The sequence below is a fragment of the Nuphar pumila genome, chromosome 6 (genome assembly GCF_984573655.1).
Source record: "Nuphar pumila chromosome 6, dmNupPumi1.hap1.1, whole genome shotgun sequence".
NCBI lineage: Eukaryota > Viridiplantae > Streptophyta > Magnoliopsida > Nymphaeales > Nymphaeaceae > Nuphar > Nuphar pumila.
Window position 1 is genome coordinate 83,878,267 of NC_143254.1, and position 144,179 is coordinate 84,022,445.

Below are 144,179 nucleotides of genomic sequence, written 5' to 3' on the forward strand. Positions count from 1 at the left end.
GTTTGATACTCAGCTTTAATTAGAAGGACTTGACTATGAACCACACTTAGCACAGCCCAATATGACCCAGGTCCAACCCAAACCCGAGAAGAGCTGGATTGAACTTTCTGCACATCAGGGAATGGGTTGAACCTCGGGTTCGAATGTTTTAAGACTTAAAATGGCAGACCCAATAACCGATATGTTTTATAAATGACTCTAAATCTTAGACCCAACTCAACACAAACTCCATGAAAATTGGTTCAGTTCGGTTTAGGGGTTCAGTTCGGCCTGGCCCACTTACAACGAACTACCGCATATGTCATCCCATGTGGAAATGACCAATCACCTAAACAGTCTTAGCGGTGATCCTTTTCCAAATCACGTATCATTAGCCATTAGGTATACTAGCATAGTTAACAGTGGCTGGACTAAATAAACTATGTTTATATTAATATTTTTACGATAAATAAGATGAATAAAAAAAGAAAATGTGTCTTTAAAACAAATTAAATTATGTTTTAATTTTTAAAACATACAATTAAAAAGAACCAAAACAAATGTGATTTTTTTATACAACTTACTATATGTTATTTAAAATATGCAAGTAAAAAACTAATGCAATCTCATTTGCTGTTTTTGTGCGGTATTGTTCAATTGATTTGAAAAGAACTGGATTTTTCCTTCTGATTTTATTCGGGAACTTAAATGGTGGATGATGTCGTGCTTTTACCCTCTGTAAGATATTACATTTCATATTGTTTGCTGAAATATTTGAAAGACGAGGAACATATTTTATCATGTGGGTGTGCTTCTAAGTACTGCACTGAATATTTTGTTGGGATAGAGCGGCTGATTTCTTAGTTGAAATTTATTTCTTTGTTTGCAAAAACCAGATTTGTGTCATGCTCCTTTAGATGTTGGGATTGTCTCTCCTTTACTACAAATTTCTATAAAGAAAGTTTCAAACTTGAATTTTGTCAAAGGTGATTGTTGGTACCTGTTGCCGTCCTTTGATCAAGTTACTCATTTATGCATGATTTCAAATAATCAGCGGTGGTGCATAATTGTCAAGGGTGTTGTTCAAAAACGTCGATACAAATCTTTTTATGTGTAAGAATGTTTTATTTTAAGGGCCTTTGATGGCTATGGGTTCTATTCATTTCTTGCTTCCATCTTAAAATAATTGGATATGAAAAGATAAGCTGCTGGATTTGCTACCCCGAGAGTGATCTTTTGTAATTTTTTCTTTTAAATATAAAATCGGGGCCACAAGCTAAAAAATTTAAGCAAGTGTCCCACGTTAAAATGGATCTCATTCCAAGCCTTTTATAGAGCACTAGCCCTCATGAGAGGTGAATAGCCCCCACAACAATTGATCTTAAATGCGGGAAACTGAAAATATGCATTGTTTCTATAACTGAAACTCATGCAAATCCGTGGGCTTACGAAACATCTGTGTTTATTGCAAATGGCAAGTTTTTCAAACGATTCATAATGAGTGAATGAGACGTGGGCCTCGTTTTCAAAGAACATGAGAGAGAGAGAGAGAGAGAGAGAGAGAGAGAGAGAGAGAGAGAGAGAGAGTTACAAATATTTTTTACAAACTGCCACGTAACACATTGTTTATTGAAGAAAATTATACATAAATGATCAAACAAATTCAAAATGACATTCTTAAAATACATAGCAAAAATGTCAATTAAAAAAAAGTTATAAAGAACCTAATTTGTGGCACCTATTACTTCTTTTATAATATAATATTTAGAAAATTATAAACATAATTAGTATTACAGTAGTTTTTTTTGAAGAAGAAGAATAAGATTCATTAAATAGCAGCAAGAAAGAAATACAGCCAGATGAGAAGGAGTCATCAGGCTAATGAGATATCAGAAATTTACAAATTATAGTATTCGATATCATACGGGTGGAGTGTCCTCAAAGACCCTATTCGCTGGTGGCCTAGCCACCAGGGATCCAAATCCTTCCAGTTAAACTTCAGAGCACAAAATAGGTAAAGTTGGATAAATAACAGAATTGACTTGGCATGTTTCTTCTTTCCCTTAAAAAATCTGTTTTTCTTTCTTCCCAAACTCTCCACTAAGCGTATATAAACCACCACGAAGCAAGGGAACTGAATTGGCTTCAATTTAGCAATCGGCCACACAAGGGAGAAAAACTAATGAAAATAGGAGCAGAACCACTGTTCAGCAGTTTCAATGCTATTTTCACATAGACCAATCAGTTAGCTAAATTATGGGAGTGAATTTCTCTGATAATATTATGTTATGACGAACTATTGATTGGTCCATGTAGATATATTATGTTCTATTTGAGAACACGAGTTGAGCACATAAAAAAAAGTTTATGTCTTACTACCAAAGAGAGGCCTGCATCTCATCAAATCTTTAGGGCGCGTTTGTGTGTCTTGAAAAATGGGCTGTTTCTGCAGAAACGCACCGACGGGTGTGCGTTTTTCATGGGGCTCACAGTGACAACACAAATGGTGAAAAGTGTCATTTTCGTGGAAAACCCCTTGATGGACGTGCCATTTTACACGCTGGACATGAGTTTTTCACGAAAAACAGTTCCCGTGGAGGGAGGGTCTGATTCCATTTCCACTGCAGATGAATCCACGTAAGGGGGTGCCGTAGCACCCCATTCCCTGACATGCAAACGCCCCCCTAAAGAAAGCATTCTGATTTTTTTTGTGCAACACAGAAATTTACTGGGCTGGTGCATCTTAAAAAGTGTACTTTGTGAAAGAACCAGGAGACAACTCATAAGCCAGACATTTGTATTTGTTCCTTGTATGAAAATGCAAGCTTTAGGTCATTGATTTCATAAATAAAGTTGTAAGCTCAGTAGTTGAGTTTCCCCTCTTTGAAAGTAGATGATAGGTTTCTCTATATTTAGCCCCAAGGGGGTTGGCGTAGTGGGGTTCTGCCTTAGTTGTGGGACAGGCAGCCAGGGTTCGATTCTTGTGGGCATCACCCCTTGTGCAAGCTGATGCCCACCATGAGCCCCGAGGACGAGGGTCCTAGCCTCATAGTTTTACGTATCTAAAATGAACACCATATAAGGTATGGCAGGCGGAGCCACAACGATCAGGCCTTCGATCCCAGATGTTGTTTCTGAGTAATAAAAAGAAAATCCTTCGTTGTTTGTGTGAGATCAATCTATGCTAGCCTGACAATACACCAACCAGGGATGGGCTGAGGCCAATCCCCTAGTGACTTGGGTCAGGTCAGATTGGGTTGGGTCCAAAGCAATGGTGTTGGACAAGATCTAGATTTGTACCCGACATAGGTGGATAAAGACTGGCTCAAGTTGAAACTCAGGTTCCATTTTGGGTTCGTCAAGCCATTTACCTCCCCATTTTTTATTAAAAACGTTGTTTTCTTATAGGATCTTCGTATGCAAACATATTGGATACGAGTGGGATCCTGCTTGATCAAATTCTCAATTTTGTAAAATATAATAAAATTTATGTTTAGATTCAAATGATATCCAATGATGTAAAATTGAATTCAGATCCAAATATATATATAGTAATACTAAATCCAGTAAAAAAAAAAAGGGACCGAAAGCAAGGTTTTCCATCTAAATTGTGAAAATGAATTGGATCAGATCAGAATCTAAACAGATATTGGACCAATTCCATCCAAATTAATCCAATAATATTCTGAAATATTCAATCTAAATTAAACATATTCAGATATCTATCGTACTTGGTAGCAAAAAATCAAAAGCATACCTGCATCTGACAGATATGATTTTGGCTGGCCAAAAGCAACTAAACAGAATCAATTTGGTCAGATATTGGATAAAATCCGATCCATGACATCCCTAATCATGCTGTTTGCCACATTTATCAATCAACAAAAGAAGAGAAAGAAAAGCAAACGCATCGTGTGAACTTTGTGGAGCAGAATCAAAGCCTCTGTCCCACTGCTGCTCTTCTTTTGAAATAAGCAACATACTTTTCTATCCTGGTGGCTGCATTATTGCATCACAGTGCAATTCTTTTGAAAATCCGACCAATAGAATTTCAAAATTGGTAAAGTGAGACGGTTCACACTGGCGTGTTGCCAAGCCAAAGGGTCGGAACTGTTTGGGCTGGTATTTAACCTGACCCAAATCTGAATTCAAAAACATTGGGTTTGAACTATGCTTTTTTTACGTGACATGTCGTGAGCCCGAATATGTCGCCAGAGTGGATTCCGGTGCATCCTAGTGGATCAGATATCTTAACCATTGACAGCGTTATTTGCTGGTCACAAGCATTAGGATTAGGGTGAGAACAGATATTTTTGGCTGATTCAATCCTAAATGGTGCACAATTATTCAGTTCTCGGCCCTAAAAGTAAAACTTCTGTGATTACTCAAATAGGAACCAAATTTATATCCAATCCGATTCATATTCAAGTTCAGATCAATGTTTCGCGTCCCAATCACATTCAACCAATGCTTCAGAATTCGAGCCAATTTCGCAATCAAGCTTCATACCCTTAGATTTCATCTGTTTGTTTGCCGTTGGTGTAAAACTCAAGTCCCTTTTGTTCACCGTCGAGTAAATTGTACATGCACCTTTAAACTAGCAGCAGGGTACGCACACCCGTGACTAGGGGTGTCAACGGATTTGGTTCAGACCCAGGTGGAACTAGACTTGAACCAGATTTTTGGGTATGGTATTCGGTTTGGACCTGGGTCTAATTGGGCCCACTATAAGAAAAATCATACCCGGACCTGTTAAGAACTACATGAACCAAACCTGGACCATACCCGATAAAACCATATTTTTTTTGTCATTTTTACGTTGAAAAATTGCTCTGAACTCAGGTCAGGTCAGGGTCTGGTATAAAATTTCATAAGTTATCCCCGGGTCCATGTATTAATCCGACCTTCAGGTTCGGATTCGGGTTTTCTTATTTATCACCATACCCAGACCTTATAGGGTTTGGTTAAGGTCGGGTTCGAGTAAACCAGGCCCGTTGACACCCCACCCATGAGTTTTAAACTCACGACATCCTTTCAACTTAGTTATTCATGATTAGGGCTGGTAAACGAGCCGAGATTGGGCTGTTTGAACTCAAATAGTTAAGGCTCGAGCTGGGCTTGTTAGCCTTCACGAGCTGAGCGGATCATGAGCTGACTCATTTTCTTTAATTTTTTTTAAGTATATTTTAGTTTTATAATATATATAAAATACATATACTATACAATAAATATATAAAACATATATAATATATATTATATATATAATATGCAATATATGTATAAAATATATAACATATAAAACGAGCCGAGCGGAGCTGACTCATTTACCTAAACGAGCTGGCCTGTAGCTCGGTTGGCTGAGCTCAATTTCCGAGCGGAGGCGAACAGCGAGCTGCTGCTCTGGTCTCCCTAGTGGAGTACGCATTCTTTACCAAATCTGACTAAACGGATTGGATTCCGTCATCCATATCTCTCAAATATTTGAAATACGTCCATTTTAAGGAAATGACGTGTAAAGCCATTGGGTGAGGGAATGCATATGGAAAGCAGATGATGGGGTCTGTGATCTTTAGCCAAAGGAACCGCATAAAGCAGCATGTTGTTATGAATAGCGGCAACCTAACGTGGCAAGGCTATCAAAACGGCATTCTGTACCGGATCCTGCTTCGTACCAACGGAATGGGACATCACCAAACTGAAAGGTGCTTACACTTTAAAGCAAATCACATGAGTTGAAGTTAAAGGAGGCCTACTACGGCTTTTGCATCTTGAGGGCTTTTTTTATTTTATGGATGTTCCACTTTATAACAAAACTGACCTCCGTATCATAAATTCTAAACCCTAAATCTCAAAACTTTTTTTTCTTAATTTTAAATATTATAAAAACACAACTAAGTGTCTCAGATTGAGCCTTCAAAATGGGGGCACGAAAAATGCATAGAGTGTAGGAAGTATGCATTGACTTGATCGGTGACGTGCGGTGATAGCATGGTACACGATAAACAACGATATTGTCGTTAGTACATAGTTGTGTGACGGTATAGACGTGAAACTTTGTTTGATTAAGCAGTGTCAGTGGATTAAAGAATGCTGCCTTTGAAGATTTGGTTAAGGACCTCTCTACTTGTAAGAGTTTTTTCATACATAGCGATTAGACGTATAATGGTGCGTGTGGGTTAGGGCTAATTCTCCCAAGGATCACATTAGGTGATTCCAATCGAGTATGGTGACTTGGGGCTAGGTGAGTAAATGCCTAGGCATCGGTGAATGAGTTTGGGTGGTGCTCTTCGCTATGGTGTTCAAACATCAATTGATTTTTAGACCGAAAGTCGTAAGGTCTTGTTCCTTTAGTGGCGAGGTTTTGCTATAGCATGCACATGAAATTGCAATATGCACCATATCACGCAAGACTAAGATAAGTTTGTGCCTCTTTCAGAAGTGATAGCTGGTATGGGACGACTATGCACTAAGTGACATGAATTAGATGGAATTCACATTTGAAGATGCGCTTGATCAACTTTCATTAGGCAATTGCTCACGAGGTGGTACGCAGGGCCAATGAAATGATTCAACACATGAAAAAACGTTGGTGCATAGCCTTTGGCCGTTAGGCTGGCCAGACTGGGCAATCTGACACGTCGTAGGTTTGCAAAAAATTCTATGCCCGTGACAAATTAGCATCAGAGCAAAAAGATTCACGGAGACGTTGTTCAGTATGTGCAACACTGAAGAAGACAAGGATGGTTTATCTTAGTTACAAAATTTTGTGCAGCTGAATTGTGGTTGACCGAGTACAGAAAACAAGATGTTGACATGTTGGTATGGGTCATCTTGTCGATGATAAGTAGAAGTGTAAGGTTGTTGTTTAGTTAGCTAAGGAAACATGGATAAGCCAAAGATTCCTACCAGTTGTGCGTTAGGCTCGCAGGTGGAGCATGACATTTGCCTTATGCATGCAGAGAATGCACGCTGGATTTGACTGAATGGATTTGCACATTTGGTTATGGAAGACTCAACTAAACTTTTAAATTCTCTCCCAAGATGGTTAGCGGAGTGCCCTTGTTGAGCAGAATGCTCATTATTTTGGTCTCTTGAGTTGGCAGTTCCTCTGTGGATTGTGTGTGCGAAAAAAGTTATTATTCGTGTCTCGTCGGTTTGGTTTCTACAAGAATGTTTTGCTGGCTCCGGATGAGAGTTGCAGCATGCTGGCTTCAGATGAGAGTTGCAGTGTTGGGCTGTGTTTCCACTTGTATGGATGAATGCCTAGAAAGGCGCTTTGAAGGACCGCTTTGGGGTGATACGCAGGTAGGCATCCTCCACTTAAGAACTAGTTTGGACTATTAGAAAACTTTAAGTTAGTGCTTAAGGGAGTTGATATCCTTACGGCACACGTTGGTGGTCGTCTTTCTCTGTGAGGACCATGAAGGACTTGGAATTATCCTTGCTAGGGTTGGAAGGCACCCCAACCATGAGCTTGAAGATGACAAGTTTGTTGTGCAAACGATAATGACCTGCTTGTGTATGTAATTGCACTAGGGTCTCACGAGCAAATGATGCTCGATGTTGATAGAGCGGAAGACCATTGTCTAAGTGATCGCAAGCCCGTTAAGAAATGTGACTTGGCATGTTAAATGTTGCGGTGATGGTGGATGAAAATCAAAACAATTTGAGTAGGGTAAAGAAAAAAAAGTAAACCAAAGATGAGTCCAAAGATAAACTGACATATGAGTTAAGACTGTGTTCTTACCAGCATCGGTATTGTCAAGGACGACAATGGTTTGGGTGGGAGATAATGTCTCAAACCGAGCCTTCAGAATGGGGCAGTGATAGTGCGAAGCTCTACGGAGTGAAAAATACATCGAGTATAGAAACGTGCGGTATGCGTTGGCTTGATGGGTGACGTGCGATGATAGCATGACATACGATAAGGAACAATATCATCGTTAGTGTATCGCTGTGTGGCGGCACAAACGTGAAGCATTTTTTTATTAAGCAATGTCAGCGGATCAAAGGATGTTGCCTTTGAAGAATTGGTTAAGGATCTCTCAACTTGCAAGAGTTTCCCACGCGTAGCAGTTGGATGCATCACGGTGCATGTGGGTTAGGTTTAATTCTCTCATGGATCACATTAGGTGATTCCAGTCGAGTATGGTGACTTAGGGCTAGGCGAGTGAATGCCTAGGCGTCGATGAATGCGTCTGGGTGGTGCTCTTCACTACGGTGTTCAATCATCAATTGATATTCAGATTGGAGGCTGCAAGGTCTTATTCTTTTAGTGATGAGGTTTTGCTATAGCGTGCGCATGAAATTCTAATACGCTCAATGTCATGCAAGGCTAAGGCAAGTTTGTGCTTTTTTCAAAAGTGATAGTTGGTATGAGATATCTATGCACTAAGTGAAACAAATTAGATAAAATTAAAGATACACTTGATCAACTTTCGCTGAATAGGTGCGCATAAGGTGGTGCACAGGGCCAACAAAATGATTCAACACATGAAAAAGTGTTGGTGTGCGACCTTTGATCGTTAAGCTGGTCAGATTGGGCAGTCTTGCTTGTCGCGGGTGTGCAAAAATTCTATGCCCGTGACACTATGAGTGCCAATTAAGAAAAATGAAGGCAAGCACAACTATGAGTATAGGTCTCAATTTTTTTTTTAAATTAATATCCTTTCATGTTTTCTAACAATGTTATTAAAAATTTGTTTTCCCTTCATTATATAGTTAAAAAAATACCTTACTTAGATGAGATCTTAATTTTTGCACAGCTGCGTGATACAACGTTGTTGCCGCTGCTGACAGCCACCCATCTCAACATTTTTCAAGATGAAGACCACACCCATCTCGAAAAATGCCAAGATGGGTGGTTGTCAGATGCAGCACCGCTGCATATAATATGAACACTTTTCAAAAGCTCCGGAGTTAGCATATAACTCTTTCTCTCTCTTCAAATTGCCATATAAAATCAATTCATTCCTTATCTCCCTCTCTCTAGGGGTATCCCCCATATCTCTACTGGAAATCTCTCTGCTAAAATATCTCCATAAATCACTTGTCTATTTTCTCATTGGTCATTAAAAAAAAACTTTTGCATGAGGTTGGCCAGCCTCACGCATAACGTTATCAACAAAATATATTTGAATTGCATACACTTTTCTATGCGTTTATTTATCTTATTTACCATAAAAACTAGCATAATCTAGGCTGGTCCATATATAGATGGTCAATTATGTTTTTATTCAAATATATGTTAAGCCATATAAAAGGGTATTTATTTCCTTTCATTGTTTGGTAGTATATTATTAAACATGATTTATCTAAGCCTATCATATGAACAGGCCACTAAATATCTAGTCAACAATAATGGAGCGAAACCTAGGCATTAGGTTTATAAGGAAATTAGGATGGAATGCGAAGCAACGTAATAGAATCGGCCTACTCTAATCGGTCTTTAATTGATTTTTGTTTTCTTAATAATAGGCTGAATCAGTTTTCTTTATTAGTTTTTATGTTAATTATTGGCCATTTGGTTATTTATGAATTAAATGCATATTTTAGAATCATTGGACACTATAAGTCGTCATTTACTTTATTCTTGTATTTTTTTTAAAACTGTTTGAATTCTTTATGTTTTTTACGGTTTTGAACTTGAAAAAAAAGGCCGATCGATCGGCTGATTTTCCAAAGTCTTTTTGGAAAGCAATTCTTTCTAAAACTCCAAGGATATCAAATGAAAACTTTGTTGAACCCTCAAAGTGCAAAACTATTCACATGATAACATTTCATATTAAGTGTTAGACTTCTCTTTTCATATTTTCTCAACCACATTTTCACGTCACACAAAGAAGATAAAAAAATCTTTATGTATAAAATCTTTCTCAGTTGTAAACATGTCCTTTGAAAAATCTAATTTTATCATAAAAAAATTATAAAAAATATTCGCAAATATGTATAATATAAATTATATACCAAAAACGCAAAATACAAACAAAATTATGAACAATATAAATTATAAAACACTGCGCAGAAAATGTCTTCATTGCACTAGTGGATATCCACAAGCCGAAAAGGGCATAGCTGTTATTTTGGCCAAATTGAGAGTCAAGATCATCACATTAACAACATTATCACCGCCCCAACGGAGTCCATCCACCACGGAATGCCATGTCTCCACGTGTCATACACTGGATGGCCCCCATAAAACGGGAGGCTCCGCAGCCGTACGTGGCGGGCTTTTTCGATTCAAGATCCCGAGCTCTTCTGCTTCCCCGAAACGAACCCTTTCCTCCTCCCAGATCGTTCGCGATCCCGTTTGGACTTTCCGCTCGTGATCGTGATCTTTCCCTTCGACGTTGGGAATGCTCGGGCTCTCGGTCTCTCGTCCCCTCTGGTTGGAGTCGGGGTCCCGGGGAAGCCTCTGAGGATGGAGAGGAGGGGGCGGCTGGAGAAGGAGGCGGCGGCGGAGCGGCGGAAGTACCCGATCCGGACGGAGGACTACGAGCTGTATGAGGAGGTCGGCCAGGGAGGCAGCGCGGCCGTCTACCGCGCCCTATGCGTCACCCTCAACGAGATCGTCGCCATCAAGGTCCTCGACTTCGAGAAGGGCCAGGCCGATCTGGTAATCCCGTCCCTTCTAGGTTCCGTCGCAGATGCATCTGTTTCTCCGATCGTTCGATCGTGAAGCAAAATCGTCGAATTCGATGCTTGTTTAGTCGTTCCTCATTTAAGGATATTTTAGTCGGTTAATTCGATTGAGTTGATAGCGTGTCGAGAATTCTCGCGTGTTTGATCCGCTCTGTTTTTTGTTCGAAGATCACATTGTAGCGTGCGTATTTGATGTTTCATCAATGGATCCGGTATACTTAGGTTGATGAAAAATTAAGGGCTTTTGTAGCTGAATTCGTCGACGGATTCGTTTGTTGAACTGCCGATGAAAAAAAAACTGAGGCACGATGAATTTTCCTGTTTAGATACGAATCATCTGTGAATCGGTTCAATGGATGCGGTCCTTGTGTGAATAATTTGTGTTAACTAGTGTGAATCACAACAGTATGTTCTTCACATATTGACATACTCTCGATAGATAAAGCGTAGACCACAAGTGGTTAAACTCGTCACATGGGTTCGGATTGATCCCACGCACTTGCAAGAGCATGCCTAACGGGACAGTAGCTTGATTCTGTCGAATTTGGTAATCTAGGAATGCAAAGAGAGAGAGAGAGAGATGGTTTATGCATCGGCAGTTAATTCTACAGCATTTGGGTATCGTCGGTGTAACGGTACAGACAACAGTGAAGGGCGTGTTGCGTACTACTTACTAGTTTGAATTTCCACTTTGTAGAGAATGGATTTTGATGAATCGTGCTTTTGTTTTCCGATGCGACAAATGGTAGTTGGCTTGATTTTTGGGTTTTTTGATATAATGAGGAGTTGTAATTGGTGAATTCCGTGGATGTATAATTTGAACGGTTTTTTTTTTGTGTTCAGGATAAGATTCGGCGTGAGGCACAGACCATGATTTTGGTCGACCATCCTAATGTTCTTAAGGCGCACTGTTCCTTTGCGAATGATCATAATCTCTGGGTTGTCATGCCTTACATGGCCGGGGGGTCTTGCCTTCATATATTGAAGGCTGTGTATCCTGATGGATTTGAGGAGACAGTGATAGCAACTGTGTTACGTGAAGTTTTGAAGGGTCTGGCATATCTTCATCACCATGGTCACATTCATCGGGATGTCAAGGTGAGTATGCTTCTATGCACATATATGAATGCATTTTCCTTTAGAGTTGTTTTCAAATGTAAGAGAATGCTCATTATTTAATTGCTGAGGGGTTGGATATTTTCTTGATTGTTTTATTTCATGCAGGTTCTGTTTTTACATGTGGAAACCTTTATAAATTTGAGGTGACTTTGAGAGACTATCCTGCAATCATCTTTTGTGATCATTACTGGATGGAGAATCTGACACTGATCAGAACGTAGATGTAGGGAAAACCATCTAAAATTGCGCCTGATAGTATTTGATGCTTTGATAACCTAATGCTGTGAGGTGAAATTCTGAAGATGCTTTGACCCATTCTTATTGACTACTCGAAGACGCCTCATTTAGGTGAACATGCACCTGTTAGAAAACCGGCCCTAGGGAGGGACGGTTTCTACAAATCCGGCCTTGTGAGGGCAACAAGAGGGTGTGCCTTAAACACACAAATAGGTAAAGAAAAGGTAGGCGGAGAAAGTCATATCTCTTGGTCGGCTACACAGGGAAACATAGGGTGGATAAGGGATCGACGACAAGAGAGGGAGAAAAGGCGTTCCTTCCGAGTCGATGACGAGCGGGAGAGAAATACATTCTCCCACAGAACAAGAACACGAACAAAAAACGAATCTTAGAGCAATCTCTTAATAAACTTCATTAAAAATTAACTTAAGCTAAATGCATTTATTTATAGATTTACAAGAGGGCAACAGGGTAAAAATACACATAGTCCTCCACCCTAGGGAAGACTCTACGGGGGGGGGGGGGCACTAGAGTCTCAGACTGGGTAGGACTCTAGGATGAACATGTTTCTCTGGGAGTCCTGGGAGAAAGAGAGACTCCTTCTGCGTAGTCTCAGTGGGTGGGTCCTGCTGAGGCAGATCTGGCTAGTCGGACCCAAAGCAAGAAATGATTCGTAATAAACCATGTCTCTCAAACTCGCCTTGCCCTCAAGGCGAGAACTCCAGGCATTGAGTTGTTAGCCGACCCTCTTCCTCTTTTTTGAATCTTGTTTCACCTTGTAGATTATGGTCCACAATATAGAACCAGATCTTGGGGCTGCTCTATAAACTAAATGAACCAAGCAGGATCTACCCCAATATGTGTACTTAAGCCAACATTCTTTCTGATTCAACCAAAGTCATGTGAGAGACCTTCAAAGTAGAACAAGTCAAACGAATCTGGAGTAGTTGGTTGAGACCAATTATAGATCAATTTTGAAGGAACTTGATTTGGTCTAGATAAGTTGAAGGTATGAAGTACATTTGGGTTGGATAATATAAGTTTGAGAAGGATTTGAATTTGGTTAGGAAATTGGACATGGGGAGGGTTTGAGATTGAATATGACAAGCTCAAGTTTAGGTCCATTTTATGGTTTTCAGAGATGAGGATATGAGGGTCCACAATGGGTTTAGGAGATTAGGATTCAAGACACGAGTTTAGATCTAAATTTTCTTGAATTGGATTTGGCTCTTGAGAAAGGTCTTGGATGGGTTCTAAGGGAGGGAGGGATGTATGAGGTCTTGATTAAGTTTCATCTACTTCGGTTTGGTTTGGTTGAGGGGTGTCTGAAAGCTTTTACTTTTCTCTATTCAATTCATTTTCAATATCCAAAGCATGTTGAATAACTTGCTCAAGAGAAGTGATTGTGATGCTTCTTATTTTTTTGAATATCAGAAAATCATTCCATCAATATACTTGTTAATCTGGTTCTCTATAGTTTTCTGGGTTTGGGTCTCCCATTTCACGCGATAAAATTGCTTTGTGTATTCTTGTACGAGCTTGGAGCCTTGAAAAAGGTAGAGGTATAAGATCTCTGTCATCATATATTCAAGAGCCGCATGCATATCCAGATCTATTAGAATTTAAGGCTGAATTTGGGTTTGGTCTTTTGGTCATAGGTCTTAGGTATGCAAAACATTTTTTTTTGGATTTTTAGGGTTTTTAAATGGTCAAAAATAATTTATTTCTAGGATGGGCCAGAGCATTATAGGTTCATTTTGGTATTTTGGTGTTGAACAAACTTCAAAGATCAGACCATATCTCAACGATACAGATGAATTTTTGAAATCTATAAGTTGGGTTTGAAAGCTAACAAATGTCGTTACCTAGGATAAAAAATTAAGGATTTTATGGCTTAGGATCAGGCCTAGGGAATTTTTTGAAGTTTAAAACCGTTAAGTCGTCAGGATCTAGTCAATGGATCTGACAGGTTTCGGTAAAACGATGATATCTACAGTCTGAGACTTGATTTTTCCGATTTATAAATTGGGATCGATTTAGGATGAGTAGGGCTAACTATGGTAATTTTTTAAGACTGTCAGAAGACCCAAATAAGAGCAGGTCTGGGCCGAATCCTCCTAAACAACAACAACAACAACAACTACGCCTTCATCCCAAAACAATTGGGGTCAGCGATATGAACCAAAAAAGAAATTCATTTTGGGTCTTCCACATGAATCCTTTTCCTCCAATCATTTCTATCCAACGCCATGTCCTCGGTGAGGTTCAAAGCATTCATATCCTTTCCTATCATCTCCATCCAAGTCTTCCTAGGCCTACCCCGACCTCTTTTAACTAATGTATTTTCCCATTTCTCCAACCTTCTAACTGGAGCATCATTAGGCCTTCGCCGAATATGTCCAAACCACCGTAAACGATTCTCTCGCATCTTATTTTCAATGGGTGCAACACCTACCTTCTTACGTATCTCTTCGTTCTGAATCTTATCTTTTATTGTATTTCCACACATCCATCTAAGCATCCGCATCTCAGCTACACTCATTTTTTGAATATGATGTCTCTTGGCAGCCCAACATTCCGTACCATAAAGTAAAGCGGGTCTAATAGTCGTCCTATAAAACTTTCCCTTCAACCGCAATGGCATTCTACGATCGCACAGCACTCCAGTAGCACTTTTCCATTTCATCCACCCAACCTTTATCCTATGATTTACATCTCCATCAATTTCTCCATACTTTTGAATGATGGATCCCAAATATTTGAAATAATCATTCACCGGTATATCTTGCTCACCAAGCTTCACTACACTCCCATCACTACTTCGTTGCTTACTAAACCGACATTCCATATATTCAGTCTTACTCTTACTCAACTTAAAACCTCTAGCTTCCAATGTCTGTCTCCATAATTCTAACTTAGCATTAACCCCAGCTCTAGACTCATCAATCAAAACAATATCATCAGCAAACAACATACACCACGGTACATTTTCTTGAATTGATCTCGTAAGCTCATCCATCACTATCGCAAATAGGAAAGGGCTTAAAGCAGATCCTTGATGTAACCCAACCGTTATCGGAAAATTGGTTGTCACCCCTCCACAAGTGCGGACATTGGTTACTACTCCTTCATACATATCTTTAATTATACTAATGTACTTGAGAGAAACACCTTTCTTCATCATTGACTTCGCCGAATCCTCCTAAAAATAGGCAAAATTTTGGTTTGACTTCCAGAGGTTAGAGGTCAAAAGAAGCCATATTCGAACGATTTCAAGTCTGATTTGGAAGAGTCAGAAACGTAGAATCTGATCTCAAAGTTGCAGATGATGACTAGATTACTACTGACCGTGATGAATCAAACACCGTGAAGTGTCAGATTGAAATCATATTCAAGAAGGGCTTGGGCCCTTGCTGGAGAGACACTAAACTAACAGGGTAGAGATCTGTAAACGGTATCTATAGCGCCGCGCATGCACACGGATGGGTAGGAGTGAAGCTCATGCACACAAGGCAGACATGTCTCGGGACAACTGTCGAGGACTTGGGTTGGTCAGACCCTCCCAAAAGTATCTAGACCGCGCCAGAATACGAATCCGGACTTGGTGTGGGCTGAAAAAATTTCAGCCACAAGACTACTAAGTCGTTGAGACTGTCCTCTGACTCCAGAAGACACAAAAAATGTCCTGGGGGGTTCGTGAACTAAATTGAATCCTTCAGATTCAATGTAGATCAACATTGGGACTGATTGAACATCACTTACGAAAAAAAATCTGACATAATTAAATAAAATATGATCCCGAATATAAATATGGGCGTCAAATCAAACCTGTACGGAAACCGTGAAGGGCGTGGGCCCTTGCTGCATTGTCTAATGCAATTGGTTGGATGGCGTGACTCTCGGAAATGATGCTCTGATACCACTGTTAGAAACCTGGCCCTCGGGAGGGACGATTTATATAAATCCGGCCTCGTGAGGGCAACAACAGGGTATGTCTTAAACACAAATAGGTAGAGAAAAGAGAGTGGTGTGCAACGTTGAAGGAGAGAGAGTCGTCTCTCTTGGTTGGCTATATAGGAAAGGGTGAGGTGGATGGGGGGGCGACGACAAGGGATGGAGAAAAGGCGTTTCCTTCCAGTCGATGATGAGCGTATAAGAGAGGCGAGGGAAAAATACATTTTCTTAGAGAACAAGAACACGAACTAAGAACGAAGCTTAGAGCAATCTCTGAGTAAACTTAATTAAAAATTAACTTAAGATAGATATATCTATTTATAGATTTACAAGAAGGCAAAAGGGTAAAAATACACACAGTTCCTACCCTAGCAAGGACTCTAGGGGGGCGTCCCACCACAGTCCCAACCTGGGTAGGATTCTAGGATGGACAAGTTTCTCTGGGAGTCCTGGGAGAAAGGGAAACTCCCTCTACGCAATCCTAGCTGGGCGGGACTCTAGTTGGGTGGATCCTGGCTGGTCGGACCCGAAGTAGGAAACGGTCCATAAAAACACCAGTACTTAGTCTCATTTGGCATGGTCGCTGAAGTTATTTTATGTGTGGTGCACACAATGTTCGTTACTGAGAAGTAAAATGATCAACGTAAGCGGTAGTACCTTAAGCGAGCGTACACCACAAAGGCCTTGCTTATTTTCGTGATGTTATAGGTCGTGCTGGAATATGTAATTCCTCTTGTAGATTCAGTCTAGAAATGAGTTTGTTCCTTATTCCAAGATAGAAGTTGCTTTGAGACTGTTGTCATAATTGTGAGTTCTATGTCTTTCTTGGCAGGTGATACCAGTTCAGCTGTTGTGTAGACATCCGGCAACAAGCATGAATGTTCAATGAATTTTGCTCATGAGTATCTCCTTTTAAGTTGTTTTTAACTGATTCTGAGTTTTTGTTTTCTTTGTTCATTGAAAAGGTAAAAGAGGCAAAAAAATAAAAGGGTGGAGAAAGAAAAATATGTTCTAGGACTTGTTCCTATCAAGAGCATTTTGTGCATAAATGTTTGCAGCACAAGGTTTGCTATGTATAAACAGCTCATTGAGGAATTTCCGAGGGATGATCTTGACATTATCAATCCTCATTGGTTTTATGTTATTAACAGCTAATTTGAGAAGCTAGTTCTCTTTTTAATGATGATTGTCAAAGTGATTGCATGTCTAACTCCTGTAAGTTGAATTCTTTAAAAATTGCATGCATTAGCTTCATGAAAGTGCATACTGTAATCAAAAGTGATTTTCTAAAGTAAACAGTGATAGATATTGCTGTGCATATTCTCCCAATTTAATTGCATTTTATTCTTTTCTGGAAAATTGTATAACATGGTTTTGATTGCAGGAGCGAGGGAAAAAAATATCTAGTTTGAATCCATGTATAATAAAGGTGGCAAAAATTATTGATACCTTGTACATTTACCAATATTTTATTGATAACCAGGCATTATGAAGAACTGAACAGCTTCTGTTGTAACATTGTATTTTTGGTATGCTTGACTTGTATTAGGTTTCCATGCGGCTGACATAAACTAAATTTCTATTTTGTATCAGTTCTGTATGTTGTTCTTGTGCTTCAGATGCTGTTACAGAATTTCTGGTCATGCATTCTGTTTATTCTTTCTATCACAGGCAGGGAATATTTTAGTGGATGCAACAGGTGGTGTTAAGCTTGGAGATTTTGGTGTTTCTGCCTGCCTCTTTGATTCTGGAGACAGGCAACGATCAAGAAATACATTTGTTGGTACACCTTGCTGGTGCGTATTGTACTTTTATAATGGAATACATTGATGTTCTGATTTCTATGAGTTTTTGTTCCTTCTAATGATCATCTTGGTTTTATTTCATAACTATGAAAATGTTGTAAATAAGGGACGTATATGTTGCTTCACCATTTTTCTTTTTTCCCATGTAAATTTAACTGCAGGATGGCACCTGAGGTCATGGAGCAGTTGCATGGTTACGACTTCAAGTAAGCCTGATCAATTTGTTTGTTATTACCCTAGAGTTGTCAGCAGAAGTTTTTGGTAGATTATGCTAAATGTTTGTCTGGTGGCTCATTCTTCTAGGGCTGATATGTGGTCTTTTGGAATAACTGCATTGGAACTTGCCCATGGTCATGCTCCTTTCTCAAAATATCCTCCCATGAAGGTGCATATATGTCATATGCAGGGTGTTAACTCCATTTTCAGAAATTAAGAAGCTAACCCGAATTCATCATGTAGGTTTTGCTGATGACTTTGCAGAATGCTCCCCCAGGTCTTGATTATGAAAGAGACAAGAAGTTCTCCAAAGTACTGACAGTCATGTTTGTTGAATTTCATGTATATTTCAGAGTGTTGCCTTCTCCCTCCTAAGAAAGTTCTGTGCTTTGTTTCTTAGTCTTTTAAGCAGATGATTGCCATGTGCTTGGTTAAAGACCCTTCAAGGAGGCCTTCTGCAGAAAAGCTACTGAAACATCAATTTTTTAAGCAGGCTCGGTCCAATGATTATCTGGCTCGAACAATCTTGGAGGGTTTACCGCCTCTTGGTGATCGCATAAGAGCACTGAAGGTTAGGATGCTTTATGCGAAAAATCTGAACCAAAGATGTATTTTAAGAGTTCATTTTCTCACAGATTGTATGTTCTGACAGGATAAGGAAGCTGACATGCTCGCTCAGAAAAAGATGCCCGATGGGCAGAAGGAAGAGATATCCCAGGTTTGACATTGTCATCTTTTATGCTAAAAATTTCTAGAGGCCTGTGCATGTTAGCCTTAGTATGGAGTTGTGATTTTGTTTTCTTGTCTTTATGTAACTTTGTGTTGGTTCCAGTAGGTGGCTGTGTTCTGAAATTATCTATTAAGGCACGTAAAAATGATTTGAACAGGGTGCATGTAGGCCTGTTTTGGTTGCCAATTTCTAGAGACCAGCTTATTAGATTGTTCAGTTGCCCTTTGGTGTGCTTTTCCCGATTGGTTATTGTAATTTTATGTCTGTGTTGGTCTCATAGTTGCACCTGTGCAAATGAAATAAATGCACGATGCTTGGTGCTAAAGTAACAAAGTCAGCAAGAAATGAACTTGAGGGCGCTGTCAGAAGAAATGCTGATCTTGAGATATATGCTGTTTACCTCTGTTTGAGGTGTATAATGAGCAGATGTGATCTTGTTTCTGCGTGTCATGGGCCATGGCTTAATTGTTATCCATGAAAAGACCTTCTATTATTGACCTTTTGTCATTCCATTGGATTTTCTATTGTTCTTGAATTGTATTAGCCTATTAGGGAACAATCTTTTCTACCATGGAGCGTAGTGCTTTGTTTGTCTCTAGGTTATGTGGTAACATTGACAAAGGAAATTCCTTCAGTCATTTAGGACTGATTATTGAACATCTGTTTCTAGTCTCTTCCTAACATGGTTTCCTTGGTTGCGATGCTTTGATCTTGGCTTTGTGCAGAATGAATACAAACGGGGGATAAGTGGATGGAACTTTAACATTGAAGATGTTAAGGCTCAAGCTTCTTTAGTATGTAGTCGTATGATTGGCCAAATCATATGTTGGATTCTTATTTCTTTTTCATAGGCATTTTGTAGCTCAGGTAGCTGCTGTGTGCCATTTATTAAATAATGATTGCTCTGGTCTTTAGTAGATTCACGATGTTGATGAAATTCTTCCTAGTAAAGATCAGGTGGAGCCCTTGAATCCTCTACCTTCCCTTGACAATATAGAAGGTCAATCACAATACCACTGTTCATTTTATGGTGACTCTTTAAAAAATGAAGCAGTTGATCAGGTATGGCTCACACTTGTGTTCTCGGATTGGTAATGTTATATTTGCTTGTTGGTGTCAAGATTTCTCACATTTGAGCAATTGGTGACATTACAGGAAGAAGAGCCTATAAAACAAAGCAGGCCGGCTTCTCTTCATTCATCAGACCAACTCTTGAACATGTTCGACTGATTTCCCTCATCTTGCATTTGATTGTAATTATTTTTGTTTGTATGAAAGATATACACCTCAACGAAAATCCATGCTGAAGAAGGGAAGCTTGTGAAAGTGATTGAATTTTGTACATCCAGTAAAATTTGGATGACTTGGATAATGCTTATGTATGAAATTTGGAAGTTGATTATTCATATTAATTTTGTTGAATTTGTTCAAATTTGGCATCAGATGTCAAGCATGTGCATGTCTTATACTTTTATTATTGTGATCATTAGTGTTGTTCTTAGTGTCAGTGTAATCTGCTCTTGCAAGCTTATTGTAGCTAACTTTTTTTGCAGAGGAAAATTGAATGGTTCTGCGAATGAAACAGCTGCTGTTGGCCCTGTGATGCAAGAGGATATCAAGCAGAATGGTTTTGTCATGTCAGATTCTTGTGCACATGATGTGTTTAAGATCACCAAAGGCGATGATTCAGAGATTGAACCAAGGTGTATGGACGATCTATCTAGACAAATTCATCATGTAAAAGGGTTGTCTACTGGGCAAATTCTTATAGACCTTCCCCCACCCAGAGGAGAAAGGTTAGTTATTCAGATAAAGGCAATGAGATTACAAATGTGTCTACCTAATATTGTTTGCCTCGTTATCATGGAATTGAATCTGTTGCATAATTTTTGCTTCTGTTATAAAATATAATCTTTTTCATAGTTGTTAAGTTGGAATTCAGTTCCCTTGAAAACGGGTAGGAGAATGTTTTGGTTTCACTGTTGAAGCACACTTGTGTTTCACATTTGCATAGGATGGTGAAGATTATATGATGTCCTTAATACTTGATTGAATCGTTAGTAGTCAAATGATCATGCTGCCCCTGGTTAGAGGTGGGCAATGGGCCTGGCAGCCCGCGTGCCGGCCTGCCATGGGCCTATATATTAGACCCAAGCTTGGCCTGAACTGGGCTTCTGGCCATCCCTGCCAGATGTGGGCTGGCCCGGACCCAGCCCATACATACATACATACACAGTTACACACACATATTATTATATATATATATATATATGTGTGTGTGTGTGTGTGTGTGTATGAACTTATATATATTATTTATAACACATTTATATTATAACTATCTAAACTATATATATATATAATATGTATGATACATATTTCCGACCTAATGGGCAGGCTGTGATCCAAGTTTTTTTCATTGGGCTGGCCTGAACTGGTCCAGCCAGGTCAATGGCCTGGTCCATTAACTGGTTGGGTTGGCCTGTTGCCCACCCCTACCCCTGGTGGAGCTACATATAGCTGCATTATTGTTTGTATGTTCTTATGTATCATGAGAGTAAATTTGTTGAAATGTTGATGAAGGGTTTCTTTTGTATGAAGATCTCTTCACATCCGAAGCATGTCGTAAGCCAGGGGAAAGAAGCATACTAACTTGATTTGTGTCCTGCTACAAGTGAAAAAAGAGGGCAAATGAGCATTTTCGGTGGGCTTTTGGAGAGTCAATGTGAAAAACTTGGGCATTCATGAAGGATGGAATGACAGGTTTAAATGACTTGAATGCTCAGGATCCTGAACCCTTACTATTGGGTGCACCATTGTCATGTGCTTATGTTTTTGAGTTTTTTGTTTACTCTAACTAGCAGTCTCTTTGATATAGTAGCGTTCTTTATTAATTGAGCATGTCCCTTTTTCAGCGACGGTCAGAACACTCAATCTCAGAGCCTTGGGCAGTTAAATTTGGAAGCAGTTTATAAGGGAGTGGGTGATGTTCCTCCTGAAAACATTCCTAGAACACCTAAGTTGCCAGGCATGCTTTGAGTTCTAGTCATTCCCTTCCCTTTTCCTTTTTTTCGCATCTGTCTGCAGATTCTTGGTTCTGACTCATTTATACATACAAAATTCTGTTGTCCCATTATGAATTTTGCTTCTTGGGCCACGTCATTTCCATGCATTTTAAGATGCTGTTTTATTGCAGCATCAAATGCCGATGAGCTTGGTGATAAGGCTAAGGGGCCTGTTGTCCAGCAACGGGGGCGTTTCAAAGTGACATCTGAAAGTTCTGATGCAGAAAAGGTAGGAGTATGTGAGTATGGTATTTTGTCATCAATGTGAGTGATTGTTGTATCTGAATTTTTCTTGACCATGACTCATCGTTTCTTTTCAGGCACTGCCATCCCCTATTCTGCAGAAGAGTCAGAGTTTGCAGGTAACTGCATCTTTAAGAGTGAAGGGACCCACATATTGTGTTGGGGAGTTCTCTATTCTTTTGCCATGTATCATATCGTTGTGAAGTTATGTGTGTCATCATCAAGGGACTGTGTTCAAAAGACATTGATTGGATCTCTTTTTCTTGTTTATGATACTCATCACCAGACAAGGATGTTTAGTAGGTACTAGTTGGATTTATGTTGCAGTTGATGAAAGCATCTCAGAATGCATTCCTTTCTTAATTGTTTTTTAAATTTGAAAGAAATTTTGAAGTGTCAAATGTCTTGTGACTTCGTACATGTTGTGTAACTGATCGTCATGCATTCATCAGTTCATCAAAAGATATGTAGATTAGTATGAGTACTCAGCTGGAGTGGATTTATGATTAAACAAATAACCCATACATTTTTTAAGCAAAGTTGTGAAGAGAAGGATTTCATGTGATGCCATCTTTTGGAAATAAACTTTTGAGGCACACCTAGACAAATTGAAATACAGAAAATCACAGACATTCTTCTGCATAATTACTATTCTGCACTTTCTTTGTGCAAATACTTGATCATCACAGTATTCATGTAAGATGACATCCTTTGCATCAAACAGAAAAGCTAGCTATTGGACACTTCCTCTATAATGCACAATTTTGGAGACGAAAGAAATGTATGACAAATCTATTGCCATATTCATCAGACCATTCCTTAGCTGGAACTTGCCCTCTATGTATTTTTATTGAGCAATTGTATCTTATTTTAACATTATGTTGGACAGCTAATTGCATTAGATATTGTCTTCCTTTTGTATTCCTCTTCACACTTATTTTCTGTGCATTAAACTCCTTTTTTCTTCACTTTTAACTTCATGAATAACGTTTAAACATGGTCTTATTGAAATCAATGAAAGACTTCTACTGTGAATCTTTCAATGGGATTGGGTTGTTGCAACCTGGCATCCCTTTGGCCAGGTTTGCCAGTGGCAGTGGAGAAAGGAACAAAAAAGAGCACTGAAGGTAGATGAAGAGACTTGGCAGCTGTTGATGCTGGCACATCTTAATTCAGATAAACAGATTGTTAGATAGTTGAGACTATTCTTCTCACTAATAAGTGGTGAACTACTTCAGTTTGAACTTCATCAGTTCTTACAAAGATGTTTTTGACCCTCTTTTCAATGCGATTCTTCATATATCTTGTCCTTATTTGTGTTTATGGGTGAGCCAACATTGTCTTTTCTCCTGATTACTTGTCATGTCATAGGCCTTTGTTATACTCTGTACCTTTTATTGTTATACACCTAGTAGGTAAACTTGGTTGTTAGTCTTCTTCTTTTCTGAAACATTGTAAAAAAAAGTATCATATTTTTTGGATTTTGTAAATGGTGTACATCACGTGTGTGTGTTGAAATTCATATGAAATATTTTAATCTGTTGCTTCCATTATAAATTAGAGAAATGTACGGGGTCATCATTTTTGCTGGTCCTTTACAGTTCTAGAAATCCTAGACCAGTTTAGGCCGGAAGGAATAGTAAGGTTGTTTGGTCTATATTGGTGTTGATTTGGGTTATTTTCTCATTTTGTGCCATACAATTTTTTACTGTTTGTACGTGCCAGAGATGTATTGTCTTCTTTTTGCTAAATTATACCATTTGCATGAATGGAGAGAGAATTGTTGCATTAGCTTAACTGCACCTTTAGATTATAAATAAGGTTCATGTTTCTTCCGTGTACCTGTTTGACATAAACTAGTGATATTCCTTGTATGGATAACTTAAGGCTACCTATCATGTAGGTGATCCATCAACAACCTCCAACACCTTCTCCAACACCTTCTGAAGTGACATCCAATCAACATATCCCAAATTATCTACATTTGCAAAACATCTTACACCAGATTAATCAGCTAAGAGTAAGCATTAGAATCAGTTTTCTATGCTTTTAATACTTTCTCCTTTTCCTTTTTGGGTAATGATGCTTGTTGGCATCTGCTAACAGGACTGTGTTTTGTCAATGATGAAAGAAATGAATGGCGGTGAGGTCTCCCCTGGTATGTATTTGACACAGTTTTGGTAATTGCTTATGCTTTTCCTGTAATAATTCATTATGTGTATTTACCATTCTTACAGCTAATTGTGCATGTAATTCTGGTCAAAAGCCAAGTTCGCTTACAATAACTGAGAAATCATTGGTAAGTGTCCATTATAGATTCCGAGGGATAGTCACAATCACAATAATTTTGACACACTGCCCTGGATTGTAGTCAATATTCTATCTCCTGTTGATTGTTTTGATCTGTATAACTTCTCAACTAAACGTCGTTACTTGAAGATTTTGCACCTTGAACTGTTGACATGTTTCCATGAAATGGTTTGATGCGTGTAAGCCTAAGATTTTGGAATTCCTAACTGATATTCTTTTCAAAATCCTGATAATTCAGACTTTTTTTTGTGAATTGTGATCCTTGAATAATTGAAAATAGCATGGGGGAAGAGATAAATTTCAGCATACTCAGGAAGTGATTGATATACACGAGGTTTTAAAAGGTGGAACTAAAGGATATCCAGTTATGTAGGGCTAAGGGAAAAGCTTCAAGACGATCCTCTGAAAAAATTTATAGTGCAAATTTACTTCTCTTTTGGTTTATTCTTTTAATCTATGTACTGAATTATGAAATATGATCTACTTTATGGAATACTGCGTTATTTCTTTGGTAGCTCAAATAATCAAACAAAAATAGATTGAGATTTGTACCCTTGCTTTTATAGCTTAATAAATGAAAAAGAAATGGTGAAATATACTATTAATTCTCTTTTTTTTGGATATAGCAATCTAACAGAATATATGCGTTTACAAAGTGAGACTTTTCCATTTTTCTTCTTCTGTTTGTGTATTAAACTGTGTTCTGTTTCTTCTCCTATAGTTGGAGGCTGCGTATGAGAGAGAGAAGGAATTAGTTCAAGATCTAACTGATACAAGATGGAGGTATTGGTAATGAAGAATTCCAAATTAAACATCATGAAATGGACATATCTGATGCATTTCCCTATTGCAGGCTCATCTGTGTCACGGAAGAAATGCAAAGAATGAAAATGAGGAACGGTCAGGTTGGTACAGTTGTTTTCGTGTTAAGTGAATGTTAGCTCTGATTCTGTTTGTTCAGCTTTTACATATTCACACATCAGATCATGCAAGTCCATTACGAGTCCCACCTGTGAAGGTGTTATTTTGTGTTGGATTGGGTTCAATCTCTGCATTCAGGGTTCCAATATAAGGAACCATGGATATCTATCAGCCTAGACAAAGGGCATTATGATGTCATTGGCATATACTATTATATTCTATTAACATGTGATGTAAACCAGGTCTAATGAAGAGATGCAAGTTTGGTGGGACATTATGAACTTTTGACTGGAGGAAGAAACAAAGGTGGTAAGGGGGTTTCAATAATCATTAGAACCAAAGAGCTTATCTTCTCAATAGTGGGTACATGAATCTTGGAAGAGGTTCCTAGATCAGCCTTCTGAATCAGAGCTGTGCATATTCTTTGTATGTGTGTATATGGTTACACAATTAGGTAGATATTTGTATCATATCCATAAACGTCGCTGCCCTACTCCCTTTCATTCTTTTCATTTTATCCTGGTTTTGATCAATAAGGGTTGTCATGCATCTTCATGATCATTGTTACAGAAATATTGGGATTTATAATTAATATGCTTTTTGTGATTAACTATTTGGGAATTGGTCAATGAAGTAGGTAATAAAAGATCTGCCAGATAAATCCATTCAATGAGGCTATCTATAAGATGTGGTTCTATTTTTGTTTTTTGGTTTTTTTTCTCTTGCCTTTGGATAGAATTGACGGTGAATGGGGGCGATGGATATCTATCAGCCGATCAGTGTAATACTTCAATTTGTGTCTGATATGTCAAAGCATGAGAGAACTGGTCTTTACCAGCTCCATTTTTTGGGTGAACAAAAGAGGCAGGGCCTTACCAAGATTGAAAATGCCTCCCAACAAGTCTCCTAACCTGCTGCCTCCACTTTAGAAGAGGTTGATCCTGATCCTATATCCACCTAACGTGGGACCAATTTTTCTTGAAACTGTCACAAAATGCTGTGAAATGTTTTTTTTTGGGTTATAGGCAATCTGGGGGATAACCCCGTGTGGTACAAACCTCAGACCCCTCGGTCATGATAGTGCACCTGTAAATAGGGCAAGCTATATATCCATCCAGCTATGTTATTCGATCTGTAATAGGGCAAGCTGGTGACCAAATGACGTTGCAAAACAAATTTGGTCATTACCAACTGTGTGTGTGTGAGTGTGTTGGGGGGGGGGGGGGGGGCTCCGCTTGTCTGGTAGGAGCAGCTAGTGCACGTCACCTTGTGTTGGGACGTTGCAAGTTCAAATCTCAATGGTATCCATGTATTACTGGTAGGCCCTGCCTAACCTCAGCTTGCCTTTCAGTAAAAAAAAAAACAAATTTGGCCATTATTTCTTTTCACTAGTTTTGGATGTAACTTTAATGAAGTTCATTGACAACATCTCCAAGTTCTCTGAATGGTACATGTTATATTACAGAACCTCCAAGCAGCTTAAAAGTGCAGAAGAGCATAATGGCAACAAAAACAAACCAAAGTGCACTAGAAAGTTGTCATATTACAGAACCTCCACTTGTGTATGCACCTAAACTGAAACCAAGTATCATGGTAACGAAAGCTAGTCCTAGAAAGTTGTTACATTTACAGAACGTTCAATTGCAGCTGAATTAAGTGCAACTAGGTACCGTGAGCAATCATATTTGCACTTTACAATGCACCACTGCATCATCTGAATCTGTGATGTAAACCCCAGAATTAATTTATTCAATAACCATGGCAAGTAATCTATGTGAGGAACGTGTGGTAAGCAGGGTCCTGTATCAAGCTGAAGGCCCAGGATGGAATCCCTCTGCCACATGGGGTGGCTGTTGTTCTGGTAGGGGTCCGCCTAACCCCAGCTTGCCTTTCAAAAAAACACAAAAACAAAATCTATGCGAGGAACTTGAGAGTTATCTTACCGAGATAAGCTTAAGCAGGTGGTCACTCGGAGCACAGTAGTCCAACCTGAAATAAGAGAGAACAGAGGCAAAAACAAATCCAAACTTGGAGCTGGCCATCTTATTACCTAAAAGCTACTGGAAATATTTGTTTTCCGAGACCTACTGAAGCACAGGGCATGCCAAATTATTCTGAAGCTGTTGATGAAAGCTGAAAAGCCTTGCGGGAACTAAAGGTTCCTGGAAGCAAATACTGAGGATACAAGTGCCTCTAACTCAAAATCTTGTTATCAACTTTACTTTGTCTTCTCCTGGACACTATTTCTGAAGCCCAGGCCTGGCCCACATCAGTTTGGAACTTTCCTGCATGTCGAAATGTCAGATGTATTTTATTGCTATTTGTCACAGGAAAAATAAAAAATAATACATGGTATGACAGCCATATAAAAATGTGGATCCACCTTCTCGTAAGAGAGTCAAGTATGGACAGATCCAGGATAAATGTAGTGATAATAGACGGATTATTACATAGACCGGCTGAAAAAAAGACATGAAATCTGAGAACATTGATATGCTTAAAACATAGACAGATCAATGCCCAACCATATCATGTTTAGAACATTGATATGCTTTGAAATCTGAGAGGATAAAGAAGAGATGAAAAAAAAAATTGGAGACAAAAACATAGCTAAAGTTCCCATTATGGGAAGACAGGTGGTACGTATCAGATTCTGGTGTTCCAGGGTTTCAATACTGCTGAAACACTAAAACCATGAACATCCTTTGTTAAAAACAACATATCTATTAAGGTCAGAAGTGTCATTTTGAAAGTTCCCAGAATCTCACTGCAGCCAGCCCATTACTTCCATGTGGGAAAAAATTGAAAATTTCTTTACAAATTACTTGGGAAACTGAGATGCAGTCAAGGACAAGAAGATGCAAAAACTAAAAGCATGTCAAAGTGCTATATATGCATACAAGAGGAAAAAAAAGAGGGTGAAAAAACAGAACCAGTTATTGACTTTTATAACACTCAACTGAGAGTTGGTGCCTGATAAAACAGTTAGTTCATTTTCTAGAGGATTCTTTTATCTCCCATGTTCACGATCATGATAACATGTAAATACTCATATCTGTCAGTTTGGGTCTGTGGAGTAATCATTTTACATGCAAATCATTCACATCCACGTTTACACTACATGCAGGCATTGCGTGTGCAAAAATCTACAGATGTGCATGCATCCTTTGCTGTGTTTCCAAAACAAAAACAAAGAGAGGCAATCAAGTTTGATGAGTCATCAACCTGCTGTTGATTCAAAAAACTCCTCCAAATTCCGCCCTTGTTCTGCATAGAACACAATAAGCCATAAGAACATATCAGACACCAAGTATAACACCTTGCACTCGCATGCTAGAGGTGTAAGTGTCTATATATGATCACAGATAAATCCTAAATGGGTTCTATTGCATAAACATGATATGACACAGGGTACAGGTAAGACACACTTGGGTATGGGTTAACAAAGTATGCACTGTTGAGAAACTCTGTTTTGTTGTATTTGATTTCATATGATATGATAATATGTCCTCTTGAAAAATGTTATATTATGACTGAATATGTTTTGCCATAAATCTAACGAGTATTTGATGCAAGGATATCTCACCCAAAAAGGATGGAGACTTCCTGTTCAAGTACAAACTATGGTGCAATCATACTCCTAGAAGAAAAAGCTTGATGAGCCATGCATTCCTAAAGTTCAACTGAAGAAATCGGCTACCTCAAGATGAAGATTTTTTTCTTCTTTAGAGTCATATGTAACCGAACCTTCAGGAACATGCATATTGCATATTACATACTCATTCATAAAAGCTATATCATAAAAGTACACGATAGTTTCAAAAAGCTCCTTTTTGAAAACTAATAATTGTACCTTCTTACAACCCTTTATGAAAAAGGTATTTTGACATGATTTCAAAATGTAATAATTGTACCTTACATCATATACAAGACAACATGAAAAGAAATGTAGGAAAAAGACAAAACATGAAATCGACTACATAAAGAAAAACAAATATAATATGTTTTTGAAAAGACTCTAGTTACCTTCTTTAAAGAAATGATTTCAAATATGGGTAAAAGACAAAACATGAAAATCGGCTACACAAAGAAAACAAATATAATAAAGGTTTTGAAAAGACTCTAGTTACCTTTTTACAAACCCATAGAATGTCGACTTACTTGAAGTCATCATTCTCTTTGTATAGCAATAAACACCTCCTGTAAGAAATCCTTGTTAAAATATCCTTCTCAAGAATGTCGACTTTCTTGTAGTCCTCATTCTCTCTGAAGACTTTGAAAACCACAACATAAAGAAAACACTTGACATGACTATGTACAAATAAATATCTCAAAGCACTCATTGTACTTACACTCATTTAAAGTAAAGAAGTACTTATGTACCTCAAATCATTAATTAGAATAAAGACAAAACCACACTCCAACGTTCAATGTACTATTGTAAGAAACAGACTTTTTACATAAAATATGTATTACCTAAAATTTACAACGACTAGTGTACCCTATATTTTACTTTTATGGAAAAAGACTTTTTCGAATTTCTCTAAAGATGTTTTTGAAATGACATATCATTTCACATCTCAAGAAGGCTACGATTTAAAAATGTAACGACTACTTTTTTAAAAAGCTATATAAACACACTCAAATAAACTATTCAACAAATGAAATGGACATGTGAGCTTACAACGAGAAAAATTCCTATTCGATATTTGAAAAGAGAGCCTTGAAAAAGAAAGAGAAAAAGAAAAGAAAGAAAAGAGAAAAAGTCAAGTGTAGCTCTTTGACAAAGAGTATCCTCTGAGTGACAAACAGAACATTCTGAGAATCCTTCATTCGTGCATTCATATCATTCTGAAGTATCTATAGGAAGTATTGTAACTCTGTTATTCACTGTTTTCCTTCTTTGTTGAAAGAAGTAGACCTCTGTGAAAGAGGCTGTTGCCCTTCTCTGTTGAGAGAAGAAGACTTCTGTGAAAGAGGGTGTTGTCCTTCTCTGTTGAGAGAAGAAGACGTCTGTGAAAGAGGGTGTGCCCCTTCTCTGTTGAGAGAAGAAGACCTCTGAGGAAGAGGGTGTTGTACTATTTATCCGGTGACTCGGATGTTATAGTGGAAAAGCTCAAGTGGTTTGCTTGGGGACTGGATGTAGGTCTGGGTATTGACCGAACCAGTATAAATTATGTGTTTTATGTGTTGTGCCTTATTGCCTGATTATTTTATTTTATCGATCTTTATCGTATTTCACTATTCACCCCCCCTCTAGTGAAATTTCATTTGGTATCAGAGCAGGTTTGCTGGTTTCGACATAACAAGTCTTCCAGCACAAATGACATCTACCTCTTATGCTCGTGATATTGAAGGTCAACACGCATCTCGTCCTCCTTTCTTCAACGGCTCCAACTATGGATATTGGAAGTGCAGAATGGCTATATTTCTCAAATCCATAGATTTTGCTGTATGGAAAATTGTTGAGCATCCATACACATCTCCATCCGCAGACTATACCTTATGGTCTGATGAAGAAAAGAAAATGGCAAACCTAAATGCAAAGGCTATGAATGCCTTATATTGTGCCATTGATCAGAACGAATTCAACAGAATATCTATATGTGAATTTGCATATGATATTTGGCATTCTTTAGAAGTTATTCATGAAGGAACCAACAAAGTAAAAGAAGCCAAAATTTCATCTCTTGTCAGAAAATATGAGTTGTTCAAAATGAACAAAGATGAACCCATCACAGAGATGTTTACCAGATTCACCAACATCACCAACGATCTGAAATCTCTGGGTGTAACATATTCCCAGACAGACAAGGTGAAGAAAATCTTGAGATCTCTCACAACTGATTGGGAGAAAAAGACTACAGCTATTGAAGAAGCTCAAGATTTATCTAAGCTTACTCTGGACGACTTAATAGGCAATCTTATGGCCTATGAAGTCCACATGAAAGAAAGAAGGGAAGAAGAACTACTGACAAAGAAAACTCTAGCCTTCCCAGCTTTATCTGAGAATGAAGACTCAGATAAAGAATCTGAAATTGCGCTACTAACCAGAAAATTTCAGCGCTTCATGAGAAGGAACCGGCTTCCAAACAAGCACAAGGAAAGAAAAGATCCTAAGGAGGATCCCATGTACTATCAATGTAATAAGCCAGGTCACTTGAGGCGTGACTGTCCCCTTCTCAAAAGAAAGTCCAAGACCGAGGAACCAAAGAAGAGGTTCTTCAAGAAAAAGGCTCTGCATGCTCAATGGGATGACTCAGAACCATCCACCAGTGAAGAGTCAAGTGATGATGAAGCCGAAACTGCAAACATGTGCTTCATGGCAAACAAAAGCTCTGTAAGTGAAATTTCTGATTTCTCCTTTGAAGAACTTCTAGATGCTTTTCAAGAACTATTTGAAGAATCTAGAAAATTAAGCTTCAAAAATAAAACTTTAAAATCTGAAAATTTAGAGCTTTCCCAGAAAAATGAAGAACTCAGCAGTAAAAACTCTGAGTTGAAAAAGAAAAATCTTATTACTTCTGAAATCTCATCTACCAGCTTCAAGACTAAAAAACTGCAAGTAGAAATTTCAGAATTAAAAAGTAAAACTGAAAACCTTATGAAAACGGTTTTCAAGTTTACCAAAGGAAAAGAGAACTTGGATAAACTCCTATCTTCTCAAAAAGTCTCTTTCTACAAGAATGGTATTGGCTACTCTCATTTCAACAAGCCTTCTTGTATGAATCAAAAGACTACTTTTGTGAAAAGTTCGTCTGAACCAAATAAGGAGTATTATAATGTTCATTTTTTTAACTCCTCTAAGGTTGTAGACAAACCCAAATCCAAATGGATATGGGTTCCAAGGTCTAACAAAGAGGGATCTGATTGGGTACCAAAAAGAAATTTTACTTAATGATTTGCAGGCTCCAAACAAGAAGAACAGATGGATTCTAGACAGTGGATGTTCAAAGCACATGACTGGACATTCAGACCTCTTTGTTGTTCTTCATAAAAAAGGAGGAACTGTCACCTTTGGTGATAACAACAAAGGTTTGATAATAGGTATTGGTAATATTGGAAATATAGATAAACCTCTTATCAAAGACGTTCTCCTGGTTAAAGGCTTAAAACATAACCTTCTAAATATTAGTCAAATGTGTGATACAGCTTATAAAATTAGCTTTAATCATAATGCTTGTCTTATAGCAGACAACAACGAAAATATTATCTTAAAAGGTATAAAAAAAATAATATATATGAACTATACCTAGAAAACATCACAGAACATTGCCTCATAGCTAATAATGACTCTCAACATCTATGGCACATGAGAATGGGTCATGTCAATTCTAAATACATGTCTAAATTAGCTAAAGATAAGTTAGTACGTGGGTTACCCAAAATATCTTTTAAAAAGGATTACTTTTGTGATGCATGTCAATTACGAAAACTGTCAAAATCATCTTTCAAATCAAAAAATATCATTTCAAGTAAAAGACCTTTAGAGCTTCTCCACCTGGATCTTTTTGGTCCTTCTAGAATAGCTAGTCATAATCACAATAAATACGTTTTTGTTATTGTAGATGACTACTCAAGATTTACTTGGGTAATATTTTTGAAAAACAAAAGTGACACGTTTTGTCAATTTGAAATCTTATGTAAAAAATTACAAAATGAAAAATCTTGTTCTATTGTTAAAATCCGTAGTGACCATGGAGGAGAATTTGAAAATGAACTTTTTGAAAATTTTTGTAACTTGCATGGTATTTCTCATAACTTTGTCTTTCCTAGAGCTGCACCTCAAAATGGTGTAGTAGAAAAAAAGAATAGAACCCTTCAGGAATCTGCTAGAACTATGCTCCAACACAATAATCTTGCTAAATCCTTTTGGGCAGAAGCTGTTAATACTGCATGCTACATAACAAATAGAGTTCTCATTAGACCCTTATTAAATAAAACTCCCTATGAACTATTCTATGACAGAACTCCAAGAATAGACTATTTCAAAGTCTTTGATTGTAAATGCTTTATCCTAAACACAAAAGATAGCCTAGATAAATTTGATGCTAAATCTATTGAAGGCATATTTTTAGGATATTCAAGTCATAGTAAAGCATACAGGGTTTTCAATAAGAGTTCTAATACTATTGAAGAATCTTTGCATGTTAGTTTCTGTGAATCTATTGATCAATCTGTTCATAAGCAAACTAACGATGATGATGTTGAAAGTACAGATTTATTTTTAGATAACACAGTTAAGTCTAATAAAGATGATCATCAAAGAACATATGTCGATATCAAAGATCATCCTCAAAAGCAGATTTTGGGAGACCTGACAAAGGGGGTTCAAACTAGAGCTCAGCTAGAACGGATTGCAAACATGGCTTTCATTTCTCAACTTGAACCAAAGAAGATTGATGAAGCCATCATTGATGAATTCTGGATGCTAGCCATGACTGAAGAACTGAATCAATTCCAAAGGAATGAAGTTTGAGATCTTGTACCAAGACCAAAGGATCATCCAATCATTGGGACAAGATGGATCTTCAAAAACAAGCTAGATGAAACAGGTAATGTTATAAGAAACAAAGCAAGACTAGTAGCTCAAGGATACAACCAGGAGGAAGGTATTGATTTTGATGAAACATTTGCTCCTGTTGCTAGACTTGAATCTATTAGAATGTTTTTAGCATATGCAAGCTATATGGATTTCAAATTATATCAAATGGATGTTAAAAGTGCCGTTTTAAATGGTTTTATAAATGAAGAAGTTTATGTAAAACAACCTCCAGGATTTGAAAATGAACAATATCCAGATCATGTTTTCAAACTCAAACGTGCTTTGTATGGTTTAAAACAAGCACCTCGTGCTTGGTATGATAGACTTAAAACCTTCTTGTTAAAAACTGTTTTTTCTATATGCAAAGCAAACTCTACATTATTTGTAAAAATAGTGAATGATCATACCCCAATTGTTCAAATATACGTAGACGATATCATCTTTGGATCATCTAACAACACTCTTTGTGAAGAATTTTCTAAGTCCATGCAGAAAGAATTTGAAATGAGTATGATGGGAGAACTCACCTACTTTAATGGACTGCATATTAAGCAAACCAAGGATGGAGTTTTCATCAATCAGTCTAAGTATGCTCGTGAACTTCTAAAGAGGTTCAACATGAACTCAACTGCTTCAAAATCTACTCCTATGAACACTACTACTGTTTTGGACAAAGATGAAGATGGTCACTTCTGTTGAGAAACTATGTTTTGATGATACATGATAAATATGATATGCTTTCATGATGCATATATATGATACATGATAAATACATGATATGCTTTCATGAGATATGATAAATATGATATGCTTTCATATGTGAAACTGAATATGTTATATTATGACTGGATATGATGTGCTATGTATTTAACGAGTATTTGATGCAAGGTTATTTCACTTAAGAAGAGTGAAGACAACTTGATCAAGTGCAACTATTTGATGCAATCATACTACTTTGAAGAAAAAGCTTGATGGGCTATACATTCATAAAGATTATCCAAGAAGATCGGTTTCCTCAAGATGAAGACTTTTTTCTTCTTTAGAGTCATATGTAACAGAACCTTCAGAAGCATGCATATTTCATATTAGACTATATGCTTTGAAATCATACAAGCCATTTATTTACAAAAAGTTAAGCTTTCATAAAAGGATACGTTATGTACATTGTAGCATTTCAAAAACCCTTTTTGAAACAAATCATTGTACTTCCTACAAGCATTTATGAAAACGATATTTTGACAAGATATAATAACTCATGATTTCAAAAGCATTAATTGTACTTTCTTACAAGCATTTATGAAAAAGACATTTTGACATGATATAATAGCTCATGATTTCAAAAGCATTAATTGTACCTTCTAACATGCATTTATGAAAAAGACAACTTGAAAAGATATAAAAGCTAATGATTTCAAATATGAAAGAAAAAGACAAAATGAATTAATTCACAAACATTTACGTAAGAAATTTTGGTTCATAATACATAAACATTTATGTAAGAAAAGGCAAATTATGAAAAGATAATACACAAGCATTTATTTGAGAAATGACTATTTGTAATATAAGTATTACTCAAGCATTTAGTGTACTTCACAACCTTTCATTTTAGAATTGACGATTTGAGAAAATAAATATTATTTTATTAAAATAAGAAATGACCATTTATTTCTTTAAGCATTAAATGACACCTCAAAAAGCATTTGAGAAATGACTGTTTATTTATAAATAAAACCCATACTCAAGAATGTCGACTTACTCATAAACATTAAATACAAATATAATATATGTTGAAAAGACTTTAGTTACTTTTTTACAAACCCATAGAATGTTGACTTACTCATAAACATAAAATACAAATATAATATGTTTTGAAAAGACTCTAGTTACCTTTTTACAAAACCATAGAATGTATACTTACTTGAAGTCATCATTCTCTTTGTATAGCATTAAATACCTCCTGTAAGAAATCCTTGTTGATATCCTTCTCAAGAATGTCGACTTGTTTAAAGTCTTCATTCTCTCTGTAGACTTTGAAAAACACAACATAAAGAAAACTCTTGACATGACTATGTACAAATAAATATCTCAAAGCATTTATTGTACTTACACTCATTTAAAGTAAAGAAGTACTTATGTACCTCAAATCATTAATTAGAATAAAGACAAAACTACATGATAAACTACACTTCAACGTTCAAAAATACTACAGAACATTTATTATGAGAAAAGACCTAATACAAAGAATAACTCATTTTAAAATACACCAACGAATAGTGTACTTCAAAAATGCTTCGTATGGAAAGAAGACTTTTTGAAAAAGCAATATAGTACACTTATCTTTTTCACACTAAGTTGTTTTTGAAATGACCTGACTTCTCATATCCCAAAAGGACAATCATTTCAAAAAGACGACTAGTTTTCTAAAGACTATATATATACAAACACAACAGTGTGAAAAGATAAGCAAGCTTTCAACGAGAAAAATTCCTCTTGACACTCTGAGAAAAGAGCTTAGAAAAAGAAAGAGAAAAAGAAAGAAAAAGTCAAGAAAAGCTCTCAGAAAAATACAAGAGTGTGTAAGAAAAGAAAAAGATCATTCTGAGAATCTTCATACGTGCATTCATACTCTGCATATCATTCTGAAGGTTCTATAGGAAAGTGTTGTAACTTTCTGATCTCTGCTGTTTCCCTTCTCTGTTGAGAGAAGTAGACCTCTGTGAAAGAGGGTGTTTTCCCTTCTCTGTTGAGAGAAGTAGACCTCTGAGGAAGAGGGTGTTTTCCTTCTCTGTTGAGAGAAGTAGACCTCTGAGGAAGAGGGTGTTTCCCTTCTCTGTTGAGAGAAGTAGACCTCTGAGGAAGAGGGTGTTTCCCTTCTCTGTTGAGAGAAGTAGACCTCTGAGGAAGAGGGTGTTGTACTATTTATCCGGTAACTCGGATGTTATAGTGGAAGGCTCAAGTGTTTTACTTGAGGACGGGATGTAGGTCAGTAACTCGGCCGAACCAGTATAAATCTTGTGTTTATTGTGTTGTGCCTTACTGCCTTATTTTTTATTTTATCGATCTGCATCGTATTTCACTATTCACCCCCCTCTAGTGGAATTTCAACTTCTCTATTTAACTGCTAGTTGTCCAGATATTATGTTCAGTGTTTGCTTGTGTGCTAGATTTCAGTCAAATCCAAAAGAATCACATCTTAAAGCTGTAAAAAGAATTATGAGATATTTAAAAGATAGTTGATTTTGGATTATTCTATTCAAAATCCTCTACATTTGATTTAATCTCATACAGCGATGCTGACTTTGCTGGAAGTAAATCTGACAGAAAAAGCACAAGTGGAACATGTCACATGCTAGGGCACTCACTAGTTTCATGGTTCAGTAAGAAACAAAATTGTGTATCCTTATCAACTACTGAAGCCGAATACATTGCTGCTAGCCTAGCCTGTACACAAGTCATCTGGATGAAACAAACCTTAAAAGATTTTGGTTTAAATTTTGAAAACACAACTATTTTCTGTGATAATACTAGTGCTATAAACCTATCTAAAAATCCTATCTTACACTCACGAACTAAGCACATTCAAATAAGACATCACTTCTTAAGAGAACAAGTCTTAAACAACATTATTAAACTCGAATTCATACCCACTAATCAGCAGTTAGCAGACATATTCACTAAACCATTAAAACATGAAGACTTTACACGAATTAGAAGAGAACTCGGAATATGCAAACTAAGTGACTTATAAATTAATCACACTTATTAAGATTATTACTCCTTATAAGTTTTGTTAAAATCTTATTTTAAAAGGATTTTCCTCTTATCGATTTTTTGTCATTCAAAGTCAAACTATGTTTCCATATTTTCGTATACTCTCAATACTCATAGAAACACATTCATCATGACACATTCTTTATGTCTTTCAACTTGTCATCTTTCAAGTACACTCTCATAATGACTTCTTGTCCTATCTCCTTTCACATACATCCATAAGAACCATTTACTTTAAGTAAAAAGCTATCATGACTTTGATCACTCATTTCATTACACCTTTCATCTCTTTTGTCTTCTTGTGACAACCTCTCATACGATAAGCTAGCCGACCTCCAAACATGATATTATATTCCTCATAACTTTAATTCTTCATTGATTATATTCATGAGATATATTCCCTTTCAAAACCTCTTATCAATATACTTCTCTAAAAATCTTAAAAACCTTTTTATTATTTTTTTAAGTGATTATATTTCACGTAAATTTTTTTTACTATATCATCGGTTATTTCATAGCTTAAGTATAATCTATTATCATCCTTTTCATCCTTCACATCTTTTATGAAATAGTACTAGTCACTCTCCTTTTTCGACAACTTGTCCTCTATTGTTTTTAATACTACTTGTACCACCTTTTTATTACCTCTTTCTCATATGAAGTGACCTTCCATCCGTGACCATGACTCTCTCATATATTTTATATCTCTCTAAAATCGAGACCCATTAAAGTCTTGTCCTCAAGCAAAACTTTACTTCTTGTCTATCCTAACTCCACTTTATGTCATATCTAAATCAAGTAATAGTTGTCCTTTCTCATTTCTCTACATATTCGTATCATTTTTTTCTCTCTATTCACTCTCCTTTCACGCTTATCAATATATATACTTATTAAATAACAAATTATTGACTCTCACTCTCTTATCTTTGGTTGTCTTATTCCAAAATCACTCTTCACGAATTTGGAATACTTCCACATCAAGTAATATCATGTAGAAAAAGTTGTTTGTTTTATTAGGCCATTATTTGCTTATTAGGCCATTATTTGCTTCACTCTCTTTAATATGACACTTCATACTCAATTCATGACACTTTTCACTACTCGATAAACTCTCCCATAGTTTATTTGTTCAAATCTATGTCCTTCTTAACTTACATACCAATATGATACACTATCTTCCACCATTGATTTGATTTGTCATTCACAAGCCCCTTAACTTACAACTCACGAATTTCCTTATTCAAACTACAATCCAAAAATCATTCACTTCCATTGTCATTCAATTATTGTCACAATTATTTTCTCTCTTCTATTTAATCGATTGGTTCATTCATCACCAATACCACTCGTAGCTCACTATCTTCATACATTCCTTCAAACTCGTCCCTCTCAACATCCTTTTGCAATGGCTTCCTCTTCAAACTCTGCAATCACTGCTGCAGATCTTAGGTATCCAAGTCTTTTTCATGACTACAACTTACTTTGTTCTCGACCCATTCATGAAGGAAAATTAGTTCACTATGAAGACTTCATGCTATTTGACCTAGACAACTATCTCCCCGAACTCAAACATCTACTAGGATCTTCATCCCAAGCTGCCTACTATCCTGAACTAGTTCGACTATTCTATACAAATTTTTCTTCTGATCATGAACAAACTACCATCACCACCAAAGTATGCGAACGCCTGATGTTCTTTCATGCTTCCTCATTAGGTAGAATTCTAAACCTACCTTCCACCGGCACAGACCTCAACAACATAGTACCAATCGAACGATTGATACTTCGAAAAATTCTTCTCTGCACCAACTGCTACCAACTTCCCTGGCACATGAGGAATCTCCAACCTCATGCTCAATTACTTGCCCAGATTCTTCTCCACAACATCTATCCCAAGCCTCCACGCAAGGGATTAGTACCACGAAAAATCTCTCTCCTTATCTACGCAATTTTTTCTTCTACTCCGATAAACTGGTCCTCCATTCTTTTCGACCTTTTTATTCGTTATCAAAAATTCAACCCTCTTCTTTTCGGGTGTTTTATAACTCTCATCCTAAAATACTTCAAAGTACCCCTTCACAACGAAGTTATCCTCCATCCCTCTCAGGTCCTCGATGCTACTACCTTCAATCTCAAGTCCCTGCACCTTCCCGGCTCTGATGAAGACGATCCAACATCCACCTTTGATTACTTCTCTGCAATGATGGATGTTCAGCGCTCTCAGGATCGAATCCTTCGCAATCAAGCCTTGTTGCAGCAGACTCGTCAAGCTCAACAGCAGGATCGTGACGTCCGAACACATCAACCTACTCCACCTTCGGAATAAACTTATTTCTTACTATTTATTATTGGTCTGTAATAACTCTCTTACTCTGATCCCTTCCTTTTTGTCTATGACAAAGGAGGAGAAAACCAGTCTCCATTATTGGAGAAATACTCTCTTTAAACATTTTTCAATATTTTATAATATTATTATTTCTATGCATAATGTCTTTTTGACAGGGGGAGCATATTTTGTCATCATAAAAAAGGGAGAGAATGTTGAGAAACTCTGTTTTGATGTCACATAATATGATACACTGTTGTATTTGATTTCATATGATATGATAATATGTCCTCTTGAAAAATGTTATATTATGACTGAATATGTTTTGCCATAAATCTAACGAGTATTTGATGCAAGGATATCTCACCCAAAAAGGATGGAGACTTCCTGTTCAAGTACAAACTATGGTGCAATCATACTCCTGGAACAAAAAGCTTGATGAGCCATGCATTCCTAAAGTTCAACTGAAGAAATCGGCTACCTCAAGATGAAGATTTTTTTCTTCTTTAGAGTCATATGTAACCGAACCTTCAGGAACATGCATATTGCATATTACATACTCATTCATAAAAGCTATATCATAAAAGTACACGATAGTTTCAAAAAGCTCCTTTTTGAAAACTAATAATTGTACCTTCTTACAACCCTTTATGAAAAAGGTATTTTGACATGATTTCAAAATGTAATAATTGTACCTTACATCATATACAAGACAACATGAAAAGAAATGTAGGAAAAAGACAAAACATGAAATCGACTACATAAAGAAAAACAAATATAATATGTTTTTGAAAAGACTCTAGTTACCTTCTTTAAAGAAATGATTTCAAATATGGGTAAAAGACAAAACATGAAAATCGGCTACACAAAGAAAACAAATATAATAAAGGTTTTGAAAAGACTCTAGTTACCTTTTTACAAACCCATAGAATGTCGACTTACTTGAAGTCATCATTCTCTTTGTATAGCATTAAATACCTCCTGTAAGAAATCCTTGTTAAAATATCCTTCTCAAGAATGTCGACTTTCTTGTAGTCCTCATTCTCTCTGAAGACTTTGAAAACCACAACATAAAGAAAACACTTGACATGACTATGTACAAATAAATATCTCAAAGCACTCATTGTACTTACACTCATTTAAAGTAAAGAAGTACTTATGTACCTCAAATCATTAATTAGAATAAAGACAAAACCACACTCCAACGTTCAATGTACTATTGTAAGAAATAGACTTTTTACATAAAATATGTATTACCTAAAATTTACAACGACTAGTGTACCCTATATTTTACTTTTATGGAAAAAGACTTTTTCGAATTTCTCTAAAGATGTTTTTGAAATGACATATCATTTCACATCTCAAGAAGGCTACGATTTAAAAATGTAACGACTACTTTTTTAAAAAGCTATATAAACACACTCAAATAAACTATTCAACAAATGAAATGGACATGTGAGCTTACAACGAGAAAAATTCCTATTCGATATTTGAAAAGAGAGCCTTGAAAAAGAAAGAGAAAAAGAAAAGAAAGAAAAGAGAAAAAGTCAAGTGTAGCTCTTTGACAAAGAGTATCCTCTGAGTGACAAACAGAACATTCTGAGAATCCTTCATTCGTGCATTCATATCATTCTGAAGGTTCTATAGGAAGTATTGTAACTCTGTTATTCACTGTTTTCCTTCTTTGTTGAAAGAAGTAGACCTCTGTGAAAGAGGTTGTTGCCCTTTTCTGTTGAGAGAAGAAGACTTCTGTGAAAGAGGGTGTTGTCCTTCTCTGTTGAGAGAAGAAGACGTCTGTGAAAGAGGGTGTGCCCCTTCTCTGTTGAGAGAAGAAGACCTCTGAGGAAGAGGGTGTTGTACTATTTATCCGGTGACTCGGATGTTATAGTGGAAAAGCTCAAGTGGTTTGCTTGGGGACTGGATGTAAGTCTGGGTATTGACCGAACCAGTATAAATTCTGTGTTTTATGTGTTGTGCCTTATTGCCTGATTATTTTATTTTATCGATCTTTATCGTATTTCACTATTCACCCCCCTCTAGTGGAATTTCATGCACTAGCCTTGCCAATTTTCTTGACTCATTAACATTGATTAAGACAAAAGTCCAAACTTTAAAGCAAATTAAGGACTGGCACAGATCTTTGGTACCCCCCTGCATCAAATGACTTGAGAAATTAAACCACTGCTAGTTTGTGACCTTGGGCCATTGACGCCCACTACTGGTAACGCTGACCACTGGTGGCAGTATTTTGGTGATTGTGACCACTGGCAGCAAAATTTTGGCCACAACTTTTTCTCCCTTTCTTTTGCTTGATTTTCTATTATAAAACCATAAAAGAGTGTAACCATACTTACCGGAAGCGCCTAGGTAAGTGGGGAAGCGCGAAACGTCGCTCTTCCGAAACGCGCGGGGAAGCATGCTTCCCTTTTATGGGAAACACACTTCACATCGTGCTTCCCCCATTTTTTTCAAATTTTTTTTGTATTTTTTATTTTTTTTGCTTCCCCCTCGCTTCCTAGGTCGCTTCCGGTTCGCTTCCCGATTCGCTCCTAAGTGGTCCCATGCTTCCCGCTTCCTAAAATTTTGAAAGTGCCTCGCTTCCCGCTCCTGCTTCCTCAACTGGCAACTATGAGTGTAACACTAAGGTCTCTCTACTTCTGGTGATATTTCCCATCAAATATAAAAAAAAACTCCATTATTTTTGTTGGTTATCATGACTTTAGGGAACAATCCTTTTTCTTTTTCTTTTTAAAGGACCATAGATAATCCATTTAGAATATAGTTTCCCTGCAAAAACCCGAGTTTTTTCCTTATTTTGTTTCATGTCAAGTATATAATGGGAGAAATCCCATTACCATTCAGGGTTTCTCCCCCATGTAAGGAAAACTCCTTATTTTCTTTCTTATTTTAGCACCAGAGAAAATAATCTCCAAACAGAAATCTGACAAGTTTCCATATCGCATTTCATGAATCATGATGACTATAGAATGGGAATACCCCACCTTTCGTTTGGGAAATTTTCTTTCCCTTTGTAAAAAAACCCCTTAGTTTCTTATTATTTTTTCTAATGAACTTGAAAAGTGCTCTATGCCTTATGTTTAACTAGGACAATACAATATGATTATAAATGAATTTCAACCATTATGGGCTTAAATAATGCAGTTAGAAAGACAACAAGTGCAAATGCAATGTCTAATTGATTTGTGAAGATACCTTCGATGCATCATGTATAAGGGTGAAGGCTCATTTTTTAAAATCTGGGGGGCATATTGACAGGTTGAAGAAGATATTTATAAACAATTAAAGAAAGAGAATAACAAGAGCACAGAGGCCGTACCACTTTCGTATTCCAAGGCTTGAAGTATCATCTCAACCTGAAAGCAGCACAAAATTGGAAGAACAGATCATTTATCTGAACACAATATTTCCAAAATTCATATTGGATAAATTGCACAAGATAAATAATTATATGACAGAATAATGCTAAAGACTTGACATAATGTAAAGAAGCCAAACTCAATCAAGAATCTGTAGACTTTGGTTTGGGATCTTCACCTAGCAATCATAGTACACACCTATGGTACCCGGAACAAACAAGTCAAAGCACGATACACGTGGATGACCTTGGTTTGGTTGGTGTGTACGTATGTCACGTGGGTATGGGTTAGGGGGCGGGTACGGGTACAGGTACGGGTACGGGCACGGGTACAACACGGAAAATTATAAAAAATATGGGTACAAGGACACAGCTATATATATTTTGAATATCACATAAAGACAAAATAAATTCAAAATAAACTGAATATAATCTAAATATATATGCTATGTCTAAAATATATATTATATACAGAAAATATAAAGTTATAAACTGAATATAATTATAAATTAAATACAAACTTGTATGTATGGAGGGTAAACTGGTGTGTCTAGGTGTCGACACAGGGATACACGTGTCGACACGGGTACTGTGATAAACCGATAATACATACAGATGCCACTTAACAATTCAACACACATAATGATGGCTCTCAAATGCTTCACCTTACAAACTTCAGTTTGCCAGTTCAGATGGTCAGACTTCCATCTTCAATTGAAAGTTTGAAAGACTAGATAGCTGTTGATTACCCTTCACACAGCAATTAAGGACACGACTGTTCTGGATCATACTGAACATGGCTAAGCTAACAATTGAACTTTTCTGAAGCCAAGAAAAGCCTAATATTTTTTTTATGACCAAGAAAAGCCTAAAAATTAAGTTGTACAGTGTTACAGCAATATTTTTAGAAAAAAGGTATCAACTTTTAACTTAGTGGGGCATGAAGCCAAGTGGTCACAGTGCTTGGCAAAACAGAAAAACGAGATCTGACTCTAAGAAAAAGAGCGGCAATTTGAATTTATCTGCTAAAATTGTTTTCATTTGGACACGTTGACAGACACAAATCTAATAAGTATGGATATTATTTTAATATTTTATTGAAATAATCAATATTATTTTTACATTTTAATTATATTTCAATAAAAAATATGCCCTTATATTTTAAAATACTAAAACATAGTTTTTTATTAATTAAAATTTAGAAAAATCCATGGATGATGGTGTGGGTGCAGGACGTGATGCAGACATGCTTAGTACAATACATACTTTTCAAAAACTAGGATATGGGGGCACGGGTATGCACACATAGATGAGTGCGTGTATAAAACAATAATTTACATCACTACAATTAGGAACATCAAATAATAAAACTAAGTTGAAATTGAAATGTAATGTACTTGATGACAGATTTTAAAAGAAAAATAACTCAACTGAATATGAAAGAAGTAAATAAGATCATAAAAGAAAATAGTTAAAGTTAATGACACAATGTTGACTGTGTGAAATTGGTTTGACTATGCTTGAAGTGTCATATTGTGTCAGAGTGTCGTGTCATGTCGGTATGGGGTTCACATGCTAAGTGAAGTGTTGTTTTTCGGAAAATTTGTGAACTCACATGTTGAGCTAAAGTGATGTGTTGGGTCATACCAGTATTTTTGTGGTCCATTCATGGCATTGATGCATCACACACATCCTTTTATTCATGGCATCCAAAGAAAGCTGCTTCTTTTTGCAATTTCATAGACAATTAGTTCACTCCCCACAATCCCCATATGGTATATTGGTGCCTAAGCATTGGTGAACCATCTTCTGGTCAAATGACACCTTCTCCTAAGTCCTTGCTATATTACTTCATGTGGGTCATTAGATTATTCCAAACATACAGTTGTCAAAATCTGACAACTTTAAGTGCAAAAAGTTATGAGATTCAGCCTGGAACAAGTGGATAAGCGATAGAATAAGTTAATAACGTGTCCATTTGCAGACTTTGTTCAATAACAGACATTATTGAACCATGCAATATGTGCGCAGAAATTCCTGAAACCTTCAGGTTCAAGAGCACCTAAAGGATAAACAAATCAGTTAAGCATTAGAATAGCAACAAATGTATGATGCAAAATGGAATGAGTGGATAAGCTATAGAATTAGTTAGTAATATGTGGTTATTTGCAGAAAGTGTTCAATAAAATGCATCAAACCATAAAAATAGTGGACAGAAATTCTTGAAACTTTCAAGTTCAAAAGCATGAGCATCTAGAGGTTACGAAGTTACCTTATCAAAATCTTTAACAAGCTTTGCTTCTAGAGATGAGTTCTCTTCATATTCCATCCACAACTCGGATAATTCCTTAGCTGCATCATAGTGTAACAAACATAAAATAAACTTTAATTACAACCAACAGTTCAGATAATTTATAGCAGAAAACACTGCTTGACGTAAGCTAGGGTTCAGAGCTAAAAAACAGAAAAAAGAAGCAAATGACTAAAATTTTATGACTGCATGAGCAACAAAATGAACATAAAGTTGCTGCAAACGTACCACTTGGACCTCCACCAAGTAATTTACACATATGTTCAAGTGCTTCCCGTTCTCTTCGGCTTTTTTCTGCCTTAGGTATACCATCAGAAGGAGCAATGTCACCAACAATAGCTGTTTACATAATAACAGCAATCACATAAGGCATCTACAAAAACGAATGCCTGGAACTACAGGTTAAGCAGGAAGGCCCTAACCACTGTCAACATGCAAATATTTCCTGAAATTTTAGTAGGATGGGATGGGTGACTGGAGGTGGCAGTGATGCTGATGCTGATAGTGGAAGTGAGGAATGTGAGAGCTTTTACTAGATACAATTAGGAAGAGCTTGATATGAGTGTGTTTCATTGCATGGATATTTGAGAAGAGGAAGAGGCAAAGAACAGCATTCTAGACAAGGAAATACAGTTGGATGAAGCTATAAGACACAATGGATATTGAAAAAAGAGGAGATGGTTATGATTTGGGTAGAACTGAAGGTGGACAGACTGGTGCCTATTGGCGGATAGGGATGGGAAATTGGCAGCACAGTGGAGGTCCCCAAACAGGCTATGTCAGATGGATACGGCCACTTTTATGGCATTTGCAGTATGACTTGTATACAAAGGGATATGGAACGGCAGTCCAAATGGAGTATCCATGTGACAGCCAACATATTATTTAAAGTTTGAGAATACTGTAAAAGAAAATAACCCACTTGTTTCTCTGCATGCGAATCCTGTCAAAGTGGGAACAATTTCTGTAAACTATATATACATAGTACAATCTATGTTGATACTTTGACCAGTTCATTCTTTTATTCGTTGTTATACTTGCATCAATGCCAGTAATACAATCTTACCCATCACACTCAAGGGATGACACTATGCCAAAGTATTGCTTTTCCTCCTTGTCTCCTTCAATTTGTGTTCTTTCTTGATATTGCACCAGCGTTCTAATTGTTAAATTGTAATTCATATATATATATAAATATATATATATATATATATATATACCCACTAGGGGTAAAATAGTCTTTTCACATGTAACATGCATATTCATTTGAATATGCTTTTCTTCTTTTTATTTTTTATTTTTTTTGTTATTATATTATAGGAGGGGTCCACCATAGAGACGTTGGACCCCTCCAACGGTCATAAATATGACCGTTGAAGGGGCTCCAACGTCTATATGGGAGCCCCTCCTTGGGTCACATTTTGTCTATAAATAAGGGGCATTGCCTCATGTAATCTTTAAGCTTTTTGTAAAGCTCTCTCTCTCTCTCTCTCAAATAATAGATTCATTTTTATGCCTCTGTGCATTTGTCCTCTTTTGTGAGTGTTATTTTGTGCCTTTGTGCACATATTTTCTGTTGTGAACTATGTCACATGGGTGCGGGTACAGGTGCGGGTATGGGTACGGGTGCGACACGGGGACACGACTATATATATATATATATATATATATATATATATATATATATATATATATATATATATATATATATATATATATATAATTTAATTTTTTTAAATTTGTATACGTCTTTTGCCTAAAATGGACAAAAATAGACTCGGTCAAAGTTGACCGAGTCCAAAATATGGATGGACTCAGCCCCGGTGCGTTGACCGAGTCCGACACTTGGTTGACCATGTCTGCCCCATGTCCGAAGCCGTGCCTATGTCCGCACCCGTGTCGGGGCGTGTCGATGTGGGTGCATCGACCTTATAGCGGAGTCCTTGTGACTTAGGTTGTGAATATAGTGGGTTAATCAAGTCATCTATGAACTTGATCTTCTTGAAGATATTTTTACATGGTATCAAAACAAGATTTACAAGAAGCTAGCGCATGTGCTGCAGTCATCGTGGTTGTTGCCTCGAAAAACACGCCTACTTCTCATTTTTCTATTTTGGCATGGAAAGTTCTTGCAAACTCCTTCCCCTTTGGCGTGCTACAAGAATAGCCAAGGAAAAACCCATTGTGGTGTGTGTTCAATTGTGAAGATTCTCGTCTCTCAAAAAGCTTCTCCATGGCAGAAAAGGATTCACGTTTCTCTCTCATATTTAAACTCAACGGCTCAAATTATCATGTTTGGGCCGAAAATATGGAAGCCCATATCAAGGGCAAAGGGCTTTGGGGCTACATCAAAGGTACGATTCCGGTATCTGAGCCTAAAATCACTACAGTTGAAAAAGGCGAAATAAAAGTTCTTGAAGGAGAGGAAAGAGTGAAGGCTTTTGAAGAATACAATAAGAAACATGCAGAATGGGAAATGAAAAATTATAAAATTCTTTCATGGATTTTTTCTACGATTGAGACCAGGATTAATGTCAATATTTTAAAATTCAAGAAGGCATCTCAAGTTTGGGAATATCTTAAGAGAATGTATACCTCGAGAGATTTATCTCACAAATACTATCTTCAAAAAAGGGCTTCAAGCCTTCAACAAGAAAAAATGACTATTAGAGAATATTTTGCCAAATTATCATATGTTTGAGATAAACTCGCTCTCATTGAACCAAAGGGGAGTGGAGAAGCCAATCAGCTATGACACAAACAATTAGAAGACGATCGTTTTTTCAATTTCTTGAATGGGCTTAAACCCGAATTTGAGCAAATAAGATCTTTTTTATCTTCTTTCACTTTTCTGCCTCTAGAAGATGTTCTCACTAACCTAAGTGGAGAAGAAACTCGAATAGGAATGAGTAAATCCAATCAAAGTGTTTTAGCTATGCCTTCAACCAAGGATAAGAATGAAGGAGCCTATGCCATTTCTAAACCAGTAAATAATTTAAAAACCTATAAGCCTCTTCACTTCAACAAATTTCAAAATCAAAATCAAGAAGTAAGGGAAGAAGGTGGCCAAAGTGGAAGATGAAACCAAGGAATGGAGTATGAAAAAATAATTTATCATTTTTGTAAAGAACCGAGACATATTAAGTCGGTTTGTCCAAAGTGGAAGAAGAAGGTGGCCATGTCTACCACTTTTCAACCACATAAGAAGGAGATTCCATCTACTTTCAACAATAGAGCATTATCATTGAGTCAAGTCATGGAGGCCCTTCAACCTCTCTTCAAAGGATCCATTTCAGGTGCCGCCATATCAACTTCTTCTCCTCCCAGTAAGACTCCTTAGCTTTTAGATTCGGGTGCCTCCTTTCACATGACTCCAAATATTTTTGCACTTTTCGAATACACAAAAAATGTATTACCTTCTTTTGTTTCAACCCCTTCTTTTGTTTCAACCCCAAATGGCGCTTTTCTTGAAATCAAAGGATTTGGAAACTTTGAAAAACAAGATTTTTTTTTTCCAAAGATAGATTTATACCAAAATTAAATTTAAATTTGCTTTCGGTCTTTCAACTATCGAACCATGAATGTGATGTTAAGTTCTCATTAAATAAATGTTGGGTACATGATCGCCGGTCCAAAAAGTTGATTGGAGAGGCTTTAAGAAAGAAGATTTATACTACATGGAGTTTCTACAATTTTCATAACATTCTTTTTGTAATCTTGCCCAACATAAAGATATAAATGTTTGGCATAAAAGATTTGGGCATCCCAATTTCATCAAGCTTTCCTATTTACATTTTGTTAAAGATCTTTGTAAAAGTGACCACTTGTAATAATTGTATTCTTGAAAAAAATGAGAAGTTTGCCTTTTGAAGAAAGATCTATGTTTATAACCAAACCATTTGAACTTGTACATTCGGATTTATAGGGATCGACACCCATCATATTACTTCAGATATTGTTGGATATATTTTCTTAAGCATAAACATAAGGTTTTTGCATATTTCAAGTCATATCATATGTTGATTATAAAGCGAAAGTGAATGTCTTTCAAATGAATTAAAAAATTATCTTGAAATCAATGGAATTATCCATCAAAAATCTTGTCCCAAAACACCTCAACAAAATGGTCTAACCGAAAAAAAACATAGACATGTAATTGAAATCACTAAAACTTTGCTTATTTTTCAAAATATTCTTAAAAGATTTTGGGCCGAAGTGGCTCTTGCATCCGTTTATCTTATAAATCGTCTTCCTTCAAAAAATTTAAATAAGATCTCACCTTTTGAAATTTTATATCAAAAAGAACCCGACTACAATAGCTTGAGAGTTTTTTTATGCAAATGTTTTATTCTTACCGACAAAAATGATAAACTCTCACCAAAAGCCATCCCTTGTGCATTTCTTAGATATTCTGAACCACAAAAAGGTTTTAGATGCTTTGATATTAAAGATGATAAATTATATGTTTCTAGAAACACAACCTTTTTAAAAAATGTTAGTGGTTTTAAAGAATGTGAACCTCATAGAGATAATATGGATTATTTTTTTTTGTTTGAGTTGTTACGTAGAAATGATGATATTTTCACTGAGATGAAAATATAAAAGAGAATAACAACTCTCCTTATCAATCTTTTGAACAACCTACCGAAGTAGGAACATCTATTGATCCTATCATCTATACACATAGAGCTAAAAACACTTTTAGAAGTGCGATTAAGAAATATAGTGAAACTAGTGAGTCTACCTCAACAAATAATCTAAATTCTCGTAGGATCGAAAGAGCTAGAAGAATGCCTTCTAGATTTATATCCTATGAATCTTTTTCACCTAAACCTAGAGCTTGCCTTAGGGACATTCATTCATATGTGAAACCTAAAAACTTTGAAGAAGCCAAGAAAATTGTACAAAGGAGGGAAGCCATGGATAATGAATTTAGAGCTCCTAGAAAAGCTAAAACTTGAGAATTTCATGATCTACCTAGTGGAAAGAAGATAATAGGATGTAGGTAGGTTTTTAAGGTTAAGACCAAGAGTGATGAGTCTTTAAAGGTATAAATCCCGTTTAGTTGCCAAAGGGTATAGTCAAGAATATGGAATAGACTATGATGAAACTTTTGATCTCGTAGAGCGTATGGTCACTGGTAGGTGTCTTATTACTATTGTCTCAATTAAAAAATAGAACATATATCAAATGGATGCTAAAAATGCCTTTCTAAATGGTGACCTAAACGAAGAAGTCTATATGAATGTTCCTCCAAGTATGAATGTTCCTAAAAGTAAAGTTCTTTGTCTGCGGAAAGCTCTTTATGGTTTGAAACAAGTTCATAAGGCTTGGTATGATCAGTTTAATAACTTAATGATAGAAAATGGTTTTACTTCATGTTATACTGACACTGCCTTATTTGTCAAGAAATCCAATGCCATAATCGTGATTTTATTATTATATGTTTATGACATGCTAATTACAAGTGACGATGCTAAAGGGATTAAGAGTATTAAGTCTATATTAAAAAAAAATTAAATATCAAACTTACGATTTTTGACATACTTTTTAGACATAGAACTTGCATTTGAGATTATTGACAGGTTAGGAATTACAGACGATAAAATTTGTGAAACCCCTGAAGTGGTAGGAACAAAGTTAAAAATTGATGACGGGGTTCTTCTAAAAGATCCCACTCCATACAAACAACTTGTTGTATCTTTGATGTATCTTAGCATCATCAGACCTGATATTTCACATGTGTGCAATTCTTCGAATTATCAGGTATATAAAGGGATCCATAAATAAGAGAGTATTTTTATATTTATCTTCTGAGTTAAATTTAATTGCTTATACAGACTCTCATTGGAGAGGTGATTCAAATAACTGTCACTCCACCACTGTTTTTTTGTGTGTTTTTAGGTGAATCATTAATTTATTTGAGGTGCAAGAATCAACAAAAGGTGTCCCTGTCATCTATTGAGGCCGAATACCAAGTCAATGACAACTACAACCATGGAGATTGTTTGGATTCGCCAGCTGTTGGAAGATATGGGGGTTCATGTTGAAGGACCCACGAAGTTGAGTTGTAATAACAAGAGTGCAATATATATTGTCAAGAAGCACACTTTTTATGAGCGCACGAAGCATATCGAGATGAATTGCCACTATATTAGAGAAGAATATCTGAAGAAAGTTATAGATCTACCTTATTTAAGGTCAGAATATCAACTGACTTTTTTACTACGACACTCCGTTCTCCTAGATTCAATTTTCTTCTTAGCAAACTTTTGGTTATTGCATCGTAAGTTTGAGGGGGAGTGTTAAATTGTAATTCACACACACACACACACACACACACACACACACACACATATATATATATATATTGTAATACCCACTAAGGGTAAAATAGTCTTTTCACATGCAACACATTCATTTGAATATACTTTTCTTCTTTTTCTTTTTTCTTTTTCTTTTGTTATTATATTATAGGAGGGGTCCACCATAAGAGACGTCGGACCCCTCCAACGATCATAAATATGACCGTTGGAGGGGCTCCAACGTCTCTATGGAAGCCCCTCCTTGGTGTCACGAAACACGAATGATAAAGAATAATGTCACAAAGTGACTATCACAAGCATACAAGCGCAATAGCCACTAATGGGCAAAACCACAATAAGCCACAAAGTGGCAATGAACACAAAAGCAGAGAGGAACTAAAAAATAGGAGCTTTTACTCAAGAAGAGCTTCAAAGAAGCTTAAGAATACATTGGGCAATGCCCCTTATTTATACACAGTTTGGGACCAAGGGGGGGCTCCCGTAGAGTCGTTGGAGCCCCTCCAACGGTCATATTTATGACCGTTGGAAGGGTCCAACGACTCTACGTGGACCCCTCTCAACTAATTTTAAAAAAAGAAAAAGTAAAAAGAAAAATAAGAAAGAGAAAAAAAGAAAAAGGAAAAAGCATATTCACAAAATGATATGCGTGTTATAGGGAAATGACTATTTTGCCCCTAGTGGGCATTACAAAAATTATACATACATACATACATACATACATACATACATACATACATACATACATACATACATACATACATACATACATACATACATACATACATACATACATACATACATACATACACGTGTCTCAATCTCTATATATGTAGATATATATAGAAAAGATGAGTACAATTTAACACCCCCCCCCTCAAACACATGGTGAGATCACTGAAAGTTTGCTAGGGAGAAACTAGAAACGAGGCGATGGCAAAGCTTTGGTGAAGAAGTCTGCTAGCTGATACTCGGAAGTAACATAGAGTAGTTGAATGGTATCCCATAGAAATTCATCGCGAACATAATGGCAGTCCATCTCTATGTGCTTTGTTCGTTCATGGAAGGTGTGGTTGCTAGCAATGAAAATAGCACGCTTGTTATTGCAATACAACTTCAAAGGAGTGGAAAAGATGATGCCCATATCTTTGAGTAAGCTTCTCAACCAGACAAGTTCAGTGATAATAGTAGTCATCACTCAATACTCAGCCTCCGTGGAAGAAAGAGAAACTTTTTGTTGCTTCTTACATCTCCAAGAAATTAGTGACTCTCCAAGAAATACGCAATAACCTGTTGTAGAAATACGATTATCGGGGTTACCCCCCAATCAGAGTCAGTATAAGCAAGTAAATTAAGAGATGAAGAGGAGGATAAGAATAATCCTTTTGTTATAATGCCCTTCAAATATCTGATAATCCTCATAACTGCCGCAATGCAAATTGAAGTAGGGAACGGTCTGAAATTGACTTGCACTGTGCACCACATGAGTAATATCTGGCCTGGTGATAGATAAATAAGTTAGTGAACCAATCAGCTGACGATAAGGAGTGGGATCTGCTAAAGGAGTTCCATCATTGGCTTTCATCTTAGCGTTGATTACTTCTGCAGTTTCCACTTTCTTGTCGTCAGTTAACCCCGACCGAGCAATAATGTCTGATGCAAGCTTCATCTGAGAAAGAACATACCCCCTAGGGGAGTATACGACTTCAATCCCTAAAAAATATCTTAGAAAACCAAGGTAAGACATCAAATTTTTTTTAAAATATTTTTAATAAGCTCAATGCCCTTCTTATCATTATCAGTGATGATCATATCATCCACATATAATAATAATATTGTTATGTGTTCTCCTATAGTTTTAATAAACAAAGCAGTTTCAGTATAACAAAAAGAAAACCATTAGCAAGAACTACTTTGCTAAATAAATCATACCAAGCTTTTGGAGCTTGTTTGAGACCATAAAGAGCTTTGTTAAGTTTTAGAACATTCTCTTTTCCAATCTCAAGACCCGGTGGAGGATCTATAAAAACTTCTTCAGAAAGATTTTCATTTAAAAATGCATTTTTAACATCAAGTTGATAAACAAACCATTGTTTAATAGATGCTAAAGCAATCAAAGTTCACACACTAGTCATCCTAGCTACCGGAGCAAAGGTTTCCTCATAATCAATCCCATATTTTTGGGCGTATCCTTTAGCGACTAACCTAGTTTTGTATCTTTCTAAAGTTCCATCACTTTTAGTCTTGACCTTATATACTCATCTACATCCAATAGCCTTTTTTCTTAAGGGTTGACTTACAATGGTCCAAGTCAAGGGTTAGACTTACAATGGTCCAAGTCTTTGCTTTGTTAAGTGCCTCTAGTTCAAGTTTCATAGCATCAATCTAATGAGGACATTCTTTAGCCTCTTTAAATATGGAAGGCTCATAATAGGAATGTATCATCACTAAGCAAGTTCTATATGTTGGAGAAAAGGAGTCATATGACACAAATTTTTGTAGAGGTCTACTATTTCTAGAGGATCTCCTAGGTTGGTTTTCTTCAACTTGATCTTCCAAGGAAAATTTTTTGGAGTATCTTTCAAAAGCATTTTTGTGTTCATTTCCCTTCCGCCGGGTATAAACGTGAATATCATTAGGATTCTCATTGTGAGAACCATCAATAGTATGTGACACATCATCATCGTGATGTGAATTATCATTACAAGTATTGTCACAAATTAAATCATTTTGAGGCTTAGTTTTAGGTACTAAGTCAAATAGGAATGAATAATCAATAATGTCTTCTTTAGATATTTGAATTGCAAAACCATTTTGTTCTTCAAGAAAGGTTACATTTCTCGAGACATAAAGTTTATTGTTCCGTATGTCATAACACCTATAACCTTTTTTATTTTCACCATAACAAATAAAAGCACATTCAAGAGCTTTTGGTGACAATTTATCTTGTCCTTGAAAAAGAATAAAGCATTTACAACAAAAATTCTTAGTCTTTTATAATCCAGAGATATTTTAAATAATTTTTCAAAAGGAGAGACATTTTTTAAAGAAGAAGAAGGCATACGATTTATGAGATACGTTTGTTAAAACATATGTAATAATACCATAATACCCGATAGGGGTATTATGGTCATTTCACAAAGTACCCCATAGGGGTACTTATTTTGTTTCTCTTATTTTACTGTTTTTTATTTTTCTTTTTATTTTTTAAAATGTATTTTTTGGATACCGAAAAGGGGCCCCACAATGGAGTCGTTGGGGCCCCCAACGGTCACATATGTGACCGTTGGGGGCTCCCAACGACTCTATTGGGAGCCCCTTTGGTCTCCTTTTCTTATAAATAGGGGGAACCCCCCATGTATGTTGTATTGCTCTTTGAGAGCTCCTCTTCAATAAGAGTGATATTATTTTTCATGTGTGTAGCCTTTTTATAAGGCCCTTTGTATATCCCTTAGTGGATTTCCTCTCTTGTGCTTGTTGCACTTGTCTGTGTGGGACATTGTGAATGCTTTAGCATTCTTGGTTTCTTCCGCTTATTTCATTACATGGTATCAGAGCCATACGATCTTCTAAAGGTAAAATCTTGTCTCTCTCTACTTCCTTTCTTTCTCACATCTTCATTGTGTAGCAATGGAAGTCAAGATCGATCTATCATTCAAACTCAATGGAAAAAATTACATGATGTGAGCATCCGCAATGGAGAATAATCTCAAAGGCAAGAAGCTTTGGGGTTATGTAATGGGAACCGTTCCGGAACCCCAACTTAAGCTCACAAAGATGGAAGGAGATCAAGAGAAAGCACTTGAAGGCGATGCTCGTCTCAAGGCCATTGAAGACTATAATCATCAAATGGAAGATTGGGAGAGCAACCATGCAAAAATCCTAGCATGGTTTATGAATAATGTCGAACTCAAGGTATGTGCAAATATTGCAAAATTCCGCCGGGCAAATGAAGCTTGGTTTTTTATGAAGGGTATGTTTACCCAAAAGGATCTTGCAAGAGCTTATTTCTTGCAAGAAAAAGTAAGAACCACAAAACAAGGTGACATGAGCATACAAGATTACTATAGTGCTCTAAATCCTTTGTGGGATGAATTGGCTCTTTTAGAGCCTAAATGGGTATCTACGGAGGATGTGGTTCTAAGACAAAAACAAATGGAACAAGATAGATTGTTTCAATTTTTATTTGGGCTTCGTCCCGAATTTGAACAAGTGAGATCCTCACTTCTCCATAGATCCACGTTTCCTCCCTTAGAAGAGGCTATTGCCAAGATTACTCAAGAAGAGACTAGGCATAGCATGGGTAAAAGCATAGAGGAAGTTCTTGCCGTATCTAAACCCGGCAATCATGTTAAAACATACAAACCACCTCATTTTGGTAAGCAAGGGAGTGGTGGAAGAAAAATGATTATATGTCACCATTGTTATGAGCCGAGACATATTAAACCCGTTTGCCCAAAGCTAAATGGGGCATTCAAGCCAAAGGTGGCTTCCGTTGAAGAATCCACCACCAAAGAAGATGACGGCAAGAACGGGGATCTCAAAGATACTCTTGGACAAATCTCCTTGGCTCTTCAACAAATTCTAAAGGTCACTTCTTCCACCTCCGGTGCCGCCATTGCCTCATCATCACCTCCCGGTACGTACTCTTGGATTTTAGATTCCGGAGCCTCTTTTCACATGACTCCTCATGAAAATGCATTAACCAATGTGCACGCCAATTCAAAATTATCTTGTGTCTCTACGGCCGATGGAACTTTTCTCAAAATAAATGGTATTGGAACTCTTGATTCTAAAAATATTCAAAATTTTCTTGTTCCAAAAGTTAGAATAGTTCCTAAATTAAATCTTAACCTCTTTTCCGTTTCTCAAATAGCCGACCATGGATGTGAAATATCTTTCTCATCCCAAGGGTGCTTTGTGCAGGATCTCCGGTCCGGGAAGCGGATTGGGCAAGGCCATAGGAAGGGAGACCTTTATTTTATGGATAACTTAACACTTCCAAATACCTCATTTTGTACTTATGTCCAAGACAAAAATATTGAAACTTGGCATAAAAGACTTGGACATCCAAGTTACTCTAAAATGTATCTTTTTCCTTTTGGAAACAAGTTTTGTAAAGAAAAAGATATCAATTGCAAAGATTGCATTTTTGGAAAAATGAAGTCTACTCCTTTTCCTATTAGAACCTTTGTGACAACAAGACCTTTTGAATTGGTGCATTCCGATGTATGGGGACCATCTCCGGTTTTATCCAAAGGTGGTTATTCGTATTATGTTACGTTTATTGATGATTATACTAGATACGTATGGATTTATTTTCTTAATGCTAAATCGGAAGTTTTAACTTCTTCAAAGAATTTCATGCAAAAGTTCAAAATCAATTTCAAAGTCAAATATCCATTCTTAGATCCGATTCGGGTGGAGAGTACTTATCAAATGATTTTCAATCATATCTAAAACAACATGGCATTTGTCATAAAAAATCTTGCCCAAGGACTCCTCAACAAAACGGTCTAGCGGAGAGAAAACATAGACATATTTTAGAAACCACTAGATCCTTACTACAACAACAACAACAACTACGCCTTCATCCCAAAACATTTGGGGCACTAGATCCTTACTCATTTCTAAAAATATTCCTAAAAATTTTTGGACCGAAGCCGTGTTGACCTCCACCTATTTAATCAATAGGATGCCATCTTCAAAATTGAATAATATCTCTCCTTATGAAAAACTTTTTAATATGACACCCGACTACAATCGTCTTCGTATTTTCGGGTGTAAATGCTTTGTTCTTTTGCATAAAAGAGATAAATTGTCACCTAAAGCAATAGAATGCGTATTTTTAGGATATGGTGAAAATCAAAAGGGCTATAGATGCTTTGACTATAAGAACAATAAATTATTTGTTTCCAAAGATGTGACGTTTTTAGAAGAGGAAAATGGATTTGAAATTTTGGAAAAACCAAATGAAATTGATTATATGTTTATCAATGATCTTTTAGAAGACTCAAATGATGATCTTTTGAGTCATCCGGAATCTTTAGAAAATACTCATGATAATGATGTATCACCAACTAATGGTGACAATCTCCAAGTATACACTCGGCGTGAGGAAGCACAACCTATTAGTGCTTTAGAAAAATTCTTGCGGCTTAATGAACCCCTAGAAGAAACCTCTCTTAGGCGTTCTTCTAGAGAATCCATTCCACCAAATAAGTTTGTCTCATATGAAACTCTCTCACCTAAATATAGAGCTTGTCTAATTGCCTTGCATTCTTACTATGAACCTTCCCACTATAATCAAGCAAAAAATATTCCTCATTGGGTTGAAGCAATGAAAGTTGACCTAGATGCTTTAAATAAGGCTAAAACTTGGGAAATAGTTCATCTTCCTCCAAATAAAAAAGCTATAGGATGTCGATGGGTCTACAAAGTCAAAACAAAAAGTGATGGTTCCCTAGAACGTTATAAAGCTAGATTAGTTGCTAAGGGATATTCACAAGAATATGGCATCGATTATGAGGAGACTTTTGCCCCCGTGGCTGGCATGACAAGTGTTAGAACTCTAATAGCAGTAGCATCATCTAAGAAATGGCCTATATTTCAATTAGATGTTAAAAATGCCTTTCTTAATGGTCAGTTGAATGAAGAAGTATATATGGACCCTCCGCCGGGAATTAATGTTAACCAAGGTCAAACTCTTCGATTATTAAAAGCTTTATATGGTCTTAAACAAGCCCCTAAGGCTTGGTATGATAGATTTAGTGCTATCATGTTAAAATTGGGATTTCGTTCATGTTATACTGACACTGCTCTCTTTGTTAAATGTGCAGGTAATAGTATCATCATCCTTCTGCTTTATGTTGATGATATGATCATCACTGGCAATGATGAAAGTGGTATTCTTAATGTTAAAAATATGTTAAAACATAATTTTGATATGTCTGATCTGGGTTTTCTCAGGTACTTTCTTGGTATAGAAGTAGCATACTCTCCTCGAGGGTATATACTGTCACAGATGAAGCTTGCTGCAGACATATGTTCCAAATCTGGGATTTCAGATGACAAAAAGGTGGAGACTCCCGAGGTTATCAATGCTAAACTACGACTGGAGGATGGAGTTCTGCTGGATGATCCTACGCCCTACAGGCAACTCATAGGCTCCCTCACCTATCTGACTATCACCAGGCCGAATATTGCTCATGTTGTGCACTCTGCAAGTCAATTTCAGCATGCTCCTACATCTGTGCATATGAGTGCTGTGCTCCGGATCATTCGATACATCAAAAATACTTTGACTAAAGGGCTATTCCTATCCTCAATCTCTTCCTTAGACTTACTGGCTTATACTGATGCTGACTGGGGAGGAAACCCAAATGATCGAATCTCAACTACTGGCTTTTGTGTTTTTCTAGGAGATTCGCTAATTGCTTGGAGGTGCAAAAAACAGCAGAAAGTCTCGTTGTCTTCTACTGAAGCAGAATACAGGGCTATGGCAACCACTACAATGGAGCTTGTGTGGCTTCGAAGTCTTCTTCAAGATATGGGAGTCGAAATTATCGGTGCATCGAAGCTTTGTTGCGACAACAAAAGTGCTATCTATATTGCCAGCAACCACACCTTTCATGAAAGGACTAAACATATTGAGATGGACTGTCATTATGTACGTGATGAATATCTTCGTGGGACAGTTACACTGCCATATGTCACTTCAGAATATCAACTTGCAGATTTCTTTACCAAAGCCCTGCCTGCTCCTCGCTTCTTGTTCCTTCTTGGCAAACTTTCGGTCATTCCCCCGTAAAGTTTGAGGGGGGGTGTTAAAACATATGTAATAATACCATAATACCCGATAGGGGTATTATGGTCATTTCACAAAGTACCCCATAGGGGTACTTATTTTGTTTCTCTTATTTTACTGTTTTTTATTTTTCTTTTTATTTTTTAAAATATATTTTTTGGATACCGAAAAGGGGCCCCACAATGGAGTCGTTGGGGGCTCCCAACGACTCTATTGGGAGCCCCTTTGGTCTCCTTTTCTTATAAATAGGGGGAACCCCCCATGTATGTTGTATTGCTATTTGAGAGCTCCTCTTCAATAAGAGTGATATTATTTTTCATGTGTGTAGCCTTTTTATAAGGCCCTTTGTATATCCCTTAGTGGATTTCCTTTCTTGTGCTTGTTGCACTTGTCCGTGTGGGACATTGTGAATGCTTTAGCATTCTTGGTTTCTTCCGCTTATTTCATTACAACGTTGTGGTAAGAATAGCTTCGGCCCAAAAATTTTTAGGAACATTTTAAAAAACAAGAAGAGTTCTTGTTGTTTAAATGAGATGCTGATGTTTTCTCTCGGCTAGACCATTTTGTTGAGAGTTTTTTGGATAAGATCTTTAATCTATAATGCCATTTCGTTTGAGGTAGTTTTGAAATTCGTTTGACGTGTATTCTCCTTCGGAATCAGATCTAAAGATGGCTATATTATTTTGGAATTGGTTTTGAACAAGAACATGAAATTCCTTAAAGTTAGAAAAGATATCGGATTTGTTTTTAATGAAAATACACCCATGCGTATCTAGTAAAATCATCAAAATAAAGATAACATAATATAAATAACCTCCTTTGGACACAACGGGTGTGAGTCCCCGTACATCGGAATGCACAAGTTCAAATGGTCTTTTAGAAACAAAGTTACTATGAGAGTAGGGAAGCGAATGTATTTTTCCAAGTATACAATCATTGCACATAAATGTATTTTCATTACAAAATTTTTCCAAGAAAGGAAAAAATACTTGGAAATACTAGGATGACCAAGCCTTTTGTACCAAATCTCAATATCTTTGGATTGAACATGATTACAAAAAAGATTTGGACGGCAAAGAAAAAAAATCCATATAGTACAGATCTCCTTATTAAGATGTCGTATATGGATTGGGTTCACGTTTGGATCCAGATCTATATGTTATATTCAGCGTGTGCCATTATTCATGTACATTGTATTTTGTTTTATTCATTGAGAGCATTACCATCCATTGTATACTAATGCCTTTTTTATAATAAGAGGAATTAGGTCACGACCCATTTAGATCGTGGGTTTTCGTGACTGCAACAACCACGTTTCTCTCCTCCACCTTATTTTTCTTGCGTGAACAGGTTCTGGTGCTACCTCCTCTCATCTTCACATGGTATCAGAGCAACCGAAGGTTCTAGTGCCTCCTTCAAGTCTTCCTCAGTTTTCTCTCCTCTTCACTTTTCCTTCTCAGTGTTTCCCAAGGTATTTTCTTAAATCTGATTCTTAATCTGTTATTCAAAATCAGTTTCTTTCATCTTGACGTCATTTCTTCCCATCATCTTCCTCCATCCCTTTCCTATCTGAAAACCATTCTTTTCTTAATCTACATCTCTTTTAAAAAAAAAAGTGTGTCCCCTTTCTTCTCTGTTATTCTGTTTTACGATAGACCCAAACACTTCTCTTTTATTACTACTGCCTACGTGAACAGAAAGTTGCATATCTTCACATGTGCTCTCTTTCTTTCTTTCTTTACCCAAAATATATTGTCCTTGTTATTCAATCTGCACTCTGTTCACGAGAACAATTATTTATCTCTCTTTCCTGTTGAACATCATTCTTAATATCACTATTTTGGAATTTAGGATAACCGAGCATTAACAACTTCCTTTATCTTTTGTTTTGACGCACCAAATCAGATTCCAACAATAATCTGATCTGACGTGCGGTCTGTATCTCTCTGCAGCGGCAAAAAAAAAAAGGTCGAACAATTGCTGAAGCGGAAGCTCTTTTTCATTGTGATCAACGTAATCACTTCTCTTTTCATTATTTGTATCGTTCTTTTAATCATGGACTCTTTTACTTCTCATTATGGTCTTTCGTCCAACTTTTTAAGTCAACTTGTTTATGAAAAATTGAACAATACCAACTTCCTGACTTGGAAGAGGCAAATTGCTCCTTTTATCAGAAGCCAAGACCTTTTTGGACACCTAGATGGATCAGTGTCAGTCCCACCATAATTTGTCATGCAGGAAGCCAAGGATGGAGATGGGGTTGTTTCCACCAAACTAGTCTGAAACCCTAATTTTATTTCTTAGATGAAGCGTGACCAAGCTTTGGTCGCTTACATTACCTCTACTTTATCTCAAGAAGTTCTAATTGCCATTCCTGATGATTGTTCAGCAAAGGAGCTATGGGACAGATTGGTTCAGACGTACTCACAGATATCAGAGGCTAGAGTTCTACATTTGAAGCATGAATTTCAGTTACTCAAAAAGGGATCCATGTCGATTATAGAATTTTTGAACCAGGTCAAGAGCATCACAGATCAACTAGCAGTTGTTGGGTGTGCAGTGTCAGATAAAGATAAAGTACAACAAACTCTAAGTGGATTGGGTCAGGAGTATCATGTTCTTGTTACTTCTTTGTTGTGCTTGCCTGTTTTGCCCGGTTTTGAAGATTTTCGTGCTAAATTGCTACAATATGAGATGACATTGAAAGGAATGACGAGTCAGTCTGCAGGGCAGACAGATACTCACGATGTCCTTGCTACTGGGGTTGCCTTTGGACGTGATCACGGAGATAACCTTTTTGTTGGAGGACGTGGTAGAGGTAGAGGACCACAAGGAGGACATGGGCTATTACCAACTCCGAGCATCTCCTTTTCTGATAATCAAAATCAAAGGATTATTCCCACTTGTTTCCTGTGTAATAAGCGAGGGCATATTAAAGCCAATTGTTGGTTTAATCCACAAAATAAAGGAAAATCTCAAAAAGAAGTACCTTCATTAAATAAAAGGGAATTAGAGACACTTAAGGTCAATAGAGAAGCAAAGGAACTCCTCTTGGCTACACTATCTGGGTTAAACTTTAAGCAAGATGATCAAGGAGTATGGTACGTTGACTATGGAGCTGCCGCACATGTTACAGGTAATGCTGGTAAGTTCTCTACTTTAATTCCTTATTTTGGTAAAAACAACATAGTTACGGGAGATGGCTCTCAGCACTCCATTTCACATACTGGAAGTGTACATATTCCTTTGTCTGAGTCTTCTTCACTTCTTTTATCTAATGTCTTTCATGCCCCCGACATCAAGAAAAATATTGTTTCAGTTTCTAAGCTAGTAGATATGAATTCCTCAGTTGAGTTTACTCCTGTTTATGTCAAGGATCTTCGAATGAAGGAGATGTTCGCTAAAGGAAAATGATAAGAGAACATGTATGTCTTCTAAGAAGATCCTTCTATTCATGGTTCTCATGTCTTGAAGTCGGAGCTTAAGTCTGCCCCGTCACCATCTACACAGTGTGTTCTCAGTCTAGCTAAATGTAATAAGCCAGACATTTGGCATTCACGTCTTGGTCATTGTAATCGTGCCTTTATTGAAAGGCTTGTGTTAAATAATCTCATTAATGAGTCTAATGTGAGTTCAGAGTCAGACAATGGAATGTGTTCAAGTTGTCAACTTTGCAAAAGTCATGTTCTTCCCTTTGTGTTGCTAAATAAAAGAGCTTTCAGACCTTTCGAGGTTATTTGTTCTGATATTTGGGGACCTGCTCCTGAATCTTCTTTTTCTGGTAGTCGATATTATGTTTCTTTTATTGATAGTTTTTCGCGATACACTTGGATATTTTTCATGAAACACAAGTCTGAAGTCTTTGATATTTTTTGTCGCTTTCATGCTTTCGTTAAGAATCAATTTTCTTCTAATATTGTGCATTTCCAATGTGATGGAGGAGGGGAGTACTCCTCTAGAAAATTTGTTGATTTTCTTCAAGATAATGGGGATTGATCGTAGAGTGTCATGTCCACATACTCCTCAGCAAAACGGTATTGCTGAACGAAAACACTGACATATTGTTGAAAGTGTGATGACTATGATGCATGATAGTGGGGTTCCCATTAGTCTCTGGACTGAAGCTTTTCATTCAGCCATTTATGTCATAAATCGGCTACCCATGACTATTTTAGACAATGTATCTCCTTATTTTACTCTGTTTGGTGTGCATACCAATTATGATGAACTACGAGGCTTTGGATCTATATGCTATGTGCACATTGACAAGACCTTGCGAAATAAATTTCAGGACAAAGCATCTAAGTGTAGGTTTGTAGGCTATGCAAATGATTATAAAGGCTACAGGTGCTATGATCCTGTAGAGAGGCGCATCAGAATATCTAAAAATGTTGTTTTCGATGAAGGCAACTTTGGGAATAGTGTTGATACTAGTACTACTGTGCAGCCAAGCCCTAATGTGTCTGTTTATCATCCTTGGTTAAGTGTAGAGCTTTTCTCTAACGTGGACGGAGATCATTCTTTTGCCTGTATACATCAGTCTCCATCTCCAACAAACAACTCAACAGATCAAAATGATATTCATAGTGCAGTCCCATTCTTAGATGTGGGCAGATACAAAGGGAACATCTATACAACAAGAGGAAGGGAACCAACTCTTTCTAATGAAGAACAGTCAAGTGTCGCACATGATCCATGTCCATCTTTCACAGAACAGGTGCTCTTAAGGAGATCGGAAAGGATTCGACATCCTATTGAAAGGTGGGTCAGTTATGAAAATTTCACCATGGATTTCCAGCTCTTTTTATCCAAAATTGAGAAACAAGATGAACCAATCAGTTTCTATCAAGTTGTTCAGTCAAATAAGTGGATTGAGGCGATGAATGAAGAAATGGAGGCTCACCACAAGTGTCAAACTTGGGAAATTGTCCCACGACCTCCAGACAAGAATGTTGTCGGATCGAGATGGGTGTTTAAAATTAAGCATAAGCCAGATTGAAGCATTGAATGGTATAAAGCTCGCCTAGTAGAGAGGGGTTCACACAGGAATATGGACAAGATTATGATAAAACATTCAGTCCAATGGTCAAGATGGGAAAAATTTGAATTATTCTTTCCCTGGTCGTTGACCATGGATGGAGTCTCAATCAGCTAGACCTGAAAAACGCCTTCCTTCATGAAAATTTGAAGGAAAAAGTATATATGGAGCAACCCCTGGGTATGTTGAAGGTGATTCTAAGGAGTATGTATGTAAATTGAAGAAAGCACTTTATGGCTTAAAACAGGCTTCTAGATCTTGGTTCGAGAGTTTTTCGTTAGAGATTCAAAAGCATGGTTTTCGTCATTCCCAACTCGATCATTCTTTATTTATTTGTCAAGGTACACATATTGTTGTATTGTTGTTAATGTTGATGATATCATCATCACAGGCAATGCACCAAGCCATATTTAAGAAGTCAAGGACTTACTGAGTAAGAGGTTTAAGATGAAAGACCTCGGCACTTTAAGATACCTTCTTGGTGTAGAGGTAGATAGAAAAGGAGGGGAGTTGGCTTTAACTCAGCATAAATATATGTTAGATTTGCTGGAAAAAACAGGAATGACTGATTGCAAACCGCTAGCCACCCTTAGTGTGATCAATCAAAAGCTTAGTCTCCAAAATGGGGATTTGTATCATGACCCCACCAGATACCGGAGTCTGGTAGGTATGCTTCAGTATCTTACCTTTACTAGGCCAGACATTGTTTATGTTGTCAATCAAGTCTCTCAGTTTATGCATGAGCCACGAACGGGTCACATGGATGTCGTTAAAAGGATCCTCAAATTTTTGAAAGGTACTGTTGGAGATGGACTTTCGTATATTCAATCTTTGTGTGAGAAGAATGGACATGACATTTATGCTTATACAGCTGCCGACTGGGCAGGGGATCCTGATGAAAGGTCGGTATCAGGTTATTGTGTCTTTATTGACTCTAATCTTGTGTCTTGGAGTAGCAAGAAACAAAAGGCAGTGGCTAGATCTAGTACCGAGGCCGAATATAGATCTATGGCTGCTACCACTACAGAAGTTACGTGGATTAGGCATTTGTTGACTGAGTTGAGAGAAACTATCTCAAGTTCTCTTTTACTTTGTGATAATCAGAGTACCATACAGATCGCCTTCAATCCCATCCATCATAGTCGGACTAAACATATTGAGATCGATCAACATTTTATCAGACAAAAAATTGGATATAAGGAGATTATCCCTCAGTATGTCCGCTCGGAGAATCAAGTGGCTGATTTGTTCACTAAAGGTTTAACGAAGCACAAGTTTTGGTTCTTAAAGAACAAGTTGTCCATGATCCAAATTCATGCACAACTTGAGGGAGGCTATTAAGATGTCATATATGGACCAGGTCCATGTTTGGATTCAAATCTATATGTTATATTTAGCGTGTGCCATTATTCATGTACATTGTATTTTGTTTTATTCATTGAGGGCATTACCGTCCATTGTATACTAATGCTTTTCTTTATAATAAAAAAATTAGGTCACGACCCATTAAGATCGTGGGTTTTCGTGACTACAGCAACCACGTCTCTCTCCTCCACCTTATTTTTCTTGCGTGAACAGGTTCTGGTGCTACCTCCTCTCATCTTCACACTCCTCTTCTATGGCCTTGCCCAATCCGCTTCCCGGACCGGAAATCCAGCACATAGCAATGGATAGGTGAAAAAGAGGCACTACATCCAAAATCACTGATTTGAGAGACTGAAAAAAGATTTAAATTGAGTTTTGGAATGATTCTTATTTTTGGAAAATAAAACTCTTTGTTTTGACCATAAACTTTTTCAAGGTTTCCAATTCCTTCAACTGTGAAAATGTTTATGATAAGACAATACGCATACGAACACAAATAATATAGAAAAGATGTGCACGAAGGCACTCTCACAGCACTTGAACCAAGTACGCAAAAGCGTAAAAATAATAAACATGCACTATGGCATGTATTTCATAGAAAGAACCGAATGCTTGAGTCTCTCAAGCTTAGGGAAAACAAGAGGGGAACACCCCTATTAATACAAGAGGAAGGAGGTGCAAGGGGGCTCCCAAAGGAGTCGTTGGGGAGCCCCCAACGGTCACATTTGTGACCATTGGGGGCCCCCAACGACTCTATTGAGGGACCCCCAATGTACCTTTTTGAAAAAAGGTAAAAAGAATAAAAAATAAAAATAAAAAAGGTACAAAAAATAAAAAGGAAAAAAATACAGCATATTCCGAATGGAATATGCGCAAGAGGTGAAATTACAATTATACCCTTATCGGGTAATCAAAAAGAAAAATATATAAATATATATATTTATATAAATAGAGATACATATACATATAAATATTATATGTATATGTATCCCTAGGTATATAAGTATATATATTTATATTTACATCAATGAATTTATGAGATACATTTTAACACCCCCCCCCCTCAAACTTACGGTGTGATAACCGCAAGTTTGCCAAGGAGGAAATGAAATCTGGGCGAACATAGAGCTTTGGTGAAGAAGTCGGCAAGCTGATACTCAGACGTTGTGTATGGTAGATCAATGACCTTCTTCAAGTATTCTTCCCTGACATAATGGCAATCCATCAATATATGCTTTGTTCGCTCGTGAAAGGTGTGATTCTTGGCAATATAAATTGCATTTTTGTTGTCACAGCACAGCTTTGTTGGTTCTTTGATAAATACTCCCATATCTTCCAGAAGGCGTCAAATCCATACAATTTCCATGGTAGTAGATGCCATGGCTCTATATTCGGCTTCAGTGGATGACAGAGAGACCTTTTGTTGCTTTTTACATCGCCATGAGATCAAAGACTCACCTAAGAAAACACAGAAACCAGTGGTGGAGTGACGGTTACTAGGGTCACCTCCCCAATCTGAGTCAGTATAAGCAAGCAATTTCAATTCAGAAGACGAAGATAGGAATACTCCCTTATTCACAGTTCCCTTTAAATATCTGATGATGTGAAGCACAACACTCATATGAACGGTTGTAGGAGCGTGCTGAAACTGACTGGCGATGTGTATAGCATGTGACAAATCGGGTCGAGTGATGCTAAGATACATTAAAGAACCTACCAACTGCCTGTAAGGAGTAGGATTGGTTAGAGGAACACTGTCGTCAATCTTCATTTTTGCTCCCACAACTTCAGGAGTTTCACACACCTTGTTATCAGAAATACCTGACCTGTCAATAATCTCGCAGGCAAGTTTAGACTGAGAGAGAAAATATCCACGTTGCGAATAGGCAACCTCAATTCCAAGAAAATATGTCAGAAAACCTAAGTCTGACATCTCAAATTTTGAAGTCAAGACGGACTTAATACCCTTGACTCCTTGAATATCATCACTTGTGATTAACATATCATCAACATAGAGCAACAAAATTACAATCCCTGCATTAGATTTTCTAGTAAACAAAGCAGTGTCAGTATAACATGAGGAAAATCCATTTTCCAGCATTACACTGGTAAACCTATCATACCAGGCTTTGGGTGCCTGCTTTAAACCATAGAGAGCCCTTCGAAGACGAAGAACTTTATCTTTAGGAATTATCATGCCTGGTGGGGCATCCATATAAACTTCTTCGTTGAGATCACCATTTAAGAAGGCATTTTTAACATCCATTTGAAAAATGTTCCAATTTTTAGTAGATGCAATAGTAATGAGACACCTAACCGTAACCATCCGAGCTACAGGGGCAAAGGTTTCTTCGTAATCAATTTCATACTCTTGCCCATACCCTTTAGCAACTAAGCGAGCTTTATACCTTTCTAGGGAACCATCGCTCTTAGTTTTAACTTTAAAGACCTATCGACAACCTATAGTTTTCTTTCCTATAGGTAGAGTTTGAAAATCCCAAGTTTCGGCCTTTTTAAGAGCATCAAGTTCACTTTGCATGGCCTCTTGCCATTCTATACATTTTTTAGCTTCTTCAAAATTTCTTAGCTCAAAATAAGAGTGAATGACACTTAGACAAGCCCTATATCGGGGTGAAAAAGAATCAAAAGAGACAAAACGAGTTGGAGGTCTTCTATTCCTTTCAGATCTTCTATGGTCAAGAGGAGTGGAAAGCTCACTATATTGATCAATAGCACTTCTAAAGGTGTCTTGGTTTCTACGAGAGTAGGTTATAGGATCACTTGGAACTCTACTTTTTGGTTCATTGGGTGAATTATGTTCACCAATGTCTCCATCATTTTCCTCATCATGGTTTAATGATACATCATCATCACTAGATATGTCATCATTACTAGACAATAAGTCGAATAAGGAGTAATCAAAATTTTCTTGTTGAGAAACATTTTTTTCGAAACCACTTTCATTTTCTAAAAAAGTTACATTTCTAGAGACATATAGTTTATTATCTCGAAGGTCATAACAACGAAAATGTTTTTGAGTTTCGGAATAACCAAGAAAGGCACAAGAAATAGCCTTGGGAGAGAGTTTGTCATTCTTATCCGTAAGTATGAAACACTTACATCCAAAGACTCTTAATCTATTATAATCAGGTTTGATCTTATGTAATACCTCGAAGGGAGATATTTTACCTAATAACCTAGATGGTAAGCGATTTATCAAATAAACAGAAGCAAGAGTTGCTTCAGCCCAAAAAATTTTAGGAATATTTTGAGATATAAGGAGAGTCCTAGTGGTCTCGATAATGTGCCTATGTTTTCTTTCAGCTAACCCATTCTGTTGAGGTGTCTTAGGACAGGACCTTTGGTGAACAATACCCTGATCCTCAAGATATACCTTAAATTGATTGGAGAGATATTCTCCTCCAGAGTCACTTCTAAAAATCTTTATGTTACTGTTGAATTGGTTCTTAATCATTGAATGAAAATTTTTAAAACATGAAAACACTTCATGTTTAAATTTAAGAAAATATATCCACGAATATCTGGAAAAATCATCCACAAATATTACGTAATAAGAAAAACCTCCTTTTGAAACAACAGGTGCAGGTCCCCAAACATCCGAATGAACAATTTCGAAAGTTTTAGAAGAGAACATAATTCTTTGCTCAAAAGGTAAACTTCGCATTTTTCCAAGAATACAGTCATTACAAGAAAAGGAGCTTTTACATAGGTCTTTTGCAAAATGTAAGTATGATAACTTGGTGATATTAGGATGACCAAGTCTTTTGTGCCACACATTTATATCTTTATGTCGGGCAACATTACACAAAACTTTTGGAACTTGAAGAGATTCCATATAATATAAATCTCCTCTTTTAAAGCCTTCCCCAATCAATTTCCCGGACTGACGATCCTGTATTAACCATTTATCACAAGAGAATTTAATATCACAGCCATAGTCCGTGAGTTGAGAAACAGAGAGGAGATTTAAGTTTAGTTTAGGTATAAATCTGATTTTTGGAATAAAGAACTCTTGAGTTTCAAAATCACCTATTCCTTTAATTTCAAGAGAGGTTTCATCCGCAGTAGAGACATAAGATGGAGAACCATTTTTTGAGTAATCGGAGAGTGAAAAAATGTTTGGGAACATATGAAAGGATGCACTGGAGTCCAAAAGCCAAGAGATTTTACCTGGAGAAGAAGAAGTAGACACGGCCGCACCGGAGGTAGATCCCTTGAGGAGAGGTTGAAGAGCTTTCACTATTTGATTTATAGAGAAAGTCCTACTTGAAGATGCCTCCTCTTTCTGTGGTACACCAGTGGTAGTCATGGCTTGGAGCTTCTTCCATTTGGGACAAACGGGTTTGATATGTCCCGTTCTTTACAAAAATGACAAATAGTTTTGCTATAGTCCCTTTTTCCTCTTTGTCCACCATTTTCTCCTTGATTTTGAAATTTAAAGTGAGGGGGACGATAGGTTCTTACATTGTTTCTGGGTCTTGATACGGCATTAACCTCACTATTTTCTTCAATACTACAAGGAACCGCAAGAACATTTGGTCCTTGTTTACATAAATTCATACGAGTCTCTTCACCACTTAATTTGGTAAGAACATCTTCAAGAGAAGGAGGAGAAAAGGAGGAAAGAAGAGATGACCTTATTTGCTCAAATTCGGGCCTTAGCCCATTCAAAAAGTTGAAGAACCGATCTTCTTCAAGTTGCTTGTGACGAAGCTCAATTGCCTCTCCACTCCATTTTGGTTCAAGCATTGCAAGCTCATCCCAAATAGAGGAAAGATCGGCAAAGTATTCCCTAATCGTCATTTCACCTTGGGTAAGGAAAATAGCCTTCTTTTGAAGATAGTATTTATGAGAGAGATCCCTTGATGTGTACATTTTTTCAAGATAATGCCAAGCTTCCGATGCCTTTTTTAATTTAATAATGTTGGCATTGATCTTAGTCTCCACGGATGAGAAAAACCATGAAAGAATCTTGAAATTCTTCATTTTTCATTCATCGTGCTTCTTGGAGTATTCTTCAAGGGCTTTGGTTCTTTCTTCTCCCTCAAGAACCTTGATTTCACTTCCATTTACCATGGTAATCTTGGGTTCCGGTTTCGGAATTGTACCAAGTACATATCCCCATAAGCCCTTCCCTTTCATATGAGCCTCCATATTTCCGACCCAAACATGATAGTTGGACCCATTCAATTTGAAACCAAGAGCAAAATGAGACTCTTTTTCGCCCATTAGAGAGTAAAGAGGTAGAGGAAAAAACGTACCAACACAATATTTCCAACACCAACTTTGCACAAGATTCTTCTAAAATATTTGAGAAGAAAGATCCACCACTTCAAACTTCAAAGATCGGAAGGCACGTTTTTCGAGGAACTCGGAAATGGAGAATCCCACGATCTTCAATAATCAACCTCGCTTTGATACCATGTGAAAATGTCTATGACAAGACAATACGCATACGAACACAAATAATATAGAAAAGATGTGCACGAAGGCACTCTCACAACACTTGAACCAAGTACGCAAAAGCGTAAAAATAATAAACATGCACTATGGCATGTATTTCATAGAAAGAACCGAATGCTTGAGTCTCTCAAGCTTAGGGAAAATAATAAACATGAACTATGGCATGTATTTCATAGAAAGAACCGAATGCTTGAGTCTCTCAAGCTTAGGGAAAACAAGAAAGGAACACCCCTATTTATACAAGAGGAAGGAGGTGCAAGGGGGCTCCCAAAGGAGTCGTTAAGGAGCCCCCAACGGTCACATTTGTGACCGTTGAGGCCCCCCAACGACTCTATTGGGGGACCCCCAATGTACCTTTTTGAAAAAGGTAAAAAGAATAAAAAATAAAAATAAAAAAGGTACAAAAAATAAAAAGGAAAAAATACAGCATATTCCGAATGGAATATGCGCAAGAGGTGAAATTACAATTATACCCTTATCAGGTAATCAAAAAGAAAAATATATAAATATATATATTTATATAAATAGAGATACATATACATATAAATATTATATGTATATGTATCTCTAGGTATATAAGTATATATATTTATATTTACATCAATGAATTTATGAGATACATTTTAACATCAACATCTAAAGATGTCCCATCAACAATGGAAACAAAAGATTTAAAGTTATTGAGACTTGGTTTTGATAAGAGAGATGCATTCAGTCATATGGAAAGAGGCACCCAAATCAAGAATCCAACATGACATACCTGGGATTGATGAGATTGCGGGACCGAAGGTGGAAGGTATAGAAGAATTGATCTTCATGAATTGTTGGAGAGTTTCGATAAGTTGCGCAATGGAGTCTTTTATATCTTCATCTTTCTTTGCATCTTCACTTGAATTGTTTAGAGACTCTCCAACGGAAGCTACCTGTCTCTTGAGCTTAGGACAATCCGGTCGACGGTTCATTACAATGGTGACATATAATTTTTCTTCCACCTCCATTATTATTTTTCAAGAAATGAGGTGGTTTATATGGCCTTACATTATTTCCCGGTCTTGAAACCACATGTACTTCATAAATTTCTTTCTTTAAGGCCAAGCGAGTCTCTTCTTGGCACAAGGCTAAAATTTCACTAAGAGGGATAGAAACTCTATGAAGAAGGGACCCTCTTAGTTGTTCAAACTCGGAATGAAGCCCATGAATAAATTGGAAAAACCTTTCATTTTCCATTTGCTCTTGCCTCATGGCAATAACACTTCCTTCCCATTGAGGTTTGAGAAGAGCAAGTTCATCCCATAACGAGGATAGGGCACTATAGTAGTCCCTAATACTCATATCTCCTTGCTTAGTTTCTCTTACTTTCTCTTGCAAAAAGAAATGTCTAGCAAGGTCACATTGGGTGTACATACCTTTCATAAAAACCAAGCTTCATTTGCTTTCTTGAACTTTGCAAGATTGGCACATATTTTTAGCTCCACATTGTTCATGAATCATGCCAATATCTTGTCATGCTCGCTTTCCCAATCTTCCATTTTTTATTGAAACTCTTGAATAACTTTGGCATTTTCTTCTTCGTTTAGGGTCTTCTCTCCATTGCCTTCTTTCTTTGTAAGCTTCAATTGTGGTTCCGGAATGGTTCCACATATATAACCCCAAATGAAAGATCTATCTTTGAGTCCTTGTCGGCCATTTTAGAGAGGATCAATGAAGAGCACCAACAAGTGTGATAAAAGTAACTTCAAATGTGAGCCAATAATGCTTTCACAACCAAGACTTTGATACCATGTCACGAAACACGAATGATAAAGAATAATGACACAAAGTGATTATCACAAGCATACAAGCGCAATAGCCACTAATGGGCAAAACTACAATAAGCCACAAAGTAGCAATGAACACAAAAGAAGAGAGGAACTGAAAAACAGGAGCTTTTACTCAAGAAGAAATTTAAAGAAGCTTAAGAATACATGGGGACAATGCCCCTTATTTATACACAATTTGGGACCCAAGGAGGGGCTCCCATAGAGTCGTTGGAGCCCCTCCAATGGTTATATATGACCGTTGGAGGGGTCCAATGACTCTATGTGGATCCCTCTCAACTAATTTTAAAAAAAGAAAAAGTGCAAAGAAAAATAAGAAAGAGAAAAAAAAGAAAAGAAAAAGGAAAAAGCATATTCACAAAATGAATATGTGTGTTACAGGGAAATGACTATCTTGCCCCTAGTGGGCATTACAAAAATAATATATATATATAGAGAGAGAGAGAGACATAGACATATACATATACATGTCTCAATCTATATATATGTAGATATATATAGAAAAGATGAGAACAATTTAACACTTGGGTCCCATTTTGTCTACAAATAAGGGGCATTGCCCCATGTAATCTTTAAGCTTTTTGTAAAGCGCTCTCTCTCAATAATAGATTCTTTTTTATGCCTTTGTGCATTTGTGCTCTTTTGTGAGTGTTATTTTGTGCCTTTGTGCACATATTTTCCGTTGTGAATATAGTGGGTTAATCAAGTCATCTTTGAACTTGATCTTCTTGAAGATATTTTCACACTAATGACATCAGAGTGGGTAAAGGTTACAAAGGTCTGACTGCATAAACATGTTTGGTAAAAACAACAACAACAACAACTACGCATTCATCCCAAAACAATTGGGGTCAGCGATATGAACCAAAAAAGAAATTCATTTTGGGTCTTCCACATGAATCTTTTTCCTCCAATCATTTCTATCCAACGCCATGTCCTCGGTGAGGTTCAAAGCATTCATATCCTTTCCTATCATCTCCATCCAAGTCTTCCTAGGCCTACCCCGACCTCTTTTAACTAATATATTTTCCCATTTCTCCAACCTTCTAACTGGAGCATCATTAGGCCTTCGCCGAATATGTCCAAACCACCGTAAACGATTCTCTCGCATCTTATTTTCAATGGGTGCAACACCTACCTTCTTACGTATCTCTTCGTTCCGAATCTTATCTTTTATTGTATTTCCACACATCCATCTAAGCATCCGCATCTCAGCTACACTCATTTTTTGAATATGATGTCTCTTGGCAGCCCAACAATCCGTACCATATAGTAAAGCGGGTCTAATAGTCGTCCTATAAAACTTTCCCTTCAACCGCAATGGCATTCTACGATCGCACAGCACTCCAGTAGCACTTTTCCATTTCCTCCACCCAACCTTTATCCTATGATTTACATCTCCATCAATTTCTCCATACTTTTGAATGATGGATCCCAAATATTTGAAATAATCATTCACCGGTATATCTTGCTCACCAAGCTTCACTACACTCCCATCACTACTTCGTTGCTTACTAAACCGACATTCCATATATTCAGTCTTACTCTTACTCAACTTAAAACCTCTAGCTTCCAATGTCTGTCTCCATAATTCTAACTTAGCATTAACCCCAGCTCTAGACTCATCAATCAAAACAATATCATCAGCAAACAACATACACCACGGTACATTTTCTTGAATTGATCTCGTAAGCTCATCCATCACTATCGCAAATAGGAAAGGGCTTAAAGCAGATCCTTGATGTAACCCAACCGTTATCGGAAAATTGGTTGACACCCCTCCACAAGTGCGGACATTGGTTACTACTCCTTCATACATATCTTTAATTATACTAATGTACTTGAGAGAAACACCTTTCTTCATCATTGTCCACCAGAGAACGTCCTTAGGTACTCTATCGTATGCCTTCTCTAAATCAATAAAAACCATATGCAAATCTTTGTTCCTCTCTCTATATCTTTCAATAAGTTGTCTAAGAAGATGTATAGCTTCCATAGTTGATCTTCCAGGCATAAAACCAAATTGATTCTCCGATATCATGACAACCTTCCTCAACCTAGACTCAATCACCCTCTCCCAAAGTTTCATAGTATGACTCATGAGTTTTATACCACGATAGTTTGTGCAATCTTGTATATCACCCTTATTCTTATATAAAGGCACCAAAGTACTCTTCCTCCACTCATTAGGCATCTTATTTGTTCGCCAAATCAAGTTAAAAAGATTTGTCAATCATTCTAAACCTTTCTCTCCCAAGCATTTCCAAGCCTCAATAGGTATACCATCTGGGCCAACTGCCCTATCGATAGGTATACCATTTGGTAAAAACCTTTCTCTTATTTCCTTGTTTTTCTTATCCTATGTTCCCCTTTCTAAATTTGTCTTTCCTTCCACCAAAGTATTTTTCTTCAAGCCATCAGTTTCTTTTTTTCATCACTGTCTGCCCTTCTTTCATCTATGTATTGCTCTTTCCTATTACCTTTTATAAATGCAACTCGTTCCCTACCCTTCTTTACTATCATTTTCTTTTCATCGTTTTTTTGTACTTCTGCTATTCTTAAAACTTTTTGTGTTTCTGTTACTTGAAAATAATAACAGTAGGCCTGATATCATTCCTGAAATCACTGGGCAGTGCTACATGATATAGATATGCATCATTTACTTCAGCATCCTTTCTTGTCTTAATATCCTAAAAAAAGGGAATAGGAATATGAATCGAGGTCGATCTGTGCAGATTGTCAACTGGCACCAGATCATGTAACAGGCAACCGAGTGATTGTTGTTCAGGTACAAGCACACAATTTATCTGGAAATAGGCCTTCCCGCCCATGTAAGAGCAGCTGTAATTTGTTATTCTAAGGGTAGAAAGGACAAATTGACCTCATTCTTGTTGGAGGTATAAATGTTTGAAAATCAGGGAACAGTTAATTCAAGATCGCACAATTCACATAATTCTTCTACGCTTTGAAATCTAGATAGACATATATGTTCATTGATAGATACACCTACAAGATGGCACTCTAGCCACCTAAAACAACAATGTATCACAAAGAAAAGCATGAAGAACCCATATGATATCTCACCTTCAGCAATATCATGCACTATAGCCAGCTTTATACACCTGCAAGAATACACAAAAAGGAATGAGTTAGTACAATGTGAGTGCAGCTCAATTCATACTGCATACAAGGGGACTTCTATCAATTGCTTTTCAACAGATAGAGTCAAGAGTTTCTTGGTGAGTGTACCAACAAAATACGGATTAAGATATACTTCAAAATAAAGCACCTAATAAATGGCACATACTAAGAAATTTCTACTTAATAATCATCACATGAACTGAAATGTTTTTGTGAATTTGAGACTTTGAGTCATTTAAGCTGAAAACGAAGCCAAAATGTAAAAGAATTATAAAACAGCATCCCATAGAAAAGTTCCTCAAACAACAATCGAAAAAAATTGTCAAAAGGTAAACTGACTTTTTTTCAATACTAATTTGCAGATCAACTTACATATAAATAATTGCAATGAGTAAGCAACACTAGAAAATTATATCTGTCAGATGCCACCTACATTAGCCCATTGGGATGTACATTCATGCTTCAAGTACACACTTTTTTTTTTTGCATAGCTAATAATGTAAAATGACTTCAAGCAGAGCATCTTGATCATGATACACTCTAGTCAAGTATGTATTGCGTGATGTGCTTTACAAGGGAAAGATAAGGAAAAGAATATCGCTTCAAGGTTCCAGCAAAAAAGCTTTGGTTACTGTTAAAATGTATACACAAAAGCATTATTGTAAGTATAAATATATATACTTATATACATAGAGATACGTATACATATATTATATGTATACGTATCTCTATATATAAGTATATATATTTATACATTTTTCTCTTTTTACCCGATAAGGATATTTTTGTCTTTCCACATTTTGCGCATATCCCATTTGGAATATGCTGTACTTTTTTTCCCTTTTCTTTTTATTTTTTGTAATTCTTTTTTTTCTTTTATTTTTGCCTTTTTGCACATTCAAAAAGGGGCATTGGGGGTCTCCCCAATAGAGTCGTTGGGGAGCCCCCAACGGTCACAATTGTGACCGTTGGGAGCTCCCCAACGACTCCTTTGGGGAGCCCCCTCTTGCCCTCTTCTTTCTTGTATAAATAGGGGTGTTCCCCCTTGTTGTAGGTTAAGCTTGAGAGTCTCAAGCATTTGCTTTTATATATTGAAATACATGCATTATTGCATGTTTATTATTTATACACTTTTTGTGTATTTTGTTCAAGTGTTGTGAGAGTGCTTTCGTGCACTTCTTTTATAAGGTTTTTATGCTTGTTTATGTATTGTCTCTTCGTAGACAATTTCACATGGTATCAGAGCTCGGTTGGTGATTGGAGATCGTGAGATCCGCCTTTGTTCGAGTGCCTCGAAAACCGTGCCTTCGGATTTTTTGAGATTGAAGTGGCGGATCTTGCTTCTCAAATATTTTAGAAGGATCTTGTGCTAAGAAGAAGTTGAAACATCGTATTGGTACGTCTTTTTTCTTCTTCTCTCTACGTCTTAATGGGTGAGAAAGAGTCTCACTTTGCCCTTGGCTTCAAGTTGAATGGGTCCAACTATCATATTTGGGCCGGGAATATGGAGGCCCACATAAAAGGAAAAGGATTGTGGGGTTATGTGCAAGGAACAATTCCGGAACCGGAACCTAAGATAACCATAATGGACGGAAGTGAAATCAAGATTCTTGAGGGAGAGAAAAGGATCAAAGCTCTTGAAGAATACTCAAAGAAACACGACGAATGGGAAATGAAGAATTTCAAGATTCTTTCTTGGTTCTTCGCATCCGTCGAAACGAAGATTAATGCCAACATTATCAAATTCAAAAAGGCATCGGAAGCTTGGCATTATCTCGAGAAGATGTATACATCAAGAGACCTATCTCATAAGTATTACCTTCAAAAGAAGGCCCTCTCCCTTACTCAAGGTGAAATGTCTATTAGGGAATATTTTGCCGATCTTTCCTCTATTTGGTATAAGCTCTCTATGCTTGAACCAAAATGGAGTGGAGAGGCAGTTGAACTCCGCCACAAGCAACTTGAAGAAGATCGTTTCTTCAATTTTTTGAATGGGTTGAGACCGGAATTTGAGCAAATAAGGTCATCACTTCTATCCTCATTTACTCCTCCCTCTCTTGAAGATGTTCTCACCAAATTAAGTGGTGAGGAGACTCGTATGAATTTATGTAAACAAGGACCAAGTGTTCTTATGGTTCCTTGTAATTATGAAGAAAATAATGAGGTTAATGCCGTATCAAGACCCGGAAATAATGTAAAGACCTATCGTCCTCCTCACTTTAAATTCCAAAATCAAGGAGGAGATGGTGGACAAAGAGGGAAGCGGGACTATAGCAAGACTATATGTCACTTTTGTAAAGAACCGGGGCATATCAAGCCGGTATGTCCCAAATGGAAGAAGCTCCTTGCTATGGCCACCACCGGCGCACCACAAAAGGAAGAGGCATCATCAAGTGGGTCACTCTCGTTGAACCAAATAATGGAAGCCCTTCAACCTCTTCTCAAGGGTAACATCCGGTGCCGCCGTGTCTACTTCTTCCATTCCAGGTAAAGTCCCTTGGCTTTTGGACTCAGGTGCATCCTTTCATATGTCCCCAAACATGTTTTCACTTTCCGATTATTCAAAAAATGCTTCTCCATCCTTTGTTTCCACTGCGGATGGAACTTCTCTTGAAATTAAAGGAATAGGTAATTTTGAAACTCAAGATTTTTTTATTCCAAAAATTAGATTTATACCTAAACTTAATTTAAATCTTCTTTCTATTTCTCAACTCTCGGATCATGGTTGTGATATTAAATTTTCATGTGATAAATGTTTAATACAGGATCGCATGTCCGGGAAATTGATTGGGGAAGGCTTTAGAAAAGGCGATTTATACTACATGGAATCTCTTCGAGTTCCAAAATCTTTTTGTAATGTTGCCCGAAACAAAGATATAAACATGTGGCACAAAAGACTTGGTCATCCTAATATCACCAAGTTGTCTTACTTACATTTTGCAAAAGACCTATGTAAAAGTTCCTTTTCTTGTAATGACTGTATTCTCGGAAAAATGAAAAGTTTACCTTTTGAGCAAAGAACTATGTTCTCATCAAAACCCTTTGAAATTGTTCATTCCGATGTTTGGGGACCGGCACCTGTTGTCTCAAAAGGAGGTTTTTCTTATTATGTTATTTTTGTGGATGATTTCTCTAGATATTCATGGATCTTTTTTCTTAAATTCAAACATGAAGTCTTTTCATGCTTTAGAACTTTCCATTCGATGATCAAGAATCAATTTAATAGTAACATAAAGATTTTTAGAAGTGATTCTGGAGGAGAATATCTCTCCAACCAATTTAAAATATATCTTGAAGATCAAGGAATCATTCACCAAAGATCTTGTCCTAAAACCCCCCAACAGAATGGGTTGGCCGAAAGAAAACATAGACATATTATTGAGACCACTAGAACCCTTCTTATTTCCCAGAACATACCAAAAAATTTTTGGGCTGAAGCTGCTCTTGGTTCTGTTTATCTGATAAATCGTTTGCCTTCTAGATTATTAGGAAAAATATCCCCTTTTGAGATTTTATATAAACTTGAACCAGATTATAATAGGTTACGAGTCTTCGGGTGTAAGTGTTTCATACTTACGGATAAGAATGACAAACTCTCTCCCAAGGCTATCCCCTGCGCTTTTCTTGGCTATTCTGAAACTCAAAAGGGATTTCGGTGTTATGATCTTTGAGAAGATAAGTTATATGTCTCTAGAAATGTAACTTTTTTGGAAAATGAAAGTGGATTTGAAAAAAATGTTTCGCAACAAGAAAATTTTGATTATTCCTTCCTTTTTGACTTATTGTCTAGTAATGATGATATATCTAGTGATGATGATGTATCATCAAACCATGATGAGGACATTGAGGGTAATGTCGAAGAGCATAACCAACAAGAAGGCAGGATTTCAAGTGATCCAATAACATACTCACGTAGAAACCAAGACACCTTTAGAAGTGCTATTGATCAATATAGTGAACTTGTTCATGTTCTCGATCACTGTAGATCTGAGAGGAATAGGAGACCTCCAACTCGTTTTGTCTCCTTTGATTCCTTTTCACCCCGATATAGGGCTTGTCTTAGTGCCATTCATTCTTATTTTGAACCTAGAAATTTTGAAGAAGCTAAAAAATGTATAGAATGGCAAGAAGCTATGCAAAATGAACTTAATGCTCTTAAAAGGGCTGAAACTTGGGATTTCGAAACTCTACCCATAGGAAAGAAAACTATAGGTTGTCGATGGGTTTTTAAGGTTAAAACTAAGAGTGACGGATCCCTTGAAAGGTATAAAGCTCGCTTAGTTGCAAAAGGATATGGGCAAGAGTATGGAATTGATTATGAAGAAACTTTTGCTCCTGTAGCCCGAATGGTTACAGTTAGATGTCTTATCACTATTGCATCTATTAAAAATTGGAATATTTTTCAAATGGATGTAAAAAATGTTTTTTTAAATGGTGATCTTAACGAAGAAGTGTATATGGATGCTCCACCAGGCATGGAGATCCCTAAAGATAAAGTTCTTCATCTTCGAAAGGCCCTTTATGGTTTGAAACAGGCCCCCAAAGCTTGGTATGACAGATTTACCAGTGTAATGCTGAAAAATGGTTTCTCCTCCTGTTATACTGACACTGCTCTATTTACTAGAAAATCTAAGGCAGGGATTGTAATATTGTTACTATATGTTGATGACATGTTAATTACAGGTGATGATGTTCAAGGAGTCAAGGGTATTAAGTCCGTCTTGACTTCAAAATTTGAGATGTCAGACTTGGGTTTTCTGACATATTTTCTTGCAATTGAGGTTGCTTATTCGCAACGTGGTTATTTTCTATCTCAGTCTAAGCTTGCTTGTGAGATTATTGACAGATCAGGGATTTCTGATGACAAAGTATGCGAAATTCCTGAAGTTGTGGGAGCAAAAATGAAGATTGACGACGGTGTTCCTCTAACGGATCCTACCCCTTACAGGCAGTTGGTAGGTTCTTTAATGTATCTTAGCATTACTCGACCCGATTTGTCACATGCTATACACATCGCCAGCCAATTTCAGCATGCTCCTACAACCGTTCATATGAGTGTTGTGCTTCGCATCATCAGATATTTAAAGGGAACGGTGAATAAGGGAGTATTCCTATCTTCTTCTTCTGAATTAAAATTGCTTGCTTATACTGACTCAGATTGGGGAGGTGACCCTAGTAACCGTCACTCCACCACTGGTTTTTGTATTTTCTTAGGAGAATCGTTGATCTCGTGGCGATGTAAGAAGCAACAGAAGGTATCCTTATCATCCACTGAAGCCGAATACAGAGCCATGGCATCCACTACCATGGAAATTGTATGGATTCGACGCCTCTTGGAAGATATGGGAGTGCCTATCAGAGAACCAACTAAGTTGTGCTGCGACAATAAAAGTGCAATCTATATTGCCAAAAACCACACCTTTCATGAGCGAACAAAGCATATTGAGATGGACTGCCATTATGTCAGGGAAGAATACTTGAAGAAGGTCATTGATTTACCATACGTGACGTCTGAATATCAACTTGCGGACTTCTTCACAAAAGCTCTTTGTTCGCCTAGATTTCATTTCCTCCTTGACAAACTTGCGGTTATCACACCGTAAGTTTGAGGGGGGGTGTTAAAATGTATACACAAAAGCATTATTGTAAGTATAAATATATATACTTATATACATAGAGATACGTATACATATATTATATGTATACGTATCTCTATATATAAGTATATATATTTATACATTTTTCTCTTTTTACCCGATAAGGGTATTTTTGTCTTTCCACATTTTGCGCATATCCCATTTGGAATATGCTGTACTTTTTTTCCCTTTTCTTTTTATTTTTTGTAATTCTTTTTTTTCTTTTGTTTTTGCCTTTTTGCACATTCAAAAAGGGGCATTGGGGGTCTCCCCAATAGAGTCGTTGGGGAGCCCCCAACGGTCACAATTGTGACCGTTGGGAGCTCCCCAACAACTCCTTTGGGGAGCCCCCTCTTGCCCTCTTCTTTCTTGTATAAATAGGGGTGTTCCCCCTTGTTGTAGGTTAAGCTTGAGAGTCTCAAGCATTTGCTTTTATATATTGAAATACATGCATTATTGCATGTTTATTATTTATACACTTTTTGTGTATTTTGTTCAAGTGTTGTGAGAGTGCTTTTGTGCACTTCTTTGATAAGGTTTTTATGCTTGTTTATGTATTGTCTCTTCGTAGACAATTTCACAGTTACCCCAATGACATTGTTGACCTACTCTAAAAGCAAATTAAACTGAATGGAGTAATAAAAATTCTTCGCTGGAATTGCAAACATTACAAGATTGATCAGACCTAACTATTTATAGAGGGTATAATCATTTCAGCTAGAGGTCTGTCTTATCAGAATATGTTTTTTTTTCATTAAAATGCTGGTTTACATTTTGCCAAAAAATGTTTTTCTATCTTTCCATTTCAAGCTTCTTTTTCAGTTTTAAAACACTCATTTTCCATACTTTTTAGCATTTTTAGAAGGGATAGGAAAGAAAAGAAAAGGAACATATGAATGAGAAACATAACAGAAGGCTTCAAGACTTACCTACTAAATTAGTTGGAAGTATGATATTGGAAGCCATACCATCAACATTGAAAACTGGAAGATATGGCTCCCTGCTGGATCACTTGATAAGAACAAAAGGTTTGTTGAAGAGAAGTCAAAAGGCCCTTATATCACAATTGTTACTATAAAGCAACAGAGAAATATCCAACACAAACCATAGAATACCCCTGTCCTAAGTATTGATTATCATTAAGTAATAGCTGACTCATTTGTAGCATTTTAATCAAATGAATGAAGAAATCAAACCTGTCTCTATTCACGCCAGGAATATCAGCTGCAATGAGGGCCATAATCCCCATCCTGTACATGTGATCAGATATTGACTCAGGATTTTCTATCCCACGTCGAACCCATCCTGTTCTCTTTGTAATCTGCAATAGATAAACCCCAATGAGGGTATATTACCACAGTATTTCAAGGAAAGTTAACAAGATTTGTAGGCTAAAACATGCCAATGTTAATTAACTTAATAAAGGAAATAAACAATTAATACTTCATTATCAAGTACAATCATATTGAGCCACATGGTTGCCTCTGAGTTCAGTAAGAAGCAACTTAGATTAGAACTCCACACACAGTTTTAGATGTCAGGATGACACAAAAAAACATTTGTCTCTCTACCATATTTTCTTGAAAGAAATCTAACAAATGCTCATCTCCTTTTAACAGCATGTGAACAAAAGAACATGCCACATTTAACATTATGTCACATAAAAAAAAATCGCAAAGCATTAGCAGATTAATTTATGCATGCATGTTCCTTTTCCACAACAGATACAAACCTGCTAACAAACAAAAAGAAACAAATAACCATGAGAAAAGTAAAAAAGTACAAATAGTGAAATGGAGTGATAGAATAGCAGTGCACTGTTTTCTGGTTTATCTATTGGACATATTATGTATTGCTCTCCTACCTCAGTATCAGATCTCCATTAAGGTAATTGAGCATATAGTTGTCCTAATGCATATAGACCAACCTTTCTAACATCATTACACGATCTGTAGAGAAGAACGTCCAATTTGTGTTTGGATGATTCATTTGAGTTCGAGGTGTCTTCTTTTTGCATTCCTTTTTCTAGTTTAATATCCCAATCTTTTTAAAGCACCAGGGGGTAAAAAAGATCAGACAGACAGAAGTAATTACACGTGATCTGAGATTATCTAATTTGAGATACAAACAAAATGGGCATACTAGCCAGACAGTAAGCCAATGAGTTCAGGTAAGGTATTTAGTATTTACCACTCCTTTTGTTCATCATCGTGTGCTCTCTATCCACGTTGAACCCATCAAAACACCAAAAGATCATTGTTATGTATAAGACTAATCAGAAATACGCATGAAACGAGCTAGAATCGCACAAATGTCAAATGGCAATGGCGTGCGACCAGATTCACTTACAGAAGAAAAACATCTAAGTAACCAAATATGCAACCAAACCCACACCATGGCTATAAAAAAAACAGCATACTGCTCTACATGGCCGATGGACCCATCGATTCTGCAACCCCCCCAACCCCCAATCATATAAACCCCACAATCACAAAAGCCCTGAACTGCATGAAGGATCAAAAAACTCGATCGAAGACGGCGAACAAATATAACGAAACCAACAAGAGTGAGTGCCGACAGCAATGCCATGAAAACATTATTGCACCAAACACGAATACTACATTTCAGCCAGAAAGAGTACCCAAACTGAGAGATACATTGAGCTCACTAGGTTCAATACAGACAGCACGTCAAGTCCGAAATAGAACGTCAAACCCAACTAAAATGGAATATAAAAAGACAGAATCAGAAATGTCCACCTATGTGGTCGACCACCAGAAAATCTCTTATTCATAACTTATTATTCTCAACAACCAAAACATAATTCTTATCTTAAAATTCAATCTAGCTGCACAATTTTTAGCATCGAAGAGTTCTCTTGCAAAAGAACAAAGATTAAAAGAAGGAAGTCCTAACCACCCAATTCAAGAAAGTAAATACCAAGTACGGTCAATACCATGAAATTATAGGAACCAACATCAACACCCACAAAGATTCAATCAGCTAACAAGAAGAAAAGGAGAAAGGGGAGCAAGAAATGGGAGATAGGTGGGCGAGAGAACCTTGAGACGGTGGCACAGGGAGAGGAAATCAATGGCAGAGGAAGGAGAAGGAGCGTCTTTCTTGCATTCCGATGAAGGGGGCCCGTCGATGTTGGAGCTCAAGGACGCCATGGGCACTCTGGACCTGTGGAGGGATTAAAATGGGAGGTGGGTGGAAGCGAGGGAAGAGAGGAGGAGCGATCGGAAGAACGGTCGACTCACACCCATTTCTCTTTTTGTTTTGCTGTCTTCGTTGGGATGCGTACTTTTTGGGATTCTATTTAATGTTTTTTAATTTTTGGTTTATTGGTTTCTAGAAGCTAGTTTTCAAAACACGAATTGTGTGCATTTTGAACTTATTTTATATGAAAAACTCGTTTTACCTAGGGAGGCAAGCCCCCGGTGAGGCGGTGCGGGTTCCTTTGTTATATAAAAAAAAGAGATAATATCTCCGCTTGTCTGGCGGGAGCAATTTGTGCACGTCACTTGTGTTGGACGTTGTAAGTTCGAATCCCAATGGTAAGATTGTCTAACCCCAACTATATTTGCCAAAAAAAATGAAATCAAACATTTTCATGTTTGAAAATGTATTATCATGCTAAAAGAATTGGATAGGGATGGCAGTGGACCTGGGGAAAGCGAGGCCAGTTTGGACGGGGATGAAGGGTATGAAACGGGGATGGAGGCGGGGACGAAGGTTAAAATCCATCCCCGTTCGGGGATGGACTGACACTTTCCCCCGTCCCGCCCCGCCCTTTCCTCTCCCCGATAAACCCTAACGCAAACCCCCTTTCCCCATTTTTGTTCACCTCCCCTCTCACGCAGCCCGATTTTTTCCCCCTTCTACCTCCCCGCATAAGCTCATCCTTCCTTCAGATCCTTCCTTGTTTGCAGATCTGTTAGAGCCACGCCATCGCCGTGACCAGTCGGAAGCCAACCGTTGCGCCATCGTTGGAAGCCACTGTCACTGACCACCACAGCCTCCTCCATCGCCGCACCACTGTCGAAAGCCAACCGCTGCTGCGAGCCCGATGTTGTTGCCACTTATGTCGGGAACCTCGACTATCGCCAGGTAACCTTCTTCCTCCTCTTCTCTGCAACTCCCATTTTTGGGTTGTCGGGGATGCTAAGAGCCACCATTATCCCATCCCCGCCATGATCCTCGCCTCATACCCGTCCCCGCCACTTTTCCCCGCAATATCCCCACCCTGCCTCATCCCCGTTTGAATCAGGGATGGAGGACATGAAACGGGGATGAAGGCAGGGGTGGAGGTTAAAATTCATCCGCGTGCGGGGATGGAGGTTCTAATCTTGAGGCGGGGAGGGGGTGGAGACCTTGATCCCCGGCCTGCCCCGCCCCAATGCCATCCCTAGAATTGGAATGTCACTAAGTTGAAGTGACTTCACAAGTTCTAAAAAGTTAGAAACTCATAGCGGTATCCCTTGCCTCAAGGTCAAAGTTTAGCATACATTCAGTGGGTAAGGGACATTTAGGGTTTTACCGATGGAGGCCAAACAATGTACAGTAGGTGATTGGGAGGGGGAGTTTTTAATTATATTTTCATTAAAATATAAAATTATACATGTATGATACATTTTTGGTGAAAAGGTAACTGAGGTATTTATTAGATTGTTTGTTACACTTTCATTGAGGGAAGCATCTCTTTCCTTTGAAAGTCACATTCGAGGGAAAATACTTCCTCAAGGGAAATGTATGAACCTATTTTGTCGGGAAGGCTGGTGTTTTTGCATTTATTACGTGGGTCCCACCATATTTTTATCATACATACATATTTGTTTCACCCTTTGTAGGAAAGGGGCCCTATTTCCTATGAAAGAGTGGAGAGGGCATGAAACAAACACTAAAAGTATGTATTGTATGTAACAGGGGCCTCCTAAGATTCTCAGGTTGGTGTATTCTGCCTGGCCTTGTGACTTGATCAACTCCTACATCCAAGGTCTGATCGAAATAGTTTCTTTCTCTTCTGCCCTGCACTTATTAGGGGTTAGATCGATCCCCTGATATTTTGGCGCTATCATCACAAAGAAGAGATTTAGGGTTTTGGTTCCTTTATTTTATAGAGAAAGATTGAATCAGTGAAGTGACTAAAAGGTTTAGAATCTTTTTTTTCTATTGCACGTTGCAACCAGAAACAATATTGGGGTGTTTTCACTTGAGTCGTACTAAACAAAATTCTCATATACGATTCTCAGAGGGGGAGTCCCTCCGGTGTCCCAAGGCAAGGAAGGACCAAATGTTTTGAACACACCCTCTAAAAGGGTTTTAAAATAAGGAAACTGTCAACCATCTGATCCTATTGATCTAACGGCTCATGAGACTGGTTTGACCAGCCCAAAAATGAGGGATGGTTGAATGCACTTCTCAAAAAAGAAAATGGTTAGAATCTTACTTTTTAAAGTGTTAAAGAACAACATTCACTTGAATGGCCAACAGGGTATGCGTAAGGCCTTAAGGTGAAAACACTCGTTTGAACCCCACTACGGGGGTGTCTATGGCTTTATCATGGTTGGGGCACCTAAGACAAGGCGGTCGTGTCCCAACCTAAGGTTTACCTAGCAGAGGGGCAGGCCCATTAAGCAACCCGGTCTCCGGTGGGTTCCTCATCATTTAAAATAAAATTGAAATGATATAATTTATTTTATTTTATTTTATTTTATAGTTGGGATTTATGTATGCTCCTACGGTTGCTGAAAAAGGCCCAGTTTTCTTCAATTACAACTTATAACCTCTTCAATGCCAACTATCACTGTGGTGTCTTAGGCCTCAAAGTAGGGATGGCAATGGACTGGGGCAGACGCATGCGGAGTACAAGGTATCCACCCCCACACCATCTCAAAATTCTCGCCATCTCAGTCTTCATCCCCACATGGGTTTTGATTTTAATCTCCATCACCACCTCCATCCCAGTCTAAATGGGGCGAGGTAGGGCAGAGCCTCGATTCTCTCTGGTCCACTGACATCCCCAAAGGTATTTTAGTTATTTTAGGAATGGGGGCATGTCGGGGGAAAGCGTAAGTCCATCCCTGGGTTTTGATTTTAAACTTCAGCAGGAGAAAGCGTAAGTCCATCTTCGGGTTTTGATTTTAACCTTCATCCCCACCTCTAATCCCCGTTTTATGTCCACCATCCCTAGTCCAAATGGGGCGAGGCAGGGCAAAGCCCCTTTTTCCCAAAGTCCACTGTCATCCCTACTTGAAAGAAGCTTAAAAAATCTAGGAAATCAGCAGATGTGTTGCTTTTCATTTATTATATGTAATCGGCCTAAGAAAAGAATGGGGTTAAACTTTTTTATTTTTTCTTGTTTCAACAGTAATTTAAACGGGTTACATAAGATTGAAACTACAAATGCTCAGCTTCGACGAGAGTGTGTGTAAAACCCCCCTCCGACGGAAAGGTCGGAGGGGATAAACGTAAAAAAAAAAAAGAATTCTCATTTGGGAAAGTCGTTTTTGAGAATTCGAGAAGGGGTGAGGATAAACCTCACCCCCAAAATCCGCGGGAGGGGGCGAGGGTTATCCTCAACCCCCCTCACCCTGCGTCTCCTTCTGCACCCTGCATTGAGAGAGAGAGGAAGACAGAGAGAGAGAGGCACTTACCGGCGATGGTGGCAACGACGGCAAGGTGAGCACCTTCCTTTCCTTCTCCTTCTTTATCTTCTTCTTTGTTTCTTTTCCGTCAAAACAAAGAGGGCCGGCGGCCATGGTTGTCGGCGAGTTTCTGAAGAAAAAAAAATAGAAGATACAGAGAGAGAGAGATAGGAGGAGGGGGTCGGCCAGCTGACCGACCGATGTCGGTGGCCGACCGACCCCCAAGGACAGAGAGGGCCGACCCCGACTGTCGGCCCTTCTGTTTAAGAAGAAGGGGGAAGACGAAAGGGGCGATGCCCTTTTGCCCCCCTGTTAGAGGGTTTTATCGGGGGGGGGTCGGTTCGGGTGTGACCCGGACTGAACCGGGTTGGTTTGGGTTGCACCCAGACCGAGCCTGTTTAAAATAAAAAAGAAAGAGGTCGGTTCGGCCTGGGTGCAACCCAGACCGAACCGGGTCAGTCTAGGTCGCACCCAGACCGAATCGAGACAGAAAATATATATATATAATAATAAAAAATATATATGGTTTGGGTGAACCGGTTTGGGTCAAACCGGTTCGGATGGAACTGGTTCAAGTGGAATCAGTTCAGACCGAATCGGGTTTGGGCTGAACCGGGTTGGATAAACCCGAGTCAAGTCGGACCGGTTCGACTGGATCTGGGTTCTCAGTTTGGATCCAGTTTGATCTGGATCTGTTTTGGACCCAGACTGATTGTTCTATATCGTATTGGATCAGTCCTGGATCCATATCAGAACTAGGTCTAGATCAGACTGTTCTGGATCCAGTCAGAGTATATAGATTCAGTCAGATTGTTCTGGATCCAGTTAAATATTCTGGATCCAGTCAAGCTATTATGGATCCAATCAGGATGTTCTGGACCCAATAAGACTATTTTGGATCCAGCTAGACTATTCTGGATCCAGATGAGTAATGGATCTGAATCCAAGCGGACAGGGTTGGATCCAGATAAAAAATAGATCCGAATCAGATCGTAAGATAGTCTTGAATTATCCTGAAATCCGAAATGACCAAAATACCCATTTGGATACCCGAGATTCATTTCGGTAAAATAGACATAATTTTGCACTCCGAACTCAGAATCGAGTGAGGTTTGGTGCGTTGAACTCGTATCATAGAGAGGAATCTACTAGTTATATATTTTAGTAAAATCAATGATACAAAAATTGAGGTTTCATGAGTAAATTTATGAGGGTATTTTGGTAATTTTATAAGAGGTTTTGTGAATTAATGCAAATATGTTGGTTTAATTACTAGATCCTACTGTTAGAGCATCTTGAGACTCGCTTTCGGTGAAATCACGGTGTTCGCACTTGAGGTAAAGGATATTATAAGCAATCTTAGATGTAAATATACATTTTCACGTTGCTTGTTACTGTAATGTTATAAATGATTAGCATGATTGTTTTGGGGTGAGACCATAACATGCATAAACTTTCATACTTGACATTATGAGTTGATTTATATATACATGTTGTAGTGATATGCTTGTTAGTTGTGATATGTTATGCATGATAGAAAGAAATTGTATTTCAATTGCATGTCTATATGATCATTAATAGCATGCATTGTGATGAGACTAAGTTTAGATTAGAGTCTCATTTAGTTTATTCATGTTGTATGAATTGATATTTTGAGTTCAACATGTATGACCCCTTAAATCACGGAAGTGGCGACCTGTGGCAAGGGTTACCTGATTCGCGGTTAGAGTGCAACCATCACAGAGAGTGGGTTGCCAGTGATTTAACGATGGAGATACACTACATCATTGTGTGCTAAGTGAGAGAGATGTGAGTTCTAAGGTCATCATGAGATTAAGAATAGGATTTTTGTGATTAGTCACGACATTACTCTTGAGGGAACGAGTGAATTATGAATTTGAGAATGCGGTTCAATGTGTGAACTTAGTTATGACTTAGGGTTACACTCACACTGGTTTGGGATTCTGGAGGACCATGGATGGTTGATAACCATCATGGTTAGGATGTAGCATGAACCATACCGAGTTTGAGAGCTTGACCTCCCCGCTAGCTATCAGTGGAGTCTCCATGGTGGTTCACTGCAGTGCCTGGTGGTCCAAGGACCACTGGAAGTGTATGGTTCATTGTTTAGCGAATATGTAGAATTGGGGTGTTCTACGGGGTTGTTACGCCTATAGACGGCTATGACCGGTATAGCCAACCTAGTAATAGTTGTGTGAGAGAGAGTATTTGAGAATGATAATGGGGGTAATTAAAATATACAAACATGTGTGGTGTGTCGAGAACTAAACTAAGATTAGGGGCTTAGAGCCCACTACAGTTGTAAGTTAATTGTTTATTTACTTATAATTATTCTTTACTGGGTTGTAGACTCACCCCCATTTTTTTAATTACAACTCTAGGTTTCAAGCATTAGAACAGTCAGCTTGTGAACAACTTTTTCTTCTTCAGCAGAGCATTTGGTATATTTTACTTTCCTTGTCATTGAATAAGATGTATTTACTTTCTTTTTTATGAATGATGAACAATTGTAAGAAAGAGTTGACTTATGAGAATAAAAAAAAAAAATTGGCCACGTTTTCTCTGTGTAAACTTTGTACTCTTTCCCTCTAGAAAGTAATACCAACTGAACTTGGACTCTTGAGGTCCTAGATTGGGGTGTTATAGTGTGGAAAAGCAAGAGCAACAAGAAATTTGCTGAAATTTCAGTGAACTTGTTTGAGTTGGTTTTCGAGGATTGATGAACAAGTTTATTATTGGTTGAAGCATTCTTTTATCTTTTTTTTATAGCTATATGTAAATAATGTGTATGGACAATATGGTGCATACAAATGTTTTCAACAATTCTTGTAGCCATTACGTAATGTAAAATGTAGTTGGAGTATTAACATGTTGAAGTTTGTTCCTTCCATTCACTAGGAAATAAGAGACAAAAGGTTCATCCGTTCATGTGTTTTTGCATTTAATCTGCATTTATACTAATAGAAGTCCTTATGTGGTAATCGTGTGAACCAACCTGTATAGCAATGCATATTGTTGACATTGTCTTGCATTGTGCCCACCTCATCTGATTGAGCTACTGAGTTGTTTTATGCTTGAAACTGCTAAAAGTTGCCTCATCTTCCATGATAACTAGAACGTCCTCGGAACCTACCATGACCTATCTCGGATTTGAATTACCTCCTCTATAAAACTGCCAATTCTGCTAATTATTTTGGCCTCTCTAATTTTGATATTGGGTCTCATAAGCTAATGGGTTCAGGTCCTCTTTGCTCATACGTTCAGTGAGTTTAGCCTCTTGGCTCTATAGCATGCTATGCAGTTCAGACATTGTGTGTAGAAAGATATCAGGCCACATGAGAAAAAATATTTTTAGGTCCACCATAGGCAACCACTTCAACTCTCCTTTTATTTTCAATTAATCCCATATGAGGTACATCTAGGTTTTTATAGCACAACTAATCAACCCAAAAAAGATATTAAGGAGAAGAAAGAGGAAACTCAATTTTATCCTAATAGGAAATGAGAGAGAGATTAGGAATCTTAACAAAAAATGGTTGTCGACTTCCCTTATCTTTGTCACTCTCCCTCAAGTGGAGTGTAAATATCATGACATCCCCACTTGTTTAACATGCCCTTGAGTTGAGCCTGCGTGACTCCTTTTGTTAGCCCATCTTCAGCTTGATCGATACTCTTTGTGTAAGGTGTACAAATCTCTCCACATTGAACTTTGTCCTGCCCAATCAGCATCTGAGAAGCCTTTTATGTCTACGTTGTCATTCTTTTTGTACCATAATCTTTGTTCAGGCACCTTTTTCAAATACTTGAGGATACGATCAACAAACTTCATGTGATTTTGGCATGAAGCTTGCATATGTTGACTTACCTAGTTAACAACATATGTGATGTTTAGATGAGTAACAGTCAGATATATCAACTTTCCAATAATTCGCTGATACTGAGTGATGTTTGAAACTAGTTCATCTTGATCTTTCTTTGAATTACATCCATTTCTACGGGAGTATTGACTGCTTCCAAGTTTTTCGGTTTCTTTAAGTAAATCAAAGGTGTATTTTCTTTGAGACAAAAATATATCTTTTTTTCAGTGAGCCACCTCAATTCCCCAAAAATATTTAAACCTTCCCAAATCTTTAATTTTAAATAGTTTTTGAAGAAGGTCTTTGGCAACATCAATTTTTTGAACATTATTCTCGGTGAAGATGATATCATCAACATAAATCAACATGATAACCATCGAGTCATTCGCTTTTTTGAAAAATATAGAGTTGTTTCCAGGATTTTTAATGAACCCATATTTTTCAATAGCATTGCTCAATTTAAGATGCCAAGCCCTTGGAGATTGCTTCAATCCATATATGGATTTGTGAAGCTTGCAGGCGAGAGAATGATCTCTTTCCTAAGGATGACCCGACGATAAACTCATATAAACTTCTTCTTGAAGGTCGCCTTGTAAAAAAGTGTTTTTCACATCGAGTTGACACAACGACCAGTTTAAATTGCACGCAATGGATAAAATAATACATACACTATTCATTTTAACAACCGGGCAAACATTTCTTTGTAATTGATCCCTTGGGTCTGAGTGTATCTCTTTGCTAAAAGTCTTGCCTTGTGTCTCTCGATAGATCCATCACTTTTAAATTTATTTTTTAAAATCCATCAACACCCGATAATCTTTTTTCTTTCTGGTAGGAAAACGATTTCCCATATTTTATTTTTATGTAGAGCGTTAAGTTCCTTTTTCATCACCTTAACCCAAACAAGATGGTTTTTGGCTTCTTTGTATGATGTCGGTTCATGACAAGCATCAACTGAGTTGAGGAATGCCACGAAAGCCTTTGTCAAATGCCCATAACTAATTTGTTTTTCAATAGGATGCTTAGTGGCCGTATAGGTAATAAAATCTTTCATGTGATCATGAGGTCTAGTAACACGCTCAGATCTTCTCACATCTAGATGGTGGACCACCATCTCTTCATTGGAAGTCTGACCATTATTATTTAAGTACAGATTATCCATTCTTTGGGGCTCAATAGTGGATCTAGTGACTTTGGTTATCAACAGATCATCATAGGCATCAATACTGGGGAGAACCACCTCCCCCCTCACGACATTCTTCTTTAGGGACATATTTGAAAAAAGGGTGTGTCTTCATCAAAGTTGACATCACGAGAGATATATAAGCATTTTTCTTCTATGTTATAACACCCATATCCCTTTTTCATCATGAAGTATCCCAAAAATAAACAATTCTGAGCTCTGTGACTGAGTTTGTCTTAGTCTCCTTTAGGGATTAACATATACACGGTGCATCCAAAAACTCGCAAATGTCCAACACTCAGTTTTTTTTCCTTCAGCAGTTCCCATGGGGATCTTTCTAGAAGATTTACCGATGGAAGGCAATTTATAATATAGCATGCTGTCATAATAACGTCACTCCAAAATATTTTTGGCACATGAGTTTGAAAAAGTAAGGATCTAGTTACCTCGAAAAGATGCTAATTTTTTCGCTCGGCGACTCCATTCTGTTGTGGAGTTTCAACGCAGGTAAACTGACGATTAAAGCCACTTTGGTATTCAAATTCTTCAAAACTCTTATTTTTGAATTCTGTCCCATTGTCAATTCTCAAAACCTTAATTCGAGTATCAAACTGCGTGTAAACCATATTGTAAAAAATCTTAAATCTTTAAAAAACTTTATCTTTGGATTTAAGCAAGTATATCTATGTCATTTTTGAGTGATCATCAATGAATGTCAAATAATACTTAAAACCAGTATGTGATATCATGGGTGCAGGTCCTCACATATCTGAATGAATAGGATCAAATGGTTTACTAGCAACATTGATAGATATTGGGAAAGGAGGTCGAGTCATCTTTGTATATTGACAAACATCACACATATGAGTGTCAAAAGCAACATCTGGAATTGGAAGGATGTCCTAACCTGAGATGCCATCTCTGACCATTGTTCATGTTTCGGCTGGAGATCATAGCCGATTCTTCTTTATTTATCACATAGAGGCCCTGCTCAAGATGCCCCTCACCAATCTTCCTATTCGTCAATCGATCCTGAAAAATAACATTGTATAGAGAGAATACATCATTGCAATTTAGTTTCCGTGCCAGTTTAGACATAGATAATAAATTTGAAAAAATCTTAGGCATGTGAAGGACTAAAATCTTTTTGTCAAACAAATATGTTTCTCCTCTTCCCCCGACTTGGATGGAGGACCCATTAGTTATAGTTACCGAACCTTTCCCATATGTTGGTCACATGTTTTCGATATTTGTTATAGATTGAACCATATGATCTAAAGCCCCTGAGTCTATAACCTAAATACTTGGTTTTTGGTTTGAGGAGGAACACATACCTGTCTCGACAGAAATGACAGTTGATACAACAACAATAGGTATGTCCTTCTTGCTTCTGTCAATGTTGTTCAAAAAAACTCTTAAAGTGTTCAAAGAAAAAAGGTTATCATCCTTAGCAAGATAGGTCATTTAGCTCTAGTAGTATCTTTCCTTTCATCCCTATAGTTGTTCGGTTTATCATGAAGAAATCAACACTTATCTCTATGATGCCCATCCTTTTTGAGCATTTTCTTTTGTATTTGTTTGATCGATCTTCAATTTTTGTATTCTGTGGTGCAAAGTGCATGTTATAGGCAACTCTTTTACCTGATTCTTCGATGAAGGGTTTGATAGTATTTATCATTACTTTTCTACTACTTTCTCCCCTCAAAATGATAGAGCGGACATTGCTAAGAGAGGACAATTCCTGTCCTAAGAGGATTTGACTTTGAATGGTTTCATAGTTCGATCCAAGCCCAGCTAAAAACTATTTTTTTTCTTGTTTTTTAAGTTTTTGAATAATGCAAACATTTGAAGAAGAAACGACCATAAAGTCCAATTCATCCCACATACTTCTGAGTTTTTTAAGATAATCACTCACGGATGAGTTATTTTTTTTGTGTTCATGTATGGTCTGGGTGAGTTGATACATGCGAGATATATTATTTTGCTCATTGTACAACTCCTTAGTCGTAGCCCAAATTTTCTCAGCCGTATAGAGAAACAAAAAACTCTTTGCGGTTTTAGGCTCCATAAAATTAAGAAGTCAAGACATAACCAAGTCATTAGCTAATTGCCATTCATCTATTTGTGTTTCATCTTTATCCGGTTTGGTTTCAAGAGGATTAGATCTAGTGGAGGTTGTTGTTTTAAAGGCTGTATACCCATTCGGCAGCCTCCTAAGCAACTGCATAATGAGATCCTCTTCAGAGACGGACCTTGAAGCTATTGCCAGTTGGTGCGCGATAAGCTTTGCCCTTCAGACATATTCATATATGCTGCTGGTCCCCTTCTTCAAGTCTTGCAACTAACCCTTGAGTCGTATGATCTTGGCTATAGAGTGAGCGGTATATGATATTTTCAGTCTGCCATACTTTATAAGAAATACTGAGGCCAATGACTCAGCAATGAACAACCTCAGTGAGGGATGAGATCAACCAACTGAGCAAGAGTTGATCTTGCTTCAGCCACTTTGCATACTCGAGATTAATTTGGGTCTTAGCTTCATCAGAAAATTTTTAGGTTTGGATTTCATGAAGCCCATGAGATTACATGCATTTAGAAGGGGAATAAACTGAGATTTCGACAATAAATAGTTGTCACTGGACAATTTGGTGGAAAGAAAATATTGAAGATTCGAAGATGGAGGATTCATAGACGAACCTGTCATGTTGAGAGCATCGGCATTATTTGGAGCCAACATCAAATCCAAACACTATTCCGCCAATCAACCTCAACAAATCAGCAAGCATGCAATCTGACTATTGCACTCTGGCAAGACCACACGATCCAATCAATCAATGGGAATCGAGCTAGATATTAAACCAAACTCGATGGTGAAGGGTGTGCTGGCTCTAATACCGAAGCAGGTTATATGTTCCCCCCCGAACAGGGCAGTTAGCTACATCTCATGTTCGGGGGCCCCAAAGAGCACCACGTATGTAAGCATGTGTGTCTCGTATCCCCATGTTTGTCAGCATTAATTAGCATTGGAGTTTGATGCGATTGCAAAGATTTAAGTACCCTCTCCTCCATTGGTGCCAAAAAAAATGGCGATTCTAGAAAAGGAGTGGTTGTAAAGACTTAAGTGCCTCAAAGATGATTATTTAAGACCCAGTCTCTACATTATTCAAGAAAGAAATCTCTCCTTGAGGAAGCCATGGACATCAACCCTCTCACTCTCTCTCTCCCTTCTCTTTCTGCTTTTGTGCACATCCAGCAGAAGATCCTACATTGCTCTATCAAGCACCGACTGACTTGCACATTGACTGTTGTGGAGCCTGATTCAGAGTTTTTACCCTTACAGGAGAAGGGTTTGGGGGTTCCTCCCAGCGTGGGTAGCATCATTCAACTAAATGAGTTGTGGATCCTGATTTAGAGTTTTTATCCTTACAGGAGAGAGGTCTGGGGGCTCCTCCCAGCGTGGGTAGCATCATTCAACTTGAAGAGTTGTGGAGCCTGATTCAGAGTTTTTACCCTTACAGAAGGAGGGTCTGAGGGCTCCTCCCAGCGTGGGTAGCATCATTCAACTTGATGAGTTGTGGAACCTGATTCAGAGTATTTGCCCTTACAGAAGGGGGGTTTGGGGGTTCCTCCTAGCGTGGGTAGCATAGTTTTTGCCCTTACAGGAGGGGGGTTTGGGGGCTCTTCCCAACATGAGTAGCATCATTCAATTTGATGTGATGTGGAGACTGATTCAGAGTTTTTTCCCTTACAAGAGGGGGGTTTGGGGGCTAGCTCCTCCCAGAGTGAGTAGCATAGTTTTTGCCCTTACAGAAGGGGTGTATGGGGGCTCTTCCCAGCATGGGTAGCATCATTCAACTTGATGCACTGCAGGATTATCCGAGAAAGGAATCCCCTCTGGAGAAGGCCATGAACATCAACCCTCCCTCTCTTCCTTCTCTTTCTACTTCTGTGCACATCTAGCAGACAATCCTACATTGCTCCATCAAGCATCGACTGACCTGCACACTGACTGTAGCATGGTTCAACTTGATGAGTTGTGGAGCCTGATTAAGAGATTTTGCCCTTACATGAGGGGGGTTTGGGGGCTTCCCCCGGTGCAATAAAGTGTTTTGTTTAATCATGGTGCTCATGTTTCCTTTGGTTGTTTCTTGCTGAAGGTTTTTGTAACATCCTTTCTCACGATTTTTCTATTTTTTTTCTCGTTTGAAGATGATGACTTTTGAAACTTACCGTTCAATTTCAGGAAGTGAACCTGTTACAGAACCTGAAATTCTGTAACCAGTTCTGGTTTTTAACAGATTTGAAATATCAAATGAGTTTATAAAGTTATAAAAATTTCCAAATATAAACTAGCCAAGTAAAAAAAGAAAATCCTTTTTACAGATTTGAAAAATGATCTTCCGTTGGGGAGATATGACTCTTGCAAAATGAAAAAAAAAACAATATAGAGTGTGATAGGGTCTTGGTTATTGACAAAAAACAGGTATAAAATGACTATATAAATTTGTGAAAATTGACAGAAATAAACTAGACTCAATAACAAAGATGCCGTTTTTTACGGATCGAAAATTCGATCTCTAGTTAGGGAGATACGCCCCCGACATGTTGGTCTTGATTCAAATAGCGATTTACGCGTGAAAGCTTACTGAATAACACTACACATAGCGATTTGTAGTGTATTTCATGAGTCACTAAAGTGATTTGTGGTGTTGTTAAGTAAATCATTATGTGTAAATCGCTATTGTGACTTATAGTATTTTCAGTAAATCGCTGTGCGATTTACGACGTAAATCGCTACCTTAATTAGGACCAACTTGTCGGGGGCATATCTCCCTAACCGGAGATCGGATTTTAAATCCGTAAAAAGTGGTGTCTTTCTTATTAAGTCTAGTTTATTCCTGTCTATTTTTAGCAATTTTTATGGTCATTTGTTTTTCTATTTTGATTAAAAAGTAGACCCTTATTATTCTGCATTATTTAAGTTGCACATATTTTTAGTTCATTTTGCGAGAGTCATATCTCCCCAATGAAATATCATTTTCCAAATATGTAAAAAGGGTTTTCTTTTTTTTATGTGTCTAGTTTATATATGGAATTTTTTATAATTGTTTATACATATTTGATATTTTAAATTTGTTAAAATTCAGGACTGGATACAGATTAATCTTATTTAACCATGATTAAACAAAATAGTTCCAGTTTTTTATATATTTGAAATATCAAATAAATATATAAAGTTATAAAAATTTCTAGATATAAACTAGATAAATAAATAAAAAAAACCCTTTTTACAGATTTAAAAAATGATCTCCCGTTGGGGAGATATGACTCTTGCAAAATGAACTAAAAACATGAGCAACTCAAACGATATAGAGTGTGACAGAGTCTTAGTTTTTGACCAAAAATAGGTATGAAATTACTATAAAAATTACTGAAAATTGATAGGAATAAACTAGACTCAATAAGAAAGACACCGCTTTTTACGGATTTGAAATCCGATCTCCGGTTAGGGAGATACGCCCCGACAAGTTGGTCTTGATTCAAATAGCGATTTACACGTGACGGCTATAGCGATTTGTAGAGTTATTCAGTAAGCCATCACACGTAAATCGCTATTTGAATCAAGACCAACTTGTCAGGGGCGTATCTCCCTAACCGGAGATCAGATTTCAAATCCGTAAAAAACAATGTCTTTTTTATTGAGTCTAGTTTATTTCTGTCAATTTTCAGTAATTTTTATGGTCATTTATTTTCCCATTTTAATTAAAAACCAGACCCCTATTATTCTGCATTATTTAAGTTGCACATATTTTTAGTTTATTTTACAAGAGTCATATCTCCCCAATGAAATATCATTTTCCAAATCTGTAAAAAGGGTTTTCTTTTTTTATGTGTCTAGTTTATATCTGGAAATTTTTATAACTGTTTATACATATTTGATATTTTAAATTTATTAAAATTCAGGACTAGATACAAATTAATCTTATTTAACCATGATTAAACAAAATAGTTTCGGTTTTTTATATATTTGAAATATCAAATAAATATATAAAGTTATAAAAATTTCCAGATATAAACTAGACAAATAAAGCAAAAAAACCTTTTTTACAGATTTGAAAAATGATCTCCCGTTGAAGATATATGACTCTTGCAAAATGAACTAAAAACATGAGTAACTCAAACGATATAAAGTGTAATAGGGTCTTGGTTTTTGACAAAAAATAGGTATGAAATGATCATAAAAATTGCTTAAAATTGACAAAAATAAACTAGACTCAATAAAAAAGGCACCGCTTTTTACAGATTTGAAATCCGATCTCCGGTTAGAGAGATACGCCCCCGACAAGTTGGTCTTGATTCAAATAGCGATTTACGCATGACGGCTATAGCGATTTGTAGTGTTAATCGCTATAGCCATCACGCGTAAATCGCTATTTGAATTAAGACCTCAGGGGCGTATCTCCCTAACCAGAGATCGGATTTCAAATCCGTAAAAAGCGGTGTCTTTTTTATTGAGTCTAGTTTATTACTATCAATTTTCAGTAATTTTTATGATCATTTGTTTTCCCATTTTGATTAAAAACCAGACCCATATTATTCTGCATTATTTAAGTTGCACATATTTTTAGTTCATTTTACGAGAGTCATATCTCCCTAATGAAATATGAATTTCCAAATCTTTAAAAAGGGTTTTCTTTTTTTATGTATCTAGTTTATATCTGGAAAATTTTATAACTCTTTATACATATTTGATATTTTAAATTTGTTAAAATTCAGGACTGGTTACAAATTAATCTTATTTAACCAGGATTAAACAAAATAGTTTCAGTTTTTTATATATTTGAAATATCAAATAAATATATAAAGTTATAAAAATTTCCAGATATAAACTAGACAAATGAAGCAAAAAAACCAATTTTACAGATTTGAAAAATGATCTCCCGTTGGAGAGATATGACTCTTGCAAAATGAACTAAAAACATGAGTAACTCAAATGATATAGAGTGTGATAGGGTCTTGGTTTTCGACCAAAAATAGGTATGAAATGACCATAAAAATTACTGAAAATTGACAGAAATAAACTAGACTTAATAAGAAAGACACCGTTTTTTACGGATTTAAAATCCGATCCTCGGTTAGGGAGATACGCCCCGACAAGTTGGTCTTGATTTAAATAGTGATTTACGCGTGACGGCTATAGCGATTTGTAGTGTTAATCGCTATAGCCATCACGCGTAAATCACTATTTGAATCAAGATAAACTTGTCGGGGGCGTATCTCCCTAACCGGAGATCGGATTTCAAATTCGTAAAAAGCGGTGTCTTTCTTATTGAGTCTAGTTGATTTCTGTCAATTTTAAACAATTTTTATGGTCATTTTATACCTATTTTTGGTCAAAAACCAAGACCCTATCACACTCTATATCATTTGAGTTACTTATGTTTTTAGTTCATTTTGCAAGAGTCATATCTCCCTAACGAGAGATCATTTTTCAAATCTGTAAAAAGCGTTTTTTTGCTTTATTTGTCTAGTTTATATCTGGAAATTTTTATAACTTTATATATTTATTTGATATTTCTAATATATACAAAATCTGAACTATTTTGTTTAATCATGGTTAAATAAGATTAATCTGTAACCAGTCCTGAATTTTAAGAAATTTAAAATATCAAATATGTATAAACAATTATAAATTTTAACAAGTTGATCCTAATTCGGGTAGCGATTTACAACGATTTGCTTACTAAATAACACTATAAATCGCTATAGCGATTTGCGGAAGACACTACAAATCGCTATAGTGAGATTCAAAAACACTATAAATCGCTATAGCGATTTGCGGAAGACCAACTTGTCACCCTGTTGTGGTGACATGGTTGTGGTTTTTGACCCAAAATTTGGTATCGTCAACTTATGATTTAATCACCTTTTATTAGAATGATGCTTGTGTCATTCGTGTTTCACTATAGTGTTATTGAAAATGAAAATAAAAATGCAACATATTGATTATGAAAAATGAAAAATTAAACTACATGCTCATTCATTCTAATCTAAGCATAAAGTAAACTTCTCATTAAATGATTTATTACAACATTTGAATTGATACAACAATTGAAAAAGAAATAACAAAAATAGAAAATCCTGCAAAATGAGCAAACTTGTTAGAAATAAGTGTAGGCCGTTATGGATTTTTCCTCAATTATTGAAAAATTGAAGAATACATCCAAAATTAGCCTTTCATGCCTCAGAGATAAAGAAAATTAAACAAAATAAACATATATGATGCATGATTTGTGAAAGCATTTGAAAGATATTTTTTAGATAGATGGGAGTCTTAAACAACCGAAGTTTAGCTTCAAATGAATTCATGGACTCACAGCTCAGCAAGGAAGCACTCCCTTTTTACAAAATATCAAAATCATTTCTGAAACTAGAGTTATAATTAAAACATTAGAGCATTAATTTTAGAAACAGAAAATTGGATTTTAACAGACGGGTTTCAGTAAACTGGATGTTGCAGAGGCTAAACAGATATGATTTCTCTCAAATTTGAAGGAGAAGTTGCTTAACTCAATCAAGAAACCAACCCAATTTACAGAATTGAAAAATCGATTTTGGTTTGAAAATGGCGACTTCGAGAAGTCACTATTTTCAAACAGGAAATGAACCTGTCTGTAACCAGTCTCAGTTTTTAACAAGTTTGAAATATCAAATGAGATTATAAAGTTATAAAATTTTTTAGATATAAACTAGACACATAGAGAAAGAAAACCTTTTTTATGGATTTGGAAAATGATCTTCCGTTAGGGAGATATAACTCTTACAAAATGAACTAAAAACTGTGTCATTCAAATAAGGCAAACTGATAGGGGTCTGGTTTTTGATCTAAATGGAGTATCAAATGACCACATAAATCATTAAAAATTTACAAGAATAAACTAGACTTTATAACAAAAACACCACTGTTTACGGATTTGAAATCTCATCTTTGGTTAGGGAGATATGACCCTGACAAGTTGGTCCTAATTTTGGTTGCGATATACAACGATTTGTATCGCAAATCGCTGTAGTGTTTAGCGGAAAACACTTCAAATCGCTATAGCGAGGTCCAACAACACTATAAATCACTGTGAGTCTCGTTAGAGACCCAAAAACACTATAAATCGTAGTTAAAAGACCGGACTACACTATAAATCGTTGTAGGGGTCGTTGGAGACTCGAAAATACTATAAATCGTAGTTAAGAGACCATACAACATTATAAATCATTGTAGGGGTCATTGGAGACTAAAAAATACTACAAATCATAGTTAAAAGACTGGACAACACTATAAATCGTTGTAGGGGTCGTTGGAGACCCGAAAATATTATAAATCGTTGTTCAAAGACCAAACAACACTATAAATCATTGTGGGGGTTGTTGGAGACCCGAAAACACTACAAATCGTAGTAGGGACACATTATAGACCCCCAAAAATCATAACAATTATTTGTTGAAGAATATTGTCAATCAAATAGCGATTTGTTGAAGGAGGGCTACAACAGTCATGATATGGGGGCCAAAATCAGAACATTTACAATATCTGGATACAGGGTTCTGATATTAAATCAAAATAAAATAGCAATTGATCATGAAAAATTCTGAAAATTTATAAAGATGAACTAGACACATAAACAAAGAGAACCCGTTTTACAAAATTGAAAAATGATCTCTTATTAGGGAAATAAAATTCTGACAAAATAGATCAAAATCTGAGTCGTTAAAATGACACACGGTGACAGGGTTGTGGTTTTTGACCCAAAACTGGTATGAAAACACCATAAAAATCACTGAAATTTGGTATGGACAAACTAGATTCAATTTAAAAAACAACCCTTTTTACAAATTGGAAAGATCATCTCTAGTTAGGGAGAAATCACTCCCGCAAGTTGATCCTGATTCTGCTAAAATCCTGACAGTGCAAAATAACAGGTTCTGAACCTCGATTTTTAAAGTGGGTCAAACAAACTCAGAATGATTGGTGGAGAGCATGAAGACATATGAATGAAGTTGCAATAAAAAATTCAGATTGAAATGAGCTCTGATTACATACAAATCGATGGATTTAAAATACACCAGAATTGAAAGTACAATCTAAAAAGCAACTGAAAATGATAAGAGCCAACTGCACATTGAAAAAGAAATAACATGTTCCAATGAATCCGAGAAACATTTTTGTATTCTCCTATACATATCAACTCTTCAAGTTGAACGATGCTACAGTCAGTGTGCAGGTCAGTCGGTGTTTGATGGAGCAATGTAGGATCGTCTGTTGGATGTGCACAGAAGTAGAGAGAGAAGGGAAAGAGAGTGAGAGGGTTGATGTTCATGGCCTTCTCCAGGGAGAACTCTTTGCCTCCCTTGATTTCTTCTCTAAAGAGAGAGAGAGAGAGGGTTTTACAGTGTTTTACAGAGAAAAAAGAAGAAGACTTTGAAGAGTCAACATCATCATCGACTTTCTGGATGGAGGACATGTTTGTCCTTTTTTTGAACGGAGAAAGAAGAAGAAGAAGTCTTTGAAGAGTCAACATCATCCTCGACTTTCTGGATGGAGAACATGTTTGTCCTTTTTTTGACTTGTTTGTTTTTTCTTTTTTGAACGAATGTCATTTTTGTCATTTTCTCAAACCATCACTTTATGAGAAGAATAGCAAGAAAGGGTACTTAAGTCTTTGCAACAACACCAGAGTCCGATGCAAAGTTTTGTCAACATACACGGGAATACGAGCCCCATGTGCTTGTATACGTGGTGCTCATATAAAGCCCCGAACACAAACGTGGGATTCAGTGAATCATCAGGGAGGGGGGGGGGAACATACACCACCCTCTCCTCTAATACCATATCAGAATGCAAACACCAAAGAGAAAACCACACACACACTATAAACCGAGTTTAAAGTGGTTCAGCTGAAGGCAGCCTACGCCCACGGTCTAAGATTTCTCTCCTCTCTCTTCAGTCTTCACAGAGAGGAGATTTCCTTGATATAATCGAGTTGGTTACAAAGACTTTCCTTCACGTTGCAAGGGGTACAGGCCAGACGTGAGAACTATTCTCTCAATCTCTTCTTTCCTATTCCCATCAGATTTCACGTGATCTAGGACACTTCTAGTTCTATATTCATTTGGCTTGGCATGACCCGGATCCAAACTCTCACTCTTTGGATCTCTAACATTTATGAAATAAATATTGGGTTAATCTCAAGAGATTTTTGAAATGTGGCGATGATTTTGGAATCCTCTGACGTACATTAAAATATCACGATAAAATCATAGTATTTTCAAAGCATTTGTAATATTTGTGATATGGATTTAACCCATATATGGGCAGTGGTTAATTTGTTATTAATGAATAATGATAGTATTGTACTGTCTAGTAAAAGAAAGTCATAGCCACCAAGTTTTATTTACTTGATCAGACGCAAAGCATGCATTCATCAGTTTTGTTTTACTAAGAAAAATTCTTTGGGTCAAATTTCTTTAACATTTTTTGTTAGAAAAGAAAAGAGTTTATTTAAATACTGTGGATACAACTAAGGTACCTGATGAATGATACAACAAAAACAAACAACAAAATAGAAACAAAAACCACGAGATAGATAAATCAGAAAATTAGATGAATTGATTCGAGAAAGAGCCCATCTTGAATTATCCACAAGCATATGATTCTTCATGAAAGAGTGAAAACCCCAGGGCAACAAAGGAGAGACACAGAGAAAGAACCAATGCAATCTTCATGACATGATGTAACTCTATCCCTCAAAATCAGCTCCGATGCATGAGAGCAGATCCAGTAGTCGGACTAGATACTTAACAAAGTACTCACAAAAAAATCACTGCACAAAGTACTCGGCTGGCTAACTCTTTTAAGCTGCTTGTTGAGCTCATTGGATGAGCACGAACGACCTTTATGTGAGTCTGAGCCGAGCAAGGAGCAGCTTGGTTCATTTACCAGGCTGCTCTGTGTGACTCGTGGAGTGAAACAAATGGTGATGCCACCACGCTCGGTATACCTTCTGGATCTAGCAATTTGTGAAACACACACACAGCCATCACCAAACAAACATTAACGTCTGGAAGATTATCCCATGAGAAAACATCTATTCCTTTCCAAACATGGTATTTCATGAGCTCATTGGGTAGCTTCTGTACAGGATAAATATTCAGCCAGCAGTGATTGGAATGATTAAAAATGCAATAATTCTTTTTTTAAGAAAAAAAATAAAACAATCTGTTTTGCAGGCATGGACATTTTAAAAAGGCATCATCACAAGAAAAACAGTTTTTACTGTCGCAATTCAGCTGTAGCGCCAGTGTAAATCTCGCTTTACTGGCGCAGGAATGGGCTGCATCAAAGAAAAAGTTTTCACTGTCGCAGAAACTAGGGAGCCAGTGGAAACTGTTTTTGCTGGCGCAATATAGCACTGCGACAGCAAAAGCATAGTTTCACTGGCGCAGCTTGCTGAATCCTCTTTTGCTTATTAGGAGATAATCGATATGGATCTGAGTTGCATTTATTAATGCCCAACGTGATATATGCGGCTGTCACATAAGTGAAGTTCACCATGTGGAACAAAGAACAGAGCCTCTTTCCACAGAAACATTGTCTGAAGCCTCAAACCCAACCTGAACACTTTGAATATGCAGCTGTTCAATTAAGTGATGATGTTCACCATGTGGAACAAAGAACAGAGCCTCTTTCCACAGAAACATAGTAGCCTCAAACCCAACCTGAACACTTTGATTCTGCAGAATGGGGGTTTTATGGGGTTGGTGGAGGGGTTGTGGTATTGTGGAATTTGGAGCCGCTTTCTGCAGGGAAAGTTCCTGCTTCCAAGGATTTAATGTCATTTTGTGAGGTCAATGGAATATTATTTCAGCAACATGCAAATGCCTCTATAAAAGGTAATGTAGTAAGCTGTCTCATTAGTCAGACTGATCGTTTTTTCTGAAACATTCTTTGCTCTAGGTATTAGATTTCTTCAATAGTCGCATGGATGCACAAAGTATGGATGGTGGATGGTCTGTTGAGAAGGTATTACAAATCAGTAATCATTAATTGTCGATCTTTCTTGGCGAGGTGAAGGAATGAAGGTAAAGTAATGTAGGGTGCCGTTGGTACTCCTCAAGCTGGCCTTTTTGACATCTTTTGATGTCTAATCTTTCCCAGTTTATCTGTCCATAATTGCTTGAAAAATCAGTGATAGCAAGTGATCATCTCTTTATGCAAAGTTGTAATTGGCTGGATGATGTTTACACGGTTAAGATTTCATCCAGAGGAGTTGTTCATTCCATATGTATGGCAGCTAGTTCTTTCTAACAGGTTTGTTCCAGAGATTTTTTCTTTGCTCTAGTGCTAGCCTTTTTTTATCTCCGTGTTTTTGTCAACATGAACCTGTTTTTAACATTGGCTAATTTTGGTTTTTATCCGACATTGGTCTCCTCTTGCAATTTTTTTTGTCTTTTTATCAAATTAACATACTTAAATATATGTAGTTGATTTCTTCTTTTATGTTTGCTTTGGAACTTCTGCAGTGGAGTCAGTTTTAACCCCAGCTCTATACACTTGTTTCCTATGGTCCTGCCTTCAGAAGTAAGTGTAAGTATCCAAGTTTGTCATGTTATTAGCATTTCTTTCATTCAATCTTTTTCATTTAGTGTCTTGTTCATGTTGTTTGATATCGGGGACGGGGACAGGGGCTGGGTGGGGGAAAACGTAAGTCCATCCCCGCCTCCATCCCTGCACGGGTTTTGATTTTAACCTCCATCCCCGGTCCAAACCGGGCGAGGGGGGGGCGGGGCCCCATTTTCCCCCGTTCCATTGCCATCCCTAGAGATTACTAGCTTTAATGTGAGAAACTTCGTCATAAGAAAAAAAAAGTCACACATACCCAGGTATGTCCCTGAATGGAGCCCTTGTGGGCAAGCTCATCATATAGCAATAAAACCTTCAAAAATTATATAAAAGGTTATGTCAAAAATTTGAAAGCCACTGTCAAGTGTCAACATACATCCACATTGACAATAGCAACCCAGGTTAGTGCGTGAGCACACTTAAAGAAACCAATAATGAACGTGCCAATTAATGAGAAAAATACATTCTCATTTTGTTGCTATAAACACACGCTGACATGCATCCTCAGCCACAAAGTTGTAGTAGTGCCTTACGAGTAATAAAAGTCCAACTATTCACTTAGCCTATGCAACGATACAGTGTGCAAGCAAACACTTTCGGTGGAGCATTATCTTTTACCTAACAATTTTTTTTTTTTTTAAAAATTTAATATGCATCATTTTGGTTTAAGCTAAGCGTCTCATCCATTTGATTCAACACAGAAACAGTGATATACAAGCAGCATTATTCTCTCCTTTACTTCATCCAAGCTGTTCTCTCTCTTTGTTCTCAGTGCAAGTCTGAAGTTATTGCCAAAATGTCTCACTCGGTGGCTTTCGTTGTGTTTCTTCTTGTTTCAGTTTTAGTTTCTGTTTGGGAGGTAGAAAGTGGAATTTCTAGAAAGGACCTAGGTTTGGACTTGGGTGGTCTTGGGATTGGACTGGGTGCAGGTCTAGGTCTTGGTTTAGGTGGTGGTAGTGGTGCAGGTTCAGGCTCAGGCTCAGGCTCGGGTTCAGGGTCTGGTTCAGGCTCAGCTTCTGGTTCCGGTTCGGGCTCAAGAGCAGGCTCGTACGCAGGGTCCTATGCTGGCTCAGAAGCAGGTTCTGGATCTGGTTCAGGCTCGGCTCGAGGAGAAGGCTATGGGGAGGGCTATGGCTCGGGCCGTGGTTCCGGGTCTGGGTCAGGACAAGGGTATGGACGCGGTTCAGGAAATGGCCAAGGGTCAGGTTCTGGTTATGGCTATGGAGAAGGATATGGCTCGGGTCATGGGAATGGACATGGCAAATAGAAAAGTAATAAAAGAAGCTCGGCCTTCTGTAATGACTATATAAATAAAGGATGTCTTTGAATAAAGTTATGATTAGTCTTAATTTCAATGCTACCTTGTTCCTTTACATTAGAAAAAAAAATGCTGCCTTGTTCACATAAATGTTTTCTAAGATTTGCTTGGTTTCTTCCATTTCTACTACAAACTGAAACTCTTCTAACAGCTTTGAACGTGTAGTTTGTTACTCAAGGAAGGAGACATGAACAATTTTGGTGTAGTTTACGGTACACTTTACTACTTTCATTTTCTTTGCTTATAAATTTTATTTTTTTTGAAAGAATGCTTATAAATTTTAGTTAATGAATTGTAATGCGCCTAAGCTTCCGTATAAGACTGTGCTTAATTACAAAGGAGAAATAGAAGGAAATCTGCACGAGAGAGAGAGAGAGAGCCCAAAGTAAACGCCGGAGCCGCTTGCCCAGATTGCGACAAAGGATAGGTAGCATCAGCAGGAGGGAGTGGAAGATCACTAAGATGCATACGCAAGATCGCATAAACATCTACCAAGATTTTATGCATCAGGTTTTGAATGTTAACTGGAATATGACGAAAATGAGCATCGTTTTGCGCCATCCAAACAAACCACCAAGAAGTAAGCAACCACGTCCGTCAGATGAACCTCCACCTCTTGCTGCGCCTAATACAAACCGACCCCAAGATCAGATCTAGCGCAAAGGACTCATCCTTAACAAATACTTCCGGATGCCTCCAAGTCCTGCTAAAGATTTCCACAAATATTGGGCAAGACGAGAACAAGTGAAACATATATTCTTCTGCAGCTTGACAAAGCACGCACCAACTCGGGAATTGAATGCCCCACTTCTGTAAATTACTGTGGGTCTGGATCCTATCGTGCAAAATTAACCAAACCAGGACTCGGGAACGGGGGGAAGGACCCTTCGCCCAAAGCACATCTACGGGCAACCAATAAGCCCTTGGCGGTAGCAACGATCTATAGTCTTTTTTGGTGAGAAACTCTCCGCTTGGTGCCAACGCCCACTACAACCACTGACCAAAATTTCCAGAGACCTCAAAATAGTCTCTAAAGCAGGCTAAAGCCCTCAACCACGATTTACGCAAGTGCGAGAGCGCTAAACCTCGGGTTCCCAGACGAACCTGGATAAGAGCTGGATCCCCATATTTAGCAAGAAGCAAATTAGCACAAGGGTTATCCGGTTGGTGGGCCAACCAATATTGCTTGGCGACAAAAACAATGATTCGCAGTCTGGGCACAGGAATGCCTAAACCAGCCATACGCCGAAGTAAGACCACCGAACGCCAACCAATCAAGTGACACTTACGCTTGAGTTGACACCCAGACCACAGAAAGCCTGCTAGCAAGTCTACTCCCAAGAGAGAGAGAGATTGTTGTTACAAGGCGTCTCTACCATAGGTATGCAAGCAAAAGTACTGAAATATTGTATAGCTTTGCATTACTTGTTAATAATCTAAACGAATAAAAACAACGCCTATTAGCGACCCAATCAATTCATATAAACTTGAAGGTTTGATCAACTCAGTTTGAGCATGCATTTGGTTCTTTATTGAATCAAATATTGATCTAGTATCAAGGAATTTTAAAATGCATGTAGCGATAATTTTGGAATGGATTTATCGGTTTTGTTTTACTAAGATTTTTTTTTAAATGTACCAATAATTTTGGAATGCATTTATTATCTTTGTTTTACTAAGAATTTTCCTTGGGTCAAATTTCTTTAACATTTTTTTTAAAGAAAAGAAAAGAATTTTTTCAATTACTGATCGGAAGAATTAATTAAGCACAACGAAGGTGATGAGTGATTTGCCTTGAAATAGAACAACAAAATAGAAAACATAAGCTATGAAATAGAAAAATCAAGAAAATTAGATGAACCGATTGGTAGAAAGAGCCCATCTTGGATTCTCCAGAAGCATACGATTCTTCATGAAAGGAGAAAACCGCAACGAAACAGGGAGAGAACGCAGAGAGAAAGAACCAATGCAATCTCCATGATTTTCCACACTAGGGGTGCAAACTGGTTGGATTTGGGCCAGATCTTATCAGATCCGAATCTGAATCCAAAATATAAACAGTAGATCTGGATCCAGATCAGATTCGATGAGGGTAAGGTTGTAGCCGGACCTGAAATACATATGGTAATACTGAATCTGGAAAAAAATAAAATAAAAACAACCTATTTACATGTAAAAATGCAATCATGTCAGATTTTTATTCGGATCAATTCTAGATCTAACTTAAAATGCTGATTTGAATCCGACTCGAATCCGAAAGTAATCCGATTGAACATATCCAAATCCGATCCTAATGCACATTCTGATTTTACTTAAAGGATCCAAAACGGGAAATAACATGTTGGACTCACATCGAATATTCAACCATATCCAATTCGTTTGCAGTCCTAACCACAAATCAGATTTGGAGTTTTTTTTTTAACAGTCACTGCACTTGAGCATGCGGATGCAGTGATAGTGCAGACTTCAGACAAAAACAGAGGCCTGATGCACAACTGGATCCCTCCAAATCTGCTCCCATGTTGATGTGAGAGCAGATCCAATACTTGGATTGATAAGTAGTTAACAAAGTACTTGGCCAACACAAAGCACAGAAAATAACGGAATGAAGCAGTGAAAATCTCCCTGGAATAGTGGTATCTAAAACACCTAAGACAAAAAAAGAAGGGAAACACCTGGAACAAAACCCCGGCTTATTCAGGACACCTCTTTGCCAGGCCAGCAGTGTCCAGACAGGACTGTTCTGCACTGTCCTTTTGGTTCAATCAAACACCAATGTTCTTTTCACCAGGACAGGTGAACAACAAATGTAGGCAAAGTTGCCAAGTATATATATATATATATATAATGCTACGGTGGTGCCGGAGGAGCATCAACACCCAGCTAGTAGAAAGGTTGCGTCTTCTCAATCACGCTTCATAGATGCATTCAACATACTTTATTTGATAATAATTATGCCTTGGATGATGTTTTTTTATAAAAAAAACAAGGACTTTTTAAATCATTAAATTTTGGCATATTGTGTACCGTTGATTTTTGAATATCTAAGAAAACCTACATCTCTAAACCTACATGTAACTTTGAGGTGCTGATACTGGGTCGGGATTGAGTCTGTCCAGAGCTGTCGTAAGAAAACCAGACTTGATCCAACTGGGGCAGTTAGCACACGTCACCTTGTGTTGGGATGTGGCAAGTTCAAACCCCAAATGATATGGTTGTATAACTGGTAGCGGTCGGACTAACCCCACCTTTCTCTGTAGAAAAGAAAAGAAAGAAAAAAATAAAACCAGACTTGAGTCCTATAAGAATTGCACGAGCTAGTCCTGCAAGCGCTTTGTTTAATTTTTTTACATTGAAAATTAGGAGATCTTAATTGGAACTCAGGCCAGGCGCCAGTCTAGTATGAAATTTAAAAAGCCATATCCTACTCCATATACTAAGGGCCTGTTTGGGATGGGTAGCTTGGATGGGCGTTTATGGAGTTTATGCATTTGAGGAAGTGGAAGCTGCTTTGCTGGATACCACCTCTAGGAGGTGGTAGCTGCCAAATCCATCCTTTAGCGTAAATACAAAAACGAGAAAGGCCCTCACTTCCCATCCCAAATGCATAAACACCCATCCTGACGCCGCCAAGATTCCAAACGAGACTACCATGGGTGTTTGAGCAAGATTTTGCCTCGGGAACACCAAATTCATAAACACCCATCCCAGTGCCGAGATTCCAAACAGGCCCTAATTGAATTCTTTGAGTCTGACTCAAATTCTAATCTGGCTTCCTTTATCAACAAACCTTGACTGTATAGAGTGTGGTACGGGTCAGGTTCAAGTCAAACCAGACTCATTGACATTCCTAGTTGTGACCGAAATTCTTTTGATATTACTTTCAATGGCACATACCAAGCATGGAAACAATGCTTTGCAATGTCCTAATAAGGCGTGGACTTTTGGATGGGATGCCAAGCTTCAAATTTGATATCACATAGAGTCCAACTCATACCATCAAAGTTGCTTGGCATGTGGACATGCCTACTTGAACACGTGTCCCCATCTTTCCTAAACTGTGCTCCATATGCTCTACATGGCAGGGCATTTAAGAATATATATATATATATATATATATATATATATATATATATTTGAGAGGTAAACTGGGTTAAGGAGACTCCTACCAGATATACAACGATACCATTAGGATTTGAACTTGCAACGTCCCAACACAAGGTGATGTTTACTAGCTGCTCCTACCCAGACAAGCAAAGGCCCTGGTAGGACATTTAAGAATATTGCTGACCTTCATGAACTCATTGCATAGCTTCGTTCAGCCTGCACTATATTTTAATGCATTGAGAGTGGTTGAAAATGCCAACTCCTTTCTTTTCTTTTGAGAGAGCATCGGGTGTGCAATGTGATTGATGAAAGTAGGATCAAATAATGCAAGCAACAACTTACGTGGTTCAGCCATACAAGGCCTACGTCCACGGCAAAGAGAGAGCACTTCTTTGTTATTCACTGTTCAACTATGTTACATACTAATATATATAGGTGCGTGAGCCTCAACATTGAGGAGATAAAGATAACGATAACATCAAAAAAAGATAGATATGAACTCTTATCTACGTAAGTTGGATAGGCTCAACAAACTCCTTGCATATCTCGAATACTTTCCCTCAAGTTGGTTGACAAATATCAATGAGCCCCAACTTACTAACATTTAGCTGATGCTTTTTACGAGTCAAGGCCTTTGTAAATATGTCTGCCACTTGCTCCCACTATTAATATGTGTAGTAGAAATTTCCTTTTGTTGGATTTTTTCATGCACAAAGTAACAATCTACTTTTATGTGCTTCGTTCACTCGTGGAACACTGAATTAGCACCAATATAAATAGTAGCTTGGTTGTCACATCGTAACTCACTTGATTTATTAGCGAAGATGCCAATGTCCTTTAAAAAGCTTTTAATCAAGATTAACTCACAAGTGCATAATGCCATTGCCCTGTATTTTGCCTCTGCACTTGACGTGGTTACAACGTTTTGCTTCTTGCTTTTTCATGTAACTAAGTTGCCTCCAACAAACACACCATACACTACCATAGATCTTCTGTCATTTGGGTCTTCGGCCTAGTCTGCATCAACATACCCCAAGATTTTAGAATGATTGTTCCTTGCCAAGAAAATGCCTTTACCAGGTGTACCCTTTATGTACTTCAGAACTCTATAGGCGGCCTCAAGATGTGAAGTGCTTGGTTGATGCATGAATTGACTGATCACGTTAACTGCATATGAAATATCTAGACATGTTATAGTAAGATAGATAAGTCTTTCAACCAATCTTTGGAAGACAACATCATCATCAAGAGCTTCTCCTTCATCTACACACAACTTGTTATTAGAGTTCATTGTAGTATCAGCTGGTTTCGACCCAAGAAGTTCTGTTTCCTTGAGGAGATCTAGGGCATACTTTCTCTGACATATGAAGATGCCTTTTTCAGAGTGAGTCACCTCGATCCCAAGGAAGTAACATAGTTTTCCTAAGTCTTTAATCTCAAACCTATGATGAAGAAGATTCTTAACTTCCTACATATAAGCATTGTCATCCCATGTAAGTATAATATCATCAACATATACTAACAATATAGTTATACCAGTGTCTCTTTTGATAACAAACATGGGGTAATCCACTCTGCTCTTTTTAAAACCAATTTCCTGAAGTGCCTCACTGAGCTTGGAGAACAAAGCTCTAGGTGAATGTTTTAATCCATAAATCACCTTTTTTTAACTTACATACCACACCTTCTTTATACTCAAAGCCTAGAGGTAGATTCATATACACAATTTTTAAATCTCTGTGCAGTAAGGCATTTTTTACATCAAGTTGAGAAACTTTTCATTTTTATTTGCTATAACAGACAATAAGGTTCGTATGGAACTCATTTTTGCTACTGGTGCAAAGGTCTCATATACTAGTTTATTTCTTCAACTTGAGTGTATCCTTTGGCAACCAAATAAGCTTTATATCTCTTAATGGTTCAATCACAATGATATTTGATTTTATAGACCCATCGGCATCCTACTAGTTTCTCGTCTTTAGGAAGATGAACTAGTTTCCAAGTGTGATTCTTTCTTAAGTGCTTCCAAGTCTTCTTTCATAGCTGTTCTCTGGTAGGTTCACGATTTTGATAGATTTTTGCCAAAAAAGATAAATACTTGGGTGTTAGACGACCAAGGTTGGAATTGGTGGATAAGTATGTGTAAAAATCTTGAAGACGAGTTTGAGGATTCGAGTGGAACACCTTAGACTTGGTTCGCTGTTGACCCCATTGATGGATTTGGTTGGTTCAGTTGCTGGTTCTTGAGGGTCACTTGAATGGCTGAAACTAGGTCCTAGGGAAGAAGAACTTAAAGGGCAAGGGACAAGATTTAGAGGAATGTGGGTATCGTCAAAGTTTTGAAGATACGACAGAGTGAGAACATGACTTAACTCTCTTGAATACTCATTCTGACTAAGATCCTGCTCATTAGAAGGTGAATAAAAAAGGGCTCTTTTTCAAAGAATTTTACATCACAGGAAATATACATCCATTGATTCTTAGGATCAAAATATTTATATTCCTTTTTTATGTTGGAATACCCTAAAAACACACACTTAACCACTCTCCTTTTAAATTTATTCCTGTGACCATTTAGAATATGAACAAAGACCTTGCATCCAAAAACACACATATGAGACACAGAAACATCCTTGTTTAGAAGAACCTTCAAAGGTACAACATTGTGAAGACTGTTATTGGGTAGCTGATTGATTATATAACAAGCAACACTAACTGCTTCAACCCAATATTTCAAAGGTACATGTATATGAAACATAAGAGCGTGAGCAATATTAAAAAGATGTCGACTCTTAAGTTCGGAAACTCCATTTTGTTGTGGAGTGCTAGCACATATATTTTGAGGCATGATACCTTGTTCACTCATACTGATTTTCATAGTCTCATTAACATATTCTCCTCCATTGTCTGACCTTAGCATCTTAATTTTGCAACCATATTGATTGTAAATCATCTTGTAAAACTCTTGAATTTTTTTTGAAACCTCACTTTTTTGTCTCAAAAATACATCCAGGTAACTCTTGATAAAAATACCTTCACTTCTATTATTTAATATTTTAAATGGAAGTCTAAGTGGATTTGGAAAATTCGTAAGCATCACACGCCTAAGAAATAGGGGATAAATCAGAAAATAATTAAGATATGACAAAATTAGATAGATGCCCAAGACAAGCATGCCACAAGTCACTATCCTCCTCCTTAAGTTGTCGAGCAGTCAATCCATGTGTAGCGGTATCCAACACATATAGCTCATCTTGCTCATACCCTTTACCAATCTGCTTCTTCGTCATCACATCCTGAAACACCACATCCTTAGATGACAAAATAGCAAGACAATCAGACATTAAACTGGAGGAAAACTTTGGGACATATAAAGCATTATACTTCACCCCATCCAGAAAGAAAGAAGTTGTTCCCACACCATGAACCAGTATAGGTGTAACATCGGCTATATATACTAGTTTCTTAGGAATATTACGGACATTAGAAAAATGTTCTATTCTTCCTGTCATATGATTTGTAGCTCCTATATCAATTATTCACTATTGATCTTGTCTACTTGTGAGAAGGGCAAGATAATTACATGTATGATTTTCTTTGGAGATTTGCTGGTTTGAGGAGAGATTAGCTTTGCTAAAACACTGAAAAAACTTTACAAGATCATCCATGCTGACTATATTGGCATTTTCACCTCTTGGACCGACCTTTATCACGATTCTCATGACCTGGTTTTTTGTGAAGATCCCAACACCTGTTATAGACGTATCCAAGTTTTTTGTAGTAGGTACACCGGGGATTTGGACGAGTCTCGCTTCTATCCACATTTTCAATGTCCTTCTTTTCAGTCACTACCCAGGCATGATCAACGATCTCTTTATCAAGAGTCATAGTTTCAACTTTGAAAGCCATCTTCTCTTGAGCTTGATTTGCTGATTTGGGTTCGGTGCACATCACTTTTCACCTACTTTTTTTTTTTGGATAATAGAACAAACAACGTTAAAGGAAGGAAGAGGTGTAGTGAGCAATACCTGACTACAAATCGCTTTATAATCATCACCAAGGCCGGCAAGAAGAATAAAAACTTTGTCTTAATCCTGTCGTTGTCTTATAACATTGACATCAGTCGTAGTGAGATGGTATAGAACCAACTCATCCAAGAGTCCTCTCAGCGAGTTGATATGAACATGAAGTGACTTCTTTCCTCTTTTGGCATTGAGAATTTCTTGTTGAAGAGAGTACACATGCGCACGATTATTTTGTTCTCCGTAGACTTCACGAAAAGATTTCTATATTTCTTGTGTTGTGTTAAGGAACATAAATCCCTCAGCAATAGAAGGGTCCATGTAATTTAATAACCAGGACATCACAAGAAGATTCCCACTCGTCAAACTTAGGATCATCCTTTTCTGGCTGCTGGATTTGTCCTGTGACATAGCCCAATTTGAACTTGCCACTGAGACTGGCGGCTTTGGCCCAACTCAAGTAGTTGAAATCGTTCAAAGGAACCATTGTTATCTTCAAGGTGAGATTATGTTCGAGAACCACCACCTTCATCGTTGAATCCATCATAGAGTTAACAACACCGTCGACGGAAAACAAATAGCTTTATAACTACTCTTCTCCACCATCAGCCATGCGACAAACAAGACCAGTTGAACGATCATTGCTTAACCTTGCTCTATACCATGATGAAAGTAGGATCGAATAATGCAAGCAACAACTTACGTGGTTCGGCCATACAAGGCCTACGTCCACAACAAAGAGAGAGCACTTCTTTCTTATTCACTATTCAACTATGTTACAGGCTAATATATATATATATATATATATATATATATATATATATATATATATATATATATATATATGTGTGTGTGTGTGAGCCTCAACATTGAGGAGATAAAGATAACGATAACATAAAAAAAGGATAGACATGGACTCTTATATACGCAAGTTGGCTAGGCTCAACAGACTCCTTGCATATCTCGAATAGTGATTGCACACTTTTTGCGTGCTGCTGAACCTGATCACCTTGTGTCTTTGAGATACATTACGCAGCACACTCTATGGAGCACTTTCTTTTACCTAACATTTTTTGTTTCTTTTAAATGTCCAATTTAATTGTAGCCATGACCAATTAGGGATATAAACTATTTGGATTCAGGTCAGACGTGGCCAGTAGCAGATCCGGGTCATCTGATGTTGGCTAAATAGATGTAGATGGTGAAAAACTCAACCATGTCTGACTTTATACATATAATAAGATCGGACATCCATCAAATCTGCATATCCTCATCAGATGATACTGGGATATGGGATTATTGGCTTACCAAATCTGGCTAAGTAGAGTCAGATTCAGTCAGATATCATATAAAATCCGATCCATTGATAACCTTATGACCGATGCAACTTGTTGTACCCACAACACTTGGTTTTTCTAGGCCAACGGAAAAAGCCCTTCATCATAGACTACATGTTGACAGGCCTTTGGTTGATAAAACTACACATTGACAGACCACACCGGGTAGTACACCCAGCTTAAACTTGCAATCAATGATTCAAAAATTTTCAAATGTTGCACTCTGCTGAACCAACAAAATCTTGCATACCTGGTCTTAGTTCAAATAAAACTCTGTTGCCAACGTAGGGATGCTATCAGTTTGTCTAGAACCTCCCTTCGATATTTTGCTAATTTTAAATATGCATTCTTCCAGAATCACTTGGCAGTCATCTTATCACTATTATAGTTAAAACCCAAGTTGATTTACTTGGTGTCTCCTTCCGTTCACCGACATCCAGAAAAATGACAAACAAGTTTGGATATATAATCTCTCGATGCAAATATTATTAAGCTACTCCAGTTTAGATGGGATAAGCAGAAGAAACCAAACACCTCGCATCAGATCAAATTAATAGAGTTGCGAATTTTATAATTTAATAACAAGTGGTTCAATAGGTTAGCCATCTAGAGGAAATAATCTGGAATTTGGATGACAAAGCGGGCTAGTAAGAAGAAATCAACATGTTATGCTACACCACAGGTGAATTGAAAACAAACCACCAAGAAAATACCCAAAAATAACGAAGATGAAAATTGCAAGGCACAAAACGAAAAAAACAAAAGACAAGATATACGTGGTTCAACCATATGTCTACATCCACGGCCAAAGGAAGAGCATGATTTCACTATCAATCAATAGAAAAAGAGGCCTCAGAGGCAATATAGAAAACCCTCAAACCCAAAGAGAGCAAAGCCCTAAAGGGAACAACAATAAAGAGGAAACCCAAAGAGAAATAGACAATACCTTTTACATGGTTTTCTCGTAAAGAGAAAAACACAAAAGAATACCTCAATACCAAAGATGGAGTCTTCACCAAGTAGAAAGCCAAAACCCCTCTTTTTTTTTTCTTTCTTGATCAGGAAGAAGACCCCAAATCCTTCATACATAGAAATAAGAAAGGCTTCTTTCCTTTCTTTATTTTCATTCTCCATAACTCTACATATTTTAGGCTTATTTCACAAAGCCTCATCAATATAGATATTACAAATACGTCCATTAAAAACTTACCTTTTACCATAAGGTTCAAGGCACACATAACAAATCTCCACCTTAACTTGAACACCATCATAGCTTCGACAAAATAGCAAACACATTCCACCTTCACCAAAAAATAGCCCTAAAGGACTCAACTCAAGAAACTAGAAATGCCAATAAAGTTCAAGCAATGCTTGAACTTGGCAATTGGAACCGGCTTGGTTAAGGCATCAGCAAGATTTTTTGTAGTACCAATCTTCTTCACAAGAATTTCACCCTATGCAACAATGTCTCTAATAAAATGGTACTTGACATCAATATGTTTTGTCCTCTCATGGTATATCTGATCTTTGGTCAAGTGAATGACACTCTGACTATCACAATAAATAATAGCCTTTTCTTGACCTAAATTGAATTCATATATAATACCTTTTAACCAAATAGCTTCTTTAACTGCCTTAGTCACTGCCATATATTGAGCTTCTGTAGTTGATAATGCAATTGTAGACTGTAGGGTAGCTTTCCAACTTATAGCACAATTTCCAAGAGAAAACACATAACCAGTGAGTGACCTTCTCCTATCAAGATCACCTGCATAATCTGAGTCAACATATCCAACCAAGCCATCACTGCTCCTCCCAAACTCTAAACAAGTGTCAAAAGAGCCCTTCAAATACCTGGAAATCCACTTCACTGCCTGCCAATGTACTTTGCCAGGGCATGCCATATATCAGCTGACAATACTAACTGCATGTGAAATATCCGGTCTAGTGCAAACCATTGCATACATAATACTACCAACTGCACTAGAATAGGCCACATGTGACATATACTCTATTTCTTCATCTGTTTGAGGAGATAAAAGATCTGAGAATTTAAAATAAGAAGCAATAAGGGTACTTACAGGTTTGGCATCTTTCATGCCAAAACACTCTAGAATCTTCTCAATATATTTTTTTTGAGACAAATATAACTTCTTTGTCATTCGGTCCCTATGAATTTTCATGCCAAGAATCTTCTTAGTAGGACCTAAATCTTTCATCTCAAATTCATTTGCCAACTGCATCTTCAACTTCTTGATTTCAGACATATCTTTTGCTGTAATCAATATGTCATCAACATAAAGCAACAAATAAATAAAAGAACCATCATGAAGCATTTGATAGTAAACACAACTATCATACTTACTTTTGCAGTAGCCAAAAATTAACATAGAAGAATCAAACCTTTTATACCACTGTCTAGAAGACTACTTCAAGCCATATAATGACTTTTTTAAGAAGCAAACATGATCTTCTTTTCCTTCAATAATAACACCCTTAGGTTGATGCATATAAATATGTTCTTCTAGTTCACCATGTAAAAGAGTTGTTTTAACATCAAGTTGTTCCAACTTCATATCATACATGGCAACCAAAGCAAGCAAGATACTTATAGAGCTATGCTTCACTACAGGAGAAAAAATATCATTAAAATCAATTCCTTCTACCTAACTGTAGCCCTTTGCCACTAACAGTGCCTTATATCTGGCATCTTCCAATCCTGAAGTACTTTCCTTTTTCTTGAAGACCCACTTACAACCAACAATCTTCTTGTCTTTTGGTGGTTTTACAAGTTCCCAAGTTTGATTCTTATGGAGAGATTCAATTTCTTCATGCATAGCAACCAACCATTTAGCAGAATGAATATAATTCATTGCTTGTGAATATGATGAGGGTTCTTCATTATCAATTGATTCTGCAACTGACAAAGCATAAGCAACTATATCAGCATATGCATACCTGTGTGAAGGTCTAATATTTCTCCTTTGTTTGCCTTTAGCAATACTATATTCCTCTACCTGCTCATCATTTTGAAGAGTTTCTTCTACTTCAACATGACTAAGAAGTTGAGTTGAAGGTGTTTGTACAGAATTTGCAGTTTGATTATGATCATAAACACCAACTTCTAAGTCCACTTTTTCAATTGAACTTTGTACATCTTGGGCTTTACTTGCATTAGACTGAGTAGAAAATTCCATCTTTGGATATAATAAAGAAGACTCATCAAAAGTTACATCTCTACTAATAATAAACTTTGGAGATTTAGGATCATCACACCAAAGTCTATATCATTTTACTCCCAGAAGCATAACCAAGAAAAATGCACTTTGTAGATCTAGGCTCAAGTTTACCTTCATCTACATGAACATATATGCAGGACAACCAAATATTCTTAAATTAGAATAATCAGAAGGAGTACCAGACTATACCTCTTCAGGTGTCTTATATTCAATAGAAGCATTAGGAGACCGATTTACCAAATAACAAGCCATATTAATCGCTTCTGCCCAAAACTCCTTTTCAAGCTCTGCATTAGATAGCATACAACGTGCCTTTTCCAACAAAGTTTTGTTCATGCACTCTGCAACCCCATTCTGTTGGGGTGTCTTCACAACTATGCTTTGTCTATCAATACCCTCATCTTTGCAATATTCAGTGAACTCATTGTTGTAAAACTCAAGACCATTGTCAGTCCTAAGTCTTTTAATATGCTTCCTTGTCTGTTTCTCAATTAAGGTTTTTTATCTTTTAAAAGTCATAAATATTTCACTTTTATGCTTCAAAAAATAAACCCAAACTTTTCTAGAATAATCATCAATAAAAGTGAGTATATAACGAGCACCACCTTTAGAAATTACCTGTGTAGGACCCCATAAATCTGAGTGAACATAATCAAGAGTACCTTTTGTTCTATGCACTGCAGTACTAAAATTGATGCTTTTATGTTTACCAAATACACAATGTTCACAAAAGTCCATCTTTCCTGTGCTTTGACCATAAATAAGACCTCTTTTACTCAAATAGTTAGCCCTTTTTCACTCATATGGCCAAGTCTCATATGCCATAATTTGGTGGCATCTAACTCTGACATAGATGATATGGCAATAAAACCTATAACTATGGAACCCTGCAAGACATATAAGCTACCAAGCTTTTTACCCTTCATCACAATAAGAGCACCTTTGCAGACCTTCATGGCTCCACCTTCAACTGAGTACCTACAACCATTTTTATTAAGAGTACCCAAAGAAATAAGGTTCTTTTTTAAATTAGAAACATGTTTAACATCTGTTCGTGTTCTAACCACACCATCATGCATCTTAATTTTAATTATACCTTTACCAATAATTTTACAAGATGCATTATTTTCCATCAACACAGAACCACCTTCAACAAGCTCATAAGTAGAAAACCATTCCCTGCTAGGGCACATATGAAAAGAACAACCAAGTCAAGAATCCATTCATCTTGAGACCAATTTCCATCACCAATCGCAATGAAGACATTAGCATCATTATCAACCTGTGCAATACTAGCCTCTGCAGGAGTTTCTTTCTTTTTTCTTTTCTTCTTTTTGTTGCTTATTCTTGAGCATATATCAATTAGAAATTTCATGCCCCTTCTTGCGACAATAATTGCAGAACAGATTCTTATTTCTTGACTTGGATCTTGAGTTGCCTCTTTTGTCTTTCACATAGCAATCTTCTGGCCTCCCTCTAGCAAACAAACCAGCTGAATGATCATTGTTGTCAATGCCAGTCAATTCTTTATCAATCTTCTCTTTTACTCATAAGCTTAGTTTTGACCTCATCTATGATAATTGATTCTTGACCATATATAGATCATAGTGTTCCTAAAATTTTTATATGATGGTGGTAGGGAACACAAAATCAAGAGAGCTTGATCCTCATCATCAATCTTCACATCTATATTTTTCAACTCCATAATAATAGAAATAAATTCATTGATGTGGGATTTGATGAGAGTACCTTCTGACATGCGAAAAGTATATAACCGTTGTTTTAGGGTCAGTCGATTTGTGAGAGACTTTGTCAAATACAACTCTATTAATTTTTTTCAAAGTTTTGTCACTGTCTTTTCTGTTAAGACTTCTTGAAGAACGTTATTAGTTAGACAAAGTTGAATAGCAGTAAGGGCCTTATCATCTAATTCATTCATCGCTCATGGTGGTAGGTTTTTTACTTTCCCAAACAAAGCTTTTTTCAACCCATTTTGTGTCAAAATAGCGAGCATTCACACTTGCCACAGACTAAAACTCATAATACCATCAAACTTTTCAATATCAAACTTTATTGTAGATAGCATGGTGTCGAAAAAAATTCAAGAGGCTCTGATACCAGTTTATTATGCTACACCACAGGCGAATAAAAAACAAACCACCAAGAAAATACCAAAAAAATAAAGAAGATGAAAATTACAGTGCACAAAATGAAAAGAGCAAAAGACAAAATATATGTGGTTCGACGATATGTCTACATCCACAGGCAAAGGAAGAGCATGATTTCATTATCAATCAACAGAAAAGAGGCTACAAAAGTAATATAGAAAACCCTCAAACCCAAAGAGGGCAAAACCCTAAAGGGAACAACAATAAAGAGGGAATCCAAAGAGAAATAGACAATACCTTTTACGTGGTTTTCTCTTAAAGAGAAAAACACAAAAAAATACCCCAAGAAAATGCCTTAATACCAAAGATGGAGTCTTCACCAAGTGGAAAGCTAAAAATCCCTCTTTCTCTCTTTTTTTTTCTTTCTTGATAGGGAAGAAGACCCAAAAGCCTTCATACGTAGAAATAAGAATGTCTTCTTTCTTTTTTTTTATTTTCATTCTCCATAACTTCAAATATTTTTAGGCTTATTTCACAAAGCCTCATTAAATTAATATGAATATTACAAATAAGTCCATCAAGAACTTACCTTTTACCATATGGTTCAAGGCACACGTAACACAACAGCTGAGATTAACACTCCAACCAGTGGTGTAGCTAGGATTCATGTGAGGGGGAGGGGGGGGGGGGCAAATAGGAGTGTAGCAAAAAAAAATGTGTGATAGTCGGGGGTTCGAAGGCAGAGCCCCCGAAATTTCTTTTTTGAGATAAAATAAAAAATGGCTACAATTATTAATAAAAATCTATTTCATATGGACGAATCAAACTATTTGCTGCAGTCAGGGCTAGGCTAGGACTGAGCTGGGCTACAAAAATGGATAAAAATCTATTTCATATGGAATCAGGGCTGGGCTAGGATTGGGCTTTAAATTTTTTTTTTTAACTATTTCGGGAGGCAGCTACGCCTTTGACTCCAACTGTTGCTGCCATGTCTGCTACGTGAGACCCACAATGTTGGCATTATGTGCCCACAAAACCAGTACGTGATTTCCTTTACATAAAAGCGACAGTTCTCTCTCTCTCTCTCTGTATGTGTGTGTGTCAAGTTTGTTTTAGTAGGAAAAGTTATTCGGTTATGAAATAAATGTCACACTGATAACTGAACATTGATGACTATTAGTCAGCTCATCTCCTTCTCTTCAATCAAGAAACCCCAAGTGCTCTAATCGAATACTTGTTGGTTTTCTGATTGGACTAAGGTTAGTTTTCACCTTTCTTTCTTGGTCGCAATTTTGCTCAGATTTGTTTCATGACGTCTTTCGAATCTCCAATATAGCTCATTGAACCTTTTATGGAATCTTTGTGGTCAGTGTGGTTTGGATGGTCTGAAATTTTGAATTTAAAACATTACCTTGACAATGTAAGTAGCTTAACATATATGGTAATTATTTTTTGTTTTTTGGAGATTATCCTTCATGGTTGTCTCTGAATGTTTGGCGTCCCCCGCTCACAGATTAGGAGTACGTAAAAAGAGTCATGGATGATGCAATTTTCATGATGATCCCTTCTGTTCTACAGTCATGGTATTTTTGCTTTATAAACTTTTGCCATGTTTTCAATCTCCTCTGTTCAAGTAATGTCTTCTATCACCATTGGCACCATCTCCGTCCAACTAAGCTGGAATAGAAAATTTATGTCCCCTGTTTCTTAGAAAATCCAGGGCATCACTAATGTTAGAAGCTAACTTTTTTCGATTTCTAGGCTCTTCGAACTTGTAATCAATGAGTCAACTGATAATGTAATAGGCTGCTGATTTTCTATCAATCTTTTTGCAGCCAAAAGCTTGAAACAAGGGATACATCACTAGCTAGCATGTGTGGTGAATGCGATCATCTTAAGGCTATCAACCTCATGCCAACAGAAATTGATGAGACTAAAACTTCTGGTTACTGCACGGGCGTGGTGGTGGAAGCAGGCATGGGTGGCAACCTAGGGGTCCCAAATTTCATCATTAAAGACCTAGTGCACAATCAAGATACATAAGAAACACCACATCCCACAATTGCGCACCAACATCAACTCAACTTTGAACTTTGAAGCAGAATTCAGTGCCTAAATCATTCAAGACGTCCTTCATACTAACCAAAGTCAGCTGCCGCATAACCTCCAGCCTTCAACCTTGCTGCCGCTTCTACCCACTTGGGAGACCAATGAAATGCAAGATTCATCACTAAAACACCACCACCAACAGAAAGCATGTCAGAACAATCGCACTAGTCTGAGCTCAACCATATTTAGTCCTATGCTGAACTCTTCCTACACCACACCATCCAACTTTCTTGGCTTTCTCCAAATTGCCTAGTAAATTCCACAGGCTTCATTTCAAATATTGAAAATAACTTAACATCCATAATCGTGTATGATCCATTGGAATCTAATATCCCATAAAATCCACCAATACTGAAGGATATGTTTTAATGGTTACCGCAGAATTTTGCTGATTCCAATTTAAATTTGAGGCCCTACTCAGGGATGGATGAGAATGAAGCAAGTGAATTGTTTCAAGAGGGAAACTCAACGTGGGGTGTCAAGAGGGGGATGTGTAGAAAGTTGAAGAAAGAAGAAGCAGGGACTAACCATTTTGCCAAAGAGAAACAGAGGAGGGAAGCAATGAATGACAAGTACAAAGTTCTGGGGTCTATGGTTCCTCATGCAACAAAAGTACTGACTGTTGGATCATTTTTTAGATCACGCAGTTTCATAATCAACATCATGACATAAAGCAGGAAATGCAACAGTATTGAAATCATGATTGACAGTCGATCGAAACAATAACAGGGAGCAAGCATGACAGTTTCCGCATAAAACCAAAATCCAGACAACAACATATGCACAAACAGATGCACAGAACACAATAAAAACAAGAAAAGCATGTTAATACTGTGTAAAAGGCTAAAGCATACGAAAGTACTCCACTTAGAGAAGATTCACCCCCACATACAGTGCAAACATGGTTCGGCGTCCTTCCCCCAGGATACAATAGCCTCGACGATTAGAACGGTGCACTCTGATAGATCGTCATTCGAAAACAACCTCTACGAACCGATGTTGCAGACAAACCCCTTTCAGGATAACTCAGGAGATAGAGAGAGAGAGAGAGCAACAGGGAAAGAGAAAACTGTAGAGCTCTTCTTCATAAATCAGTGCGTCTAGGATCTGCGTAATAACCCCAGCCCTAACCACGCTTTTATAACCCACAAATGGTTATAAAGCGTGGAAGGAACCGGTTAACGGAAATCGAAGAGTCGAGATCCGTTAACGAAATCCGAAGAGCCATAACGGGCATGGACTACGAGGAGTCGTGACCCGTTATCATTTCTCATAACCCGTTAAAGAATCCAAATATCCACAGAAACTTTGAGCAAAAAGATACTTTGGTCTTGATTGGATATGGCCCTAAAGGGCCAATTACCCGAACCCGAACCCGAACCCAAACCCCAGCCCGGCCCGACACGACACGGCGGGCGGGCGCGCGCGCGTGCATGTGTGTGGTAGTCATCCCAACCCCTTGTTCTCAGGAACAAGTGTAAGAGTTTATATGTGGGTTATAAAGCCCACAACAAACTCAAACACCATCAATATGGGACTATTCCACGTTATCAAAACCAACTTTTTCCAAAAAGAAGGAAAACAACCCATGTTTCATATATGAATTCTCTCTCCCCACCCTTCTTGCACCAAACATTCCCCCACAAATTCAAAGAATGAAACATGAGGAAACCAAGATGCAAGATAAGACAATCTGCAACAGGACATATCATGCTTTCAGTAATGGTACCTTCCGGTTTGAACCACTACCTTAGTTGACTAACTTTACCCCCACAGGAACGAAGTGAACTGAAGTCTTGAACTTGAACCTTTGGTGTATGAGTGTCCATTAGCAACAACACAATAAAGGTTCTGGTTGTAATATTTAGGGGCGGCACATTAAAGGCCATGCCCCTGAATCCTGTTTCATGAGTGACGTCAGGAATAACCCAATTCCTTAAACTGCGGCCACACAGTCACACTCACATAGGGGGTCTTCTTCAGAGACGCACTGCTAACATCTCGCCTAGAAGACTTTGAACTTATTCAGAGTTTTAACTCTTCCTTAACTAGCAACTACAACACCTTTCCAGAGTAATCAGAGGAACAGACACAAATACATAGTATCACATAAATAAGGTGCTATCCAGTTCACCCTACAGCTTGTTATTACCACATTGAACCTACTTTGTGGGATCTCCACTCAGATAGGTTGAGTTGCTACTGTAGATGAACTACTGATGGGTTTCAGTCCCATCCCCTCTCTGGATTTCAGGACTAATGACTTATCTAGTCCTTTCGTTAATGGATCAACTGTGTTCTCTTTGGATCCAACATAGTCCACAACAACCACTAACTGAGACACCAGTTCCCTTACAGATTTTATTCTGACTTGGATGTGTCTTCTCTGCTTTTGGTTATATTTTGTGCTTTTAATCTTTGCAATAGTGACCATATTGTCACAATGCATAGATATTGTAGGAATTGGTTTGCTCATTAAAGGAAGTTCCTCAAGAAGTCCCTTTAACCATTCAACTTCCAATCCTGTGATATCTAAAGCACAGAGTTCAACCTCAAAAATAAACCAAGACAAGATGGTCTGCTTTACTGATATCCAGGCGACTGCATCGCCACCCAACGTAAATATATACCTTGTCACGCCATAACTCCCAGAGTTCATGGCTATCCAACTCGCATCACTATATCCCTCAAGAACTGCATGGAATCTCTTGTAATGCAAACTCAAGAAAATGATTCCTTTCAGGTACCTAAGTACCCTGTCCAATGCCTTCCAATGAGTGCGATTTGGACAACTTGTGTATCTACTTAATTTTGTCACAGAGAACGAAATATTCGGTCTCATGCAATTTGCAAGATACATCAAACTTCTAATAATCTGGGAATACCTAAATTGAGACACATGAACACCAGTCGTATTCTTATGAAGAGGAATAGAAGGGTCATATGGAGTTTCTACAAATCTCCTTTGATTATAGCTAAATTTCTTAAGTACTTTCTCAACAAAGTGAGATTGAGAAATGACTATCATATCAGCCGAACGAGTCAACTTTAAGCCTAAGATTACATTTGCAACACTCATATCCTTCATATCAAACTTACTACTAAGAAACAACTTTGTCTCATTCACAATTCATATATTGGAACCAAACAATAGAATATCATTTACATACAAGCATAAAATAATACAACCATCACTTTTAACTTTGCAATAAACACACTTATCAGATTCATTGACAACAAAGCCAAATGATAAAATAACAATATCAAATTTCTCATGACATTGTTTAGGGGCTTGTTTTAGTCTATATAATGACTTAACAAATCTACAAACTTTGTTTTCATTACCAGAAGCCACATAACCCTCAGATTGATCTATATAGATCTCTTCTTCAAGACCGCCATGCAAGAAAGTGGTCTTCACGTCCATTTGATGGACCAAAAGATCATAAATGGAAGCCAGTGCAATAAGCACCCTAATTATGGTCATCCGAGCAACCAGAGAATAGGTGTCAAAGTAATCTATTCCCTCCTTTTGTTTGAACCCCTTGGCAACCAGTCTCGCCTTGTATTTGTCAATGGATTCATCTGGTTTCAACTTTTTCTTAAAGATCCATTTGCACCCAATTGTGAAACTACCACGAGAGAGGTCAATCAGTTCCCAAGTGCCATTAGAGACAATGGAGTCCATTTCACTCTTGATGGTGTCTTTCCAATGCCTTGCTTCAGGTAAAGCCATTGCATCTCAGAAAGTGAGAGGATCATCCTCGATAAGGTAAGTGATAAAATCACTTCCCCAATCCTTGGTAATCCGTGGTCTCTTACTCCTTCTAGGTTCAACCACTTCCTCAGACTCAATGGGTCTAGAATAAGAACAAGATGATTCTACCCCCACATCTGTCATCCTTTCCACATGTTTGAGAATAGACTCAGAAGTTGAAGGTATATCTAAAGAAGAAAAATTCTAAGGTACACTAACTTTCATGGGAAATACATCCTCAAAGAATGTAGCTTCTCGAAGCTCAACAATAGAGTTTACATCTATGCCAGATATCTCAGATTTAATCATTAAGAACTTATAGGCATAGCTGTTATCTACATAATCTAAAAAGACAACATCTATGGTTTTAGGACCCTGCTTCTTCCTGTTGTGCTCTAGGACAAGTACCTTTGCAAGGCACCCCCATACTTTAAGGTATTTCAAGCTCGATTTCCTATTTCTCCAGAGTTCAAAAGGGCTATTGTCTTTATGCTTCTGAGGAATTCTATTCAGAATATGGCAAGCTGTATTCAGAGCATCCCCCCACATATAGGTAGGCAATCCAAAACTCCCAAGTAGAGCATTAATCATGTCAGTTAGGGTTCTATTCTTTCTTTCTGCTATCCCATTAGATTAAGGAGAATATGAAGCAGTAAACTCATGAACTATGCCAACAGATTTGCAATATTCATTGAGTTTATTAGAGGTATATTCTCCTCCTCTATCAGAACTCAATCTTTTCAGTTTTTTACTAGTTTGTGTTTCTGCTTCATTCTTAAAAATAAGAAACTTATCAAAAGCTTCATCTTTTGATTTTAGCAGATACACATAACAGTATTTAGTGCTATCATCTATAAAAGTGATAAAATACTTTTTATGATTTCTGGTTAACACTTCATTAAACTCACAGATATCTGTGTGCACCAGATCCAATATTTCAAAATCTCTATCAATTGTATAGAATGGTTTTCTATATTGTTTTGCTTGCACACAAATTTTACATTTTTTAGTTTTATCAATGGAATGCTCAAGAATCATTTTCAAGTTCATCATGTGTTTCATAGAATTGAAATTCACATGACCTAATCTATTATGCCACAAATAAGATGATTCTATGTTATATGCAACATTAGACAATGAATCAAAAGAAACATCATTTTCTAATTTATCACTGCAAACATGTTCAACACGAAGTTTAAACAAACCATTATCTAAATACCCCTTGCCAATAAATGTTCCAGAATGTAAATCAACAACTTTATTATATTTAAAGTTAAATTCATAACCCTTTCTAATAAGACATGAACCACTTAGAATGTTTCTTCTAACTACAGGCACATGGTGCACTCTGTGTAAAGACAAAACTCGTCCTGAAGGAAACTTCAAATCCACGCGTCTAATCCCTAACACCTTTACAGCCGTTGAATTGCCCATAGTCACGGATCTGCCTGCAACAGCCTGGTATGAGACAAAGACAGACTTATCAGCATAAACGTGCACATTAGCCTCAGTGTCAACCAACCACTCAGTTGGCTCATAAACGTGATAGATTTACGGGTTAACAGAAACGTACCCACTACTGGTCTCAACGACCTCAGTCACTATGTTGACTTGAGACGTTCCATCTGTGTTTCCATGAGCTTTGGCCTTCTTGGAAGGACATTCCTTAGCCCAGTGCCCAACCTGCCCACAGTTACAACACAGTTTGTTCTTTGCCTTTTTTTAGATTTTGGCCTTAGGTTTAAATTGGTTTTTCATTGCAGATTTTGGTTTTTGTCCCTTGCCTTTAAAAGATCCAGTCATCATGTTCACCTTAAGCTGTTCAGTTGGCATCACGACCTGTTTCTGGCTCCTATGCTTTTCTTCAATGACAATGGCAACCATAAGATCATCCAGGAAAATCTTTCCTCTACGGTGCTTGAGAGACATACCGAAGTCTACCCATGACTTAGGAAATTTCTCCACGATGGTCATTACTTGAAACTTCTCAGGAAGTTTCATATCAGCCTCAGCCAAACTATGGAGCAACAACAAAAACTTGTGTGCCTTCTCAGTGACCGAATTGCCCTCAACCATCTGATATTTCAGAAACTTGGCAATTGAGTACTTTTCAAGACCTTGGTCTTCGGTATTATACTTTTTGTCAAGTTGATCCCATAGGCCCTTAGCAGTGGTTGACGATGAACAATACACATCAAACAACGTGTTGGATAAAGCCAACAATGTGCAACCATAACATATACTGTCCTTTTCTTTCTACTCTACAACCGCAGTGACTGCAGCAGGGTCAGGGTCAGTATCAGAAACTGAAGGGCAGTCGAGTTCTAGAACAAACAACAACCCTATCGTAGTGAATTATATTTTCATGCGTTGCTGCCAACACTTGAAATTCTGACTGACAAACTTTTCTGGCATACCAGACATGTCCACTTTTAGTACAAAAGCAGAAGAGGTCGACATGCTTAGAATCTTCTCTAAGTCTGTTGGATCGTTTTTCGGATCACGCAGTTTCACAATCAACATCATGACATAAAGCAGAAAATGCAGCATTATTGAAATCATGATTGCCAGTCGATCGAAACAATAACAGGGAGCAAGCATGACAGTTTCCGCATAAAACCAAAATCCAGACAATAGCATATGCACAAACAGATGCACAAAATACAAGAAAAACAAGAAAAACATGTTAATACTGTGTAAAAGGCTAAGGCGTATGAAAGTACTCCCCTTAGAGAAGATTTGCCCCCACATATAGTGCAAACAGGGTCCGGCGTCCTTCCCTCAAAATACAATAGCCTTGACGATCAGAACGGTGCACTCTGATAGATCGTCCTTCGAAAACAACCTCTACGAACCGATGTTGCAGACAAACCCCTTTCAGGATAACTTAGGAGTGAGAGAGAGAGCAACAGGGAAAGAGAAAACCACAGAGCTCTTCTTCAGAAATCAGTGCATCTAGGATCTGTGTAATAACCCCAGCCCTAACCACGCTTTTATAACCCACGAATGGCCTAAAGGGCCAATTACCCAAACCCAAACCCAAGCCCGGCCCGACTCGGCACGGCACGACGAGCGGGCGCCCGCACGTGTGTGTGTGGTAGTCATCCCAACCCCTTCTTCTCGGGAACAAGTGTAAGAGTTTACATGTGGGTTATAAAGCCCACAACAAACTCAAACACCATCAATATGGGACTATTCCACGTCATCAAAACCAACTTTTTCCAAAAAAGGGAAAACAGCCCACGTTTCATATTTGAATTCTCTCTCCCCACCCTTCTTGCACCTAACACTTACTCCTCTCTCTCGTTTGAAAATTTCCATGTTTAGCTGAATTGGTCTTTGGTTCGTAACTATAGAAAGACAGCTTCATTAGTAAGCTATGCAATTGACTACATCAAAGAGCACCTAAGGTCAATTAACGAGCTCAAATTACTACTTGATAAGAAGAGGTGTGAAGAGAGGAGAAGCAAGAGGCAGAAGCATGGGAATGATGAAGCAGCAGTGGCAGACATGGAGGGATTCTCAGTTGAACCACCTAATGGAGAATTCAAGACCCATAAAGAGGAAACCTCCAATGGGCCTCTAAGGAGTTCATGGCTAAGAAGGACCTCCAAAGGTGGATCCTGGGTTGAGGTCAGGATTGTGGATGATGAAGCGATCATCAAGTTGACCAGGAGGAAGAAGAACTGCCTTCTTTTTGTATCAAAGGCACTTGAGGAGCTCCAGCTTGAGATCCTCCATGCCAGTGGTGCAGACTTTGGTGATCATAATATGTTCTTGTTCAATACTAAGGTACTTATACGCATCTAGAGACAAGTATGCGCATGTTTACTCATTCAATGCTTGCATTGGTGGTGTTTATTGCCACATTTTCTCTCTAGTACTTTCTTTGTATATATGTTCGTATGTATGGATTCATGTGTAATACTATATTCCTATGCTGGTCTGCACGTCATATATCGTAGGATTTTTTTTGAACCAAAGCTGAGATACTGATAAATGGACACGTTAACTCATATATGCATTTATCTACTTGTAATAAACAACATTTTCTGACAAAGAAAAACCTGTGAACTTGACATTGCTGCTGGTGTGTCTGTCAACGGGGTGAGATATCCTACTTGTTTTCTTGCTACCTCTTTTTTTAATGCATTTTTTTTTGTGTTTGAATGTGTGTCATTGCCAACATGCACTATTTTAGAAGCAATCAGTATCAATTTTACCTTTTTTTGCCAACATTCACTATTTTACAATATGGTTTGGTGTTACACTGTCACCACCAAGCCTAATTTACTAATCTCATAGACAACAAATCGTGTCTACGAGCTATCACTTGTATACTAGAGGAATTTCTGTAAAAATAAATTATTTGCCCGAACTTATTTTTAGAATGACCTTGACAATGATGATTAATGCAAGGCACTAACATGGCATTTCAAAAATCGTTACAGACCGGTGATTATTTGCTTTCGCCCTGTGCAAGCAAAATATTTACTTGTGAAGTGCTAAAGTTTATTAATGAGAGTCTGCGGTAATGCGTGCATACCTTGGAATTCTTCTGTGACATCTATATGATAGGTTATACCTCTAACTTTTTCTTTTTGAATTTATATAAATAAAACTTGCAGTGCTATTTGACGCAGATCTGTGACGGTTCGTGCACGTATGCGAGTGCAATTGCTAACAAGCTTACTGAAGCATTGGATACGCACTATCCAAAGTTTAGTGCAAAGCTTTGAAGTAAGATATCATAATACGTGCTCTGCAGGTAAGATAGGCATGATTTCACAGGAAAGCTCTCTCCAATATTTGGAGTAAAATATTGGTTTCTTTTTCAGTTCCATGGATTTTATTTACTTAGTGTTAAATTTGCGTGTAGAACTATAACTAAAAATTAATTTTGATTTTGGTAATCGATATATTTTGCATGTGAAAGCAGACAAGATCAATGGAGAAGATCAAATAAAATGTTTTATGTAAAACGACAATTTAGCAGTGATACTTGACCTATTTCGTGGGACTCACCAGCCACTTTGGATTGCAAACATCACAGGTGTCATGTTTTGGAGGGAGAATCAGGTGCAATGCAATTCCACTTTTAGTGTGCCGCTATACCTGATCACCCTTCATCATTGCTTTGGCCCTACACCTGACAGGATGTACCCCAAAGGTGGAAAGTGATCAGGTGCAGCAGCGCACTAAAAGTATGCATCACATTGCACCTGATCCTCCCTCCATGCTTTGTTTGGCATTTTATGATAGCCTTTGTAAAACCTCATTTTTACCAGATTCGTTCTGAGAGAGAGAGAGAGAGAGAGAGAGAGAGAGAGAGAGAGAGAGAGAGAGAGAGAGTTGCTTGTGTGTGAACATTTTCCTGGTAAATGACTTTATTACATAATAATAGGAGACATATGACAGCTGCGGATCAATTGAGATGAGATACAAATGACAAAGAACGTAACAAACGCAAGAAAGAAGTATTGGACACATAAGTATATGCCACCATTCAACTATACACATAAGAGAAGACAAACAAGGAACATAATGCACTCCAAATGAAGGGAGCCCATCAGCTCACAAGTTAACCCTGTAGAATATGCAATATAGGCCATGGCATCCATGCTAAAGACTATGATGGATAGGATTAATAGATGTGTAGTTGGGATTGTGTGTAATGGTAATCATGGTAAAGTTGGCTTAGGAACTGCAAGCAACCCTGGTAAAGTTGGCTTAGGAAAAGTTGGCAACTCAGGCAAAGTTGGATGAGGCAGAGTGGGCATTTCTGGTAGAGTTGGCTTTGGCAGAGGGGGAAATTCTGGGAGAGTTGGCTTATGGAAGGTGGGAAATTCAGGTAGAGTTGGCTTAGGGATCTCTGGAAGTTTTGGTTCAGGCAGAATGGGGATGGTTGGCAGTTGAGGCAGTTCAGGCTTGGGGAAGGATGGAAATGTGGGCTCATGGGGGGTCAACCCTGGTTCCTCAGCTTCCAACAAATAGCGCCCAGCAAGACACACATCACTGCTCATCAGGGAGAGAGAGACAAGGAGAACTAAGAAGAGTGAAGCTTGGGAAGCCATTGAGGGACACTACAAGTTTTCTTGGACAGCAGGAGATCTGGTGCTTTGAAGGGTGTTGAGTAGAGAAGCAGCTAGCGCTGGGTATTTATAGAATATTTGAAACTAAGTTGGTACTTGGTTTTAGTTTGTTGAGAAGCTATCTTGGTTTTGAAATTGTGCATGGTTGGCCACCCGCTTAGCCATTCTCCTTATATAATGTCAGGCCATCAGAGTGTTCTGTAAAAAAAGTAGACCAGCCTCACACCAAACACAACTACCTCACTGATACATAGTCAATTGGTCAGATCCTGATCCAAGTGTGACAGGTTAGGACCATATGTTGACATGCCTATGGTCCAATAAGCATGTTCGACCAAGAAACTGAATTCCATCAAGGCTAATTCCCGGCCACCCTAGGTCTCACAGCATAAATTTTTTGAATTATGATCTGCCCGATTAGGGCTTGGTCAATTCAGATATAGACCCAAGTATGGTTAGAATTTGGGAATATTAGATCCCAAAAAAGGTTATATGTTCTCCCCTTCGAACACTCAGGTGCGTCTCCGGGAGTCCGAATGAGCGCCACGTATGTAAGCACATGGGGCTTGTATCCCCATGTGTGTTGGCATTAGTTAGCATCGGAGTCTGGTGCGGTTGCAAAGACTTAAGTATCCTTTCTCGTCATTCTTGCCATGAACGACGATTCTAAGAAAGAACAAAAATATCCTCCATCCAAAAAATAGAGGATGATCTTCTTTAAAGTCCAAACATTCTATTTTCGCCCTAAGCAGTAAACTCTTCTTCTGTAACAGGAGCTCCTCACAATATTTTGCCCTAAACGTTTCGGATCACCCTTTGAAAATGCACCATCTGCTGTAATAGGAGCTCCCTTTGTCGTTGTCTACTGTTGCCGGAGCACCCTTTACTGTCGTCGTTTCACCCTTTGTCATCGTCTACTGCCGTCAGAGCACTTTTTGCCATCGTCTATTGCCGTAGGAGCACCCTTTGTCATCGTCTGCTTGTGAGAAATAGTTGAACTATCAGAAGAATTGACATTTTGTCTACTGTTCATCATGATACCAGGGTGCAAGCGTTGAACTGAGTAGGCAAAAAATAGCGATTTACAGAAGAGATAATGGTAGCGGTGTTGAACTAAGTAGACAGAGAACAATAATTTACAATAGAGATCAAATCAGAGAGTAGCGATTTACTGTAGAAATTATATTAGAGAGTAACGATTTACAGTAGAAATCAGATCAGAGAGTAACAATTTATAGTAAAAATTGTTATTCTCTGATATGATTTCTACTGTAAAATGCTACTCTCTGATCTGATTTTCACTGTAAATTGCTACTCTTTGAATTGATCTCTGCTGTAAATCGCTACTTTCTGATATGCTTTCTACTGTAAATCGCTACTCTCTAATCTAATTTCTACTGCAAATCGCTACTCTCTGATCTGATTTTCATTATAAACCGCTACTCTCTGATCCGATTTCTATTATAAATCGCTACTCTCTGATCTGATTTCTACTGTAAATCACTACTCTATGATATAATCTCTGTTGTAAATCGCCGCTCTCTATCTACTCAGTTCGACACTACCATCATTATCTCTTTTGTAAATCATCATTCTTTGTCTACTCAGTTCGATGCTTGCATCTTGGTATCATGATGAACAATAAAAATAATGTTGATTCCTCTGGTAGTTCAACTATTTTTCATGAACAGACGATGACAAATGGTGCTTTGACGACAATAAATGGTGCTCCAGTGACAGCAGATGACGACAAATGGTACTCCGACGACAGTAGACGACAACAAAGGGTGTGTCATCAAAGGAATCTAATAAATCTAGGTTGAGTCTGTTTTGAGATAGATGTTTGACGCATTTACATTCTTTAAGATGACTGGAGTTGCAAGAATGAATCTTATTTAATAATTAAGTATTGTCATGATTGTTCAAAATACTTGCATTCATTATTCATCATTATCATCAAAAAAGCACTTGAATAGCCGATAAGTGCCATTATTAGCATTCATTAATTAAGCAATAAAATACATAACTAGATGGGAAGGCTCAACGCCTTTGAGTTGAAGGACATCAAAAGTTTAATACATCTGGTGGGCATCATTTGTCTTAAGGCTGAAGCACCAAGCTTCTCAGTGAGTAACGAGCGACTGGGGGGTTTTATCAACTCGAGAGTGGGTGATATGGCAGTGTAACAATCTCTCCCAGCCCCACCACTTGAATTAGGTGTTTTCCTTAAAAAAAAGAAATCTAGGTACGTGCGTCTCACTTTTTGTCAAGGGCAGGAAGGAATAATTCGTTGTATTTCAATATATCAAGTATGGTCCTTCACTTTATACAATTTTTGCTATCTTAAGTTGAGAAGCGCATAACTGCAATATTTCAAAAATTCATATCACACAGTAATAATTTGAATGGGAAAAAAAATCGTTGGTGAATTAGATAGAGATAACAAAACCCTTGGATCTTGGTTGGCTGAGAGTGAATATTCACACATTTAATTTGGCACTCTTGGCCAAGTGCCTGTGGTGGATAAGTAGGGGCGAAAGCAGGTGCATAATATTATGGAAAAAATATAACTTGATTGGGTGCTTTGAGAATTGGGTGGAGAATTACAAATGGAGAAGAGGATTTGGTATTTGGAAGTGGTGGATTTTGGCTTTACAGTTTCGTTGCTAATTCATAGAAATTCAAGTTGGAGATGGCAATAATACATTGTTTTGGCAAGATTGATGGTCGGGAGGCATTCCTAGAGTTGTGTAAAACCCAACCGATGAAGTTGGGTGGGGTGGGAAGGTAAAAAAGAAATGAGAACACAAGACTGTTCATCCAATTTCGAAAGCACCTTCCACTCACTCTCATTGCAGGGGTTTGAGGGGATAAGGATAAATCTTGCCCCCCACGATCATGAGGTGGGGTGAAGTTTATCCTGACCCCACCATGAGGGCTCTATAAAGAAAGAGAGAGGAAGAGTTGCAAAGAGAGAGAGAGCATACCTTGAGAGTATCGGAAAGGAGGGAGGCAATCGTTAGAGCACCATCAGTGACCACTACAGGTATACCCTTTCTTCCTGTTCATCCTCCCCATATCATCCTTTTTTTTAGAAGGCCGACAACTATAGCTTCTGATAGGTTGTAAAAAAAAAGAAGAAAAAAAACAAAATCAGTAACCATAGCTACCGACAGTGTTGCCGAGAAAGAGAGAGAGAAAGAGGGCCGACAACCAGAGGTTGCCAACAACCTCTATAGCAAAGAAGGAGAGAGGTCGAGAAGGGGTTGTGCCCCTTCCACTTTATACCCAGGTTGTCGAGCCTAACCAAGTAAAAAAAAAAAATTAGTCAACTGAACCGGTCCAACTCGGTCAGACCGAATTGGTCTGGGTGTGAACTCAGATCGGGTCGGGTTTGACCAAGACCGACTCTGTCTAGTTCAGACCAAGTCTGGTCAACTGTTTCAAACTCGACTCAGTTAACCAAACCGGTTCTGCCTGAATCAAACCGAGTTGAGTCTGACAAGATCTCAGTTTCCTATTTGGATCTGGACTAGACTTAATTTAGATCTAGTACGATCCAGTCGGTCTGAATTGATCCAAGTCAACAGATCCAGACAAAAAAATGGGTTTAGATCTGGTATGGAGTTGATGAAACAATACTAGATTCAGGTTAAAACTAGATCTAGATTCAATTCAAGACTGTTTGGATCAGTTTTGGATTCAATATATAGCTGGATCTAGATCTAACTTATAGCTGAATGGATGAGTTCTAGATCAAGATAAAAATGGATGTGAATCCAGTCTAATAGTTCTAGATCCAGATCAGAACTGGATCTAGATCCACTTTGCAATTTATTATGAATTTTGATAATCCAATTGAGTTTTTAAACCAAACCTAGTTGGGTCGAGACTAGGTTCACTTAACCGAGTAATCTAAACTCAGATCAAACTTGTTTTTGACTTAAGATGAGTCAGGTTAAATCATAAGAGTTAAAATAACCAAATTACCCTTGGGTGTACCTAATATCCAATTAAGTAAAATGAGCATGACTTTGCACTCTAAACTCAGAATTGAGTGAGGTTTGGTACATTGGACTCGTATCGTAGAAGAGAATCTTCTTGTCTTATGGTTTTGGTCAAATCAGGAGTATAAAAATTGAGGTATGATGAGTAGACTCAGGAGAGGTATTTTGGTAATTTTTTAAATATAAAGAAAATATGTGTATTAATATGAACATGCTTATGTGATGATCAAATTTTATTGTTAGAGCCACTTGAGACTCGATTATAACTAAAATACAACATTCATATTTAAGGTAAGAGATATTATAAGTAATCTTAGTGTAAATAAATCATATTGCGCTGCATATTATGATTGTTGTTGTATATTACCATGTTTAGAAATATAGTTTTTGACTGTGAATATGATATACATAGAATGACCATGCATGAATTAATTGCAATGGGATGATTATATGCACATGCCAATCATGATATGTCATGCATATTATAAAGGGATTGTTTTATGATAACATACCCATGTTATAATCTTCGAATAACATGCATTGTGATGAGATTACGATTAACCTTGAGTCTCTTAAATTTGGTTATATCGTTTGAATTTATATTAAGATTAACATGCTTAACCTTTTAAATCCCGAAAGTGATGACATGTGAAAATGGCTACCTGGTTCCCGGTTAGAGTGCAACCACCATAGCGAGTGGGCCGCCAGTGATTTAATGACGTAGAGACTCTACATCGTTGCATGCTTAGTATGATACAAAGTATGAACCCTAATATCATTTTGAGATTGAGAATGTGATCCGTCGTGATTATTTCATGATAGCACTCATGAGAGAAAGAGTGCACCATGAGTTTGAGAGTAAAGTTCAATGTAATATTCTTAAAATATAACTTAGGGTTATATACACAGTATCTGAGACTTTAGACAACCATGGATGATTGAAAGTCATTATGGTTAGGATGTAGCATGAACCATTTTGAGTTTGAGTTTGACTTATTGGCTAGCTACCGGTGGGGTTCCCCTTATTGTTTTACTGCAGTGCTTGGTGATCTAGGGATAATTGAGAGTGTATGATTCATAGTCTGGTTAATAATGTAGAATTAAAATGTTCTACGCAGGTTGCTACGCCCATAGACGGTTATGATTGATATAGTCAACTTAGTGTTATAGTCTATTGTGAGTGAGTGTTTGATTGGGAGAATTAAGAGAAAAATTTAAAATATACAAACTTTGTGTGGTGTGCCAAAAACTAAACTCAGATTAGGGGTTTAGAACCGATTACAATTGTAAGTTAAAGTCATTTATTGCTTATAAATATTCTTTACTGAGTTGTGGACTCATCCCTCTATAATTACAACTGTAAGTTCTAGGCACACTAGCATAGGTAGGACATAATCAACTACTCTAACTTTGTAGTAGAGTAATTGTTAGATTTATTTCTTGTCATTGAATACTCATGTAATTATTATTTTCTTATGTTATAAAATGATGAACTTTGTCAATGAAAATGAGTTTATTATAAATTTTTTTTGCCATGTTTTCTCTATATGAACTTTGTATGCTTTCCCTTTGAAAAGCAATACCAACCGGACTTAGACTCTCGAGGTCTCAAATCGAGGTGTTACAAGTTATATGATGCCGCATGAGAGAAGTATAGTCGAGTTTCTGAGGTTTGGTCTACACAAACACATTATTGGGATATTGTCTTATGTAGAGAACCTTGAGAATCGGCATTTCAGCAGTGGTCTGCCCTCATGAGTAACCTATCACAATGGTCCCCATTGAATTGAATTGATTCCATTTGTTGGATGCTAAAGGTGAATGGCCAATACTAGGCAACCTCTTTTTACCTAGCCCTGGTCAATTTGTAAGCTCCTTGGCTACCCAAGCATTTACTATGGGGTGGGGGACTGCCTTTATGGAGTTCTCTGATGGGGTGGCTGTTTTTGAAAGGAAAAGTGAACACTGAGGTGCCTCTCAAGAGCCAGTAGCCGTTGCTCATTATGCTTGAAGGATGAGGAATCACTGCAACATTTGTTTTGGGATTGTGGCTTCATTCAAACCATGTTACATGAAACCTTGGGGACTTGATTATGAAATTGGATATTTTACAATTCCCAAGACACCCAATTAAAGCGAGACACCTTCAATCATCGGGGAAACAATGGAATTTGCTTGGCAGGTGTGGATTCTTACAACATGAAGATTAATTTGGTTGGAGAGAATCAACAGATTTTTAGGGGGATCACGAGGTGACATGGAAGGTGTTCACCTTAGGCTGAGATGGGAAATCGCTGAAAGAGTGTGGTGTAAGTGGCCAATGCAAACCATCGACTAGTTAGGCAGTCGCAGGGACACACACCTTTTCACACCCATACACCTTATGTGCTTTTTAAAGAACATTCTTTCAAAAAAAAAAAAAAATTCATGGATAGGAGCCATAAGTTATTCATCCGTAGGCAAATTCAAGAAAAACTTGTAAGCAACTGAACTTTTGCTTTTGCAATAGAACTTGTGCATGGTGCATGCACATACAAAGACATAGACACATGCACAAGAGAGTGTGTGTCACTAATGTGTGCCACATACAATACTTTCACGTTCAAAAGAGAGTGTTGCTAATCTTAAATAGGAGTGTCACTAGTTCTTAAAGGGAGTGTCACTAATCTTTGCATACACTTCTTTCAGGCAGTAACATGGAGTGAAGTTATCCAGAAACAAGTGATAGCAACTACAGATGTTGCAAAGTAAGGAGTCTCTATTTGTTGTACAGGAAATTGTGTCTCTTGTAAAAGGGAGCATCACTAAAACTTTAAAGACTGGAGATCGTTCCATCGGATTTGTGATAGCAAAAGTCGCTTGTACATTTTAGCAGAAGGGTAAAATCATCAGAAATGACAAAAAATACAGCCAAACGAGTGGGTGGATATTTGAGGAATATTGTTATATTTTGTGGGAAATATCATTATTCTCCAGGGTGGTATGATATTTTCTGTTTCAACAGTTTCTACATATCATTTTCATGTTAAATGAGGGTTCATGGTTAGTATTGTTGATAAGTAAACTTGATTAATTTGCACAGGGTTACCTATCCACGGTGGGTAGGGAGGACAGAGTAGTTGTGAAGTTTTACATTGAAGACACCAACTTAGGACCTTGTCAACATGACACCTCTCGACCCATAACCTTTATGCTAAAAAAAAGAAAAACAAAACAAATCAAAAAATTGTACAGGGTACATGATTTCACCGTGTTTATGAACTTATTGTATTTATGTATATATAGAATAGTGATGGCTATGTATGCAAGAAAATACACACACATGCTTATTTCACAGGAAAATATCCCATTTTTGTCTAAAACTGGAGCTATTTTCCATGATAGTAAATCTGACACTTTGGTGGGGCGCATGTTTTTGTTTATTGTGAAAACTGTCATCACACATCCAACCTTGGTGCAATATTTTCTAGATGAGTGATTTTTTTTGAAAGAAAAATATCATTATTATAAAAAATTAATGAAATAATACATGATTTGCGTTAGTGACGACCATTACAGCAAAATTAAAACAGTAGTGAAGATCTCAGAGACAATCCACCAAAACACATGCGGCAGGATCAGCCTAACTGAAAGAGAGACTATGCCTACACGCTAATAAGAGATGCGCAGGAAGTCAGGCACATCGATGCCTTTCCACCGTAGTCTGAGCAGCAACTCCCGTCGAGCAGCATTAGCCAAGCTAGCGCTGGATAAGCTGAATCCTGTGTGCCTTCTTGAGTTGCGCTGAAGCCATAGGGATCACCAAACGATTAAGACAGAACAACGCCAAATAAACATGATGTTGCTGCCGAACTTCTTCAGGTGAGTGCCAATAAGGATTCCACGCAGATCAGTATGTACATCCCAGACGAAGGTTGAATGGTGCCAAATTAGATGAAAGACTTCATTTATCTTTCCAAAAGAGTGCGGAATCCATCTCCAAGCGAAATGAAAGAAGCCTTAACAAGAGTGGGGATGAATTTTGACCGGCCCTTCCAAATGCAGAACCCATTCAACCATTTAAAACCCTCAACCCATTCCGATGGCCAGCCGGAGAGGTGGTACTTAGCCCTCAAAACGGAGGCCCAAAACTTATCACTAAGCAACCACTGTTGGAAATAAAGCAACAAATTAGAGAAGAAGATTGTTCTCTAGAATGAAAAACATACAGAAATGGTGCAAGAGAAGGAGAAGGCTACAAAAGACTTCAATACATTCCAATGACTTGTCAAAATGAGGATACATGGCTGCTATATATATAGCATTCAAGCCCAACTAGAATTTAATTACATAATAAATTTCTACCATAAAAAAACTAAAAGACTATTACATTTTCAAAGAAAAGAAATAAATGGGAGAGGAACCCAAAGAGTTGCATAGAAAACTTCAAATAGCCTTAATGTAAAACGAGTTCCCAAAATGAGGGAGGAATACGAAGAGTCTAGCTTATAATTCCAACAAGCCTTAAAGTAAAATGAGTTTCCCAAAAATGAGGGAGGAATAC

The 144,179-nt window shown here is 37.4% G+C and overlaps 2 protein-coding genes across 8 annotated transcripts; one reads left to right on the top strand and one right to left on the bottom strand.

The window, feature by feature from the left end:
• Positions 1–10,211: 10,211 nt before the first annotated feature.
• LOC149834993 (uncharacterized) lies at positions 10,212–25,827 on the top strand. 6 transcript variants are annotated; one of them, XM_090011639.1, is made up of 21 exons: positions 10,212–10,594; positions 11,464–11,718; positions 17,602–17,726; positions 17,897–17,941; positions 18,039–18,120; positions 18,195–18,263; positions 18,352–18,522; positions 18,604–18,669; positions 19,407–19,475; positions 19,600–19,743; positions 19,837–19,901; positions 20,235–20,477; positions 21,594–21,706; positions 21,875–21,978; positions 22,064–22,105; positions 23,890–24,006; positions 24,093–24,144; positions 24,224–24,285; positions 25,018–25,079; positions 25,150–25,201; positions 25,460–25,827. In XM_090011639.1, exons 1-21 carry the CDS (start codon positions 10,400–10,402, stop codon positions 25,463–25,465), a joined length of 2,139 nt encoding a protein of 712 aa, XP_089867765.1. In that variant the 5' UTR covers positions 10,212–10,399; the 3' UTR covers positions 25,466–25,827. The 6 variants fall into 6 exon arrangements, 4 of the variants coding, with proteins under 4 accessions (XP_089867765.1, XP_089867767.1, XP_089867769.1 ...); XM_090011641.1 differs by having other exon boundaries at positions 21,875–21,972; XR_016432810.1 differs by lacking the exon at positions 24,224–24,285.
• An 826-nt stretch (positions 25,828–26,653) lies between these two features.
• LOC149834994 (uncharacterized) lies at positions 26,654–85,448 on the bottom strand. Of its 2 annotated transcripts, XM_090010358.1 has the most exons (9): positions 85,220–85,448; positions 83,354–83,478; positions 76,465–76,502; positions 45,775–45,885; positions 45,508–45,587; positions 43,197–43,233; positions 28,443–28,484; positions 27,161–27,502; positions 26,654–26,937 (listed from the first exon to the last, which is right to left on the bottom strand). In XM_090010358.1, exons 1-8 carry the CDS (start codon positions 85,328–85,330, stop codon positions 27,411–27,413), a joined length of 636 nt encoding a protein of 211 aa, XP_089866484.1. In that variant the 5' UTR covers positions 85,331–85,448; the 3' UTR covers positions 26,654–26,937; positions 27,161–27,410. The 2 variants fall into 2 exon arrangements, with proteins under 2 accessions (XP_089866484.1, XP_089866485.1); XM_090010359.1 differs by lacking the exons at positions 26,654–26,937; positions 27,161–27,502; positions 28,443–28,484; positions 43,197–43,233 and adding an exon at positions 45,037–45,167.
• Between the last annotated feature and the right edge of the window lie 58,731 nt (positions 85,449–144,179).

Bases quoted from the DNA above. Each gene is read 5' to 3' on its own strand.
- LOC149834994 (XM_090010358.1), bottom strand. From the start codon at position 85,330: ATGGCGTCCTTGAGCTCCAACATCGACGGGCCCCCTTCATCGGAATGC. The intron at 83,479-85,219 runs GTTCTCTCGCCC...TATCTATTGCAG, and splicing joins CCCTGTGCCACCGTCTCAAG to ATTACAAAGAGAACAGGATG. The intron at 45,886-76,464 runs GTGAGATATCAT...TTATGTAAACAG, and splicing joins AGTGCATGATATTGCTGAAG to CTATTGTTGGTGACATTGCT.
- LOC149834993 (XM_090011639.1), top strand. From the start codon at position 10,400: ATGGAGAGGAGGGGGCGGCTGGAGAAGGAGGCGGCGGCGGAGCGGCGG. The intron at 18,523-18,603 runs GTTAGGATGCTT...ATGTTCTGACAG, and splicing joins ATCGCATAAGAGCACTGAAG to GATAAGGAAGCTGACATGCT. The intron at 25,080-25,149 runs GTATTGGTAATG...TCCCTATTGCAG, and splicing joins CTAACTGATACAAGATGGAG to GCTCATCTGTGTCACGGAAG.